The following is a 144179-nucleotide window of genomic DNA, read 5'->3' as shown; positions in this document are numbered from 1 at the left end:
CATTACCCCCAATATAATGTTAGCAATCATTGCACAAAGCAAGAAAAAGGACCAGCACTTCATAGAATCATAGAGTTGGAAGGGGCCACACAGGCCATCTAGTCCAACCCCCTGCTCAATGCAGGATCAGCCCTAAGCATCCTAAAGCATCCAAGAAAAGTGTGTATCTTCATTAAGGCCCAGTTCTTGCTGCACAGGGATGCTGTGCCAGTGTCCCAACTTTGTTCTGGAACAATTTCAATTCAGAATCTAGATTTGAGTCTTGCATTCTGTCCTTCTCTTTGGTCTCGTTATTAAAGGATTTACCAATTCCTCTCTTACATAATTTTCTCTATGCATTTTATTATGTATTTCACGTTGGCAGATATAGTTCAAATCCCATATTCTCTTACAATCTTCAGACTCTTTGGGAAGAGCAATCTTGAGATGTCCCTGTGTTATGGCAGTGCCAGTTGCTTTCAATAGTTACATAGAAGCAGGAGGGGGGAGGGGGAGAGGGGTTGGTGCTTCAACAATGTTGGTGTCTGCTGTCACAGTGGTGTCTGTGGTGATTCCATCACAGGCTTTTGCTCTAATGTTGTTGCAAGGTGAGGATGCCATAATATGGCAGGTAGGATCAATGGGAGCTATGGGTCAAGGAGGAAGAGCCAAGCACAGGGCAGAGAGAGGCAGCCCTCTCTTCTGCTGAACCCCTTAAAGAGACTAGCTCCCATCACAAGCCCTGGCCAAGTGTCAGTGGGGAGGAGGCATCACCTGTCAGCCCCACTGGCACCCCACAGTGGCGCTTTCTGCACAGAGCACACAGGGCACCAGAGGCAGATGAAAAACCCGTGACACTAAGAGCATTCCTGTGCCAACCCTCATGCTACCCCACTGGGGGCTCAACAGGAGGAGGAGTGGGGGTGCTGGGACCTCTGGAAAGACTTAGAGAGGTCCCACAGGAGCCTCTCAGTGAGCTCCTGTTCTTCACTGACATCCCTTGCAATGGCAAGAAGCCTGTTCAGGTGGCCAACAATTCATGTCATTGATGCTGCCAGGCCCTGTGTCCATTGCTTACTTCTGGGAATGGCTTCCTGCAATTTGCCATGGCTCTCTAGCCACTCCCACTCTATTGCTGCCCACATGGAGGAAAGGATGGGTGGGATGGCCTGTGCTGGAAGCAGGCCCCATGCCTGGGGACATGGCAAGAGGCCCAGGGCCCCATCCACCTCTGAGCCACCAGCAGTCAAGACACCTTGGCCAGGGGCATCTCCCCCATCTGTCCACCAGAACAGAGACACTGACATCAGAAGATATCAAATCCACCCTCTGCATCAGCTATTCCTAGGGTGCTGATACTGGAGATTCCAGGATGCCAAGCATCCACAGTACCATGGAGGCTGCCATTGCCTTGTACCTCCTCAGGTTGGTACATGACATCAGCAGCAAATATCAGGAAAAAGGCACCTGGGCACAGGGGGGAAGAACTGCAGTCAGTCCACGGGAACTCTTAAGCAGGTTCTGAGCCCTTGTACCCTGTCCCCCTCCAGAGCCAACTCACTTCCCTCACCTCCTGGGAGCCTGGCTGCCTTGATCCTGATTGTGTCTCAGCCCCAAGGGCATACTCAGTGGTGCTAAGTGCTCTGTCTGCTTGCTACCATGGACCAACATTGCCCATTCTATCCTATGTCCCACCCCTTGTTAGAATGATGCCATTACTATCCTATCATTTCTGATGTATTTATAGTTTACGAATTCATTTATTAAAATATTTCTGGATTGAATTTCCTCATATACGGAATTGTGTTCATACATATATTCTTATGCACAACATTCTTATCAGCAGCATAGTTCCCTGCAACCAATTCCATTATTCTTACAGCCAAAATCAGATATAGTCAGTCAAAAGTATTTGAGGATAATATGCTCTTTTGAATGTAGATATGGAAGATATTGTCCTCAGTCTACTCTAAATAATATTTGTCTTTAAATTACCAATATTTTTTGTACAACTTCCGATCTTTGCTGATATTGAAGTAGCATTAATCAAAGCATTAATAGAAAATACGTGCTTTCATGACTTTTACGTCAGGATCCTCTGAATATATTCATTTGGAAGTGAAATTATATGGACTTCAATTAAGTTTACTTAATAATAAATGAAATTAGCAAATGTACTTTCCTGTAAATAAGCATTGGATTGAGGGGGTATTAGAATGACATTTAAGAAATAAAAGCCGGTCATTTCTCCATTTTTGCCCATATTCCATCTTTTCTCACCTTGGGAAAAGCTGGGAGAAATGGACTAGCACCTGCATCAATGAATACAAGCACACCAGTGTTCTGATGTTGGTTTGGATCTCAACAGCATTTTCCTCCTTCACTTCTATATAAGGATCAAGAAATGATCCTGTTTTATATGGAAATTCCTCATAAGTGTTCTCTTTCAATGGGGGAACTCATCCAAATGTTAGGCCCCCACCACAACATAACATCTCCTCAACATAACATCTCCTCACTGGCTGAAAATGAGAAAAATAATCCCTATCTTCAAATGTTTTAGAAGTCAGAGTTGCATGAAGAATGCTTCCCTGGAGTGCAACCATAGGCAGCTAAATCAGCCATGAATTATATGGCAGCATTTTGGCACACGCAAGTTTCGAGAGAATACAAAGCCAATCTGTACACACACACACACACAACACAGACATCTATAAACAGATCATTATCTTACCCTTCCTCCAAGGATCTCAGGGCAGCGTTCATGGTTCTTCCTTTCTTCTTAAAACAACCCTGTAAAGTAGTTTGGTTAGATACAGTGACCCAGTAAACTTCATAGCAGTCTAGAAATTTGAACCCAGGCTTTCCCAGATCCTATTCTACCCCATGCTGGCATGAATTGGAAGAAAAGTAACTGTTTTAAGCAGACAGCACCTGCCTGCCCTCCTGGTTACACCCCATTTTTATATAACTCAAGTTGGGAGTTCTCAGCTCTTTTCCATCTATCTGTTTCAAATGAGTCATCTTGCTTTGCCTCTCTCATGCACGGACCCCTGTAGAGGATGGGCGCAAGATCCCATCCCTGCAGGTGAACGGCCCATTGGTGTGGTCTCCCATAGTCAGTAAGGTGTATTAACATTCTTTGTTAATTTCCTTAAATTCCTAAATAGTACAGACATAACTTTAGGCAAAACCATTGTAATAAGTTCAATCAAAATAATGTGACAGAAAACTGGGGCACTTAAAAAATTTTTTTCCCTGTTCTTGGCCTTATTGATATAAATAAGAAGAAACTCTTACATAAGGCAGCTCTTTGATAGACCTTTTCTGCTATGCAGGGCAGTGAAAGTATATCCTGATATAATTACATTCCCACCCTCCCCCAACTGTATCAAGCTGCATGATAATTATGCATGGGAGAGCATCTGGAAGCGTAAGGGAAGGTGGTGAAGAGCAGCAAGCATGAGAGGATTTCATTTATATGCAGGATGACAATATTGGTACTACAAGACGTATGGAGAATACATATCTTGGGCATGTTGAGACTTGTGGGACAGATGGCTGCAGAAAGCCGTTGTGAATGTAAGGAAGGATCCCAGAGTGCCCACTATGTATAGCTGAGACAGCACTTGGTGTGAATCTCCTCAGGAAATTCACAAATCATCTTTATCCTAAACACATAATTGAAAAGCAAAAGGGAAAGCTGCCTGATGGATGAATTAATGGAGAAGAAAAAAAATGTCCTTGTCCAACTCCTTTACTACCCGACTGCTTGCCAAGCCATAAGATACAGCTGCTGAAACAGGAGAAAAAAGCAGAGGGGCTTGACTATTTTTGAGGCTGGAATTCCATGAGCAGATCTCTAAATGTGTTACTTGGCTATGAAAATATTTGCCCCACAAATCTGGATCAGGGTTATAGTACTGGGAAGGTGGGGTTTAATTCTCCCATCCCGTGCTTTCTTTCAGTTCTAAGATGAGGTAGGCAAAAAAGATAGTTACCTGAATTGTCCCCATCCCCCCCCCCACCCCAGGACTTCAAGAAGAATTTCTGCTTGATAAAAGAATGAAGGAAAGAGCTGACTTCTCCTTCCCTAGAGCCATAACCTTAATCTCTACTGCCCACTTCCTTCAATTCCTTTTCAGTGTGAAATTATGTATCTGGAGTTCTAATGCTGGGATTCTAACATCACACTTACACTGATCCTTTATACTACCCCCCCTCCCTAAGATGTTGGCCAGGAATGGAGACTTGCTGATTGGACAGGGGATGTAAAAGTTTCTCTGTGTTAATCTGATACAGCCTGTGCTGCGGTATGACAGTAAGAGGCAGGGAGGTGATGTCCAGCATATTTTGATTTATGAAGGTCTGACAGCCTGGAAACTTTGAAGTCAGTTCACCTCTTATCAAAATAAATCAGGGATCCAGCGGCACTTTAACAGTTTTTATCCAGAGCACTGTTGTGAATAAATGCTCTGGAATGTTCCAGCAGCTTTATATTTGAATCAATCAGTCAGAGAGAATGCCCACCTTTTTAACCCTCCATGCCCAACAGAAGCATGCTGAGGGCAGTTTCTGTGGGAAAATGAAATCTTGTCAATGCTGAGCAGAGTTGAATGGAAACGGTGTTAACTTTAAGTGTATGTGCTCCTAGTCAAGGACTAATCAGGCAGACTATGCTGCAGACTCGGGTATGTTTGTATTTGTGTGTGTGTGGGAAGAACTGAAAATAAATGCCAGAAAGAGAGGAAAACATTTAGTTGTATGTCACCAGCACAGAGGAAGCAAAACTACAGACTAAAGGATGCCTGAGGCAGATGCCACACTTACCTTTACCCCCCATTCCTGGCAGGCACCATCTCTCTCTCTCTCTCTCTCTCTCTCTCTCTCTCTCTCTCTCTCTCTCTGGGTGTGTGTGTGTGTGTGTACAAGAGAGAGTCTAATAGAACCAGGTGAGGTGGGAGAAGACAGTGATGAGAATAAATCTAAGTTCCTTTGCCACCTTTATTTTTTTGTAAGCACTCATGACAGTGGGGGTGGGGCCTACTTTGGGGGTGGTTCACACCAAAAGTGCCACAACCCTGATCCAAATCTCTCCAACTCCCTTATGGAAAAAGATAGGTGACCTTTCATTCAATTGTAAAAGAAAGGTTGGGTTCCATTTCCCCCCTTAGAAACTGGAGATTGCAGGTAAAGGGAGCTACTCTGTCCTTCCATATCATATTCCACTCAGTCATATTCACAGCCTAGATGATGCCTCGTATAAAGGCTAAAAGGGGAAAAAATCTTTCAGCACAGGAGATGTCAAGGTTTCTGGGAGAGAAATCTGCTGAGACCCACTCTAGGGAAAACTTGTCTGTCCCTTTCTGAGGACGTGCCACTTGCTTGCTTACATCTAGGGCAGAGTCTGCACTTACTTTCTTTCTTCCATTGTCAATCCTGTTGAATTCAGATCACTTTGAACTCGATTCCTCCCCCCCCCATTGAAACAGGAAAGTCTTCTGCATGTGGTTAAGGTAGTTCAGAAGGTTGGGGGGAGCCAAGCCTCTTTCTTTTCTTGGAGGGGTGGGGGAGAGGATTGAAAAAGGAAGAGGAGGGAGGAAAAATTCCAGACCGACAGAAGTTGAGAGAAATTAGGGGCTTTTCCTTTAGGGCAAGCGTGTCAGATGACCAGGTGTAGCCTATCAGAGGTTCTCTACCATGGAGCTTTCACGGATATTGAGGATTAAAAGCAGTCTGAGATATCGCACAATCACTCCGGATCAATCCTTCTTGCTGCAGAAGGAAAATTTAAATCGCCCAAAATCCAAACGGAAATCGCATTCTGTGTAAAGGGCAGGGACTGGATCGATCTGGGGTTGAAATAAAAGCTCCGTGCAGTTTAGACCTAGGAAAGTGCTCGCTTCAGCCATCTTTAACCAGCCTCTCTGCTAGTTTCCTAGTATGAGAACTCTGAAGAGGATGAGCTAGAATAATGATATGATATCCTCTGGGAGGAAGAAAAGTTCTATTTTCTGCTTGGTAGCCATAGATCATTATGTCAATGATCCATGCATTGTTGTCTTCAGAAACAATGTGTTGCACATATGGTTTTTAGAATCTTTAACATCAAATTCCTGCTGTATGGTTACCAACATGTTGGGAAATTTCTAGCAATTTGGGGATGGTACCTGGGAAGAACAGGGTTACAATGCCATAGACCCAACCCTCCAAAGCAGGCAATTTTCCCACTGGAATCGCTCTCTGTAGTCTGAAGTTCGGTTGTAATTCTGGGAGGTCTCCAGGTTCCACCTGATGGTTGACAACCATATCCGGCAGGGCTTCTAAACATGGTGAAAACAACAGAAGAGTGGGTTACTGTGGTCCTCTGCTAAGGTGACCAGATTTTAACACTGGTAAAGCGGGACACCTTAATGACTGGGGAAGGCACTGGCAAACCACCCCGTATTGAGTCTGCCATGAAAACGCTAGAGGGCACTCCAAGGGTCAGACATGACTCGGTGCTTGCACAGGGGATATCTTTACCTTTACCTTTTAAAGCGGGACACCATTGACGGGGGGGGGGAGGGTTCTTGATTCAAAATTTGGTCTATATGGAGCAACAAAAAGTTTCATAGAATGCATAGAACACAAAAATAGCGTTGTAATGTATATATTTTTAATTTCAACATAAGTACAATTTGCCAGGTGCCCCCAGATGTCCCTCCAAAAGCAGGACAATCTGGTCACCTTATCCTAGGCCCTGGACTCAATAAGCCCCCTTCCAAATTCTGTAGATCAAGGTCACTTACATGGACCATTGCTAAATATTTGTGCTCATTTTGTATTTCATTTTGGTGGAAAATTTCTGAAATAGGTGGCAGGTGGCAGGTGGGAACTTGATCTGGTATTATTCATCAGCTGAATCTTGTACCCACAGGCTACGCAGAAAAGAGAATGCTTCCGTGGAATCCATCTGAAGTGGAATTTCTTCATGCCATTAAAGATTTATTGCCAGACCACTTGGCACTGTTAATCATTTTTGTGCTAGCTAACTGTTCACAAAGAAAGGCCAGAAAAGGCACCTTTTTCTACACAATGCTTTTCGCAAAAATGATTACAAATATAAAGACAAATAATGAACTGGCAACAAATTGCCAAATGCTCACAATATATCAGAACAAAAGAAAGACATTTGAGTTGAAAAGGGGCAGCATTAATACAATACCAAAGCCAAAGGTGAATAACAATTTGAAACATTAAAAACACAATACTTTGACTAGCAGTAACAGGAGTTGCAGATATTATTGAACAGGGAGATCTGTGGCTGCCGTGGGGGACACGGTTTGATGGCTTCAGATGGCTTTCTTTAACCCAAGTGGACAAATTGCTAGGGTCAGTGAGGACGACTACTTGCCCCTTAGATCCCTGCGCATCAAGGCTGCTGAAGGACGGCAATAGGCGAATAGGAGGCCCCCTGAGGGAGATTGTGAACCTCTCTCTTTTATCGGGAGAATTCCCTCAGGAGCTTAAGGCAGCTGTGGTTCATTATGCACGGCCGCCGAAACGGCGATTTCGGGTCACATGGAAAACGCGGAGGGGGAAGACGCGACGCATACCGGTTATGCACGGGGCGGGGCGCGATGGCGGCAAAACCCAGAGTAACCGATTATGCACGCGGCGATCCGGGCGCCGCTTCTGGTTGCACCCCGGTCACCCGGAAGCTGCGCTTTCTTCCGCGTTTCACTGACGTGGTTTTTTCGGTGGCATGCACCGAAGCTGCGGCCGGTTGCAGTCGCCTCCATGCGTTATCGGTGATTTTAGCCGCCGTCATTCCACCCCGAATGTGCGCTAAAACCCCCGTGCATAATGGGTCTTCCTGAAGAAACCATTGCTGGACTTGCGGGATCCTGCCAACTACAACCCAGTTTCACATCTTGCATTCCAGGACAAAGTGGTTAAGAGGGCCGCTGCATTTTTGGAAGAAACCTTGGCCCTAGACCCATACCAGTCTGGCTTCCATCCTGGCCATGGGGTGGAAACTGTGCTGGTCACTCTGATAGACAATCTTTGATGCCAGCTGGACTGGGGCAGATTGACCACACTCATTTTATTAGGTCTATTGGCTGCATTTGATGTGGTCGATCATGAGTTATTTGAATGCTGCCTCAGGGACACAGGGATTGGAGGAACAGCCTTGGAATGGCTGACCTCCTTTCTTATGAATGGGTCACAGAGAGTTCTGGTGGGGGAAGAACTATCAGACACCTTTGTACTTTCTTATGGGGCACCTTGTGGGCCACCTTGTAGCTACTAGTGCCCTACCTGTCCTCGGAACACTTGGCCACAGTGATCCATGCAAAGGTCACTTTCAGAGTAGACTTCTGTAACTCGCTCTACCTTTGTCCTGATTCCTCCAATAGGAGATGGCCTTCAACCAAGAATTCAATTCAGAGGTTCAGGGGGGGGGGACGATCTGCCTCCTGGCACAACCTTTGCACACCTGCTGGAGGGGGGGCTGTGGGAGGCCCAGAAATGGCCCCATGGCAGCCCTCTGAGACCCAGAGCAGCCAGGAAAAGCCTCTGAGCTGTGAATGTTTACTCATGCATAAGTCATGTAAAGTTTACAATTTGTAATCTGAGAAGGAAGGAGTGCTTTGAGGGTACCCACCACAGGCAATTGCAGCAGGGAAAGTAATGCTGCTGTGCCTTGGACTGGGAAGATGTAAACTTTCCCTTTCCATATGGATACCACCTTGGTCTTACTGCAATCTTTCCAAGACCATCAGAACAAAGCAAATTTGAGACCAATGGCAAGGAAGATGGGGAAACTGTAGAAGGGGCACAGAAGCTCTATGAGGCAATGGGGACATGTAGAGGGGGGAGACACTGTTTCCCAGTAGCACCTTCCTAGTAGAAGAGGAGTTGTTTTTTATATCCTACTTTTTACTGCCCAAAGGAGTCTTATAATGGCCTTCCCTTCCTATCTCCACAACACACGCCCTGTGAGGTAGGTGAGGCTGAGAGAGCTCTGAGAGAAAGTGCTCTGTGTGAACAGTTTGAAACAAGACTGTGACTAGCCCAAGGTCATCCAGCATGTGGAAGAGCAGGGAATTGAATTCAACTCACCACACTAGAAGCCACTGCTTATAACCGCTACACCAAGGTGTACAAATTGCCATTGCCTTAAAGAGATGTAGCTAGAGCACAGGCAGAAGAAGCTGTTGCAAGGGGATGGTGGAAGTCCTTTTTTTTTTTTTGCTTGTGCATTGTCATGGGATTTTTTTCCTTTCAATTTGGACCTTTTGGCAAATGGCTGCTCAGAGCAATCCAAGGATGGAGATACTCAGATATTTTCTACATGGAGAGATGATTGTGTGGTTAATAAAGTTTGCAATTTAAGAAAGGAGGAATGCTTTTGTCTTTTGCGTTCTCTTTCTCTCTCTCTGTTTGTGTGTGTATAGTGGGGAGTGCTGCACAGCCCCCTGTCCCTATCTCAAGCAACTCTTTCCTCCAGGGGAAACAAATTTTGCTATCAAATATTTTCATTGAATGAAGAAACTATGACAAATTTATGAATTATTGGATGTTTATTATTATTAGCAATTATTGCCATACAACATTTCTTTGTTTCCCACATGGAGCCTCCCTGTACCTCCATGGGATCCAAAGTCAGGGAGTTCCCCCTCCCAAGTAGCCTTTTACTCCACAGGGACTGGAAATGACCAATTTCAGTAAATCCCTGGGCCCCAACTGGAGATTGCCATCCTGCAACCTCTGTGGGGCACAGTGCCACAAAGTTCCCCTCCTCCCAAGCAAGCTTTTTCATCTCCAGGAGCCTGGGGTTACTTGTCATTGCAGAGTCCTTCCTCCAAAACAGCCATTTTCCTTTAAAGAGCTGATCTCTATAGTCTGCAGATGACCTCCAATTTCAGGAAATTTCCAGGCTGCACTTGGAGGCTGGTGACCCCTGGGTCAGGAATGGTCCTTGAGTTTTGGCAGTGAGGTCACAAGAGTACAGGGGTGGACAGGAGCTTTTGCCATGTAGCCAACCCCAAGAAGGTCACCATGCAGGTGTGCATCCTAGCGTTTGCTGGGTGCAATGGGCTTTGCCTCTAGTACATATATAAAACACAACACTGACACAATCCAACTCAAATGTAATCACAGGTAAATCAGGAAGTTGATCCTCCAAAGGTTGATTGGCAACTATCTTCTTTACTGAGTTTTCAGCATCCCTCAGAGTTGGCCTCCTTCTGACATCCACACTGTTGGGGCCAAAAAAGGCCCATGGTCTGGCCAAGTCTTTTGGGCATGCCCACTACCATATTTAATTTGGGGTTTATTAAGCCTGCCCTCTCTGTGGGACACCAGGTAAGAAAAACACTTCAATGGCAAAAATACTGATGAAGAAATTTCTGAGAGTACTGATTAAACAGAAACAAAAACACTGGTACCACGAGGGATCACATCTTCCTAAGACTTCCTAATCAATTATATTCTAGAAATACTGGAAATTTTGCCCTTTAGTCAGCAAATGACAAAGGCTGCATGTTATAGTTTTCATCTTACACAAGTCACAATCAATGTTCATCAAAGCATCTGGTTTAGAAAAAAGACATTAGTATTTTAGAAGACTTCAGTATCATTTCCCCTTATTATTTCCATTATTTATTATTTATTCAGCCTGTGACCAGCTGGGCACTTTACAAAAGGTAAAAGAGAAGACAAGCTTTATCTACTAAGCTTACAGGCAAAAGAACAAAGAACAAATGGATGGGGGAAAGGATGATTGTTCCTTGCTAGTTATCATGTTACTTTTATTTCCAAAAAGCAGCCATTGTCCGTAGTTTATAATTTTCAAATAGTTTTTGTTTAGGATATCAGAGACAGGAGAACCAACAGATGGACAACTTCTCCCATCTCCAGATCAAACTGAGAGCTCTTTTCCTCCCTGCTATCAATTATTAGTTGAGTAAGGTGTTACACTAAGGGAGCAATCTTAAGTAGGTCTCAGCAGAAGTAGTTCCATGCTACTGATTGGAACTTACTCCAAGACAAATGTTACTTGGATTGCAGCCTAAGAGTGTTGCATTGATTTCCTAGCTGTTAGATACAAAATCACACCTACGCTCCTTCTGTCTTTTTACCTGAGGGCCATTCAGACTGTACAACAGAGTTTTGGGCCTCTGGGCTTTGTATCCAGCCGTGGATAGATGGAGATTCCCAAGCAAGAATGCTTTTAAATAAAACAAAGCTTGATTGAAAACATTTATACATCCTTTTCAACGGACTTGACTTGATTGGGGGTGGGGGTGAGGGGGAGAACCCAGGCTGTTTGAGCTGGAGAGCTCCCATGATGATGGAAAGTAGAATTCTGCAGGATTGGATGTTCTTTGTCAGACTTGGGTGGTCATGCCTTTGTGCTCCTTTGTTTTTTCTTTGCTTCGTTTGCTGTTCACCCTTATTTCCCAAAATGTGGGTTGTGGCAGAACAGACCTGCTCCAGTCCGCAGGCCTTATTCGATCCTACCTACTCCAAGGTTTTTTTCTAACATTTAGAGAAGCTTCTCTCTCTCTCTGTTTCTGTGGTAACTCACTACCACTGGGAGGGTCAGGATTACCAGCTTCCCTTCCACACTCTGAGGCCTTGATTCTGTGTCTGTTGCTGCCCTGCACCTGTTTATAATGAGGACAGTTTACTGCTTTGTGGTCTTCTACATGCTTGTCACTCAGAAAAGCATCCATCTTGAAGCACCCTCATGGGTCGCTCTTGCCTCCTGTGAACAGTGATACTGTTTTGTTGTTGTTTGCTTAATTTACTGTAAATTAGCATTGAACTTCCAACTTCTGAACTTTTTGGGATATTAATTAATCAAACATGGGAAAGGGTGGTGGCAGGGAATGGGAACATTTGTTTTGCTTTGCAGCAGCAAAGGAAGTAGTTACGAAATGGTGAATAACAGAGGAATCCACAACAGTGAAAAGAAATGTGTAGCCATAAAAGGCAATAATATTTGTCCCACCCACCGAATAATATGATAATGAAGGTGTTTACACTGCAGATTTGGGCCCATCGTGGCAAAGGAATTAAAATGACAAAATAGAGTAAAAGAAGCTAAATCATCATTAGTTCCAACTGAAAGACCCATGAGGAATTAATCAGACTAGAAGGAAGTTCTCAGCAGTGACTAAGTGTGTCTGATAATTCTGGCTGATTATAGAATCCCACAACTTATTGCCCACCACTCCCAAACTGGCTCGTGGTGGGTTACAAATTGTCCGTATTAAAAGCCCCGTTAAAAACCTCATTAAAACAATTCCAGACATCCATCCATGTACAATAAACAGACTCCTGAAATCTTTTAAAAACCATGGCAGTCTGCAACCCACTAACCCCCGCTCCCCCCAGAAATCTAGTACAGGAGTGGGAGGAGGGAGTGTAGATAACATAGTGAATGCTTACACTTAACACTGGGGGGCCCATCAGATCTTTCTTGCCACACCGGCCTCAACCATAGACCTGGCAGAAGAGCTCCATTTTGTAGGCCCCACAGAATGTTGAATGCTTCTGTGGAATGACTAGCTCCCATCTGAGTATTGATCAGGCTGGTACCTGCTTAGCTTTGCAACTATGATGCTCAGAGATGGGCATGAACCAAGATAATACATTTCAGTTTGGTTTGTGGTTTGTGGCATGTCCAGTTCGCGAACCATGAACCCTCATGAATTTTTAGCTGCTAAACAAACTGATTCTGTTTGTGAGGTTTCTGATGTGGTAGAACTGCCCCTGGATGTGATAGAGACACCAACCACAAAGGAAACAGGAAGAATTAAAAGATTTTAGACTCAGAAAAGTATTTACTTTCAAAAGTCACATGATACAGACTTATACTACCTGCACTTTATTGAAGTATGCTATCTTAAAATAAAGTGATGCAACAGAAGGGTGGGAACAATGTTGGACACAGACTGGAAAAGCTGCAATTTCCATGTTTCCACATTGGCCAGATCTGATTCATACCTTGTTAGCTCCTGATTCATAAAATGAGAACCAGATTTCTGAGGATTTTCTTGTTGAGGGGCAACTGAGTGGGCAAATTGGGTCTGTGTTCAAAAAGGGGATTTCAATGCAGAAATGCATGAAAAATTCAACCCTGTACAAATGCAAATCCAAGCCAAAATCCTAGTGGAGAAACAGTCTCAGAGAGCTACTTTTGCTCACAATATGCAATTTTGCAGATGGAAGGTAGAAATTCAAGGACTACTCTGTTTTGTCATTCCAGATACCACATACTCTTTGCACAATGGGGAAGTTCTGCACTTTGCTATGTGGAGTGGTAAAATCCAATCCTTTATCTAAACCCACTGAAATAATGTCTTACTTAGTGTGATACTTGAAGACATCTATCAGAATACACAATTTTTAAAAAGAATTTTCATGAAAACAGGTCAGCCTTGTTAGATCAAGCACAGGATGAATCATGTGAACAGACCTATAGAAAAAGCAAAAAGCCAGTGTGGTATAGTGGTTAGAGAGTTGGACTAGAATTGGTAGTTGTGTTGCTGCCAACTTATGCTGACCCTGTAGGCTTTTCAAGGCAAGAGACTAACAGAGATGATTTGCCATTACTTTGCTCTGCATAGCAACCCTGGAATGCCTTGGTGGTCTCTCATCCTAGTACTAACCAACTGACCCTGCTTAGCTTCAGATATCTGATGAGCTCAGGACTGGGTTCAAATCCCAAATCAGCCATGAATCTCAGTAGATAATCATCAGCATGGGGGGCAGGTGGAAACTTAGGGTACTGAGCCAACTGAAAAGGGTGGGCTATAAAAATACAGTTATTATTATTGTTGTTGTTAAAACATATGTATAGACAAATATACTCTTTTTGTGATGGATACTGCCAAAATCTATTAATGACTATGGTGTGGACAAAGGAACAGAGAGGAATGCATAATTCTGAAGAAGGCAGCAGGTTTAGCTCCGAAGGAACTCTGCATTCTAAACTTCCTTATGCTAATGATCCACATAATTCAAGGTGTAGACAAGGTGAAAACAGTTAGAAGACTAAGGGATGACAAATGGGAGCAGATAATGTTGTTAAAACAAATGAGAGAGTATGTGAAGGAGGGCAATTTGTTGAGCTCAAAATAGCTTACAACAGTGCACTTGGTATGCTTTTTTCACAGGGTGAAGTGAACAATCAGGTAAGGTTAATGAGGGAATGTGAGACAAGATATTAAATGAGGACTGAGATTTATACGTGCCTTGAAAAACGAAAGCCTTTTTGGATTTCTGACAGGAAGAGCTCAGCTAGGGAGAAAGGAGATCTCTGGGGTTGTTCATCAGTGAATAGATGAGTTGTGTGGCACTCCTGAACAATCTTCTGTGCTCATTTGTGGAACTTGCAAGTAAGCAGAATTATTTAGAATAATAATTTGTTCTATGTTGAGCAGTGTCTTAGACAGCAATTTGACAAATGTGTTAACTTGGCATTAATTAACTACTTAATTTGATTCTTCACCAGGGCTGATTCTGCACCTACTTTGTTTTTTCCATTGTCAATTCTGCTGAATTGAGATCAATTTGAACCTGGGTCTTCCTCCTTCCTATCCCCCCCAAGTTGAAACAGAAAGTGTTCTGTACTTGATTGGGGAAGCTCAGAGCGGGGAAAGGAGAAAAGTGCAGCAGGAGGCTCTTTCTTTTCCTGAACGGGAAGAGCAGAGTGGATTGGAGAAAACAGCCTCACAGAGAATGAGGAGGGGGAAATAAATCCAAGAGGCAAATCTCTGCTGAGAGAAGTGTGAGCTTCTGGAGATTCCAAAATTAGAGCAAACTGAGAACTGGGAAGACTTTGAACTGATACCCTGGCCAATCAGGGAAAACTGCTTTGCTACGTTGCTGTTGCAGGCATGGGCAGGGAGTTAATCCGCAAAACATCTACACTTATACTGGGGGCTTTAAAAGCAGTTTATTCAATACAGTGATTTATATCCGCTCCTGGATATTGTGGGGGAAGGTATGGTCACCACGGATCAATCATTGATGTTGCAGAGGGAACATTTAAAGCACCCAAAATCAAAATGCAGAGATGAGGGGTTTATTCGGGCTGGGAGAGGATAAAAAGCAAAGTACAGACTCGACCCAGGTTTCAGTATTTAACATACTGATAAAAATACAAAAAAGGCTGATCCTGCATTGAGCAGGATGTTGGAGCAGATTGTCTGTTAGGCCCCTTCCAATATGATTCTATGATAATGGCCTCTTATTTGTCAGATGCCAATGTAGACTTGTTTTGTAGCCAGTCAAATGCCATACAAGCAGGGGATGAAAGTAACAGCTAGCCTTGTTGTCCAGTTTTCTGCACCTGAAAACAGGATGGCACTTATTTGTAATTGTTGTTCATTGATGTCTTTTGTACAGACACACATTGGGACTATGCTTGTGCAGGCTGACTGCAGAGAAATTTTACTAGCTTAAAAGCTCTAAAGAGGGATGTCCCACCTGGCAGGAACAGCACACACACTGGTTTTCCTGCCTGCTGTATCACATGTTCCGATGGCAGGACACCCCATTCCCTTAGTATCAACCAAGCTGCCATGATTCAAACTCTCACAAAACTGACACAGATAAATCCAGTTATCTAAGTCACCTTGGAGAGTACTTATGCATACAAGAGTGCAAAACAGGGTTGGAGGGAGGGAATGTGTACCTGCACAGAAGACATTGATGAACAACAGTTACAGGTAAGTGCAACCCCCGATTCATCTTCGGTCTTTCAGTGCAGTTCTACATTAGGACATTAGCAAATTGCATGCCTTAAGAGGTGGGACAAGTCTCTCTTTGGAGCAAAGACTGCAACATTGCTTTCCCAAACTCCACCTTCTTCCTGGAATGAAGGTCGAGAGTATTGTGTTTAATAAATGTATCATGTGCTACCCAGGTAGCTGCTCTGCAAATCTCCGTCAATATAACCTTCTAGTGGAATGCAGCAGATGCAGGGTGGAATGTGCCCTATTGTCAAAGGGACAAAGCTGTGCACAGTAAATACCTATTGTCTAAATTGTACAGACAGTCAGCCTTTCAGGTCCTGGCTATTTCCAGTTAGATTTTTAAATTTCTGTTCCATGTAGCATTTCTCTCCTCTTTCTTCTTTGTTCCACTATAACTATGCCTTTTAAAGATGGTGTGTAGAGTTAAAAATTTGGCTGCAGTTTGTGTCATAGGAATGAATTTTTGTAAGGTCTTGCCCATATTGCCCCATTTTCTTTACCTCAGCCCTTGTAGCCACCATAGCTATAGCCCTTGTAGCCACCATTTTCCCATACCAGAAGGGGATTATAAAAATGTGAATAACTAGATTGTTGTAACCTTTTAACACTACAACAATCTAGCAATTCTGTCTTTAAAAATGCTCTTGGGGGAGGTAGGGGTCTACAGGAGGCTAAGGCAAGGGAAACACATGGAAATATGTTGTGAGCCTGTTCTCATTGCTACCGTGAATATCTGTGAAAGCTGCACAGAGAATTTTCATGCTGAAGCAGCCATAGATAATGGCAAATTGTCTCTCTCTCAGTGCTGCTACATACTAGGCTTGTGCATCCGAACAGAAGTTAATGAATCTCCAAGCCAAACATTCTATTCTTTAAAACAGTTAGCATAACTCATCCAAACAGGAAAATTATCTACATCTGGAAATAGAGGGAAGATACAATAGTTAATCTTCAAAATTCTCTGGCACTGTTTCAGTTCCACAAGGGAAGGAGGCAGCTGGGGAGACTGACACAGCAGATATAAGGCAGAAGAGGAAGGAATGTGGCATGGCTGTCCTAAGAGCGGTGGCCTGTAATCTGGAGAGCCAGGATTGATTCCTCACTCTTCCACAAGCAGCTTGCTGGGTGACCCTGGACAGTCCTATAGAATCAGAGTCCAGTAGCATTTTTAAGACCAACAAAGATTTATTCAGGGCGTGAGCTTTCGAGTGCAAGCACTCTTCGTCAGAGAGATTGTCTGATGAAGAGTGCTTGCACTCAAAAGCTCACTCCCGGAATAAATCTTTGTTGGTCTTAAAGGTGCTACTGGACTCTTTCTATTGTGCTACTTCAGACCAACAGGGCTACTCATTTGAACTTGGACAGTCCTGTTAGAGCTGTTCTCATAGAGTTTTTTCAGCTTCACCTACCTCACAGGGGTGCTGTGGGGAGAGGAAGGGAAGGTGATTGAAAGCTGCTTTAGGACTCCTTCAGGTAATGAAAAGAGGGATATTAAAACATCTCCTTTTCCCGAGGGGGGGGGGCACAGCCTTCATTCCCACCTTAAGAGTTTCAGTCTTGTGGCCCATCTGAAAGAACCACTTTTGCACTGCAATCCAGTCTGAAAATCACTACTTTAAAGAAACCATGTCCAACCAGGAATATTTCAGCTATTCCTGCTGAGTAGAAGCATTATTATTATTTCCAAATAACCAGGTTAGATGACTAAAACATTTCAAAATGGCCATGCCAGGGAAAACTAATAGTCAGTCATGAGTGTTGTTGTTGTTATGTGCGAAGTCGTGTCCGACCCATCGTGACCCCATGGACAATGATCCTCCAGGCCTTCCTGTCCTCTACCATTCCCTGGAGTCCATTTAAGTTTGCACCTACTGCTTCAGTTACTCCATCCAGCCAGCTCATTCTCTGTCATCCCCTTCTTCTTTTGCCCTCAATCGCTCCCAGCATTAGGCTCTTCTCCAGAGAGTCCTTCCTTCTCATGAGGTGGCCAAAGTATTTGAGTTTCATCTTCAGGATCTCGCCTTCTAAGGAGCAGGCAGGGCTGATCTCTTCTAGGACTGACCGGTTTGTTCGCCTTGCAGTCCAAGGGACTCGCAAGAGTCTTCTCCAGCACCAGAGTTCAAAAGCCTCAATTCTTTGACGCTCGGCCTTCTTTATGGTCCAACTTTCGCAGCCATACATTGCAACTGGGAAGACCATAGCCTTGACTAAACGCACTTTTGTTGGCAGGGTGTCTCTGCTTTTTAGGATGCTGTCTAGATTTGCCATAGCTTTCCTCCCCAGGAGCAAGCGTCTTTTAATTTCTTTGCTGCAGTCCCCATCTGCAGTGATCTTGGAGCCCAGGAAAATAAAATCTGTCACTATCTCCATTTCTTCCCCATCTATTTGCCAGGAATTGAGAGAGCCGGCTGCCATGATCTTTGTTTTCTTGATGTTGAGTTTCAAGCCAACTTTTGCACTCTCCTCCTTCACCCGCATCAAGAGGCTCTTTAGTTCCTCTTCACTTTCTGCCATTAGAGTGGTATCATCTGCATATCTCCCTGCAATCTTGATCCCAATTTGTGACTCCTCTAATCCCGCATTTCTCATGATGTGCTCTGCATACAAGTTAAATAGGCAAGGCGACAGTATACAGCCTTGCCGAACTCCTTTCTCAATTTTGAACCAGTCGGTGATTCCATGTTCAGTTCTCACTGTTGCTTCTTGACCTGCATATAAATTTCTCAAGAGACAAATTAGATGCTCTGGTATTCCCATCTCTTTAAGAACTTGCCACAATTTGTTGTGCTCCACACAATCAAAGGCTTTAGCATAGTCAATGAAGCAGAAGTAGACGTTCTTCTGGTACTCCCTAGCTTTCTCCATGATCCAGCGTATGTTGGCAATCTGATCTCTAGTTCCTCTGCCTCTTCGAGATCCTGCCTGTACTTCTGGAAGTTCTCGGTCCACATATTGCTGGAGCCTAGCTTGTAGGATTTTGAGCATAACTTTGCTAGCATGAGAAATGAGTGCAATGGTGCGGTAGTTTGAACATTCTTTTCATTGCCCTTCTTTGGGATTGGAATGTAAACTGACCTTTTCCAATCCTGTGGCCATTGTTGAGTTTTCCAAATTTGCTGGCATATTGAGTGTAGCACTTTTACTGCATCGTCCTTTAAGATTTTGAATAGTTCAACTGGAATGCTGTCACCACCACTAGCTTTATTGTTGCTCAGACTTCCTAAGGCCCATTTGACTTCACATTCCAGGATGTCTGGCTCCAGGTCAGTAACTACCCCACTGTGGTCATCAGGGATGTTAAGCTCGCTCTTGTATAGTTGTTCTGTATAATTTTGCCACCTTTGTTTAATCTCTTCTGCTTCTGTGAGGTCCCTACCATTTTGGTCCCTTATCATACCCAATTTTGCATGAAACGTTCTCTTCATATCTCCAATTTTTTTGAAAAGATCTCTGGTCCTCCCCATTCTATTGTTTTCTTCTATTTGTTTGCACTGTTCATTTAAGAAGGCATTCTTATCTCTTCTAGCTTTTCTCTGGAATTCTGCATTCAATTGGGTGTATCTTTCTCTTTCTCCCTTGCCTTTCACTTCCCTTCTCTCCTTAGCTATTTGTAAAGCTTCCTCAGACAGCCATTTTGATTTCTTGCATTTCTTTTTCTTTGGGATGGTTTTAGTTGCTACTTCTTGTACAATGTTGCGAACCTCCGTCCATAGTTCTTCAGGCACTCTGTCTTTCAGATCTAATTCCTTAAATCTGTCACCTCTACTGTGTATTCGTTGGGGATATGATTTAGTTCATACCTGAGTGGTCTAGTGCTTTTCCCTACTTTCTTCAATTTAAGCCTAAATTTTGCAACAAGAAGCTCATGATCTGAACCACAATCAGCTCCTGGTCTTGTTTTTATTGACTGGATAGAACTTTTCCATCTTTGGCTGCAGAGCACATAGTCAATCTGATTTCTGTGTTGACCGTCTGGTGATGTCCATGTGTAGAGTCGTCTCTTGGGTTGTTGGAAAAGAGTGTTTGCTATGACCATTGTATTCTCTTGACAAAATTCTACCAGCCTGTGCCCTGCTTCATTTTGTACTCCAAGGCCAAAATTGCCTGTTATCCAGGTTATTTTTTGGCTTCCTACTTTAGCATTCCAATCCCCCATTATGATAAGCACATCATTTTTTGGTGTTGCTTCTAGAAGGTGTTGTAGGGCTTCATAGAGCTGATCAACTTCATCCTCTTTAGCAGCAGTGGTTGGGGCATAGACCTGGATCACTGTGATGTTGAATGGTTTGCCTTGGATCAGTCATGAGTAGATGAACATAATGGGACTTGAACACAAGGGTTTCCTCTCAGCTCACCAGGCTGAAAAGAACTTTAGTGACACAGAATAGAATAGCCATGGAGAGGGACAAGACACAAAGAAATAACACAATTATATGGCTTTATGTAGATTACATGTCATCTAACCCCTATGAATAGATATCATGTGTTGAGGCCCAGGTGCAAAAGTGTCTGAAAACAGCAAGACTGTTCAGCTTTAGAGAACTAAAGATTTAATTCAAAGACAGGTTGAGGGCCAAGAGATATTCATATGTATACATAATTTGTAAATACTGTTTGAAAATAAATTTTGTTCAGCTAAAAAATGGCAAGAATAGTTTTTATGTAGTTTAAGAAGATATCCAAGTGTAGATCTTTGTATGGTGTTTGAAGTTATTATTGGTCCGCCAAGAATGTGCACCCTTATCAAATGGGAAAATTAGCTTTTGTTAGATTATTTAAAAAACCTATAGATATGTGAAGCTGGATTGGAGCTTCTTAGAAGGGGCTTCTTGAGTCTGACTTGCTTATCTTTTTCTGGACTTCTGTAATTGCTCTTCTTTAATTATCTATAGTAATAGATGGTATAATATACTGTTGATTTATTCAGTGTTACAAATGAAAATAGTTATGGTATAAGAAAAGATAAAATGGAAGCAACATTTTAGAATACCTTGTGTACTACACCCCTAAGGAACCAGAGACATAGTTGAGGTGTACCTCTTGCCTGGAATGAAATGATCCATTACAGGAGAGCTAATTAGAAACCTCTATTGGAATCAAACTTGCCCAGTGTAATCCAGCTCATCAGGTTCTGGTAAATTATTTCTTTGACTCTTCTAGTCATTATAACACAGATCACTTCCCTCTGAGCTACAATGAGGGTAACCCGAGTAGAAGGTTCCTGGAAAGCCAATTAAGAGAAATTGAGATAATGCCCTTGTAAAGTACCTGAAATGTTTTGACTAGAAAACATATTTAAATTTATTTACAGATTTTCTTGTATGTATTCATGGCATTAGTTTTCTACATTGTTGTTATAAATTTATTAACTATTTTTTTGTACTTTTATTCTTCCTAAGAATTGAAGTCCCTAGATAAAGCCAAAGAGCGAAATGTGTTGGGATTTATATAAAAGACTATAGAAGAATGGAAATTTGAAGACTCTATAAAAGTCATTTTTGTACATTTGTCTTTGCCATATTGGTATTCCAGTGCCTCTGTACTTACCCTTTATCTGGTCCTTCACTGGGTCCTACCCCTCTGAGTCCTACCACCTGGGCATTTTTTAAGTTTAAAGAATTTGGTATTGCATTGGTACACAATAAAAATTAAAAAAGAACTAGGCCCATGTCACCCTAGAGCGTGGCCTGTACAGGAGCACAAATCTGGGGCAGATGAGGTATAATGGGCTAAAGGCTTGCCCACGTGGAAGTGGGAAGAGGCGGGGCAACCTACCTCGGCTCAAACACCAGCCCAGCGTGGAGCCTCCTATGTGGTAAAGGTCCTGCTTGCCATTGAGGGGTGGGGAAGGGAATGTGATTGCACGCCTCTTTGAGACCCCTTAAGGGAGAGAAACGTGGATTATAAAACTTACTCATATTTTAGGTGATTTTAATTTTTTTGTATAGCAACAACTAGTTGCTACAGAGTATTTGTTGTTTGTACAGTAGCTAATATGAGCTTAGGCTAGCAAGAAATGCTAAACATAACAAAAAGGGCTTCTTTAGTTATATTTCAAGCAAGAAAAGAATAGGGACACCACAGGACCACTGCAAGGACAAGAAAGTGAATCATAGAATCATAGAGTTGGAAGGGGCCATACAGGCCATCTAGTCCAACCCCCTGCTCAATGCAGGATCAGCCCTAAGCATCCTAAAGCAAAAGTAAAGTGAAATTATAACAGATGATGAAGAGAGGGCTGAACTGCTTAACTCCTATTTCTCATCGGTCTTCTCTTGTGAGGGAAATAGTGATCAATGTGGCAAAAATGTAACACAACATGGGGGACGGGAATGGTGGCCTAGGATCACTGTTGGAGCAGTACACAAACACCTAGTTTCTTTAAATGAAACAAAGTCTTCTGGGCCAGATGAACTGCATCCAAGGGTACTAAAATAACTTGCAGATGTCATCTCTGAACCTCTGTCCATTATTTTTGACACTTCTTTGAGAATAGGTGAGGTGCCAGATGATTGGAGGCAGGCAAATGTTATCTCCATCTTCAAGAAAGGGAAAAAGGAGGATCCGGGTAATTATCGACGCATCACTTGACATCTGTAGCTGGCAAAATTTTGAAACAAATAGTCAAACACTCCATCCTTGAGCAGCTGGAACTGAGAGCTGTGATTTCTAAGACTCCGCATGGGTTTCGCAAGAATAAGTCATGTCAGACCAACCTTATCTCTTTTTTCGAGAAAGTGACTACCTTGCTGGATCAGGAGAATACTGTGGACATAGTTTATCTGGATTTCAGTAAAGCTTTTGATAAGGCTCCACATGATATTCTTGTTCACAAGTTGGTAAAATACGATATGGATCCTAATTCTGTCAGGTGGATCAATAACTGGTTGACAAATCGTACCCAGAGGGTACTTGTTAATGGTTCAACATCTTCTTGGAAAAGAGTGACAAGTGGAGTACCCCAAGGATCTGTCCTGGGGCCTGTGTTGTTCAACATATTTATAAATTATTTGGATGAGGGATTAGAGGGGATACTTATTAAATCTGCAGATGATACTAAACTGGGAGGGGTAGCAAACACAACTGAAGACAGCAACAGAATACAGGATGATCTTGAAAGGCTCAAGAAGTGAGCTAAACTGAATAAAATAAGTTCAATAGGGACAAATGTAAAGTTCTGCATCTAGGTAGGAAAAACCAAATACACCAATATAAGACGGGGGAGACTTGTCTTGGCAGTAGCATGTGCGAAAAGGATCTAGGAGTCTTAATAGACCATACATTGAACATGAGTCAGCAATGTGACTCAGTGGCTAAAAAGGCAAATGGGATTTTGGGCTGTATCAAACGGAGTATCGTGTCCAGATCACGGGAGGTGATGGTGCCGCTTTACTCTGCTCTGGTTTGGCCTCACTTAGAGTACTGTGTTCAGTTTTGGGCACCCCAATTGAAGAGGGATGTTGACAAACTGGAACGTTTCCAGAGGAGAGCAACAAAGATGGTGAGGGGTTTGGAGACCAACAAGTATGAAGAAAGGTTGGGGGAGCTTGGTCTGTTTAGCCTAGAGAGGAGACGACTGAGAGGGGATCTGATTACCATCTTCAAGTATTTAAAAGGGTGCCATATGGAGGATGGAGCAGAATTGTTCTCTCTTGCCCCAGAGGGACAGACCAGAACAAATGGGATGAAATTAATTCAAAAGAAATTCCATCTAAACATCCAGAAGAAGTTCCTAACAGTTAGAGGGGTTTCTCAGTGGAACAGGCTTCCTCGGGAGATGCTGGGTTCTCCATCTTTGGAAATTTGTAAACAGAGGCTAGATAGCCATATGACAGAGAGGCTGATTCTGTGAATGCAAAGGGGTGGCAGGTTACAGTAGATGAGCGATTGGGATGTGAGTGTCCTGCATAGTGCAGGGGGTTGGACTAGATCAGTGGTCCCCAACCTTTCCGAGGCTGGGGACCGGCAGGGCATCGGGCTGCGCCCCCGCGGACCGCGCCCGTGCGGGCCACGCCCGCGGATCGGGCCGCGCCCGCGGGACGCACCCACGCCGCACCCGAGCCGCGCCCGCGAGCCGCGTCCGGGCCGCGCCCGCGGATCGGGCCGCGCCCGCGGATCGGGCCGAGCGGGCGTGGCCCGCACAGGCGCGGCCCGGCCCTGATTCCCTCTCCCCGCCTCCCGCAGTAAGAAGCTTCCCGGGCCGCAAGCTTGCGGCCCGGGAAGTTTTTTACTGCGGGGGCGGGGCGGGGAGAGGGAGCTGCGACCCGGTGCCATGGCCTTTGCGGCCCGGCACCGGGCCGCGGCCCGCAGGTTGGGGACCACTGGACTAGATGACCCATGAGGCCCCTTCCAACTCTATTATTCTATGATTCTATGATTTATCATCATGCAGGAATTACTGGAAGATAGAGGGCATGTAAGTGCATGTAACAGACTTTGCATTGGCCTGTGTTTAGGTTTTCAGAAGAGATCAGATTCTGAGGTCTGTCAACAGCACTTCAGACGAAGATAGAGTCACAGATGCATTGATGTAACACCAACTGGAACATCAAGTTTTCAGCCATACTCAATCAGTTGTGGCTTGAGAGGGAGCTCCTCCTGAATTCCCCAGGTGTCTTGTAACACAGGAGGGAATGCTCCACTCTCCTATTCTGGTTTGCAAATTTTTGTGATAGTTGTAGCAAACCTGTTGGGAAAGAGAAACTTACTGGCTTGTGTTTCAGAAGGTTTGAGGAATATAGAGGGAATAGTTGTTCATGGACAAGGGAAGAGAGGGACACTCAGAGTCAAGAAGACGACAGAAGTAGCAGGAGAGGAGTGGCAGTTCCACAAATCTATTACTTGGGGCCACTGCCTCACCTGACTTCTTTACAGAGCCATCTCTGAACTCAATTTCCTACACAATAAGAGAGTTTTTTTAAAAAAAATGAAGGTAAATGACTACTTCTTAATATAACTCATTGAAGCTTTATTCCAGTTGTTTGTTAATTTTAATACATGCATCACTGCCAGCAATTAGATAAACGTATTCTTCTTCAGTATATGGAACTGTGCCATTTACCACAGTTCCTGAGAAAAGCACTCTCAACTACAAGCATGATTCTGACCAAATGTCTCAGTCTATCATGTTCATTAATGGTAACCCAATCCTTGTCATAGTTCCAAAAAGTTCATATCAATAATGAAATTTGATCAAACAACTTTGCTTACTCAAATCTAGGAAGAAGGTTGGAGAAAATTATAAAAGCTGAATTTTGCTGGTTGTCATCAAGAGGACTAGCAGCTTTGAATAGGTATTATAACAGGTTAATGAAGTAGAAAGTGCTGATCTTTATTCAGTGTTCTCATTTCACTTAGTCAGTTTTTAGTAAAAGCAGCAAGACAAACTACCAATATGCCATGTAGTGGGGCATCTACAGTCATTCCTCAAAAAACATGATTTGGCCACAGTGATCCATGCTTTGATTATATCCAGGTTAGATTACTCTGTGTGGAGCTGCCTTTGAAAACAGTTCGGAAACTCTGAGTGGTCAAATATGCACAAAGTGCAGTTCACAACGCTGTCTTCCCTTTACAGCTGTACTTGAACTGTCTCCTCTCCTACTCCCCAGCCACCCAGTTAAGATCAGGCTCTCAAGCCCTGTCCATTGTGTCCCTGCCTTCAGAGCTGAGGTGGGTGTTGACAAGAGAATTTCCTGTGGTGAGTCCTTGCCTTGAAACCACCCCTCCCTTCTTGCAGCTTGCCTGGTGCCTACTTTACATTAAGAACCAAGCTAGTACACATCTTTTTACCCAGGATTTAAATTTAAAGTTCTATCTTACCGTTTTTAATTGTTTGCTTCTGTTTTATAGTTTTAATGATGCTTGTGCATCCAATGATTTTTTTAAAAAACACTGTGGCAAGCAGGATCCCAAATATATTTTAAAATGGCCATCTGCAGGCTCTGCTGGCACTATCATGTTTGGGGCAGTAGCTGTCAATACAGATACCATCATTAACAGCATATTCCAAGACTATCTGAATTTCAAATGGTTAGTAATTGGTCTGGATGTAACAGAGAGAGGATTATTGAGAGGTTGAAGATATTTAGAATTTAAGCTACCTTTTATCTTTTGTTGTGACAGGATATTAAGAGTCTAGATTTTTCATGGTGATGAGCACCCGCGATTTTACAGGAAAAAGATTATGTCAATATCTAGAAATGAAGTCACTTATAAACCAGTTGTTGGATTTAAATGAAGCAGTTACCTACTGCTGGCAATTGCTTCCTTTCCTACAAAAGAAAGGTGTTCTACTTCTATATGCCAGTTGGAAATTGGTGGGCAATTTATTGTCATTATAGTGAGTGTATCCCCCAAAGCACAATAGGAAGCAAGAAAATGGCAGGTGTTAATCTTCCTTTCTTTTCACTCTTGTGCTTTTATAAAGATTATATTTGCATCCCATGTATTTCAAACCACAGTAAAGGAGGGGAGCTGAACAAGGCCCAGCCTCAACCAACAAATTTTTCCAAACAGGGATTTTACAAAGTATTTGATGCCTTTTTTTGTTGTTGTTTGTTTCAAATACTGTTTTCAGTTAGCACTATTACAATTTATCAGGTTCAGGAAAATATTTCATTTTATTTCAACTGGAAGCCTGATTTCCTTGGCAGGCACTGGGAAATTTACACAACACTGGCAAGGGCAGGAAGAAAGAAAATTTCAGTGGGATTTGCCTTGCACATGTTTAGCAGTTAACAGTCATTGGCCCAAGTATTCCTGTTTAATTTGAATCGACTTTATACCACCTACTCCACTTACAGGATGCTTAGTACTAATAAATCTGTAGATATAACATGGTTTAAAAATGAAAGCTGAGTTTCAAAAAGCAGTTTTTCTGTGTGTATATTTTATATAAATACTATTTTGCATTACTGCTTACTGAAGTGAATGTAACGCTGTACAAAAACCTAGTCCTTTTTGGACACACAATCTGAAATTGCTCAGCACTTGTGATAAACAGTTTTTAATAGGGATGTACTGGCAATAATCCCAACACTTATTTGTGACTGTAAAGAAAGCATGGACTGACAGTTTGTACTGGAACAGTACTTACATTTAATTACAAGAGAAAAATTACATTTAAAAGCATTTTGTATGAAATAATTACCACCACCACCATGACTCTAAATATCCACATAACATCATCTGTAGCCCATCTATTTATCAGCATGTGCTACTTAGTACGTATGACCCAAACTAAAATGAGAAGTCAAGAAAACACCGAATAGAAGCCAGAAAAGATACAAAGTTGATGGAAAGTTGGGAAGTGCCATTCTTAAATGTAAGTACTATACCAAGTGCTTTGTTAGCTCCCGTTTTTAAGGTGATGTTGAAGCCCTTGATTTCTAACAGAGACCATTATGATCTATTCTATCCATTCAAGATTCAGGCATCGTGCTATAAAGGCAAACATGTCAGACACTTCATCTATTACTTTAGCAGTTGGCTTCCCAGCACCATGGCCAGCCTTGGTGTCAACATGAATTAGCAGAGGGTTGGTCTGTTTGGGGCTTTGGCCGGCAACGTGCTGCAGCGTAGCAATGAATTTCAAGGAATGAAGAGGCACCACACGGTCATCGTGATCGGCTGTGAGAAGTAATATGGCGGGATACTGGATTCCATCTCCTTCGGGTATTTTAATGTTATGAAGTGGAGAATACCTGAAAGAGGAACAGAAACAGGTATGACCTTTGAAAGAGGGACAGTACACCTGATGTGCTCTAGCCCTTTGGCAGAAGTACCTAGGCAAATAAATGTACAAATGAGAGTGACAGCAAGGAATTAACTGGGTAGCAGGAATTATTCAGATTTATGTGGTATCAAGAGAGAAAACACCTTAAAGGAATTTTCCAGCAAGTTCCAGCTAAATTCAGTGTTCTGATTCTTTGCAGGTGTTACCCCCCCCCCTTGCAGTTCCTCATCAAAGTCATTTACTCAGGCCTGTTAATTAGCTCACACATTTCAGCTGTGAATTTGGCATGGCGGAGGAACTCACTCTCCTCCTAGAATGTTCCATGGATACTGCCCAGTGACTAGTTGAGGAGGCTATGGTCAAGCATTATTCTCCAAGTATATTCTGTATTAGAGAGAAGAATCCTTACCTTTTTCTTCCCTACACCTTCTTGCTGCCAAGAAGGTATTCGTATGATGCTCTCAAACTCTGCTTTAAAAAACAACTATGCTGTGCTAGGACCAAAGTAAGTAAACCAGCTAGTAAGTTTGTTATTTTGTGCACTGACACAACCACTAAATTTTATGCTTTGTTTCCAATAGCTTTTCTTCAGTTTCTTCAATAAAACTTTCTTGTGCTTTATGTTGGACTAAGGGTAAAGCCCATTGTATCCAGGAATACAACAGGCGCTAGAGCCTGGGGGTGGGAAGTGGAAGGTGGGGACTCTCCCCTTTGAGAAGATGTATACTGTTTATGGTCCAAAGCCTATTACTTGGATCAGCTGCTCCAAAGCAGGATACCCCACGGGTGGAGCTGTAATTCTAAGGGATCCCCAGGTCCCACCTGGAGACTGGCATCCTCAGTTATAGTACCAGAGAGTTCATCCTTCAAAACACCCATTTTCTCTAGGGGAACTTATCGCTTTAGTCTGGAGCTGTAATTCTAAGGGGCACTCCTCTCTCCCTGGCGTTCCCTCCTCTGTGGTTTAGGCCAGGGCTGTCAGGCTTTTCTTGGCCTACAGGCATGCCTCAGAGTTGGTGTGGAGGCACATGCTGGCGGGTGGGAAGGACGACCTAGTGGCTGGTGTGCTTCAGGGTCCATAAGAGGGGAAGGCGGCAGTTGGGGTGGTGGTGGGGCAAACGCTCCCCCTCAGAGAAGGCACAGGCTGGCTTCCCTAAACTCTATAGGTAGGAGCTATTGCCCTCAGGAGGGTGAAGCTGAAGAGCCCCCATGCACCCCTAACAGCTCACTCACCTCAAGAAAGGTCTCTGAAGGGCCAGTAACTGTGAAGAAGCAGCAAAATTGTGGGAAGACAGTTAGGGGTGGGGAGTTCTAATCTGATTGGCAAACAGTGTGTGGATGGCCAGTGATGGACCTGATTGGCCTATAACCCTTAACACCAACTCCTCCCAGGACCCCTTCCCTTTTATTTACACGCTCATGGTTACAGATTTGTTACTAAGGAAATGACAGAGTTCTAACCCATGATGCATGGAGTATGAAGTTTTATCAACAGGTGATATAAAAGGGGTTGAGCATCTAATATGAGCTCTGGCTATATTGCATGTTTGGCCCTTGTGAGCAAGGACTACTGGAGCTACATACAATGGTGCACATAGATTCCCATAGCAGGTCATGATTTTTAAACATTGTGGTACACTTTTGCACTGACTGAGCATACAGTTTCAAACTGCAGTTCAGACATACTTACAACTTCTTAAAAAACACTGCACAGTCCAGCAACCTTATTAAAATTCAATGATTTTGCAGTTGCTTTCTAAAATGTGCTATAAACTGATAAATGTTTTCACATTCTGATAATCACTGTATTAATGTCCTTGGAGGACAGCATCTACTTCATAAAAACAAATCATGATGACTTTCAAAAATGCAATTTTTAAAAGTCATCTTCCCATATGTCCCTTGAGGGATGGAAGTGTTTGGATTGCAAGCCATTCTGTGCACAGGCTACTTCTGGATATAAATTCAACAAAACTGCAAAGATTTCTTATTTGGGGAAAATGCATATGTTCGCACTCATAATCTTTTGGAACACTTCATTAGTTTTTACAGTTAATGAAACATTATCCCCCCCCCCTCCGGAAAGTAGCGAAGTGGTACAAATCTCAGATTTATCAAGCTGATTATGCACAAGCCCCTTGAGATGCTTCTATCACAATCCCAAATACATGCCCCCTGAAGTAACTTTTATTGGTGAATGAAGTATGTCCTCAAAATAAATATACTTAGGACTTCTGCCTTGGGTGCAGGGCTGTGTATACGTAATTTATTGGACTCAACAGGCCATACCTAATGAGAATGGCCCCAAGATTTGTGGTGTCACTTTAAAACAAATCAGTGTTATAATCATTAACTGTTGGGGAATAAGACAGAAGAATAATTTCCATATGAAAAACATGATTTATGATTCAGGATTATTTAGCACTTAAGTGACAGCAAGGAAGAACTCTTTCTTACTTGTACAGCCACTCAAACTGTTCTTTGTAATCCGAGCAGCCGTAGTCTGTTGTCCAAGCATGGCCAATGGTGAATTTGTGGAACTTCAGCATGTCCATGACTCCTACTTGAGCAATAACACAGCCGAAGAGGTCCGGGCGTTGATTGGCACAAGCAGCTTGAGAAGATTTGGGATGAAAACAGACTGTCTTAGTATGAATAACATAGCTGTTTGTGCTACATGACAGACACGAGCAGCAATTTTTAAAGCAAGACTAGGCTTGTAACATTTGCAAAATTTTATATTGGCATAGGAATCTTGTTGTTTTTTACTTTTACTTACGCACCAAGCATGAAATTCCCTGAAAAATCAGGATGCAATGATACATGATCAATTGAGGAGTAAGCCAGCAACAACAAACCTGTGTGTGTCTTTTCTTTTTAAAGATACTTTTTCTTTCATCAAGATTGCAGGGGGTAAAGCAGCTATGGGGAGAGCATGGGCATGTAAGAGTTACATATTATATATATATTTAAAAATTTACTCTCCCTACGCACAAATAATCCACTTGTTTTTACAAACGGTCCTAACTATTTCATATCTAGTTGGATTCTTATTCTAGTGTTCCACTAACAACGCAGTCCTAAAAAAAGCTACAACCTAAATCCATTGAAGCAAATGTGTTATAATGGTGTAATTCTATTTAAGATTTCACTGTAAAACCTATTAATCTTAACTCCAGTTGGCAGTTCTTACAGGGTATCTTTCCCTACCTGAAAGTGGATTCCAGGCACTGATACTGGGACCTTCTGCAGGAGAATTGCAGCCTATCATTGAACTCTGGTACCTCCCTGATATGCTCAGCCAGAGCATAACTGTCAGTGTACACGAAAATATAATCCCAGAAGAATATTTGACATGCTTGCAATTAGGAAGAAAACCAAGCAGGATGAGCAGACGTTACTCTTTTATTTGTTTGGCATTTTGAGCTTTCCTTTAGGGATGCCATGAAGGAATCTTAGAATCATGGAGGGTACCCCTAAGGGTCATTTAGCCCAGCTCCCTGCAGAATGCAGGAAATTCACAACTACCTGCCCACCCACAGTGACCTAATTCCATGATCAGATCTCACAATCTGCCTAAATTCACAGAATCAACATTTCTGTCAGATGGCTATCTAGCTTCTGCTTAAAAACTTGCAAAGAAGGAGAACCTTCCCCCTCTCGAGGAAGCCTGTTCCAGTGAGGAACTGCTCTAACTGTTAGGAGCATCTTCCAGATGTTTAGCCAACAATTCTTTTGAATTAATTTCAGCCCACTGATTCAGGCCCAGCCCACTGGAGCAACAGGTAAGAAGGGCAAAGTTTCCAAATGTTGGTGGGGGAGAGAGGGTACTTTAAGGGCAAATATACACGAAGTATTTTGTATAGAATGGTGAGACCACTCTGAAGAAGTCACGGCTTACAATCCACTCTGGAAGTGCCTTTCACAGCAATCTGTTTAAAGTATCAAGCTGAAAACAAGGTGCTTCACAGTTTCAAGCAAAAGCCATCTTTGCTTGATGCTAACTGGCTGGTTTCCCTTGATGCCACCAAAAACTTCCCCAATTTCTGGACCAGTTTTATACTTTTAAAAGTGTATTTTATATATGAGATAACAAATTAACAGATAATGATTATGAATGAGAACCAAAATGGTTAGGGATAAAAGTAATTTTAGAAAAATATAAGTGGTTTATTACAGGAGCTCAAATGTTTAAAAACCATAAAAGAATGTCTCTTTGGCACACTTAAAACATCTAAGTGTGTACACCAATAATGCCAAATAATTTTTTTACCTTGGCCTAAAGCATTTCAATCAAATATCTCTTTATCATAGGCTGATGGTACAAATGCACACAGATACAATTAATAATTTTTTGCAATTTTCAGTAGGAGGGTGAAAAAAACGTATTTAGTCTGTTCGGGCCCTGCCAGGTGTTCCTAATAGCAAAGTGCTCAGCCAGCCAATATTTCTTGTTCCTCCCCTGGATAATGGAGAATCCTACTGTGTGCTTCTCTGAAGACAGGCCCAAAATGATTACAAAGCCAATTTTAAAAATCCGATAAACAGGCTCTGAGTCACAAGGGAAGAGGCAAGACTGATGACTGAGCCAATGTTCAACTTGTATGTAGGCATATCTGTTACTTCAATTGTGAAGCCAGGCTTATACTGCAGAGCTCTGTCATTTCTTACAATAGTTGTTCCATCCCACAGGAATTTCAGAACAATGGCAGTCTCACAATTAGTTCTCAGTATGTGCTCAGATCTTTGATATTTCATTTTCCTCCCCTATCTAAAACATTACCTGCTTCATCTACAAATGATTCCAAAAATCCACATTAAAAAAGGATAATATAAATCTTCCCTTTAATTTTGTTAGCTAAGACAAGCCATGACCCACAAACACGCTTTGCAGTTGTGTACTCTATTTGTCCTTTTTAATACTGCCAGTTTCCTCAGCAAACCCCAGGAATCTTTGGGGTCTGGAAACCACCCAGCCTCCAGGGAACAGCCTTGACTTCAGTGTTTTGTAGGAGAGTGTGAACCAGCTTGAGCCTAGTGTGGCAGGTCTGTAGGCTCCTTTTCCTGATGGACCAGTGCTGAGATTACTCCCACCAATGCAGACAAGAAGGTGCACAAACTGTAGAGCATGCTACATTTACAAGACCAAGATTCAGGCATCTGAGCTGGAGGAGGATTGCTTCAAGTGTTGGGCAGCCGTTTGTGAAATGGCTCCTTTTCCTGATGGACCAGTGCTGAGATTACTCCCACCAATGCAGACAAGAAGGTGCACAAACTGTAGAGCATGCTACATTTACAAGACCAAGATTCAGGCATCTGAGCTGGAGGAGGATTGCTTCAAGTGTTGGGCAGCCGTTTGTGAAACATACTATTAAGGGGTGGCTGAACTGTGGCTCTCCAGATATGCATGGACTACAGTTCCCACAAGCCCCTGCCAGCACATGCAGGGCAAGTGCTGGCAAGGGCTTGTGGGAATTGTAGTCCATGGACACCTGGAGAGCCACAGTTTGGCCACTTCTGAGCATAGGGGGCCAAACTGTGGCTTTCCAGATGTCTGTGGACTACAATTACCATGAGCCCCTGTCCACTGGTAATACTGGCAGGGGCTCAAGGAATTGTAGTCCACAGATATCTGGAGAGCCAGTTGGGTTACCCCTGTAGAGGATAAAGGGTGTGTGTTTTTTGCAAATGAATGAGTTTGCAAGTGCTGCTCAAAATTATTCAGTGTCACTTTCTAGTAATAAGACTGGAAAGAAACAGTATTGTGGATGAATGCCAACAGTTCTATTTTTTTCCCAGTGAGTATGATCTGAGACAGCTGAGAATGCTGACTACCCGAATAGATTTTAAAATCCACTTAGCTACTGGGAGGAGGGAGCAATTCCAGTGACTTCTTCAGAGAAAGTATATATATAACATTTAAAAAATAAAAGACCATTCTGTCTTCCAAAATGAAAAATTCTCTCATTTAACTCTAGGTATGTGTTTGGTAAGAAAAAAAAAATCACTGCAAGAACAATTCTGAATGGACTGGCAATTCTAAATATGCAATTTGAATAGAACAGGTCACCACACCTCATTAAACCACTGCACTTCCATTACATGATTTCGTGTAATGATTTGGCAGCAGTCGTCAGCTGGAGCATGCATAGATTTCAATGGATATATAAGCAGGATGTTCACGATGAGGGTTCAGAGTGCATTCACAAGACAGGATTAGCATCAATAGTGGTTACCTAGATGCCCCGATGAACAGACTTCTGCCTTCATGAATGGAACTCATCCATTCCCATCCATTACGTTCACCACTCCACATTTTGTTCCTGAGGGTCAGTAGGCCCTCCTTAACAGAATAGGGAACGGAGTGGAGATGGAAGAAGGGATGAGCAGAAATCCTGGACTTTAATCTTCTCCAAGAGAAGTGCTTTAGGTTTTTGGAAACAGATGGTAGGACACAGCTCATCGTTTTCAGACCTGAGACATGGAATCTGCTTACTCAGAAATTCATTTATGTATCTATCCAATTGCTAGGAGTGACAGAAAAGTAACTGGGATGACTGGGAAACTGGTTTCTTATTAATTTCCTCCTTTTGCTTATACCTCTTATTTCTCTCCAATGGGGACCCAAAGCATTTTACATCCTCCTCCTCTCCTTGTGTGAGGTAGGTTAGGTTGAAAGAGGATGACTGGCCCAAGGTCACCCAGCAAGCTCCCATGGCAGAGTGGGATCTGAACACAGTCTTCTAGATCCTATTCCAACCACTATAACCACACTGCACACGTGTGTACAAGTAACCAAATGTCTGCTTAACTACATTCCCATGCATAGAATACAAAGGATCTTATGTTTATCAAGCTGCAATTAGTGAAAAAATCATTAGTGAAAATTTTTCATTAGATGTAGACAATGTTTATCCTAAATGAATTAATTGAACATGGCTAGACGTCCACATTACAGAATTCCTTAGAGCCTGTTCTCACAATTCATTTTCATTTTTGAGCACACTTGACTTTCTCCGCAATGTCCTCATACAAGCAAACATCCAAGCGTCTAAGATCCAACCTTCCCCCCCAACTGCCACAACAACTGAAATTGTAGAAGTTTGTGTTTAATTTATTATTTTATTATAAAATCAGAGTCCAGTAGCACCTTTAAGACCAACAAAGATTTATTCAAGGTGTGAGTTTTCGAGTGCAAGCACTCTTCCTCAGACTAAGAACTCCCTACATCAGGGATCATCAACCCCCGGTCCACGGCCTGGTGCTGGGCCACAAAGGCCACGGTACCTGGTCGCCGGCAGCCGTGCCTGCCTCCCCTCGCCCACAGCGAGAAGGAAGGGAAGAGGCAGGCGCAGCCGCCGACATGGCGGCGACACAAACGCGCATGCGCTCAGTTGTCGTGTATGCGCGTTAGCGCACCTGGTGGCGAAAATGCACATGCGTGGCAACTGCGTGCATGTGTGTTAGCGCCACCTCATGGTGAAAACGCGCATGCACAGCAACTGTGTGTGCGCGTTTGCACAGCACCCGGGCCATCGGCTCTCCCCTCACCCTGGAGGCGGTCCCTGACCTGAGAAAGCTTGGGGACTGCTGCCCTACATGACAGTGGGACTGCAGGTAATCCACCTGGGTCAGGTTTAGCTCCATGAACTGGTGAGGCCGTGCTTTGGGCAGGGGGCAAAAAGCTGCTTCAGGGCAGAGGAGCCAGGCAGAGAGTTTAATTGGCTGCCAGGAATTGAGAGGGCCAGATGCCATGATCTTAGTTTTCTTGATATTGAGTTTCAAGCCAAGCTTTTGCACTCTCCTCCTTCACTCTCATCAAGAGGTAGTTCTAGCCTATTGGAAGAACAACGGATACCTCTGAGCAATAGTGATGTGCATGGTTCATAATGGTTGCTTAAATGGGCAACTGGTATTCTACAGACCTCAACAATGCTGGGGAAGAAGCTAATTACTTGATTCAGTCATGAATTAACCTATGAGCCTTGATTCATTTTTTATTAAATCTACTCAGTTTAGCCACAAAAACCAGGACCATGCAAAATGTTCTTACCCACTAGCAGGCCTCCATTTGAGCCTCCGTTAATGGTCAACTTCTTTGGAGAAGTATACCCTTGTTTGATAAGATATTCTGCTGCACACTGAAAGTCATCAAAGCCGTTTTGTTTGTTGGCTAGGATACCACCTACATGCAAACAAAATGATGAGTTAACCCATTGAGAAACACACATCCAGATACACGATATTGCTGATTCAAAGCATTTGTTCTTATGAGTGTATACATGAAAAAAGAATTGCTTGGGGCAAATCTTCAATTTCATTAGCATTTTAATAATTCAGGCTGCAGAGAAATACAAAAGACAATGGTGATCTCTTTCAAGAAAGAATTTGCATGATGGTTCTGCCAATAACTTAAATGCTTTCAGAAGCCTTGAATAATACATACTGGGGCTGAGAACTGAGAATAAAAAAGGTGATGTTATAATAACTGAGACATCTAAAAGCTGTACACTGCAAATTCAAGATAAAGTTGCCATGGATGTCTCCAACTCAGATTTTGCTTAATGGAACCTTTATGACATTATGTTCATTCATGGCATTTTAAGGTACAGAACTTCTTAAACCTGACATTGCCAAAAATTAATGAGAAGGTTAAAAAAAAAAAACCTTACCAACAATATGCATTTTTTTGGATTTGGCATTTCTAGTAGATCAACTCAGAGTCTACAGCTGAAGCCAACCAGACAAAAAGAAGAAGAAGAAGAAGAAGAAGAAGAGTTGGTTCTTATATGCCGCTTTTCCCTACCTGAAGGAGGCTCAAAGCGGCTTACAGTCGCCTTCCCATTCATCTCCCCACAACAGACACCCTGTGGGGTGGGTGAGGCTGAGAGAGCCCTGATATCACTGCTCGGTTTTATCAGTGCTGTGGCGAGCCCAAGGTCACCCAGCTGGTTGCATGTGGGGGAGCGCAGAATCGAACCTGGCATGCCAGATTAGAAGTCCGCACTCCTAACCACTACACCAAACTGGCTCTGACAGACAGACTGAAAACTGCTTATGAAGAACGTTAACAGCAGTCTAATGAATACATCCTTATTTTCCATTATGCTTTCAGAAGTTGTTTTAGAGAACTACACAGAAACATGAAAACGTGGGGGTGCATTTTTTGATCACTAGTACTCTCTCTCTGCACCATAAAGAGACCGATTATCATACCCAGGACTGCTCAGAAGCTATACCATAAGAGAAAGGAGTCTTCCCCCAACTTCCCTAATATACTCAGTCTATGATGCCCCTAAAGGTTCTGTTCTACTCCAAGGCACAGTTTTATTATTAATTTATGTTGACAGAGCTCTGTGACTTAATCCCTTGGCTCAAATTATGTCCTCACTAGTGGGAAACTGAAATTATGCAGACAGCTAAAATTGAAGACCAAGATCCTTACATCAGTTGGCTTTGGCTGTTCTTGCTTTGGGGGAGGGCTGTATATAGACAAAATCTGTTAAATATCATGCATAAAATCTAGGCTTTGATTAAACTCTGGATAGAATCATTTCTAGCACAAGCAGTTGCCACTAACATATGAATAAATCTCATTTACTATTGTATGTTTGATTATAATCCTGTGCCACACATAAAAGCAAACCACCAAACATTGATTGCTATGTTTTGCATTCATCAAAGCAAAGATAAGTATCAGCTTGTATAACATGTCTTGGTATTAGACTTACATGAATTACAGACACAGAAAGAAATAGTGTTTGGTAAAAAAATAATTCATAACAATTACTGCATTCTAAAAATATATTATTTCTTTATGTGTATCATGAATATAGGCATTCTGTAAATATTTGTACATGGAGCCATTAAATATTAGCCTTTAAGAATCTATTATTTTCCCTTGTAGATTTATAAAAACTGACTGAATTCAGAAGTTCTTTAAAGGCATCTCTTTTTTCATAGTAATGATGGTAACATTTCAGTTAACGATTATCCTTTCCATGAAAGCGAAACAATTCCAAGCCCTCTGAACCTCAGAAACAGATGTCTATGAAATTAACAGACAACAGACTTGGAAGTAGAACCAATGCACAGACTGGTACAGAAATTAATCCCGGAAATTGGGAAAAAGAAAACCCTTTCAAATCAAAGTAAATTTTATTAAAAACTCATTAAAGTGCTATAGTTAATTTCCATTAGTGAAGGGCACTGTCTTGAGAAATACTACTGTGCATATGCTCTCATGAGTGGTTTTTCTTTATAAAAATCATCAGATTCTCTTCTTTCATTTACTGGGAAACACTCCAGTGAAGCCTTGCTTCCCAAATGAAAATAATGATGCTGATAAAAATTATGAAAGAACTAGCAGTAAAGTCTGTTGTGTTATGTAATGCAACAGGCGCTAATTTGTGGTTTGGTGTGGGTTTAGTGCCTCACTTTGAAGCTGGCAACCCTAAGAGGAGGTCTCTCTGTGCACAGCAGTCTTGACCCTAGTCAGGTTTATGCACACCTAGGTAGTGTAGAATTCCAGAACATGAACCCTCACCAATCTGGTAACCTTACTTCGTCTCTGCAATGTTTTCTTTACCTGAAATAAGTCAGGGGGTGCTATGTGGCTGCTTAGGGGGCTGCAGAGGCATTACACACATTTGCGGCCCCACTTCCAAACCTCAAGGAATATCTCTAGATCAGGGACAGTCAACCTCCAGGTGGGGCCTGAAGATCTCCTGGAATTGCTGCTCATCTCCAGACTATAAAGATCAGCTCCCCAGGCAAAAATGGCTGCTTTGGGGGGGGGGGATTCTGTAGCATTGTATCCCACTGAGGTTTAGGGATGCCAGCCTCCAGGTGGGGTCTGAGAATCCCTTGGAAATACAGCTCATTTTTAGGCAGTTAGGCTGAAGGGAAAGCTCTCCCGAGTGTCCATCCAAGGCCAAGCGGCCAATGGGGAGCCATGCAAAGCGCGGCTCCCCATTGGCCGCTTGCCCCAGCCTCGCTTGCCCTGGCTGGGGAGTCACCAGACAGAAGACGCTGCCTGCCCAGTGAGTCCTCCAGCTGCCCTCCTCCCACTAGGGAGGCTTCTGCCGGGCCCGGCCGCTCCCTTGCTGCCGCGAAGGACCACCTGGGCCCGGCAGAAGCCTCGCCCTCCGTCCACTGCTGTTTTCCGGCTTCAGCCAGGCCCAGCCGCTCCTTCGCAACTGCGAAGGAGCACCTGGGCCCACTGCCGTTTCCAGGCTTCTGCTGGGCCCAGGTGCTTCCTCGCGGCCGCGAGGGTGCACCTGGCCCCGGAACAAGCCACCAACCTTCTTAGGCTTCTGCCGGGCCCCGGATTCTCCAGGGCCTGGCAGATGTCCACCCAACCCACCCCTTCACATATACCCCTCTCCCATCCCATTCTATCTACCTCCCTGCCTGCCTTCTTCCCTTCCTTCCTTCTTTCCTTCCTCCCTTTCTCCATCTCCTTCTTCTCTCTCTGTCTTTCCCTCTCACTTACTTCCTCTCTTAATTCCTTGATCCCTTCCTGTTCTTCTCCCTTCTATCCATCCCTGCAAAATCCTCTTCCCCTCCTTTCTCCCTCCCACTCCTCCTCCCCTCTTCTACCTTCCTTCGCGACATTCTTCCTCCCCACGCACTAGCGCCCGCTGTATTTCCCTTCACAGCGGGCTTTATTTCTAGTTACCTTATAAAAGTGGATCACCTCGTTTCCCCCAAAGTCTCACTGTCTACTTTCCTGTAAAGTTAAATCCACTTGAATTTCTGGGCTATTTATGCCTTAGATTTCATTGGACCTTCCTGGAAAATACTGATTTTTATTTACCAGGCCAAGCTTGAGAAAAGTCACTTCCTATGTCTGTCCAGTCATTTACAGTTTCAGGCTAGAATCAAAGAATAATAGAATTGGAAGAGACCTCCTGGGTCATCTAGTCCAACCGTCTGCACTACGCAGGACACTGACAACCCTATCGCTCATCCACTGTAACCTGCCTACTCCTTGAACCTTCACAGAATCAGCCTCTCTGCCAGATGCCTATCCAAGTTTAAAAATCTCCAAAGATGGAGAACCCACCACCTTCTGAGGAAGCCTGTTCCACTGAGAAACCACTCTAACTGTTGGGAACTTCTTCTGGATGTTTAGACGGAATTTCTTTTGCATTAATTTCATCCCATGGGTTTTGGTCCATCCCTCTGGGGCAAGAGAGAGCATCTCTGCTCCATCCTCTACATAGCAGCCTTTTAAATACTTGAAGATGTTATCAGATCCCCTCTCAGTTGTCTTCTCTCCAGGTTAAACAGATCAAGCTCCCTCTTCAACTGTTGTGCCCAAAACTGAACACAGTACTCCGAGGCCGAACCAGAGCAGAGTAAAGTGGTACCATCACCTCCTGTGATCTGGACACAACACTCCATTTGATACAGTCCAAAGTATTTTTTATTTAGATCCTCCTGCAGACTTGCAGGACCCATGCTGGTCTGTTTGTCTGTGCCCCCAAATACAAACAGTTATTGGTAAGGGCTGACCAAAGTCCATAGCACAAGCGGGATACACCTGCACCATTCCTCCCCAACCTCAGTCTACAAGCCTCTACCATTTTCTCTACTATCGCTGCTCATCTCTGGATTATAATGATCAGCTCTGCAGGCAAAAATGGTTACTTTGGAGGGTGGACTCTGAGGCACTGTACCATTGTAAGGCCCTTCTCCAAACTTCCATGAATATTTCCAGCCCAGGGTTATCCAACCTCCAGGTGGGGCCTGGAGAGCTCCTGGAATTACAGCTCATCTCCAGACTATAAACATCAGCTCCATAGGTAGAAATGGCTGCTTTGGAAGGTGGATAGGGTTGTTGTGCAGAATAAACATTGTAAGACCTCCCACGCAGCTTGTTGTGGAGATGAAACACTTCAGGCCTACTGCACAGGTTGTTGTGCAGATGAAACAGGAGGCAGATGAACCTCCACAACAGCATCTGGTTTAATTTGCACAACAACCTTGCATGGTAGGCCTCAAATGTTCAGAGAGTTGTGGAGAAGAGACGCATATGGCTTGACAGTATCTTCCCTCCAGCAATGAGGCCAGCCACACCAGCCGGTGTGAGAATGAGCTTTTCTGTGGCCCAGCGATAAGGCAGAAGGGGAAAGCTTTCCCCCCTCAAAAGGAACGCACATACATGCCCACGGACTCCCCTACATTGGCCTTGGAAACATGCCCCTCCCCCTCACTCAGGGGCTGTCAGAGGCTCCTTCACAGCAGGCCTGAAGGGAGGAGAGGGGTGTAGAATCCTGAGCAAGAGCAGCAATTGGTCATGCGGGAGGGGAGATTCCACCAATAGGAGTCTTCGGAACCTTCAGCATGTCAGAAGTATGAATCACTCTTGATGTATATAGATAACCTGGGCAATGAAACTAGAATAATGACAATTTTTTTCAGAAATGGTTCAAAATTGCTTTAGAAAGGATGCCATAGAGAGAAAGATAACTTTACTGTGTACACACACACAAAAACAAAATATAAGTATAAATGAAGGTCCAAACCACAATCTTGGAGCTACTGAGCATAGGTGGTTGCAGAAATGACAAGAAATCATTACCTTTGTGCCAAGTCTCTCCATATTCACCTCCTCCTCTGATATTAGCTACAGCTAGAATACCACCAAGGTGTCTTATGAAGATAAGTCTTGAAACACTGCAAACATAAAGACAATTGAAAGGTAAATATTTTCAGTTCCTACTATTCCCTGGTATATCTCTTAATACAAAAAATATAATGTGAAGCTTCTCCTGCTGTTCTAAAATTAGCAGCAAGCTTCAACGAGTGGACGCAGTGATGGCCATAAGCATAAATGTCTTTCATACAGATTCATGGAGGATAAGGTCCATAAATGGCTACTAGAATTGTTCACTCAAAGGAATCTCCATATTCAGAGGCAGCAAACCTATGAATACCAGATCCAGGAGACAACATCAGGGGAATGATTTCCCCTATGTCCTCTTTGTTGGCCTTCCAGGGCAACTCGCAGGCTGCTTTGTGAAACAGGTGGCTGGACTAGACATTCTTATGTTTCCTCCTGTCTTCTCCAGCAGTCACTCACTCACTAAGTAGAAATATTTGTTTAGTTATGTTGCCTGTATACTTGTATTAGTACTCTTTGTATCTTCCTTACCCCTCTATTAGCAAACAATTATTTTAAAGTATATTGACAGACACGGGGGGAAAGGGATTGTACTTTATTTATGTTTTAATTATTTATATTTGCCTGTTCACGATGTAGAATTATGTTTCCCCCCTTATGTTTACATTATTTATATGTGCTAGGCAGGTGGGGCTAAGAGAGCTCTGGCAGGACTGTTCTGTGAGAACAGAACTATCAAGACTGTAACCAAGGTCAGCCAGCTGGCTGCATGTGGAGGAGCAGGCAATCAAGCCCGGCTCACCGGATTAGAAACTGTAGTTAACTACGAAAACATGCTACAAGTATTAAGCATTTTTTACTTCTTATTTTTTTGGATCACATGCTGTCCACCTGAACAAAGATTGAGTCCAGTGGCACCTTTAAGACCAACACAATTTTATTCAGGGTATAAGCTTTCATGTGCAAGCACACTTCTTCAGATAGTGTCCACCTGTTATACACAGAAAACCTTAATTTCCACTACATCAGTGGTCCCCAACCTTTCTGAGGTTGGGGACCGGCAGGGCATTGGGGCGCGGCCCGTGGGCCACGCCCCCGCATCGGGCCGCGCCCCCGCATCGGGCCGCGCCCCCGCATCAGGCCGCGCCCCGCGAACCGCGCCCGCACATCGGGACGTGCCCGCACGGGCGCAGCCCGGCCCCGATTCCCTCTCCCCGCCCTCCCGCAGTAAGAAGCTTCCCGGGCCGCAAGCTTGCGGCCTGGGAAGTTTTTTACTGCGGGGGGGGGGAGAGGGAGCCGCGGCCCGGCGCCATGGCCCGCAGGTTGGGGACCACTGCACTACATAACCTTTTCTTTTTAATGCAGAGAAAAACAAGAACTCTGCAGCTCAATTTGAAGATGTCTGAATCATAAATCATTTTAAATATAGTTATTAACCAAGACATTTAGAATTAGTTATCAAAAAGGTGAAATTATAAGTGAAAGGTCTGCTTTCAAATAAGCCTGCAAATTAATGGATGCCCAGATAGTAGCAGTAATGCACAACAAGAACAGTACAGAAAACAGTTTCCTCTCAGTTTTATTTATTTGCTTTCTTAACAAGAGATCCACAGTCAAATCCCATTCAACCATGAAGCTTTCAGATTGACCTTGGGCCAATCATATGCTGTCAGCCTAAGCTACCTTTCAGGGCTGCCACAAGGATAAAAACAGAGGGAGAACCATGTATACTAACCTGAACTACCTGAAAAAGATGGCATACAAATAAGATAGACAGCATATGTGGATACTTATTCCAAATAACAATTTAATATATTTGATACTCTTTATCATTCCATCGGACTGTGGCTAAACATAGAGATGTTGTCTGATCCTACAGCTGAGGTCAATTATTAATCTGGAAAATATGAACCCAGAATACTATGCAATGGTTTTAAAACCCACTTTGCCATCTTCTGGAGCAGACATTTTGATTTTCCCTTCTGAGACATAAATTTGAGATTTTTTCTCACGTCAAATCTATATGAGTATGGTTGAGTGACTGACTGCTGGAGAAGACATATAAGAGAAAAAATGGAAACATTAACTAGGCAAAGGGAAATTCATTGGTCTGTGGATGGTACAAAATGTCTGGCTGTTCCCAGGATTTGGCAGTTTTTCATTCAAACTTTCTGCAATAGAAACAGAGTTCCACAACAGTACTGAGAACAAGCAGGCTACGTGCTTGGGGAACAGATTATGTCTAAATTTATTTATTGACTTCATTTCTATCCCACCATTCTCCCCCATGGGGACCCAATGCCCTCTCCTGTATTTTATCCTCATGACCTATGATGCAAATTAGGCTGAGTATGCATGAATTTAGGGATATTCTACTTACTAGACAGAACATTTTAATAAGGAAGAAAACATTTTTATTTTGCCAGTGGAAAAAATGAAGGGGCAAATGTCAAGGAGTATGGAAAAGACCAAAGCAAGACCATGGATAATATGGAGGTAGAACTTCTGCATGGACCTGAAAGTAGCTTTCAATTCAAATCAGCAGCAAGGAGGCCATCTGCTTTATCAATGGCTGACAAACTAAGTTGTTAGGCACTGGACAAGAGTGCATACATAAAATTTAATGTCATTCTCAAAAGGAGGAATACATTTTACAGCATCAGACCACTGATCATCTAACTTTCTAGAAACAAGTAGGACATCTGCTTTGTTACTTACTCAGTTTAAAATTTCTGCTTTGCTTTGTGGCTCAACAAAGCAATCAGGTCTTTATTCAATGTGTAGTCCAGAGATGGCACTCAGGCACAAAAAAAAAATTAAATTTCTCCCCATGTTTCTGACTATTCCTCATGATTTTTTTATTAGGAATGTAATATAGTCCCAGTCTTACAAACAAATTCTGATATTCTCAAACTTGTCTAGTTCTATTATAGAAGGAATCTATATACTATTTGACACTCATGGCCTCCATGTGCAGATAGCTAAATCTGCAGACTGGGGCCACAGGAAGGCTAAATAAATCCTTCAGCAAACTTGGGGCATTCCCCAGGTTTGCAAAAAGATCTGACTTAAGCCCAGTATGGTGAGTGGTTTAAAATCCCCCCCCCAATATAAAAAAAGGTTATCAGGAGCAGAAAATATACCTACCTCATGAGGGATAGCAAGATGGGACCCACTGTGAGCCCAATGTTGGCAGTGCAGCAGGGCAGGAGCCGTACTAGGCCCAGTGGCATAGCAGGCTGGGAGCTGTCCTGCAGCTCAGGAAGGGCATGCTGTGCCCAATGGTGTCAGTGCAGCAGCCAGGAGGCATGCCAGGCCTGGTGGTGGTGGTGTGATAACCCAGGAGTTGTGCTGACCAATGGAGGTGCAGGAGACTGGGAGCAGCACTGGCCCTGACCACAGCAATGCAGCAGTGTGAGAACTGTGCTGGGCCTTGTGGCATCATGCCACAACAGCCCAGTAGCCACAGCAGATGGCTCCTGTGACTTCTGCTGCCCGTCCAAGATGGCAGCCTACTGCCCACCTATGGGAAGGTAGGTGGGGAGAGCAACAAGTTGTGGGAAGGGGAATGGGAAGGATCTGGAGCTAGTGGGGTAGATATGTGTCTGAAAGAGTGTTACAATATGTCCCCCATATGTACTCCAAAGAGTGTTAAGATCAAGTAGCCAAAATATACTAAGGATCCCTGCACTCCCCAAAATAAAACTGGCCTCCACTAGGGTCCAGGCTTTTTTGCCTCAGTCTGGTGGGCTGTTCTTCCTGATGAGGTTAGGGCCCTCTAAGAAAGGGGGAAAAATAGGGAGTAGGTTAACAGAGAAGAGGAGGGGTAGACAGAAACAGGATGAGGGGGCAAACGAGCTTCAGGTAGTTAGATAAGTAGTCAGATAAGCGAGGGGGGGGAAGAGGGAAAGAAGCAAAGAGGGGGAAGGGATGTGTCCTCTCTGCAAGTTTCTTGTTGATTCTCACTTGTAGACCCTAACATCTCTGTTCTAAGAGAATTTGGTCTAGCTACCTAAACCTTCTGAAGAGTGAAGGATAATGCTAGTTAATTTGAATACCACAGCTTCAGTTTTAGGCAGCACTTTTGAAATAAACAAATATTCAGTGTTGTGAGGAACACCGTTTTCTTTTTGTTTATTATCAATTCCCTTCAATATTTGTTTGTCACTATTCTGGCTATAAAGTAAACAAAGATACGATTAAGATAATGTTAAACATGACAAAGGAAAAGGAATAATGAATAGAAAAATCAGTGGGATGAATAACAGTTAAAAATCCAATTAAATATTTGGGAGTGAATGTAACACACCAAAGTGATAAACTGTATAAAGAAACCTAGCAGAGGATTTGGACAAAAATAACTGAAGATATACAGAGATGGGAAAAAATAAAAATCTTTTGGCTAGGATGGATATCAATAGTTAAAACTACCTAAGATTAACTTTTTGTTTCACGTATTACCAATACATATTGAAGATATAATTATAAAATCTTGGCAAAGAGCAATAAATAAATGTATATGGAATTAGAAAGATTAAGGATAAGATTCAAGGTGCTGCAAGATGATAAAAAATGCAGAGGCCTTGCAGTTCCAAATCTTCAGTTATATAAACAGGCAGCAGCATTGGCATGGATAGCAGACTGGATTATTGACCTTCAAGGAAGGTAACTTTATATTAGAGACAACAGATACCAAAGAAGGAATCCATAATTATTTATGGGAAAAGAAATCATTGGGAATGATCCAGAAACAAGATGGCAAGCTCATTTTGATCTAAGTATGAGAAGGATAATAGACAATCTAACTTGTGAGAATATGGTGAAAGAACAAGGGAAAATAAAAGAATGGCAGACTGTTAAGAAAGAAGTAAATTTTGAAACTGAAAGAACAACTTAAGAAAGAGGTTAACAGTTTGTAGAAAAAATGGATTATGAAAAATTTGTAATGGGTGATATAAAACATTTGCTAGCCTAGAGGAACCATTGCATGGATGACTGTGGTTAGGTGTTCCAGGACCAAGTAGGGCACTAGTAGTTTGGTTTGGTGAAGGTGGAAAAACACCAGCCATGCTACTCTAGTGACCCAGACTTCCATAGGTAGGGAGGTGTTGAAGATCATGCCCAGTTGAGCTTGCAACTGAAAGTTGTACTCCATCCAGCCTGGGCAAGCACGCTTTCTTGCTTGGTCCTTTCCTACCCAGCTACAGAATCTCCATCTTTGAAGAGCTGAGTGTCAGGCAACTCTGCTTGAGCCACTATGTCACTGATTCCAACCATTTGGCAAAGTTGTCTTGGGTTGAGTCCAGGTGGCCATCCATCAAGAGGTAGAGCTGGGTGTCGTCCACATATTGGTGATACCCAAGCCCAAACCTCTGGACCAACTGTGCAAGAGGGTGCATAAAGATGTTAAACAAGATCAGGGAGAGAACCCTTTAAAATGAAAAAAACCCTGATAAATATTTGTTAGACACCAATTATTAAACCCATTTAATAAAATGTTCACCTTCATGTTTTAAAATTACTGGTGCATTTCATTACTAATATTTATAATACAATATCAAAATACGATCTCCAAATTTGCTTACCTGTAGCTTGGTGTGATAGATATGTTGAACCCACCATAGCCATAAAGGAACGCAGGCTGAGACCCATCTAATTTTATTCCTTTCTTGTGGATGATAAACATTGGGATCTTAGTACCATCTTTGCTGGCATAGAAAACCTAAAACAGAGGGTGGAGGGAATAAATCATCATTAAAATAGAGAGCCTGTTTTCAGGAATTCCAGCAGCAGGCATGCAAGCAAGTTGAGACTTTGATTGCTAGAAACCATCAGAATGGAAGAACTACCTTGCAAGCTCAGACCAGTCTGTTTAGTCCAGTATTCTGTCCGGTCAAAAGACAGAGAAGGTCTCTCTCCTTTATTGTATTTGCAATGTGTTTGATACTCAGAGGTCCACTTCCTACATGCTAATTGCACAGAAAGCAGGACATGCAGCCATACCTCTAGATTGCTAGGAAGGCTACTGCCTTTCCCCTATGGTTTTTATTAAGGTATTTAGAAGCATTTAAACAAACAAATTAATTTTAAAGAACTAAACAAAGTCAACTCAAATTCTATGCTATAGCGAGGCTTATTCTCCAGATATCAAAGCATTCTATAGCACAAGGCTAACTAAACGTCTAACAGCTAAAACAGTATATCTACAGAGATAGCTATATAGGAATGACAGCACTGTTATCTCATGATCATTTTCCCAACTGAGACCAGATCAAGTTTATTTCCTAAAGGAGAGCAGAGGTTTCTTTAATGAAAATGCTTTCATTTGTCCCTGGAAGGCAAACAAACAAACAAACAAACAAACAAAAAAGCAACAGAGAACTTCTCCAGAAAAGGAGATACATAAAACTTCAGCCATTACTGTAAAGACCCTGCCTTCTTGCTCACAAAGATGCTAATTTTACAGGGAAAGCTGGATTAGACTCTCCTGATGCCTTTGGTGAGTGGTAGAGTGGTGTCGACAGTGGCTTCTTTGTAAAACTGGCAGGACCTAGGCTATTTTGGGATTGAAAACTAACACCTTCAACTGCTAAGTAGACCTTCCCAATGGAGGAGAAACAGAAAGAGAAAGCAACATTATTTGTCTTTTTGATTTGTTGTCCAAGGAAGCATCAACCATTATTCTAGTAGGTTATGTAGAAAGCTGGGAAGAGTTATTTTTATACTCCATCAGCAATACGATCCTCTCTACCACATGATATTTAATATCATCATGCACACTGCTGGTAAAATTAAACAGCAAATACCACTATGGCATCTCAAATTAGTTGGTCCATCGCAGCTGCACAAGCATAAAATATTTCAGAAGAAAGGGGGAGCAAAAGATACATCTTTAAAGATGTGGTGTATACATTCCAGAGGTTCTTCTTTTAAATCACCATGTTGCATGCCTGGGAAAGATTTTTACAAGTTTTTCACCGTAAGAAACATTTTCATAAAGAATGTGAAGAATGACATATACCCTGCAAAATGATAGAAACTAAAGCACTGCATTGAAGAGGGAGGGTAGAAGGAGCACCAGCCATGCAGCTGTCTTTAGAGCTCCCCATAAAAACATTGTCTTTTACATGGGCAATAATCAACCTGTCAACTTCAACTAACTTCACCAGCCCTTTGGTGGGGGACAAGAGATCCCCTGGCATTCAGCTGGTGTTTCCCATCGCAGGTGTAAATGGTAGCAGGGGGAAAACCACACACACATTTTAAAAATTGCTGCAAGCTTCTTGGAAAACCTGGAAGTGACACTGCACCTCTCTTGGAATTGTTTGAAATTTTGCCTATTCCTAAAGAGACACATTACAGCCATCCTCTATGTCCCTCCACTTCCCTCTCCCCACACTGCAGTGGTAGTTAATGCATGTTAGGTAGCCAAGCTATTGAAGAACAGAAAGTTTTCTATGTACAATTAAGGTTGTCAGATGCACCCAGACTTTCCACAAGTGACAGAAAATAGCAATTATAAAATAGACAAGGAGGCCTTCAGGAGAGCACATTTCACCAATCACCCAGGGGGACTTGAAGCAGTATCATGCTGGCAGAGGCTACGTGTCAAAAGTCAAATCATTTAGAAAAATCCCTTAGTCAGCCTAACAGCCCAGCAGCAAATGGTTGCTGGGATGAAACTCAGTAGGTAGCAAGGGGAGAAAGGAAGCAAATTCATTAGGGTTTTAAAAGAAGGTTCACAGAAACCCTGCAGTGAAAGCAAAGCATTCAATGCTTAACCAAGATTTTTAAAATAGATTTATTTTACACAAATATCAAATGTCAAAAGGTTTGACACAAAGTGGACTAATCAGGTTTAAAAAAAAAACACCTTATTGCTTTTTTACTCAACAAGAACTTTACAATAAAAACATCTATTGTATGAATGCCTGACCAGAGAAAAATATAGGCAAAGTCCTTTCATTAAGGTAGTGTTTAAGACCAGAAAACTTTACCGTAGCAGGCAATTATTGAACCACACCCCCACAGCCAGGGGATATGCAGTAAAAGGAAAGTATGAAACCAACACAGATGTATTTGCAGGATAAATATGGCAGACATGAATTCAACTTAACTGTCTCCTCTTATCTCCTGTCTCTCAGTAGGGAGGTACTATGATGACCAGAACAATGAATGGAGTAACACCTTCTGCCATTGGATACCAACAGACTAGGGACTGAGATCCAGCCCAGATCAGTACTGCCAGTCCTGACTGGGGGTGACTCTCCTAGGCCCAAGGCAGGAATGCTTCTGTCTGCTACCCAGAATATTAACATCAAAAATTGTGCAATTTGCTTATGTTGGTTTAGAAAGGACTTCATATTTTACTACATGTATTTCATATTGTTAGGCAATATTAATAATCACAATAACATTTTACTTTTAACCCACCCTTGCCTGAAGGCTCAGGGTGCATTACAACATATATAAAAACAGTAAAATAACAATAAATGATATAGCATAACATTCTACAGTTAAATTAGTACAAAACCACCTCTAATTTTCCAGCAGGGATGGTATAGATGTCAACGGTGAAAACTTGGCAGATATTTTCGACAGGGAAGCTAGAATTTCAGTGTTATTTTGTTTACACCTCATCATTTTCTTCCCATAAAATTAATTATCTATTAATTATCTATCTATTTTTATAACTACTTTGAATAATGATTTGTTGTGATGCACTAGTTTTTATAGTACCTACTGCCTGGAAGCACATCAGTCTATGACAATAGAGGCCATCTCTGGATTTTCCTGGACCTCTCAGTACCATTTGATACCATCCATCATGGTATCCTTCTGAAATGGCAGGAACTGTTCTGTGGTGGTTCTGGTCCCTCTTGGAAGGTAGGTTTCAGAAGATGGTGTTGGGACTGCTGTTAGCTCTTTGGCCTATGGTGCCCCATAAGGTTCCATCTTGTTGCCTATGCTTTTTAAAATCTGAAATGAGCTGGCACTCATATGAGGATGACTCTTAGTTCTATCTTGCACTTCCAGTTGATCCCAGGGAGACTATCAAAAACCCTGAAACAATGCCTAGATGATGTTTTGGAATGGATAAAGGCTAATAAATTGGAGCTTAATCTTGACAAGACAGAAGTGCTAATGGCACTAGTACAATGGGGCATGTCCTTTGGGTAGGTCAAGGTCTGATCTGGGATTTAGTGGTGCCTATTCTGTATGAGACTGTACTTCCCTTGAAGAAACAGGTCTGTGGTCTGGGAGATCTTGGACTCAGGCTTACTGCTGGAGAATTGTGTTTTCAGCACAATTCAAAGTGTTGGTCTTGATCTTGAACCATACATAGTTCGGAACTAGGTGTGCATTCAGCTTATCCGAGCTGAAAAATACCTGAAAAGTACTTTTTTAAAGGTATTAATTAAACTGGATTTATTTTTGCTATTTTTCAGCTATCTGTAATGGCTGAGCCCAAAAATACTGAAAATATTTGAGATTTTCAGGACTGTTAGATAGCTGCAGTTCAAGTAAATTTAAAAGGCTCTAAGTCCCTTTAAATGCATTCAAAGTGTGCCACCACTGTAGACTGAAAAGGGTATTTAAATTTTTAAAGGAACCACTTTCCCCGTAAAGTTTGAATGCCTCCCCCCCCCCATTGGAAACAATGGAGGACAGGAACAGCTTCTTTGGAGACCCATAGAATTGGTCCAATTCTTTTTCAAACATTGGAGAGGGGGTTGATGAGTGGCACAGGCAGCTTTGCTACAAATGTTGTCCCTCTACCTCAAAAACAGCCTTCCCCAGTGAACCAGATACCCTGGATCAATTCTCCATTAATCTCATCCACCTTCTGAGATTAGACAGGTGGCAATGTGGGAAAGGGCTTTCTCAGTCATGGCACAAAAGCTCTGAAACTCTTCCTCTAGGAAGACTCATCTGTTCCCTTCGGTTTCGGTCTTCTGCCAGCATGTAAATACTTTTTTTTGCTTGGCATTCACCTCAATGATCCCTCCTTTCTAACTAATGTTTCCCTCAATGATCCCTCGTTCCTAACCAATGTTTTATATTTTGCATGTATTTTAACTGTTTTAATTTTGTTTTTTAAACTCTTTAAAAAGTTGTTTTAATCATGTATGTTTGGGAGAAGGGTTTACAGCAATGATTTCATAAATATCATGTATGCTTTAAATTCTTAGCTGTTTTGGCAGTCCTTGGAAGGGCAGAAAGGCAATATAAATTTTGCAAATAAATAAATTTCTAGCTTGTGATCATTCATTTTAGCACATAGGAAATACCACGATGAGAGTATTAGTGACTTAATATTTCTGCAGGGTTGCCTTACTTTGCAAGATTTCTCAAGAATAGAACAGAAATGATTAGCTTGAAGAAAAACTACTGATGAAGCAGAATGAATAAATGCCTAAGTAGAAAGCCACGCGCCCCAATTCATTACTACTTAAGACTACCTTCCAACACTATGCTACATTGTAGGACTGTAAGCATGTTCATATGTGACTTCACCTGATGAAGAAGAGTTGTGAGAATTAATCAACCTCATTCAACAGTCACTGGAATCAAAGGCCCTCTTAGGCACTTCCATGCAATTTCACAGCAACTCAGGAATAACATATTTCAGTAGAGACATTTTACGCTTCAACTGAGTCATCAGCCAAGACACACACCTATGTAAATCAGCATACAGAGAACTGAATTGGGAATGGAAACTTCAAGCTGTTTCTCTTATTCCAGCTACTTAAGTCTATGCTGAAAAGTGTGAACTCACCACAGGTTGATCATGGGCTACTGCATTTTAATGATTGTTTTGCTAGGGAAGAAATTACCAATCTCATGTGACAGGACCAACACTTCCGAGCAATGTACAGAAGACTGAGTTTGTATGAAGCACCCCATGCCATCACCAGCAACTGTACATAAAGCATGGCACTTGCAGTTTCTTCTCCCATTATCAGACTCAAGCTCATGCTTTGAATTCCACATCAGAGAACTGCCACCTGGAAATCAATTTTGCCTGGTAATGGTTACAAGCAAGTTGCAATGTTTTAACTGGCTTTGGAGAGATGGAGAACAGCCACTTCTCCCATTCTCTTATTTATTTTACTTTACAAGACCCACTTCCCTTTTTTCTGTCCTTACTAAAACTAGAAAATTAAAAAATAAAACCCCATTTTAAAATCATTAAACCCAACTAAAATAACACTCAGTAAAACAAAAATTAGAATACATACCAATCTATAAAACAAGCATTTAAACACAGAGCAGGAAGGAGAGAATCACTGAAGGAAAAGTGAGTGAAACAAGAATGTCTTTGCTGGCTGACGATAAATGGCAGCAGAAGGGGACAAATTCATCTTCCTACGGAGAGAATGGCAAAATGTTGGTACCACAACCAAGAAGGCCATTCTAAGGTTGCCTCCCACCTAATCTCAGAAAACAGGGGCACCTGAAGCAGGGCTTCATAGTAGTCAGGTAGGTTCTCAAGGGAGTACGTGGCCCTTCAGGTACATTGGTCTCCAACCCTACAGGGATTTAAAGTTCAACACCAGAACCTTGAATTGTGCCTGGAAACAGACTGGTAGCCAGTGCAGGTGGTATAAAACAGGAATGGTATGGTCCCTACAGCCCACTTAGCATCATTCTACACCAACTGAAGTCTCCAAACACTTTTAAAGGGCAATCCTATATACAGTGCATTTCAGTAATCTAATCGAGATGTAACTTAATCTATATTAGTAATCTAATCCAATTGACACCTAGTCATGCTTCTAATGGTAATGGCCAGGGACCCATGAACACATGAAACTGCCTTAAAGTGAATCAGACCCTGGGTTCACCAAAGTCAGTATTGTCTACTCAGACTGGCAGTGGTTCTCCAGGATCTCAGGTTGAGGTCTTTCACATCACCTCCTACCTGATCCTTTTAAGACGCCCGGGACTGAACCTGGGATCTTCTGCATGCCAAGCATGCCATTGAACCATAGCCCATCCCTTACGAATCTCATCTGCTTTGCCTGTTATTGTGACAAACCTCCCCTGGGTCTGTGCACTTTCATATTCATATGGCATGTTTCTCTTCATGCCACCACCCCATGTTATATAAACCAGCCCCTCAGGGAATGCAGTACGGCTTCCTCTAAGCAAAAATAAAAGGTAGCGCTTTCTATTACTTTAGCCTTCTGTGCATGAATGTTCTTAGCTTGTATGAGTAGTGTAGATGCGTGAGCTTTGAATCACAGTCTGTTTTAATAAACAGGAAAGAAACTTTATTACTAAAAGTTAAACTCGGCACATATATAGAAAACAGCTGTCATAGGTACATTATCAGTACAAGAAAGTTATTTTAGGTGGAGCAAACACATCCTCACAGTCACTACTGCCCCTCTTGCGAAGAAGTTTGAGTCCCAACAGGAGTCAAGGCATCTGGGCAAAATATTTAAACAAAGAACAAAGGAAGCGTCCACACATTTCTGCCTGCTTTGATAGAACCCCCTCCCCCCCAGAGTTAGGAAATTTGTCTCTCATGGGGAATGACCCATACTTTTCCAGTCACGTTAACATGGCACATAGCCCACATCTCTATATCCCCATCAAGTTTTTATGACCAACATCCATCTTCTTCCTTTGGCGTGTAAGCCAAATGGGCTATCTCAGGGCAGAAATCCAATCTCTGTTTCTCCTGACTCTCCCTGGTGCATTTTATTGTACTCCTCTTCTGGAAATAAACAGCTGTCATGGTTTCAGGGATTTCTCGGTAGCTCTATGGCATCCTTACACAAGGTATAACCTTGATAATATAGATAAGTGAAAGAAACAGTTGAAACAGGAGTGACAGTAGAGATCAAATGAATTGGCAACTCAAAGCACATTGAGGTTTTGAACAACCAGTTGTTTTAGGAACCTTTGGGAGAGGTCAATAACAGATGCAATCCCATTAGCAGCCATAATGCAGACACTGTTTTGAAAGGAGCTTTCTTTTCTGCAGGAGTCCCCACAATTGTGTGCCAGACCCTATAATTTGGGCCACTACAACAGTAAAGTAACTTTAAAGCTAAATCCAAAGAAGTGCCTGCGGCCACACAATAAATCAATTTTTTTGGTTGCAGGTAACACTCTTTTGGATAATTACTATTAACTGTGTAGATGGCTGATATATTCACACACTGCCGTGAGCTGTGGCAAGTGGTACAAACTTGAGATCTCTCTGAAAAACTAAGACAGATGCTTCACTATTATGATCCAATTTCAAAGCTAAAAGCCTTTTTTACATTAGTGCAGTATGCACAAACAACCCCTCGGTGAATATTACGGTGTTCTTGATTAAGAGAGTTTTAGGGCATTTCTGTGCATGCAAAATGTAGCTGGGCAACCTCGAATACTGGTGGCATATTCAGACCCCTTCACATGACGTTGCCAACTTCCCGGGGTTGTCCAGTAGGTGACTCACGATTTCACCATTTTTAAATTGTTGTTAGGTGCGAAGTCATGTCCGACCCATCGCGACCCCATGGACAATGATCCTCCAGGCCTTCCTGTCCTCTACCATTCCCCGGAGTCCATTTAAGTTTGCACCTACTGCTTCAGTGACTCCATCCAGCCACCTCATTCTCTGTCGTCCCCTTCTTCTTTTGCCCTCAATCGGTCCCACCATTAGGCTCATCTCCAGGGAGTCCTTCCTTCTCATGAGGTGGTCAAAGTCTTTAAGTTTCATCTTCAGGATCTGGCCTTCTAAGGATCAGTCAGGGCTTATTTTTAAATTACGATGCGGTAAATCCAGGAAAGTGGATTTACCACGCTAAAACACTTTGTCCTGCTCTCGCTCCTGCCTTCCCCTCTCCATTTCCTGCTTTGAGTAATTTTTTTTAATGGCACTGTCTGTGTTGCAACGAGACTGCAAACCTACATTTTCCAAGGTGAAATCAAATCTTCTTTAAAGTATTCATGGTCTTATTGGGATCAGCCAGGCAAAATACAGCCTTGTTTTTGTTTTCTGGAGGTGGGAAATGTGCTGGAAAGGGGGAGATGGGGATGGGTGATCTGGTTACCTTCTCCTCATCATTCAGCCATGTGTGTGCCTTGTTTTTAATCTACTATTAGCTTAAAATGTCTTTTTGAGCTTCGGTTAGTTTGTCCAGCCTTCTCACAACTTGGGCAGGCAAAAACAGTCCCTTTTGCGTCTTCTGGAGGTGGGAAATGAGCCAGAAAGGGGGGGACGGGGACGGGTGATCAGGTTGCCTTCTTTCAATAATTCAGTCAGGTGCGCGCTTTGTTCTTAAGCCTACAATTAGCACAAAATGTCTTTTTGGGCTCCAGGGACAATGTGCAATGTCTCAGAAATCCACCCAGACAGAAATAAAGTGCAAAAAAAAATACAAATCCCCCAAAGGGGGGGGGATGCCTTATTATTCTGGCATTTCTCCATAGCAATGAGGCATCTGTCTTATGGCATTACTGCATAGCAACGTGGAAGTGCCTTTAAAAAAAATATTTTGGGGCTGGGGGGAAGAAAGTTTCAGTCCTTGGGAGAACTACTGTGTTGTGATTGGTGGCTTGCCATGATTGACAAGCCAAGGAGTGGGAGGGAGAAGTTTGGCTTGTTTTACCTTGCAGCCTCCTGAGGAGGCAAAAAAGCCTAGACAGGTCTGAAAGAAAACATGGGAGGAGTGAGGAGAGCTGCAAACGTGAGATTTACTATCCCACATTTGCCAGCAGAAAGCCACTTGCATATTTTCTCACCATACGGAAATGTGCTTATAATTGTTAGGATCTTTTACTGTTTAATATTATTTGTCAGACAGGTAAAGCACTACTGGCTACAGTTCAAATAAAATAACCTGCAATATATTTATTTTTTAAGTTTTGTTGTAGAATACATTTTTCCAACAGGTTCAGAGATGAAGATATATTAAGCTGGACCAAAAGGAATCAACAGGAAGGGAGAGAGAGGAGAAGCATTTACAATCTGCATCATCTTGCTGAAGATTTTTACCCTTCCTATAAGAATATTTAGAAGGTTTGGGAATAAGCTAGAGGGCAAGAGCTAAAGAGCTCTCGGTTCTTTGGCTCCTAGCCCATGAATCATTGACCGGGTCTTTGGAGAAGGTAGCATATAAATCCAGAACTGCCTTTCTCAACTTTTTTCCTGTTTAGAAATCCCTGAATCATTCTTCAAGCTTTGAAAACCCCTGTAAGTAGTGCAATCGTGCAGAATAAGGCTGGGAAGCATAGCTGTGTACATGCTCACCCAGGGTCGCTCCCCTTCCAGGCCTATCATTGGCCATTTTGGGAGGGGACAGGTTGACATGATCATGTATGGTCAATATCACCTAATAAGTGTTTAACAAATTAAATATATAAAACATTAGCTAATTCCCATTCATTCAGGAAACCCTTCCAGGGCCATCAAGAAACCCCAGGGTTTTATGAAGCACTCCAAGATGCAGTCTGTGTGCTGCTGGTTTGTGTATTGGTTTGTGCATACAGTCTCTTTTTCGGTTGTAAACTGCTCTGGGTCTCTTTGGAAAGAAAATCAGAGGCACACCAAAAGATTTCTTTGCAGACTAGGTCACGGAGCTGCCCAGATGTGGCTATACCAACAGGCACACTAACTCTGCCACATCAAGATCTGGAGAGAACTCTTAAACCACTTTCATGAGGGCAAACCAATTGTCATAATTGGTTAAGACTCAGAAGTAGTTACCCTATACAGACTACTTCAAACCACTCTCCCTACATACTCCAACGAATTTTATAGTTCTAACTCCACCCTGCCAGTATATATTCTAGCTGATAAAAGCTGGTAAGTCTTTTGCCACTGATTTCAAAGCCAGTAGAAGTCCTACACACATTGTAAGAAAATAAACTCTTTATTTCAGTGCACCACAGTAGAAGTAGAAGGGCTTTCATTCCATACCTAGAACAAGAATGGTATGCGAATGTGGCTGAAGGGATGGAGTTGGGGGAAGGTTGTGTTTTTATATTTTGCATTTTTCTGCCATCTTGTTTTTATCTGTGTTTTGGGGTCCATACTAGCTGTATTTTAATGGGTTGATTACTGTGTAACCTTTGATATGCTTACTGTTTTATGGTTTTATTGTGAGCCGCCTCGAGCTGGTACCTCTGGGAGAGGCGGGGTATAAATATCAGAATAAATAAATAAAATCCAACACTCCAGATTATCCAACACTCATTCTGTGTCCCATGACACAATTACAAATCATCCAGGGGCATATGTAGTTCTATAAACAAGTGTTAAAAAAGTTCTACCACTCATGAAATATTTTAAAACCTCAGATTCCCCCTCTCCCCCCCAAACCCAGAAAAGCATGAATATAAATTGGGATCCAGTTCTCACTGAGATAAGATGACAATTTTTTTATCTGTCTTGGGAATATTGGTGTTATATGAAATTGGAAAGTGTTAATTGTTAATCTGCAGAGGCGAGATCGATCTGTGAGCGAGGAACTTGTGAACTAGAAAACTATACAAGAAAGGAGAAGTCTTCATTTCTTATACACAGTTTCAGATGTAATACTGGAAAGAAAAAAAGGAATAAATGAACTTTATATTTCCTTGAGTTAAGATATTACAGACAGTAAACCAACCAACCCCCCCAGATATCTGCAGTCTTTTAAAGATTAGAAAACCTGTCCTTTAATTCGCCATTAAACATTCTGAGGAGCTAGTATGTGTTAGAAACACTAAGCATTTTGTCAGTGGCTATGGATTTCAGCAGATCTACCTCCATTTGCCACTCCCTTTTATTCTGATTAAGAATCAAGCCTCAAACCTCAAATTCTTACCCATCAAGTAACCTTGCCATTAGACTTTGACAATGGTGAGTTAATTCTTGCTTAATCAAAATCTTGGCAGGCAAGCTGTTAGTGTATATTTAGCATAGAGACACCCCCTTTCATCTTCTTCAAGAGATAATCAGATAAAGGAGGACAGGGTTCCTGTACTTTCAATAGCAGAAAATGAAGGCTACTAACTGCAAATTGTCACACATGCCTGAAAATGGCACCTAAGGAAGTTATGTCTTCCTTTCAGGTCAGGAGAGCTTTCAAAAAAGAAGTGTCCCGTAGTTTACTAAAACTGCTCCCCCAACAAATTATATTTTATTTTCATTGCTTTAAACTGCTTCAGAAGTCAATTTTCTGTTGAAAAGCAATCTAAAATGCAACACAAAGTAAGCTGAATAAGGGGGCAATAGTAAAGAGTTTCTTTATAGAAATTGCTGGTTTCTACCTGAAGACTGCACTTGGAGATTTTTGTCACATTTCCACCTGAGATCTCTAAGCTGTTACATGGGAGCTAGTATCACAGAGTTGGCATTATTATTATTAGATGCTTTTATGCATACAAAGTTATAACAAACTCTGCAGGAGACCAGATTAAAAGGGAAAAAAACTTGTTCAGGAGTTTGTATGGATGGAGAATAAGCATCAAGAAGAAGAAGAAGAAGAGTTGGTTCTTATATGCTGCTTTTCCCTACCCGAAGGAGTCTCAAAGTGGTTTACAGTCACCTTTCCCTTTCCTCTCCCCACAGTAGACACCCTATGGAGTAGGCGAGGCTGAGAGAGCCCTGATATCACTTCTCAGTCAGAACAGCTTTATCAGCACCATGGTGAGCCCAAGGTCACCCAGCTGGCTGCTTGTGGGGGATTGCAGAATTGAATTCAGGTTGCCAGATTAGAAGTTCGCACTCCTAACCACTAAACTACAGTTATTCTATGCAGGAAAAAAGTTGAAGGCAGTGTCAGGCCAGATGGCTGAGAACAATTTATTTTCCTAACCAGAGCAAGAGAGTGTTAAACTATGCACCTGAAGATGAAAAAGGCTAACAGAGCCGCTGAATACCAGATGTCCATTTTCCCATGCCTAGGAAGATACTGGGGATGTTGGGAGGAACCCTCAAATAAATCTGAAGACCTTATTTGGTTCTGCAAAACTTGTCATGGACTTTACCAGCACTTTTTTTTGTGAAGGTTTTTCATTTTTTAAAATTGGTACATTTAATAATCACAAAATGACACAACAGTAATCATAGCGTGGGAAGAAAGTGAACGAATTTCTCCTAGAACCCTGCCAATTAAATTCAGTTCTGATTCATCCTTAACCTTGTCAAGATTTTCAAGTTGAACTTACTGGATGATATAAGGAATTCTGAGGAGGACTCAAAGGCTATATGATCTAGACTGTTTAGAACAAAGGTTTCTATCAAAGATGTAACAGAATTGGTTGTTGTGGTGGGTTTTCCAGGCTGACTGGCTATGGTCTGGTAGTTTTAATCACTGAGTTTCAACAGTACCATCTTTAGACCTAGGACATGGCAAGATGGGAATCTCTCCACGGCAAAGTCCTACCTCTGAAGATGCTAGCCACAGTTTGTGGCAAAATGTCAGGGACTAAAACTACAAAGCAAGGGGCACACACACCTCAGTAAACCCACAACAACCGGTTGACTCCGGCTGGGAAAGCCTTCAACAATATAGAACAAATCTTATCGCTGAAAAAGATCTAACTTTTCTTCCATCAGATCCAGCTGCAAGCAAAATCAGAACACACAGTGAGAAAATCAGAGGTACTTCAAGTGTTGAGGTCAGGTTGTTCACAAGTGCAAATCTGAGATATCCCTGGCTATCAGAGGCACCTGAGAGGTACATTAACACAGCAAAGCAATTCCCATACTTCTATTATTTACTGAATGTGGTAAACAATAATATACAAGATGGCACTGTTTAAAAAGAGAACAGACATGTATTGGAATAGAATAGTCAGGAGGGCACTTAAAACATAATAGGATTATAGTTCACTCCAATGACTGTAGATATCAGCTGCGTTTACTGTATTGTCTAATACTCTGTAATTCACTTTCTCTATTGTTTATCTACAGCTTTATTGTTTGTATTATTCACTATTTCTCATGATTTTACATGCCACAGGTCCCCATGGATCTCTTCCCTGTCAGTTTAGCAGAATCTGAAGAAGAAAATATAGTTCATAGCAACTAAGGAAAAATGTATTAGGTTGCAGGATTCACAGTGCATTGTTTAGTTGTACTGTAAGCTCTCAAATATCAGTGTAGTGGTTCAGAGGGGTGGCCTTCAGTCTAGAGTCACAGTTCCTCTCAGAACTCTCTCAGCTTCACCTACCTCACAAGGTGTCTATTGTGGGGAGAGAAAAGGTAGGTGATTGTAAGCCCTTTGAGACTCCTTTGGGGTCCAAAAGCCAGCTGTTGTCTCTTCTCTTCTCATGTAAGTGAAACCAACTGTTTCAAGTTCTCTTGTTTTCCATTTCCTTGCTCCAGTTGGAGGAGGACACAGAGCTAGCAAGTGAGAGGAGAAGGGCAAGATGAATAGCTTGAATCTATAAACATACTGAAATCAGCATAAGGAAGAACAGTCTACACCCACATCAATCTGGCCACTAGTGAAGGTCAACTCACTTCTTTTGGCTTACGCTATATGCTCTCTCTGTCTGGGTTTCTTCCATGATCGAATAACACTATGAGGTGTAAATACAAAGCAGGACAGAAGAGCCACACTGAGAAGCAGAACAGAAGAGCCACACAAAGATAAAGAGATATAGCCTGGACATTCATAAAGGGTTGTCTGAATGAGTCACATCATAAAACAACAAAAACTCTATTAAGGACAAGAGGGAAAATCACTCTCTCTCTTTCTCTCTCTCTCAATTGTCTTTGAACTTTCGGGAAGGGAAAAATTTACGATTATTTAGAGTCCAAAAATGCTTTCACACCGCAAAAAACGAACAGTCAAATAAAAAACAAATTTGTAGGAGTTTATTTAAAATGTAGTATTGAACAGGAAGAGATGTTGAATTTTTTTGCATTGATATTTTAAAATTTCATGACATTACTAAGCACTACTTTCTGTCTTGTTTGCCCTATTTAAGGCGGAAAGGCAAAATGGAAAAGTTTTAACAAATAAACATTAATTGAAGTATCCCAACACTAGAAACTGACACATGGGGGATTTTCTATAAGTCAGCATGATGTCTCACAGTCTGGCTGTGCTCCCAAGCAGACTGGATTCAAAATACAGCTACCATTTAAGGGAATGATTGTACAATGGCAAAAACCTTTGCCTGGAATATACTCAGGATGGGAGTTTAAGGACGTCACCCTAATCTTTCTCAACTTTTGGATATTTACCTCGAGCTATTTTGGAATAACAATGAGATATTGGGAACATGCTTAGGATGTATTGGCTCAACAGGAACATTTCTCCCAGGAGTGCAGCCCACTTGGGTGTGAAACTTCAAGAGGAACATAAGCAGAAGTTTGGAGGCCACATACTAATTCTGAGAAACATCAACTACTGTCCTTCTGTCTTTTATTTGGGGACAGCCGTCTAATGGAGTTAGAGGCCGGGATGGCCTCCATTCACAGTGCATGCCGGTCAGCTGCTGGCCTGCAACACAGCAGGGACCAGTGTGCATTTATGTTGCTCTGTCCTGGGGTGAGCCTGGCTCCTGCCCAATTGCAAGGCAGAACAGCCAGGTGTTTGAACAGCACAGCTCTCTCATGCTTCTCACTACCCGAAGGAGTCCCAAAGCGGCTTACAAACACCTTTTCCTTCCTTGCCCCACCACAGACACCCTGTGGTGTAAGTGGGGCTGAGAGTGCTCTGCAAGAACTGCTCTGCAAGGACAACTGTGTGAGAATTGTGACTAGTCCAAGGTCACCCAGCTGGCTGCATGTGGAGAAGTGGGGAATCAAACCCGCTTCTCCATATTAGAGTCTGCTGCTTTTTAACCGCTACACCATATTAGAGACAACTTTACCATTGATCCCATGGTCAGCCCGTGCAGCTTGCAAAGGCATAGGAAGCTTTTTGGGACAAAAGTTGGCAATGCCATTCATCTGACTTGTTTTCAGAATGTTATGTCTGATGCTGTTTAATTAATATATGCATTTTTCAGAGCTACATCTCTTATTGGTGGTTCCCACACCCTGCTCAAGGGAGTGGCAGGTTACAGTGGATGAGCGATAGGGTTGTGAGTGTCCTGCACAGTGCAGGAGGTTGGACTAGATCAGAGGTCCTCAACGTTTTTATGGTTGAGAACCACCTCCGGGGTTGGGGAACAGCTGGTGGCCCGGGCGCCGTGCATTTGCGTTTTCGCCACCAGGGACGCTAACGCGCATGCGCGGCAGCTCCATGCATGCGCGTTTGTGTCCGCAGGCGGCCGCACCTACCTCTTCCCCCCCCTTGCAGCAAGAAGTTAGCACCTACCTCTTCCCCCCCCTTGCAGCAAGAAGTCAGCTGGGCTGCGAGCGAAGCCTGGTGAGCTTCTCGCTGCGGGGGGGGGGAGGGGGTAGAGGCAGGCATGGTCGGTGGCGGCCCATTAACGAGGCCTTCATGGCCCGATACCAGGCCGCAGACCGGGGGTTGATGACCCCCCGGACTAGATGACCCAGGAGGTCCTACCAACTCTGTTATTCTATGATTCTATGACTCACACTGGAAAGGAATTGAGGGTGTTGCCCACTGTTTCCACTAGGAAGGGAGAGAGGAAGGCATTGTGGTCACAGTTCCTTCCCTGTGACACCACCTGGAAAAAGGAATTACAGTATAAGAAGAGAATTTTAGCTGATTTTTATAAGCAGTCTGCACAATTCAATTGCCCCCCCCCCCAATTTCTCCCCCAGAACTTTTGTGCAAGACAAAGAACTCAAATGGGTTACAACCTTATCAGAACAATTTTTGGGGGAAAATACTGCCACTGACTTCACATCTACTCTCCATGCCTAAGACATATTTCCTTTGAACCCAGAAAACATATTATCCTTAAAACTTTCAGCAAAATAAGTCGTTTTTATCAGTGATGAACTCAGCTGCACTTCTCAACAGCATAATGCCACAATACATTTATGTTATCTTGATAAAATGATCCCTGTAGTGTTAATTACATGCTGGCTACCTTCTGCAGTACAGTGAAAAAGATTCCTGAATTTATGAATTTTAATGTCTACTGTACTGCCTTGCACAAAAATTTCCTTACAGTAGAATTTACTTACTTCATCCCACTTTTGTCCAGGATGGGGACACAATGCACCTTACACCATTCTCTTTTCCTCCAACTTATAATCACAACAACCCTGGGAGGTCAGTTAGGCTAAGTACATGTGACTGGCTTCAGATCACCCTGCAAACGTCAATGGCAGAATACTTACACACTGCTGGCTCTTTTGCAGGATGAAACCTGCAACTTCACTGAACAACTGAACAGGGTGCTGGCAGATAAAAAAAAAGTGGAGATGCTTCTCAAAATGCCAGAGCGATCTTAGCATTGCACCAAATGATAAAAAGCCTAGCCTTTTCCCCGTTTATCAGTTCATTCCCAAGCAGAGTTGATAAAGTGTAAGCAGTATCAAAAGCATGGGAAGGTGAACTGGACTCAGATGTCATGTCTCCTGAGAACGGGCTTTGAGATTATGTCAGTTAAGCAATTCTTCCTTGGTGGAACCTGCTCCTTTCATCATGTTCCCAATAAAACATCTGGGGCATGTGCAAAAACTCCTCAGGAAACATGTTGCTCTATTTTAGCAGCAGACTCTCCAAAGTTTGCTGACATCTTTGAGTGCAACAAAAGGTATCACATCATAAGGGTGGCTTTTCTTTTTCTTCTGCTCAGAATTGAGTTTACATAGCTCAATAATGGTGTTCAAAGGAGTACTCAGTTTCTTCTGGCATTGGGATGTTATCACAATTTCCCCCCTTCCAGGCATTTTCTTTGCCTATATATCAACATAATTAGAAAACCCCCTTCATTTTCTCAGGATTTTGCTGTTTTCATTTCCTGATATGACATTCTACTGTGCTCTATACAATGAAGAAGAGAGAGGCAAACACATGAAAGCAAAAAGAATGTTCCAAAGAATAAAAAATTGGCAGATCCTTCTTAAACACAAATGTAGGAAGCTGCATTTCAAAGAGTTTTCTACATTGTCTTGGAATTGATTTAAGTGTAGAATCTACTGCAAATTCCATAAACATTTTCATCCAATACACCAATTAGGCTTCTTTTCTCACCGAAACAGTTTAATTGTATGGATATTTGAATTCAATTATTATCAGTTCATGGAAATACCATACTAATTAAAACTACAGAATCACCTCTTAATAATACAGAACTCCCTTATTCCTGAAGGAAACAGATTTTCCTTATGCATGTACAGCAATAATGCAATATTGTTTAGGATTGCTCCTTTGACAACCTATGTCATCTATCAAAGATAGGAAAAGGCTATTAACAAGCAGAACTGATCTTCAGTACATCAGATCGCAAGAATTTAATCTACCATGCTGAAGTACAGGAATGGTCAACTATATACTGAACAACCTTGATACAATGATCCCCAAAAGTACACATACAATTGGAAATTTTTTCTCCTGCAGCAGAAGCTATAACCAAATCTTTAGCTAAGTAACAAAACAATTACTTAAACTGAAACTATAACATCGGTGTTGATTTGATGCCTGTCAACCATCCAGGAAACTTAGAAAGTAAATTCTTAAGATTTCAAAGCAAGACTAATAGGAAAGTACCAATTCTTCTATAAAATAAAAACCATGACACTTCTTTGGGAGAGGGGGGACAATAATGTTTTATGAGGTAATTGCCATTAAATGTGAAATGTTTTATGTATTAATGATCTCAAAAATTGTAGTTGTAGAAATACAAAATCAGCTGACATAATAAGTCAAATGTTTTTAGAACCAGAAAAAAAGATTTTTTTTCTTTACTTACCTGCTCTGTTTGATAAGCTGAAGGATCAAATCCTTTTACTGTGATCTCTCTGAAAACTTTTGGCTCCAGTTCTTCTTTGGTGAGATCGCAATGATAAATAATACCTGAAAAAGAGTTCATATTTGTCAGTTTATTATGCATTCCCTCAATTGGAAGTTATGAATTCCTGATGATGTACCAATAGCAATAGAAGGAGGAGGAGGAATTGGTTCTTATATGCTTTTCTCTACCTGAAGAAGTCTCAAAGCGGCTTACATTCACCTTTCCTTTCCTCTCTCCACAACAGACACCCTGTGAGGTAGGTGAGGCTGAGAGAGCGCTGATATCACTGCTCAGTCAGAACAGCTTTATAAGTGCCATGGTGAGCCCAAGGTCACCCAGCTGGCTGCATGTGGGGGGAGTGCAGAATTGAATCCGGCTCGCCAGATTAGAAGTTGGCACTCCTAACCACTATGCCAAGTTGGCTCTCAATGGCCAGAAACAAGGACACATCAGCAACAATAGACCTTTGGCCCACTTCAGTTCTTTGGAGCACCATAAAATACAACAAAATTGAACATTTTTTTTTAAGTAAATGTTTTATTTTTTTTATTTTATTTATCTGTTTTGAGATTTATATCCTGCTACTGCCAGATGGCTTACAGTGGATCACAACATAATGAAATCCCCAATAAAACCCATCATTAAAACCCAACATAGTTCAATAATAACCCAATAGCGGCAATAAAAACCTCTTCCTTTGCCTTTCACCCAGCTCCAAGATATTAAAGCCTCAGGGATATATGGGTGGACCAGATGTTAAAGGTCAGCCTCGGGGAGGAGGGGCCCTGAGATCTTCCTGGCCTCATCCTCAACTGAAGACATGGCGGAAGAGCTCCGTTTTACAGGCCCAGAGGAACTGCGAAAGATCTGTCAGGACTTGCAGCTTTCCTGGGAGCCCATTCCACCAGGTTGGGGCCAGGACTGAAAAGCCCCTAGCCCTGGTTGAGGCCAGGTGCACTTCTCTTGGGCTGGGGACTTCCAGCAAATTCATAGCAACAGAGCACAATGCCTGTGGGGGGGCGGGGATAAGGAGGCAAGTGATCTCTCAGGTATGTGGGACCCAACTGGTAGTCAGTGCAGCTGTTGGAGCATGGGCCGGATGTGGGCCTCCAAGGCGTTTCTGTAAGAACCCTGGCTGCTGCGTTCTGTACCAATTGTAGCTTATGGATCAGGTATAAGGGCAGGCTTGTGTACAGCGAGTTGCAAAAATCCAGCCTAGAGGTGACCATCACTTGTATCACTGTGGCAAGGAATTCTGGGGCCAGGTTGGGGACTAGTAGCTTAGCTTGGTGCAGGTGGAAGAACACTAGCCGTGCTACTCTTGTAATCTGTTCCTCCATAGTGAGGGCAGTGTCAAAGATCATGCCTAGGTTCCTGCCTGAGTGTGCTACTAGTAGTTGTACCCCATCTAGGTAGGGCAGTCATGCTTCCTTGCCAGGTCCCTTCCTAATGAACCACAGGACACCCATCTTTGAAGGACTGCATTTTAGATGGCTGTGCTTGAGCCAACCCGTCATTGCTTCCAGAGATCTTGCTAATGAGTCTGGGGGTGAAGCAGGATGAAGAGCTGGGAGTCATTGGCATATTGATGACATCTCAGTTCAAACTTCTGTACCAGCTGGCCATGAGGGCACAAAGAGACACTGAATAGGATTGGGGAGAGAACCACTCCTTGTGGCATTCCACATGGGAGCTGAAAATGATGTGAGTGGTTCTCGTCAATTGCTACCTTTACTCCGCAACCCCAGAGAAAGGAGATCAGCCACTGAAGGGCTGTCCCTTGTATCCTGGTGCTGGCAAAGTGGTGAGCTAGTAGCTTGTGGTTGACTGTCAAATGCTACTGAGAAATCAAGAAATATTAACAGCGATGACTTGCCTCAGTCCAACTAGCAATGGGGGTCACCCATCAGGGAAACTAGTGCTGTTTCAAACACTGGGCTGGGTCTAGGACTGAAGCTACATCCAAGGAGAGGTTGATTATTTCCTGGAGCCCCCCCCTCCCACCTCCGTATCCTCCTATCCTTCCTTTTGATTAGCCATGAAAGGCAGGGGTTTAGGGGCATGTGGTTAGCCTTGTCCAAGTCCACTTCAGTTAGTGAGAGTTGTTGGAAAACATTTAGCATTCCCTTCAAAGATGGCCAGGGGGCCTCTAGTTCATTTTCCGTGTCTAATTTTCTGTGTTTAGTTAAGAAACATTGCTAGTGGTTCTGTTTAACTAATTCAGATCTCTTGATCTAGTTACTGAATTTTTAGGCTTGCAACAATTTACACCATTTAAGAATTCTGTTTCTTTTTTCCCCTTTAAATTAAACAGCAGCTGAAATCTTTGCTCCTACTAGAAAGGCAAAGTGACCTCAAACATGGCAATGTTGTATTTTGTTTAAAAAGAAACAATACAAAAGGCTGCCTTTAATTAATAACTCCTGCAGACTTTGTGGCCTTCCCTGAACCCAGGACTTTGAAATAAGGTAAGAGCTTTTATTATATTTGTTTTATTATATGCCAAACAGTTAACACCTTCCCAATGATTTAATATACCATGAAATGCACACCTGTTCCACTGAGTGGCAATTCTGGCTCCAAACTGTAGCAAAAACTGATAAACCAATCTAGACATCTTAAATACTTTCTGCTTCCATTAGCTGTGTTTCACTTCCAAACAAAAGCAACACAAACCCGGCTGCCCTCCTGTCTACTGACTATAAAGCTTTCTTGCACTCACTCCTAAGACTATGCAGTTTCTACTTTCAACTTATCCTTCCCTTAAACTAGACTCCCCCACCTCCATCCTCTAAGTCACCCTTTTCATCCTCAGTAGGCCTCAATCACAATTTTCTACCGTGAACTTCGATAGATTCTCTTGCTTCTGTGACCCAGGCTACATCTTTGTTGTGCAAAGAACACTTGTGGCAGAGACTTGGATATCTGTGCATGAACAAAGGCTGGGCGCTTGTCTGAGAACCCAGGCCTGCTAGTTGGGAAAGCATTCCTTAATGAAATAAAGGACAGTCAAAGCAGTATTGGCATGTTTTTGGAAGTGGTTTCCTTTTGCTACAAGATGGGAAAACACAGGTCCATTCCGCACGCCTTTAATGTAGAAGGCTTGCAAATTGTAAACGCTACTAATTTGCAGTTTCGCAAGACGTCGCACACAATCTGCAACACTCCTGAAACAGTCCCGCGAAAAGCGATTCATTGTAGCGCCTCAAGGGAAATCGGGAAAAGTGGATTCACCCTCCGAAAAGGGCTACATTCTTGCGAACAATCTGCAACACTAGCGAAAAAGACCTGTGCGTTCCCATTGATGTGGTTCCAACAAAGTCCCTCCCCCTGGCTCTCTCCTCCGAACTTCCGGCGAAACGATCGCCATTTTTTTTCTCGGAGCGAGCGGAAACAGCGAACCAGCGAGGCTTCATTCACCCAGGAAGGCTTCTCTGGTAAAAGGCCCTCCACAGAAGTGCTTAAAAGCTCTCCTAAGTCCCCAAGCACAACACAGCCCTGTTTGCAAGTTCCCTTTATTTTTGGCCGAAAATCGCGCCCGTGCGGGGGGGGGGGTTCGCTCGGGGGATCGTGGTAATGATGACTCGCCAGCTCACACGCCAGCTTGATGGGTCTCTCCATTAGGAAGAATCAAGGCCTATTTTTTGCAACGTGTGTTTTTCTTTTTAAAAAAACCCTGTGCTTAAAGGAAAAGGGGCTTTTCGGGAACATGATAACAACCGCCCATTGGCTGTTTCGTTTGATTGATGGCCAGGGACGGGACAAAGCACAGAAAAAATCGCTTCCTTTCTAGCGATTTTTGCGAGACCGGAAACCTGTGGGAAACGACTGAAACGCTACTGGATTCCACTACAAAGGCAGGTATGCGTAACGCCGAGATGGCACTTTTAAAAATAGTGTTTCCACTTTGTGGAACCAATTGGCAACATTGGTCCTTGTGCGGAAACACCCACAGATTGTGAATGAACTTGAACTTACTTGCTGTCTGCAATCATGCTTATCGCCTATTTTTACTGCTGTATTCCAATATAAAATTAGAAAGAACTTAATTATTTCTGTCCAGGAACATGTTCATGATGAACATATTTCCTTTGGGTCAATGAAAACTTTCCAGCCAGTTCAGGTAACTGGCCAGAGGTTTCACCAAGGTGTCTTTAGTCTTAACTATTGATCCTCTCCAAAAAGGACAAGTCTGTTATCTCCAGCCTATTGTGCAGCAGAACATCTTTGCAGAGTACAAGAGTTACTCAGTTTTGTCCATTGTAAGTCCACCCTCACATGGCATTATTTCAGCTAAGAACCACTAGAGAGCCACCCTGATCCAAGTATCTTGGATACGAGCCATAAGGGAGTGGTGGGCAATAAATCGAAAGATAATAATAATAATAATAATAATAATAATAATAATAATAATAATAATAATAATAATAATAATAATAATAATAATAATAATAATAATAATATCTTCAGTGCCTCTTCTCCCCTTTAATGCCCTACTAAAATATTCTGTACAGTTTCTGGTCAAGGCTTTCCCTCCATTGCTGAAGACAAAAACTTTGCCTCCAGACCAAAACAAAACCAACCACAAGTAATCATCCTGACCTCTAGCTCCACTACACAATTTCCCACTTCTAGGTCTCTTTTGGTTATTAGCCCCCCTTCTAGCGTCGTTTGTGTTTTTAAATTGAATTATACGTTTTTAACTGTTTAAGTGTTTTTATGCTCACCATCTTGTGGGCCCAGATTAGAAAGGTAGCATAAAAATGTCTAAATAAACAAACACATAGATAAATCACACACAGGCCAAGGGAGTCTAGCTAACTTTTCTCTATTCCCTGTCTATGCAGAACATTTTCTTCCTGTGTCATCTGAAAAGGGTTGCCAGGAAAGCAGGGATATGTATTTATGGAGAAGCACTACTCCCCCCCCCCTTTTTTTTTTACAATGCTATTTGTTTAATTGCTTACAGTAAACATAACAGAAACATATGATTTGACCAGAAGTAGAATACTTTTTAGCCCATCTGATTATGATGCAGTAAATGTGTCGTTCATCAAAATCAATGTAGCCTAAAAGTGTTCCCTTTTATCTGTTTTATACTCATAATTCATTTGGATTGGCAGGCTTGTTAATTGTATATAATTGGCTCTGGGTTTTTTTGGGAGAAAACAACTGTCACCATTTTCCAGAAATGAGAACAAAACATACTCCCCTCTTCCCTAACTACAGTGTCAGCTTCTGCATAAGCGTTTCAGTCATTATGAGGACAAAGATGTGGCCAATGCAATTGTTGAATTCCCCTCCACTTCAAGTTTGGCACACTCCAGAAATCATGAAGAAAAAACAAAACTAGTTACCGTAAGGGAACCACAGGGCCGTAATTAAGGCTTTCAACTAGAATCTTTTTCTGAATATTCCCATCACAGTTCCTTTTCCACATTGGTTATTCTCACCCGCAGAGCAATTTGTGTTTGCCTTTTACACAGAACTTTAATACAATCAGCTTTTATTTTGAAGATATTTCTCACGTGGTCATTGATTTCTTGTTGTGGAGTATGGGAGAGGTCAGATGTGATTTCCTATTGCCTGCCTCCACATTGTGACCCTGGTGTTCACTGGAGGTCTCCCATCTAAATACTACACAGGGCCAACCCTGCTTAACTTCCAAGATCCACCTAGCCTGGGCTATCCAAGTCAGGGCCACCTAGGTTCTACAACACCTCAAAGCACTAGCCAGAAAATACACTGGCTGACTGCTGACTTCCAACAGAACTCGACTCTGAATGGTTGAGTAGAACCAAGAAGGCCCGGTAATCACTGTTATTTCGAGTACAAAACTGTTTTCCATTCTACTTTCTAATGCAAAGGATTTCACTATGTATATGGGGAAGAGAACGTGAGAGACTGATCACTCTGTGTCCATAACCAACAACAACCAAGAGAGGTTCTCTATTGAATACTTGAAGTTCAGGCTTTATATGATGCCAGTCTTTTTTAGGGTTCTGATGAAAACTTCAGAAAGGTTTCCTAGGCTTTTTCCCAAGCCTATTTATAGCAAGCCTCTGGTTAGAAATTATTCAGAAGTTTCTGATGCCAAGCTTGCCACCTGTTTAGGTAGGACCTGGAGATCTCCTAGAATGACAACTGATCTGCCCTCTTGAAGAAAATGGCTGCTTTGTAATTTGGACTCTAAGGCATTATATCTGTTTGAGGCCCCTCCCCCCAGAATCCCCCTCGGTATCTCCAAGGGATTTCCCAACCTGGAGCTGCTGATCCTAATCAAGGTCCTTCAACCAAGGGGTGAGAATTATTAGAAGTTAGCTTCTTAATGGCAGAGGGAAGATTACTTGAGGTTTTATTTTGGATGTTTTAAAGTGTAATTTGTAAGCCATGAAAAAAGGCAAGATATTTTGAACTTTAAAAACTAACAAAACTTGGGATTAGGGCTTTTTATGTTGGCTCTATACCATTAGCTATACCCTGTGGGACCTGAGTTGGAAGGCCATATATGAATCATGCAAATATTTTACTTAATACTTGCCTTTGAAGTGCAACTGATTTTTTTCTCTACACTGTTTTGAGGATACAAGTGGATGGGGGCTTCCAAGTAACATCCAAAGTTTGTAGAGTACTTTGAAAAAAAGAAAAGGATACCTGAAATGTGGTGCCAACAAAGTAAAGAAAAAGAGACTAGAACAAATTGTGCCCATTGGGGGGCGGATTTTTTTTTTACTTGAAGAGCGTGTAAATGATTAAGCGCCAGCTCCTACGCCAGCAAAAAAAGGTATTTCTGAGACAATGAATGAACAAATATTTGTTGCAACTGGTCTTTGTGGATTTTTTAAAAAAACAGATTTTAAAGGGAAAGGGGCTTTTCGGGAGCACAAACACAACAGTTCATTGGCTATTCTGTTGGACTGACTGCCAGGGGCGGGAAGAAGTGTGGAAAAATATCGCTTCTTCTGTTGCAATTCTAGCGAGATCGGAAACATGAGGGGAATGAATACAATGCTACTGGGACTTCAATGTTCCACTAGAATTAAAGGTATGAGGAATGACGACATTTCACTATTAAATATAGCGTTTCTGCATACTGCAAACATTCAGCAAAATTGGTCCTTGTGCGGAATAGCCCCAGGTGTTTATGGATTATCCCTACAGTGATCATAAGCTGCAACTCCCATCTCTTATCATGTGATATGGTTTTGTCATGTTGAGCACAATTTCCTCTCAACTTTGCAAGTCCTTCGTAAGTTTAATGTAGTTCCATTTAATGCAGTTCAACGTGGCGCTTTCCACGATTTCGGTTTCATTGTCTGAAGAAATGTGCATGAAAGCTTACTCCTTGAATAAAAATTTGCTAGTCTTAAAGGTGTCACTGGAAACTTTGTTCTGCTACCTCAGACCAAAACCTGAATTCATTTATATTATATTTGTCATTTATTTGTATTCATTGTTTTTAAACCTGAGCCAACCAAGGAAGGGAGGAATACAGAAATAAAATAACAATTATTATAGAAAATGGGGAAAAGACTAGTTTAATCTTTAAGCTCGTTTACTCTTTGAATTAAATTTCATACCTGCTATTTCTATTGTAAGGTTGCTATATGCCTGCTGGGAATGGAAGGTCTCCTGTCTTGCCTGCCCACATTCCATCAATTAGTAGAAGAAAGAAAAAAAATTGTTATTATTGATGGCATGACATCACTTTTGGGGAAACTCGGAAGGGACCTCATCTCTAGAGCGTTCAGGACTGACACCACTTCCAGGTTTCTCATGAAAGTTACATTACACTGTCACTGACACCCCTCCTTTCCATGTCTCCCCATCACAATCTGCCACTGGTTGCTATGCCTGGTTGCCAATCCTATTCTACTGGCATAATAACTGATGTGTAAATTATAATGTAAAGGGACAAAGGAAACCTATAACTCTTGCCGAAGTAGTAGTCATCACTGCTGATGACTGGGTATTGAGCACAGATTCTTTGAATCATTAAAAGCAAAAGTCAAGCTCTTTTACTGATTCTGTTCATAAGAGTAGACCTTCCCGGTTATTAAAGAGCTTATTAACTGCACCGCCGTATTCCATTATAACCACCACCACCCTAATCCCAAATTAATGTCTACAAAGAGACCCATGGAAAAGGCTCTTTTATTGATTTATATTGCACTTTCTGTGCAGAAAGGATAATTATTGTTAAAACCCATTGATTTTCAGAATACTGTAAGATACCTTAATGCCCCCATTTCACAGGTAAGGAAGACCCTTAATTGTGCCTAATGGTAGTGTTTCTCAATGACCAGAATATAATGTGTATATTCTATAGAATAAGGTACAAGGCTGTACTACTTTTAAACTGCAAGTGTATATTTACCCATGTCAATCTTTCCACTACACAAAAAAGGATCTGCACAGAAAAATATATCTAGTATGTTTTACTACCTTTCCTCCAAAGAGCTTAAACTAGTATACATACTTCTCCGTTTAGTCTCACAACCACCCTATGAAGAAGGTTAGCAGAAAGACAGTGTGTTTTGGCCATAGCCCCCAAGCAAGGTTCATAGACAAGTGGAGACTGGAACTGGAGTTTCCAAGATCTTAGTCCAGTACCCAAATCTCGACACCAGACTGTACCTCAGCAGGCCACAGAAAAGGTTAGCAAAGCTCTTCTCCCTGAAAGGTAAGGTTTATGTACCCAAGGAATTGTTTTAATAAGGGAACATATAAAAGTAATACTGAAACCTGCAATAGAAAAGTCTAAGAAAAGTGTTATTGTTGGATTCTGTTACTGGTCTTAACACGATATCTGTTAAAGTGTGTTCTCTCTCTGTGATAAACATCTTCATTAAGTCAAAATAGCTTCTTTCTCACAAAGCAAATCAGAACAGGTTGGGCACTTGGTGTCCATTTCGCTATCCTTTTGTTCATCTAGTGTTGCAAACCAATTACAGATTCATTTAATAGAATTTTTATATTTCTTCAGGCTTTAAAGGAAACTATTAAAATAAACGTTGCAATTTCTATACAGGTCACAGTTGATGGAATATATAAGGGACAGTCACTCTCTGAAAGACCATATAAAGGGCATCACTGAGGTCTGCTTCACAAATTGTAAATGTAATCCTGTAAACGTTAAGCAATGATCCCACAATGACTGGCTTAAATATGCTCAAAAAGTCCCATTTTAATCTATGTTTAATGCATACATCAGTGAAGGCTGTCAGTGACTGCATTCAATCATAATGATAAACTATGGCACATTCCTTATGAAGTCTTCTGGGGCAAACAACCCCACTCTAGCTCCTGCCCTCAGATATTAAAGGCTTCATGGCTCCCAAAAAGCGACCTTTGTTGTAGCATCTGCATTAAATAAACCAACAGTGGCTCAGATCAGGTATCATGTGATAGCACGGCCTATTTTAATAATGGCTGTTTTTGTGAAATGAGGATTCAAGCTCTCAAGCAGTTTCTCACATCCTGGCTTCCTTCAACAAATCCTACATTATTTTCCTCCTTTCTGTAGCGTGGCAAAGTTGTCACTGAAGAATGTCAGGATTAAGCCATACATCATGCCAAACTACACAATAAAAGAACTTCAGAAATGGAGAGAGACTAAATAACTACTCTTAGTGAAATGGCCTGCGTTCAATAGTTAAAACCATAGTTTTCTATAATGTCTGAACTGAATTTGTGGATTTGTTGCCTACCAACCAGGATTCCGTGCCACAGTTTAATTTGGTGTAGTGGTTAGGAGTGCGGACTTCTAATCTGGCGAGCCGGGTTCAATGCTGCACTTCCTCACATACAGCCAGCTGGGTGACCTTGGGCTCACCATGGCACTGATAAAGCTGTTCTAACCGAGCAGTGATATCAGGGCTTTCTTAGCCTCAACTATCTCACAGGGTGTTTGTTGTGGGCTGCTGTTAAGCCGCTTTGAGCCTCCTTCGGGTAGAGAAAAGTGGCATATAAGAACCAACTCCTCCTCCTCCTCCTCTTTCATTCTTCCCCACAAGTAAGTGAGGAAATTCTCCAATACATCAATATGCGTAAGGACCACATATGGGGTTTTGTTTTACTATGTATATACATATTGGAATCTGTAGCTATTTGTTGCTTCCAGACATGTGACTAGACTATAAAATGTCTATGCTCAATTAATACACAATATGGTCTGTCTTTCTTAAATCTGTGTACATGTGTGTAGAAGGAAGACACTATGAAAGATAAAACCAGCCCTCTTACCTGGTGATAAGAAAGATGTAAACTGATAAAATATTTCACTGTCTTTCTTTTGGCCACTGTACCCCACAATGCTGCCTACGTCCAACGGAAGTGTCTTGAGATGGGCACCAGTTGCTAGGTCATGAAGTTGCAGGACGTTCTTCACATCATGGAGATAACACAAGACAAGGAAGTTGGATCTAACACAAGCTACCCACTCTGTCAACAGAAAAAGAGAGAGCATGGTTTTATTTTTAAAAATAAACAGAAAAAATCTGCTTTAAATTAATTTTTTTTAATTGCATGAATTCAAAGAATGCTAGAACAACCTTTGAGTCCAGTGGCACCTTGGCACCTTTAAGACCAACAAAATTTAATTTGGAGTATAAGCTTCTGTGAAGAAGTGTGCATGATCACAAACGCTTAGAATTAAATTTTGTTGATCTTCAAGGTGCCACTGGACTCAAACCTTATTCCATTGCTTCAGATGAACACAGCTACCCACCTGACTATCTGGAATGAATACTATAACTGTCAACTCCCTAGATCCAAGTGAAAACACATGCTTTGCTGTATTTATCAGCTGCTCCATAAATATTATTATAGCCACATTCTAGTGTACATTTCTGTTTGGTGTAAATCTAAACAATACATGGAAGCATGAAACAGAAAACTGTACACTGTCTTTTAAACCCAGACAAAGACAGATGTTTCATTTGTCATCCTCATGGTTAATAAACCTTTAGATGGCCATCTGGTTCTAGCAAAGACAGCAACTTGAGGGAATATTTATAAATATAAATAGAAGAAACTGCAGAAAATAAAAGCCAAAGCATGTTTTCACAAAATATAAATTGACAAGTAAACAGTCCTCATATTTCTGTTAGTTTGGAAACATCATTCTATAACCAGCTGATACTGAAATCTTCTCCCTGGGAATATATTGCAAAACTTGAGAACGATGTGAGCTAAAAAAGGTAATGGGAAATCATCAGAGAATTGTTAGAGTGCATTCATGATGTTGCAAGGGACCAAATGCACCAAATGCACTGGGTATGTCTTATTAACATCTTGCTTGCAGATAAAGATAATTCTGTCTCTTAATGGTGGCAAAGTTTGCTACACTGCCAGCAGAGTGCGGAAATCTTTGGTTACTGTTGATGCTAAGTGACCTGACTGTCAAAATGCTGTATTAACGTTTTGTGCCTTTGTTAACTCCCTGATGCCGAGTGTCCTGTTAAAACGCTGTAATAATGTATGTGGTCTGTAGATACTTTGATGCTGGTCAATGACCGTAATAAATAATAATCATCATCATCACTGGGTATGTCTTATGAACAATATGCCATGCCAAAACAGAAATGTTCCTGTGATATTTGTATTGTACAGACTTCCATATGATCACTATTAATCTCAGTACTTAAATATTGCCACACCATTCGGTTCTTGATCCTTTCCAGTCTGGCTTTTGACCTGGCCATGGGGTGCAGATGGTGCTGGTTGCCTGGCCCTTGCCTGCTGGAATAAGCTCCCAGAAAAGCTGAGGGCCCTGCAGGGACTTCTTCTGCAGGGCCTGCAAGACAGACTCCTTCTACCAGGCATTTGGTTGAGGCCAGGCCAGGAACATCTACTCCCCCGCCCCGGCGTCTTTGAAGAAGGATGAAGAGTCCTGGAGTTCCTGCCCTATATAGTTTCCTTTCAAAATCATCGCCTTTAGGTCTTTTTCTCTTCAATTCACATAATACACTTCTAAATTTATCTCAACTCTGTGTGAAGCCTTTCCTCATAATCAACTCTTTTTGGCACTTTGGAAGGGGAAAATAATGATTCATTAATAAATAATGGCAGAAAACTGATTCCCCTTTCAGTTGCTACAATGTCAGACTACTACTGCTTTCAATAAGAGCAATTACTACTGGAATATATGTTAAAAAGCTGTGCTGAACTATGGCATTCAGCAGCATGCAGCTACTGAAAAAAGGATGGCTATTACTATTAGTAAGGCCAAATGAAAGGCAATTTTTCTTTCTCATTACTGAAGACTGATCCTGTGGATGCTTGCAGACCTGCTGCCTCTGGAATAAGAGATGATACACAACTAAATATATCAATGGATGTCAAGAAGTTAAAGTAATCCTTTACAAAAGTGAGATGACACTTGCCTTCTTGAAATACAACAACTTGAGAAGAAGACAGGAATATTTAACAGAAGACAGTCACCAAAGGCCAATTCAACAAAAAAGTCCTCTCTACATTCAAGCACTTAACCAAGCCACCAATGTCTCTTGTAACTCATGCAATTGCTGCCTGGGCAATTCCTGTGACAAAAAGGACTGGATGTTGTTGATGTATCTGTCATTGGTGTTGTGCAAAATATGCTTGTGTGTTGTGCCAAATAATGAGCCTCTTGTGGCGCAGAGTGGTAAGGCAGCGATATGCTGTCTGAAGCTGTCTGCCCATGAGGTTGGGAGTTCGATCCCAGCAGCTGGCTCAAGGTTGACTCAGCCTTCCATCCTTCCGAGGTAGGTAAAATGAGTACCCAGCTTGCTTGGGGGGTAAACGGTAATGACTGGGGAAGGCACTGGCAAACCACCCCGTATTGAGTCTGCCAAGAAAACGCTAGAGGGTGTCACCCCAAGGGTCAGACATGACTCGGTGCTTGCACAGGGGATACCTTTACCTTTTAGTGCCAAATACGTCAACAAGTGTTAAACTCCATTGAAAGAAGCTAGTTGTGACTAACTTCAGTTTCATTGCTCATGTTACTTGGGACTTGGCATATGTCTATAAGCACCAATGCCAGGGACCAAGTTCCATAGAACTTTGCGTGGTCTTTGCTTCTAAATAAACATGTTTAAGGCTGTGCTGTGCATAGGTCTATGAAAGTGGGTGGACTGTCACAAATGCTGTAATAATTCACTGAGATTTTACCTTAATGACTTAAAGGTCACACACAAAGATTTCCAAGATGGTTAAACCTAACCTTGAAACCACAGTTAATTCATCTAATCTGCATAAACTGAATACTGTAAACACAACTTTGAAAAAGTTTCAGTGGCTTCTATGTCATAAGAGAAACAAAAAAGGATACATTAGAAGGTTTACAAATGTATTTAAAATGTATACCGAATGCTATCCAACAGTGAAATGCATCTTATTTATACTTGGACAACGAATCAGTCTATGTTAAGTAGCCACTTAACCTTCAGATTCTCCCACATCTAGCTTTTGCAGAAGGCATTTTATTAACATGTCACCAAATCAGGTAAAGTCAGATTCACTTGACTGCAGAGCTATCAGAGCAATAAATTATTAACTGCCTTCTGCTATAATTATGTCTTTCTGAACCAAATCTTGGAAAATGACTAAAGCAATATGACACACTGGCAGGTTGGCCTTTTAGCACTGCTATGAGTTGCTCTATATGAAAGAGGTGTTTTTGTTGAATTTGTGACTGGCTGAAAAGTCTATGGCTCTTCTGCTTCGCAAGAAAGCAAACACCGAGGGATATATTCATTTTTAATACTGCTTGAAATACATATTTCATCCTGATAAGAACATTATATATCTGCAATAAAATGACAGAAGAAACTCTAAAATGCAACAGGAATATTCTTAGAACTAGCATCCTACCCACATTCCTCAGAAAGTGATCCTTAAAGATAAGTCGCCCTTTAAAAAAAACCTCTATTAGTGTGCACTGGGGTTGAGGTTTCTTAAAAAAGCAGTCATGTCTGCATAAAAAGAGTGAAACTGCAGTTAAATCAACAGCTTTACAAAACTTTTCTCTGACACATGCATTGTGGTTGCAGGTAATTTCTGGAAGTGCTTGTGTTTTAAGATCACCATATCCCTCGCCACCCCTTAACATAGCTTACCACTTTTAAAATATTCTTACCCAGAACATCCCTGCCATGCTCAGGAACCAGCACTTTCCATTTGCATTCTTCAGGATCACTAAAGTCAATGTTAATTAATCGGTAATTTGGAGCATGATGGTTCGTTTTGAAGGTAAACACAGTCCCCTCATTGGTGACATAATCATATTCTGCATCAAAGTTGTCTATCAGTTTCACCCACTGAAGAATACCTATTAAGACAAAAATAAATTATTTTATACTCCTGAAAAAAAAACTCCTGTATGATTAAAGAGTTCCAATGGAAAAGTTCTTTTGTGTTTCAAATCTGCAGTGGTCAGGATTGACAAAGTGCCCACAGCAGTCTCCCTTGGATTCTATGGCACCTCACATTACACACCAGAACCACCAACCTACAGATGTGAAGAAGCAGCGCCCCCTTTGCAGGCTGCCTGGTTGGCTAAGGGATACGCACACACAACGCTCACACTGACAACATTCACCGGCAACAAGAGCAGCGTTCATACCCCCAGTGTTCTTTGTGGACTTTTGTGTTCTTCCGTACAAAAGTGATGTTTTTTTCTCCACAAAGAAAATTAGCAAATCATGGTGGAGACTTAGCTAAAACCATCCCCTTGTTACTTCTGTGCCCCTATCTGCAATTCCAAACCAATGTCAAAACAAACAACAAATCCTTACTACATGTTCATAACACACACACACACACACACAGTGAAGTTTATTTGCCAAAGAGAGGTTTACTTTTAGCAGTGTATGCTTTTTCTCTTTAGTTTGCCAAGAGAAGCTTCAAAGCTAATCCTGTAATCCTGAGAAATTCGCTGCCTGCCTCTCAAAGCCTCTGGCACGGAGAAGGAATGATTGACAATTTTTTAAATGGGAGAAAAACAGGTATGTGATACATATCTATCAAAGAGGGCACTTGGTTTGAACAAATTTTTAAAAGCTTTGTGACTGATGGAATGATTCTGTTAATTACTTTGTTAAAACTTAATGTCTTTATTGTAAGGAGTGACTCAATCCCATAATCACTGCTTTATAAAGCAATCACTGAGAAGAGATGAATGAGTGAATTGATACAGCCTTGATAAATTCATAAATAATTAAACATATTTGTAGGCGCCAAGTACTGACTAATGGCATTGTTTAGTGAATTAAGTATCCAGTGCTCTATCATGTGCTTTATGATCCTACAGTGTGGAGGCAGGTACGACCTGAAGTTCAATGGGTCCTAACAGCCAGGAAAGGGAAAGAAGACGCAGGGGACACAGTACTGAAAACAAACAACAAACACTCATGATTCACAGAAAATGAGAATTAGTATTCACTTATGAGATTTATGAAAAACCCAAAACTGCTAGACAGGATGCAGTCGAGCACACTGCAGGAATACATGTAAAAATGGACATGACAGACAGGATGTACTGTTCAGAAAACAACAATTTATATATAAACTTCCTTTGACATCTTGGTCATTGAGACACATGAGTAGCAAGGAGCTTGTGTGGCTGAGGACTGCATCGTTGGTCCATTACTAGTCCAGAACTGTGTACTCCTAGAGGCAGTAGCTCTGAGGATCTCAGACAGAGAAATGTGTTTCCCCACATCTGCTACCACAAACCCTTTCCCTGGACAGGCCACAGATTTAACTCAGGGGACTTTTGCACATAGCACTGAACCATGCTCCTTCTTATTAAGGCCCATGCATGGTCATAATTTATTCAGCCAGAGTTTACTGAAAAACAAAATCTAAGGTCACATTTTGGTATCATAGGAACTCCTTGGAACCCCTTAGAGCAGGGGTAGTCAACCTGTGGTCCTCCAGATGTCCATGGACTACAATTTACATTTGCAGGCAGGGGCTCATGGGAATTGTAGTCCATGGACATCTGGAGGACCACAGGTTGACTACCCCTGCCTTAATTATATTTTAAAATACTTTCATTAAGAAAGAAAAATTGTGTTTATATTCAGAGCAGGCCTCTGATATTTTAATTGGTGTGCTTAATACAAAAATGCTGCTCAGTCCCATCTCCACCTTCCATTGCAGCTTAATAAATATGGAACGTGATAATTAGCACTGACACTTGCAAATATCCGAAAGTAATAATTAACCTTAAACTATCAATCAGAACTTGAAATTTCAGTGTGTTATGCATGACAGCAAATAGTTTAATTGCCTGGACCTGGGAAAGATGGAAATGGGAATTCCATGTTGCTATTCCCCCCACTCACCCCCTTAAAGACAGACAGTCATTTGAAATTCAGGCCTAAATTTTCCCATCACTATATGGAAGTGTATGGAATAAAGAAATATCACTACTATTTGACATCAAATTGCTAATTAAATAGATGTCCTATAAGGCAAAATAGACCTCTTAGGGCCTCCTTTTATAAAGAAAGCAAGTGGGAAAGAAGAATGGAATGTTTTGCTGATGTACACAGAAAAGGCCACATTCTCAGGGCTAGAGGAAGTGGGAAGCTGGAAAGGTCACCTGCCATCAAAATCAAGTTGAAACAAAAAGAATTACAAAAGAAGCAAACTACAAGCCACAGCAACATGAAAAACGCAGGTTATCAAATAAATTAACTAATACGGTGATCCCAGATTATTATCTGGAAAAACTGCTTTTTGCAATTTTTAATCATGCTTGTAACATGGTAGGTGACAAGGTTATAATGGCACAACCAAATCTGAGTCCAACAGCACCTTTAAGACCAACAAAGATTTATTCAAGGTGTGAACTTTCAAGTGCATGCCCCCCCCCCCCTCAGACATACATGTGCTCGAAAATACATGCTTTCAAAAAGTCTGTGTTGGCTAACAGTACAGTCCTTTTTGTTAAATGGGCATGCAATATCTAGACTATTGTTTGGAGTTTGGAAGGATAAATCTGATGTAGGAGAATTTAGAAGCATGTGCCTCAGCATGCCACTAGATCATCCCACCTTGCAATGTTACACAGTGGGGACCCCCCCACAGAGCATCAAAAACTGTTCTACAAATGATGATGCAGAGATTCCTCACTATCAGTCATGTGCATACAGCTCCCTGCAGTGTTCTGGACTGGTGGATTAGAACAGTAATCCCATACTAGAATTATTGGAGGAATGGGGCAAGATCTCTCTGACCTTCTCTTCTCCTCAAATCACACTTAGACAATGGAAAAATATAATGTGGCTCAACATGTGTCCCCTGATGGAGGATATCTCATCTACTCTTACCTTGGGAAGGGAAGTCCTTCCAACTACATAAACACATCTCCTCCCCCCCCCTAGAAATCTGCACCCCTTCCATGTGTCTCAGCCCCATGGTGGTGCTGGGTTCCCACAGTCTGGGAACCAATTTGCTAGTCAGACTGAAAACAAAATTCCCTTTCCACAAGAATAGCAGGTAGCAGACTCCCTAATTTACCCCCTCCTTGTGCTTGAAGAGAAGCTTTAACCCCTTCTTTGATAGCACTGTTGTCACTGTGCCAATGATAAACAAGTGGAATAAAAGGAAAGCCTTGGGATAGAGCTTCTCAGAACATGAAGCTGTTCTGTTTATTAGGAGAAATTATTCCCCAGGTATCTTAGGCAGCTGCTAAATATTCACCCTCAACCTACTAAAGATTGCTGTGCAGAAGAGCCCCCACAGCTGTATTGATCCTGCAGGGGAGGAAAAGAAAATCAAAGGGCAAGTCACACAAGAGAAGTCGGGAGAGCTGGGGGAAGCTGCAGGGGCTCTGTGCTCCCTCAGCAAAGGGAGATAACTGGCAGGCACTGAATAAAGACTCGGAATGCAGATGCATAAACAGATCCCAAATGTGTCTGAAGAGCATACTGTAAAGTGAAAAGGATTCATGCTCCCTTCAGGATCGGTAAGGGGAGAGGCTCACAAAAGGCTCGTGTAGCGACTATGTGGCAAAACCAATTTCAGGATCTCCTAATGCTCTCTTCTACCAAGTACTGTTGATAGGTATCAACTCTCCAAAGTTTCAGGCAAACATCTTCCTCAGCCTTGCTGCCTGAGAACTATTGATTGTGCCAGAGACCAAACCCAGAACCTTAAGCATGCAAAGGATTGTAGAACAGATAGGTTGGCAGCAACCCCTACAAACAAAACACAGTATAAATTTTCTTTGGTTTCAATCCTGATATGTGTCAGAAATAAACCAATGTAGTGCAGTGGCTACATTGTCAGATCAGGAGTTGTAAGACCCAGGCTCAAAACGCCCCCTCTGACAGAGAAGCTTGTGGAGTGACCGCGGGCCAAGCTCTCTACCAGCCTAGCCCATCACATAGGGTTGCTTGCTGTGAGGAGGGTAAAAAAGAACAATATAAACTGCTTTGGGTCCCCATTGTTGAAAAAGGCAGGGTATTAATGGAGCAAATGGATATAAATGAAAAAAGTTTAATGGACACAGATCAATATCAGATTTAATTGCCTTGTACTATTTCTTGGGACAGACTTTTGCAAACAAATTTTCAACAGAGTTAAAAAAAAATCCAAAATGTACCACATTGGTAGGGACAGCAAATGGATAAGACGAAGTCTAACCTCAGGAGCCAACCCCCTTCTCTTCCAGAGACAGAGTGAGTTAACTTCAAACTGATCCACAGGCAACAAGCATGTCAAAAAGCAGTGAATGGACAAGACACAGCTGCCTCTTCTCTACAGCAGAACTAATAACATGTCACACTTGCCTACATACTTTAATGACAGCAGCGCTTGCCCCTTAACTTGCAATTGAAAAGGCAAATAAAATAAAATAAAATAAAATGGAGAGTATTACATGGCACACAAAGCATGGAAGACAAAGACAGCAATAATGACAACAAGAGTAAGTAACAACTGAAATGCAGAGTGTGTAAGAGAAAATGAAAATCTGAAGGGCATCCAAATGGAGGCAATGGAGAGCAACTTTAGGACTTCAAAGCAGCTAAACAGTCTATTTGCTATGTGCATGGAAGTAATTTAAATTCTTATAAGAACCCAAGAAACGTCAGGCTATCCACAATTTTTTGACTTCACCATTCAAGACCTGACCTCCATCTGTTCACTTGTAAACGTTAGGTGAATATGTCTGTGATTTCCCATATCATGTTTGATATTTTATGTATTCTACTAGTGGCAGAGAAAAAAATGTCTGAGGGGCTGTCATAGGCAGAGATACTATTTTGGCATTTTGTATTCTCTCTCATATATCATGAGAGAGAGCATCACATAATCTAAGCAACATCTACTGAACCGCCCTTCCTTGAACCCATGTGACAGATATGACCAACCATGGGCTTGTTATATTGTTTGCTATATTAAAATGTTATTTCTCTGTTTATTGTTGTTATTATTGTTATCTCTTATTTGCTATAATAACTGAATTTGATGCATTGTTCTGTTTAGTTCTATGTGAACCGCCCTGAGCCTTAGGGGAGAGCGGTATACAAATGCAAACTTTAGACCGATTCTGCACAAGGAATCTGCCCCTGGAGCACAGGTGAACATTCTGCTCAGGGGCTCCCTCCCTCCCAGGCGACAGGCGGGAATGGAACAGAGACAGAGATTGGGTTGCGGGGGTGGGGGTGGGGAGGAGGTCGGAATCGAGAGACTGAAGCCAAACTAAGGAGTGCATCAAGGTGCATCACGGTGCCATGCCAGATAGGGCCAGCAAGCTGCTGACCCTTTGAGCGGAGTCCCTTGAGAGAAAGGAGATCTGCAGAAGAAACCACTAACTGTTACCGGCTCCACCAGCCTCCCAATCCACTCTCTGTCCGGGTCTTTGCAAACAGGCCCAAATCTGCTCCCCACTGCTCCACCCCGAGAGTACAGCCCCCGCATCTGCTCAGCCCTACCACGCCTTGTGACATGCCAGTTCCACTCCGGAGGCTGTAGACACCAGCTGTGCTTTGCATGGGACCTTGCTTGCAGTAGCGGGACCCACCGGGCTGACCTCAGTCACAGCGCCTCTCTCTCACGGGGCATTTCAGGAGTGTGTCAGTCGGTGGCGACTCAAGCCCCACTTGCCTTTCTCTTCCCTGTCCATATTCCTTGCCAAGTGCTTCCCCACCTCAAAAGGAAAAGGTTCCTTCCTCCGTCACTTTTCCCACAGCTTCAGAACTGCACTGGAAAAGAAGCAGCCAGACGTATGCCCGGAACACTTTCCGTTCCCTGGTGTGTCACTGGGACGACCTCAATCACAATCTTTCAAACCTACCACCATCTTCTCTTGGGGCTGTGCTGTGATTGATGGCTTGCTGCAATTGACAAGCTGAGGAGTATAGGGAAAATGGAGAAGGGGTCTCCTCCCACGTGGAGAGCTGCAAACGCAAGGTTTACAATCCCACATTTGCAAGCAGGAGGCTGCTTGCTTTTTATGTCTCCATGCTGAAATGGTCCCAGTGTGTCTCTTCATTGTAAAATGTAAATAAGTCTTACAGCTATGAAAAAGGAGGATTACCATTCTAAAGGATCGAGCCTCATGTGTGCATACAGGTACCTTACTTCGAATGAATGTCAGGTAGGAAGTAACTTCTATTTTCTTTCATTATCTCCAAACAAGTTGTAAGAAAAGTGTCAGAGTCATATCTACACTATCTGCCATGTTTCTTTGTATTGTTGTGACTTTCCTTTTGCTCTAGCCATCTTTCTGTGCCTCTAGTTCTATGCTGTTATTGCACAGGCAATACGTGGTGTGCCTGATACACACAACATGCCAAGCCCGTCTACTATCCTGGCGACACCGCCTGCAGTGTCCTTCTCTGACATCCATGTCACTTTTCCATATGAAGGAATAACGATGGTTCAAAGTGACATTTCATGTGATACTGTCAACACATCACACACATACCACTGTGAAAAGTGGCAGAGCATGGTATATACGTACATGCTGAGAGCATGTAGAATTTTAAAAATATTACTGCAATTGCACTTAGAACATTTCCAGTAACTGAAAGACAACAAACCAAGCCAATCATCTGAATGGAAAACAAACAAAAAATGTGGCTCACATTAGTTCCTTAACACCGAACATAAATTACGTCTGTTCCAGTGATAGATCCTCCCCCACCTTGAAAAGAAGAGGACATATACCTACACAGTTAAGATTGTAGCTGCTACAATTCACAAACACTTTCTCCAAACAGGTATTCAGTGAAGAGAGAGCTGCAAAAAGATTAATTTACACTGCAACAAAAGGCAAAATAAAACTCATAAGAAATTTAAAACATCTTAATAAGGCAAATGAGCTGCAAAGGGGAGAATACATTTTGAAATAAATGGAGGGGGAAAGGGTTCTCCCACAAACAATGTTGTTAAGCCAAGGGTCTTTAGATAAATTGATAGCAGCCATTTGATGACATATTTGCATATTCAAATAGCTAAATATGCAAAAAAAATACCTAAATATACAGTATGTTTACTTTGGATACTTCTTAATTCAATTCAGAAATGTCCAAACATGTGAATAATTGGTTTGTGTTCTTTAAAGATCAGTGTACGTTTCAAGGTTCACTATGAAAAAGTCTTTATAGCCAAGGCATTATACTGATTAAATTTCCTTTTTCTTTGTGATCTGCTTCTAACATCTGCTTGCTTTTCTAAAATGTGAATTTAATTATAAACTATGACAAAGTCTCATCAGTAATTAGAAAATCCTTAATGCAGGTTAAATAGAAGAAAAATTCATGCCATTCTAGTCCTTTGTGGGAACAGAAAATAATTACTGGCTTTTGATGGTTTCAAATCATCAGTATGCAAAAGAGATCTCCCCATGACAGTGAAAAGATTTGAACTGCAAGAGTCAGTGAGATGTAATAACTAAAGTTTTGGACCAGGGATTGTAAGATCTGGGTTCAAATCCACACCATGTCTACTGGGTGACCTTTGACTAGTCACTCTCTTAACTTATCTTTGAGGATGGTTATAAAGGTAAAATAGAGGGGAGGAAAGCTACCCTATGCTCCTTGGACAAAGGAGGAGATGGAGAATGTATCAAACAGAAAGACTACATTGTGCTGGTTTTCCCATAAATGTGAAGATACTAACAGCCCCAAACAATAAACATTCATTTCGGAGGTGAAAAATCCATCAGATCTTCCCCTTGATGGATGGCCACCCTGATTCACCCCCAGACTCATTAGCCAGATGCCTGGAAGCAGAGATGGTTTGGTTCAAGCGTCTGAAATTAAATCCTTCAATAACGGAGGTCCTACGATTCAGTAGGAATGATCCAGATAAGGAAGCACAACTGCCCAACCTGGATGGGGTGCAACTATTAGCAGCACACTCAGCCAAGAATCTAGGAGCCAGTTTGGTGTAGTGGTTAGGAGTGCGGACTTCTAATCTGGCATGCCAGGTTCGATTCTGCACTCCCCCACATGCAACCAATCTGGGTGACCTAGAGCTTGCCACGGCACTGATAAAGTTGTTCTGACCGAGCAGTCATATCAGGGCTCTCTCATCCTCACCCACCCCACAGGGTGTCTGTTGTGGGGAGAGGAAAGGGAAGGCGACTGTAAGCCGCTTTGAGCCTCCTTCAGGTAGGGAAAAGTGGCATATAAGAGCCAACTCTTCTTCCTCTTCTTCTAGGAGTGGTCTTTAATATCTCCCTCTCAATGGAGGAACTGTTCACCAGAGTAGCACAACTGGTGTTCTTCCACCTATACCAAACCAAGGTACTTGTTCCCTACCTGTCCCCAGAACACCTAACTGCAGTGATCCAGACAACAGTCACCTCTAGACTGGATTTCTGCAACTCCCTATACATAGGCCTACCCTTATCCCCTTATCCCAGCAGGGCCTGCTGACGAGGGCCTCCCAGCCTGCTGACTACCTGCTAAGGAGCTCTGTCCTGGCCCTGCTAACGAGCTGCCCAGCCCCCGCCCGCCCCACTTGATCTGGCTGTGAGCTGCCGCCCAAAGTCACCTTAAGCTGTCTGGCCAAGGGCCAGGGGAAGGGACCCTTTCAAGGCTCATTCTTAGGAATGGGCTTTGAAGCTAGTTAGAAATGTTATACATTCGCAATTATGATGGTTTTCTTTTATATCATATCACAAACTTCATTGTAAACCACCCTGCGCTGAAATGTAAACAAACCAACCAACAAATGTTCTCCTTTATTTCCTCTTGAATCTGAAACCTGGTAAGTATCAAGAAAGAGAACAATCAATTTCCTTTTAAAATACATAAGTGATTTGACCAAATACTTAATTGACTGAATATTTATGGAACCTTTTATATGGCTTGGTATGATGTCAGATTTAACAAGCTATATTTTCTTTGGCCAGCACTCATAGTTTTACATGAGTTGCAGTGAGGTTATTGTGATTCTGAACTGGTAAACTGAAAAGTAGAACCACTGGTCCATCTGCAGAGGCCAATATACCTAGAGAGCAGAGATCTTAGCAAATTGAAAGCAACAAGATGCTCTAAAATCATGACCCTCATGCACATTTGGAAGCTCTAATTCTGGTTGCACTAAGCATATGTTCATGACAGATGGCCATAAAACAGAAAGGTTAGATACTGTACAGAATGTCAGATCATTGCTCCATCCTCACTGCCTACTTCTATCTTCAAGTTTTCAGGCTTTATTGTGGGTCCACGTAATAATTCAATTACAAAGTTAACAAACAGTCTGATGTAATTTTACTAACCACATTTACAGCTGAAGTCTAAATCACACAGATAACATTCCCTCATGTGTTTTGTTTTCATGTATCTTTATGTATTTTTAATCTTGTTTTAATGGATTTTATTGTTTTTCACCTTGGGGATTCTGAATTGAGTGGAAATACAGCTGTAAGATTTTTTCAATAAACAAAACAAATAGAAAATACATTTATTGCATCATCCAAGGTAGGATTCTAGATCTCATCTGTGGCTCAGATGCTGGGGGGGGGGGGAAGGAAATTTCATGGATCTCATTTTGAGAAGTCTAGAGTAGAAAGGTAAACTTCAGCAACACTACTTGTACAAGCTGACAATCAGGTTTATAAATTGTGGCTATAAAGAGAAGCAATGAAACCTATAATTAGGAGGTACAGATTTCTTATCGAGTTGCTCATGTGCATGCAAGATAAAAATTAATCTTATTTTAGTACTGAGTTTAAATGCCACATTACAGTAAGGGACAGATTGTGGGAGTGATTTGGATGACATTCTACATCCTACTCCCACATGTTTTCTTTTATGCAGTTCCATCCAGGATGAAATCAAATTCAGGCATGAAGGAACAGAAAATATGCAAGTATGCAAGTATGCATCAGAGGCTCAAAAGATACTAAATAATTTTCAGCTATTTTTCAGCAATCGTAACAAATAGTTAACTGATCTAAGGCTTCATTCTGCTTTTTCTTGCTATTGATTAGCCCCCATAAGCATGCTTGAGAGGTGGCCTGGTTAAAATGGTCTGCCCACAGGGGCTCAGGAATTCTATTGGATTCCATAATGCCTGGGGGAGTTTCAGAGTTCCAATCACACATTCTGTTGAGGCCACACTGGGAACAAGGTTGCCCCTTGTCAACCATTTCTGCCTGTGGGACAAGACTGAGCTCCATGCTTTACCACAAAGCTGGGTGATCAGAAAATATTTGGGAGATGTTGCTAACAGATAACTCATACTGGATCTGACAGATGTACTACAGAGGTCATTATACGATCTATGAAATGGCAGTGACAGTGATAAAGAAATGTCATTTCTCAACTATTATAGCATCAGCTAGTTCATTTTCATCCCAGTTGTTCAAGGTAGATCAGCATTTGCTGCTGCCTAAATCTGAGCCCCAAATATATTAGCTGTGATATAGTTCCCAAGTTCTTACAGATAAAATATTGAGAATACATTCTGGATACCAGTTATAACATATGTACTCCAGAAGGAAGGCTAAATACGCCACCTGGGTTAAACAAGATCTTACGGAAAATCCTATTTTGTTGATTGTTGTGACTCACTATGTGTCCCTTTGAGTCCATGTGAGAAATAAATAATTAAAAGAAAACCGTTGTTGAATATAAGTGTAGCAATCCATCTCAGATGATAATGCCCTCTTTTTCAATTAAAACAACTTCTGATTGGGGGAAGAGGATAGCCAAGAGTATAATTATGAAAATGGGACAAAAGAAAAAGCCAGAAAAGCCTGTTCAAAATGGGGAATAAAAGGTGTACATGTTAGGAAGAAATCACTGTCTGAAATACCTTAACAGTCAGAACTATGTGCTTTTTATCATGGATAGACTCATTACTGCAGATTAAAGAACTTATTTGTGCTTCAGAGTTTTACTTCACTAAACATATATTCCTCCTTGAAATAGAGATGGTATTTGTTTTGGGGGCATCGTTCAGAGTACCTGATGTTTCCATTCTTTCATGAAAATAAGAAAGCCACAAATGCATGGGAATTTTCCAAAAATAATATGGAGTAATATAAATTCAAATATCCAAGCCGTACATAATGGTCTAATATTAGCAACTAGATTTTGTGTGAAACATAACTGAACTAAAATATCTCCTCTGTTTCCAAAAGGACAATTGATGCAGGCAAAAGAAAGAAGAAGAAAAATGTCAGGGAGGACATTCAGACTTCCTTTGGTTTTCAAAATCTTTATCACTGATTTGGCTATTAGTGCATACTGTGCCCAAAATTGAACGAGATGGTGCAGGTCAAGATTAGGCCAGAAGTCTCTCTCCCATGTCTAAACTGCTGCCCAAATCAACTTGACATGCATTACAGCCAAAAGAAGAGAAACTCACTCAGCTGTTTACACTTCATTATGTATACTGAAAGCGCCTTCATCTATGTGGAAGAAGCTAACATGGATTTCTGCCACATGTGCTGGACTGAAAGTTTTAGGTATGAACCTGGCACACCAAAAATAATGGGGATTTTATTTCTAAATTTAATGAGAGGTCAACTGTATTTCAAAAAAGTATTCTTAGATGAACTGAATGCTTAGCACTTCTGTAATGCTTTCAAATGTTCAAAGGACTTCATGCACATTATCTTGTTGAAATCCTTAATCCTGTAAAATAAACTAAAAGAAAATAACTTGCCTAAGGCTAAGGAGTAATTTCCATGACAGTGGTGAGATCACTACAAGTGGTTTAATCACTGGCAGGGCAATCCTAAACACAACTGCACCCGTCTAAAGTTCACTGACTTTGATGGATTTAGAACGGCACAATGGCATTTAGGATTATTATTAGTGACTAGGGCCTAGGCCAGCCTTTTTCTGTGTGTGTGTGTACAGGGATACATAGTAAGATTACTACCTGAAGGAGTCCCAAAGCGACTTAACCTTTCCTCTCCCCGTAACAGATATCCCTTGAGGTAGGTGAGGCTGAAAGAGTTCTGAGAAAACTGTGATTAGCCCAAAGTCAGCTGGCTGCATATGGAAGAGTGTGGAATCAAACCCAGTTCTCCAGGTTAGAGACTGCTGCTCTTAACCACTACAACCAAGCTGGCTTGAATAAACAAGCTTCAAACACTAAATATTTGAATAATGGTCTATCACACCAAGTACAGCTGCCTATAGTTATCTTCCCTCAAGCTCTATCTTACCCGCCACAACCCAGCTCTCCAGTGATTTACTCCTTAAGACTGGCTAAGGTCCTTCAGGGCCCCCATAACGATGCCATACATGATATGCCTGAAGTTGTGGCCTCAGCACAAACAATTCTCCTGGCCACATCCTGCTTCCTGTCTGCTGCTGCTGGAATCAGAAATTTCCAGCCATGCCCACTGACCAGCAAGTGATCAGGCTGGGAGGTGGGTAAAGGTTCCCCTGACCCAAGTTAAGGCAAGCACACAGGTATATGTGAACCATCATCTCTCTCTTTCTCTCACATACACATATACATACATAACATAAATAAATATATGTTTGCTTCAGTGCCGTAAGTGCTCTCCACCAGGTAGAAAGTAGAAGTTTTGTACACAACCATATGCACCGCTTGAATCCTAGTAAAGCCTGAAAATTTTAAAAATCCAGTATGGAAAATAATCAAGTTCTCCCCCTATTCTCATAAACAAGCCTCAAATCAAGGAAACAGGAATATACACATGACATCAGGGACACATACATGTTTTGACAAGACATGCATGTAACAAAATGCCCTTCATGCACTATTACCATTGGATAAGAATGTAGAATGTTTCTAATGGCAGCCAGGAGTAAAAGACTATGTTTCCAGAAAATAATTCTTGTTTAGATAAATATAACTTTGAACTCTCTTAAAAATGAAGCAACAACAAAAAAGCATAAACTTACCACTAATACCACTTTTTTCCTTCTGTAGATCACAGTACCACAGTCTATTCACTGGATCACATCCTTGTCGTATGGACAGCAAAACATACTGCCCATCATCTGATACCTAAAATGTATCAACACAAATGAGTTACTAATGTAGCATATGTTTTCCTGCATTCTCTTTTGACAAAGCAAAGTCTGAGTCTAGCAGCACCTTTAAGACCAACCAAGTTTTATATTGGGTATAAACTTTTACGTGAATGCATACTTCTTAAGGTACATTGAAAGAGAAGTCATCAACCACTACATATCGTGAATGAGGAGGGTGTTATCAGAAAGGGCCAATTTGTTTGACAAACAAAATGGCAGAACAAATGACTTTAGATCTTGAATCATATTCTTTCCTCAAGTGCGCAGAAATATACACAGTTGTGTATTCTGACAGGGATACTTTTCTGAAATTCAAAGCAGGATTAAAAGCCTGCTTTAATTCCTTTTATCACTGAAGCCAATATTTTATAGACAGTCACTCTTATCTGAATTTTTTTCACTAAATACAAAGCGGTAGCAGACAGGGTTAAAAATTATGCTGACAGATCTTTATTGAACATAACCATTCTACACAAAGTGTTACAAATTCATTATCTCACATGACCGCTTGGTGCCATTCTGAAAGACTAGCAAAGTGCAATTTTTAAAATGGTATCTGAACTCTCTTTTTGCTTTTTCATGCCTGTCTGTATGTGAATTAGGGTATGATTGCTTATTATATGTATTTTCATACCATTTTTTGTATTAGGCTTTTTATCTGCCGTAGATTATAATTTAATATCTCAAAATCCACCATCACTTTAACTTGAAAGAATAATGTTTTGAAAAGTCTTATTCTGAACGATAATGGCTTGTTCCATACTGTCATAGGTGTGTGGGTGTGTGTGATAACAGAGGCATACAATGGTAGTTTGTACAATACGAAAAGAGACAAGTTTCATCTGCACTAGTCTTGGATTTGATTCGAGCCTGACTGCAACTGGGAAAGGAAAACATGGCTGCAGCTAAGTTTTCAACAGGCATGCAGTTTTAATGGCGCCTGAGTGGTCAACCCTAGTAATGCTACTCTGAATTCCATCAGGGTTTGAATGGCAATAGTCTCTATTTGGCCTTTGGGAGATCTCAAGATGTAATGGCTTCCTGAACAATGTACTCCAAAAACTGCTTGGGGCAAACTCCCACTTAAAGTAGGGCTTGCAATCTGGCATCTTGAAATAAGAGAAAAACAAAAATTATAAACCCATGGCTCAAGTCATCAGCACATCTTGCTGATCAGATCAGGGAACCAGTATACATGGTTGGTGCCTGCCCCAAGCAGAAAACCATTTCCATTCTGTCATGGAAGAAAATGATCCTTAGCATTTCAGTGGTAAAGGTGCCAGCATTCACTTTTATGACTTCATGCTGACAACTAATTCCCCTTCAGCTTATCAAAGTGAAAAATACATCTACAACTTTCTGCCTTTCTGAAATGATTACCAGGTGTCCATGGCAGCAGCAATTTTCACCTTATCTAATGATCTTTTCTTTCAGCATTCCCTGTTGGACTAGTGAATAGTTGATCATAGTTTACTTAATGTGATTCCAGAGCACATTTTACATTTAATTCCCAAACACACATTGCTGGTGGGGTTCCAATTACATCTGGTTTCATCACTGCAGCTGACGTTACATCAGTGAATTAGGAAACTCAAAGGAATTGGGGAGTATGAAGACTAAGAATACTGCTAGCAACTAAGTTCAAAAATTACATCTTTCAGGTATATCTTGGCAACAAACAGCAAAGGATGTATTAGAACAGTGGTTCTCAACCTTGGGGTTGGGACCACTTTGGGGGTCGAAGACCCTTTCACAGGGGTCATGGCACGGCAAGTACCTTGGCCGGGGGGGGGCGCCATTCACACAACAGCCTTGCAGGGTAGATTGAGACAGAGCGTTCATCTCTCTGGAGCAGCAGAAAAGAGCAAGATCGGCATGGTGGGACAAGAGGCAGAAGCCCCAGAAAAAAACAAAAAATTCATATACAATCATGAACAATGGATCATCATGCCATTGGTCAGGTTCGGTTTAATTTCTGTGACAGAACACTTGCATAATTTTATGGTTGGGGGGTCACCCCAACATGAGGAACTGTGTTGAAGGGTCACATCATTAAGAAGGTTGAGAACCACTGTATTAGAACCAGTCTAGCCAAATCTTACACCTGCTGCATGCTAGCTGCCATGTGGGTTGGCAAATACGCCCTCTGTACATCCAGAAAACAAAACTGGGGTTCACTCTAGCTAGTTTCATTCTAGCAGAACCATCATTGTCTTCCACTCCAGGAGGTCAAGGCTGTGCCATAAGGGTGAGGACATCAGCATCACTGGTGGGCAGTTGTCAAATACACCAGGAAGAACCACTGTTGACCTATGAACAAGTATGGGACAGCAGCTGCTGTCACAGTCTGCTTTGTTCCTCTGGATGACAATAAGAATAGAGGATTCCCTTCAAGCCCATCATATTCATGAAGCTTTGCTGGGGGAGGGGAGAGCCCAATAGTAGCAAATTGTAAAACAGCACTATAAAACACCTACTGATGCCGATTATGAATTAGTACCTACAAGAAATGTGCAAGCAGGTGCTTCCCTCTCCCTCCTTCCCTAAGAATCTTCCCTCTCTTTTCACTCCCTCCCCCTCTGTTAATCTTCCCACCTCTATTTCTTCCCGTCCTCCTCTATCAGTCTTCCACCTCTCTATTTCTCCCACCTCCCTTTTCTGTCAACCTACCCCCTGTCTCTATTCCCCCTCCAATTTTCCTGGCAATACTCCCCCCTATCTTCTCAATTCCCCCTTCTTTTTAATATCCCCTATATGTTTCTCCTCCCTTCTTATGTTACCTGCTGTGGCAGCTGCATTGTCTGGAAGCTGCTCTGGGCCTACAACTCCCCTCTGAAGAAAAAGGTAAGCGCTCTGTTTGTGTATGCACAGAAAATGCTTGGGGGAAATTTACCCCCTCAAGTATTTTTTTAGGTGCCAGATTTTTCTGCAAACCTGGGGGTACTTCAAGTTTGCAGAAAATCTGTTTAATATTGTTTGGCCCTGATCCACAGAGTTAGATATCTGCAGAGGGGTGCCACATGAGAATGAGATATATTGACATGTTAAGAAGGAATGATAGGCAAATCATGAGTATGTCTTTTCTAAATTCAACATATTTATAATTCTCAGTTTTTGAATTTGCACTGACATTTAATATATTTTTGAATTACTTTGTGGAGTATTAATTGTATCTGACTAGAAGAATTTATACAATAGTAATGTATTATGTTTGTGACAATATATAAAATACTGTTTTGGTTATTTTATGCTATACATTTTGGCATATATTTGTACATTGTATAGGTGTTGCATTCATATATATGATATATTGTATCAGGTCTTTGCAGTATTTTGGTATTTGACAACTAGGGCACATATCAAACTTCATGGATGTAGGGGATTTTATGATTTATTGAAATAGATCAGCCTACTTTTATATTGATAGGCTGTTTTCCCCCTTCTTCTCAAGCTTCTGGTTACATAATCAATCTGTATTTTGTGTCCCCTCCCCCATATTGGTGGGGGTATAACATGGAGGCACAAACAGCAACAGTGGCAATACTTCCTCATTCACCATGAGGAAGAAAGGGCCCATTATCCTTTTAGGCAAGTCTACTGAAGCAGAAAATAGGACACAAGAGATAGCATTTTATATAAATATCTCTGTGTCATCATCAGAATCTATAAATGCAAACGTACACTGCCCTGGAACAATCTATACTCCATTAGAAGTACAAAATCATGGCTACCAATGCCTCTGTTTCAGAATCAATTAGGGCTCAAATCAAAATGTAATTTGATTGAGCTGAAGAATAATTATCCAGGATATTTAATTTAATGGAAGAACTGCTTTCTCTCATGCTCTTTTAAAGCTTACAGTGATTCAGTAAACTTTGCCCCTTACAATAAAATACTTTCTCCCCAATCCATATTTTTGTAAAGAAAAAAATGTTGAACCAGAGTGGCTGTTGATACACTGATCTAATTACATCTAACTCGTCTACATATACTTTTAACCTCTGTGCTTTATTGACAAAGTGATCCTACTAGTTATACACTTGCACTCAATGCACCTCAAAGCCCTGCCTTGGTAACCTTCTTTGGTTAATGTACCAGAATGATTAATGCCTACCCAATCTACTGTTTTTATAAAACACTAGTTCCTACTCAAACACAACTCAGCCTTTTAGCAGGAAAAATAGCTATTAGCTTATAAATAACTCCTAATGAAACTGAACAAACACATTAAAAGCACTCAAGTGAAACAAGAGTATCAATATGAGAATTAGACTGCAATCCTATTAAAATACTGGGAATTCAAACTTCCTTTCATTCCCTCCTAAAGAGCTGTCCAGGACACGCAGTAATGGGTTTAAACTTCAAGTACAACGATATAGGCTAGATATCAGGAAAAATGTTTTCATAGTCAGAGTAGTTCAGCAGTGGAATAGGCTGCCTAAGGAGGCGGTGAACTCCTCCTCATTGGCAGTCTTCAAGCAAAGGTTGGATACACACTTTTCTTGGATGCTTTAGGATGCTTAGGGCTGATCCTGCGTTGAGCAGGGGGTTGGACTAGATAGCCTGTATGGCCCCTTCCAACTCTATGATTCTATGATTGTAAACTAGCAAGAAAGCCCATTGCAACCAGGAATGCAATGGGCGCTAGGACCCAGGGGACACCAGGAGGTGCAGATCTCTCTCTGGTGCCTCACGGCAGGAGGCATAGCAGGTAATTAGGGCTGGTTTGTAGGAGGGAAGCTGGGCTGGTGTGTTTGGGGCAGCTCTCTCTGTGTCTCTCTCTGCCTCCCTCGCAGCAGGAGCGATAGGACGGAATGAGGGCTTGTGTTCAGTCTGGCAGGGCTCTGTGTGTCTCTGTCTCTGGCATGTCTGAGAGGAACGTGACTAGCCTCCACGAAGGGAGGGCGGGAACTGTAGGGGCAGGGCCAATCAGGGTGCAGCCAGCATTGCTGGCTGCACCCTGATTGGCCCCATTCCAACTCAGACAGCCGGACACGTTCCACCCACCAGGCTGTTTCACACATATATAGAGGAACCATGGATAAGGATTATGTTATAATTTCTCACCATTAAGAAAAGCTTCACTAATTTAGACTCCTCTTTATGGTGCAGAAAAAGCAACAGTAAAGATAACCCATAAAGGCAGTTGGATGAGCAGTAATGTACCAGGAGTACATTAGCAAAGATACAGAAAAATATACTTGCTATGTATCTTACCCATTGTTTTTAAGACACAAGATCCCTGCTGGAAACAATATCCTTTCTTTAGCCCTTCCCCCCATAAATTATGGGTCTTTATTTAGGGCTCCAAGCACTTTATCCAAATTGGGAATCCCTAGGAGGTCCTCAACTTGACAGCAAGTTCTTTATCGTCACCAATATATAATTATCATAATGTCCAGATCCAAAGACTGGCACCATGAACAGACAAGATGTACCTGAAAGGTGTGCTAAAAACTCTGAAATGTAATCAATAAAATACATTGGCCCCCGCCCCCAAATAACAGATGAAGCTCTTTTCAGCAACTTTTGTGGGGGTTGCTATGCAGGCACAACAGTTATTGCAGCCTTCAAGCTTCATTTTCTAGCATTTAAAGGAAGGTGGAGGAACTAGCCTCCTTTCCACAGTTATTTTGGCCCTTGGAGAATTTGTCAGGACCAGACCATGGAGCCATCATCAAGCAACTTGATACCATACAACTTCCAGGACTAGCTGCTTGCTACTGTTCAATAGCAGCCACCTCACAAAAGCCAGTCAGAAATAGCAGTTTAACTTGTATAGACTACTAGCATCTAGGAGACCTAGATTAAAACCCCTGCTCTACTGTAGAACCAACTGTCCCTATGGTACCTCTGGCCAGTAATTCATTTTCAGCCTGACTTACCTCACAGAGATGTTGCGAGAATAAAGTAGAAGAAAGGAGAATGATGTGAACCGATTTGGGACCTGACTGTAGAGAAAGATGGGGCATAAATGAAGTGAATAATATAGCTTAAGAAGTTTCCAGGTGAAGTAAAATAGGAAAGCATTGAAAGGGGATACAGGGGGGAAATGAAGCAGCCCCTGCAAGTCCTTGCAAGTTTCCTAGTTATAATAATCTAATTTTCAGTATGACCTCATCTGCAAACACTTACGTTCATAGAACAGGACTCTCAAGACACAAAGAGAAGATGGTTCTACAAATGCCTGACATGTACCACCACTACTAAGCAGACAACCAAAGGAAGGTGGGGGGGGGCTGAGGAGTGGGAACCACTACTGCCCTGTGAGCTTCACAGGCAGCATTAAAGCAGGCAAGCAGACAGACAGGAGCAGTCAATGCTACCCATCCCATTTTCATGTCTAATTGTGGAGGGGTGGCGAGGCAGATGGCCAAGGAAGGAGCTGTAATGTGAGCTACAGAAAGGCAGCAAAGGAATTAGTGCTACTGCACTATGGACCACATAGGTGGCAGTGGTGGAAGTAGTCAAGTGGGAAGCCTGGTGAGCTGGGGAGGATAGGATCTCTTCCCCCTCCCTGCCCTGCAAGTCTTTAGCCGCAGCTGTAGATTCTTTAGACCTGGAAGATCTTTCTGGGTTGTAGAAAATGGGAAAGTGAATCAGAAGGAATATGTAAATCATCCAAACAGAGGATTTGTTTGGTGAAGGGGTGGCATTATGTTACGTGTAAGGGGAAGGACCAAGTTACAAGTTCAGATCCAGCCAAAAGAAATTAGTCAATCAATTCCTTCAGTTACACCAACTGCCAGCCATAACTCTTCAGTAAGTAGCACTACACTTTCTTATGATCCATCCATGTTAAGAACATAGAAAATAATAAGAGTTCAGTGGCACTTTAAAGATTAACAGAATTTATGGTATGAGCTTTCATGAGTCACTGTTCACTTCTTCAGGTATCTGCCCATTTTGATCTTTCAAGAATATGGCTTTCAAAGACCTATACGAAGAAAGAAGACAGGGAAACCAATCTTCCCTGCCCATTTGCTTTCTTAATATTTTTGGCTTTTCTACCTGCCTTTTCCTCAGATCTGTTTTCCAAAGTTTCTTCATTCCGTATATTAGGATTGCTCTTTTTCCAACAAAATGTTCATCTAACAATTCAGTTTTCACAATAAAATCTTCTTAAGTACAGCAAAATTGTTACTTTGTACTATTTAATGGGAAGAAATAGTCATATCCTATTTATATGTCAGATACAATGAAACAGTATTAAATCATTTCATGTAACTTCACACATTACTCTAACAATGCAAACCTGCAAACTGAATGAAACAGTGTTCAAATTCACTGAAAATCAACCAAGGCCTTTTGCTCCCTTAAGTTGTGCACTTAACACTGAAATCATCATTCTACAGTGCCCTCTTCTGGGAACTTCTACAAGTTCATTCCTTCGTCACATCCTAAATTTTGCACAAACTGGCTAAACTATGCTTGCGGGGGGGGGGGAGGAAGGGGGGATAATCAGTGCCATGATCTTTATGCCATTTAACAACTGCTCTTGCAAAGCTGTGTAGCAAAAAGTGGCACTGCAAGAACACAAATAACATAATATTCTGAACACAACAAGACAGCTAGTAAACACCTTTAATTAACAGATGTCCTAGGTATAGGCAGCCTTCTGAAAATATATGTAATCTAAAGCTATGAATCTCTTTACACAAGCATGGGTCCCAAATTGCTTACAAGAGTGTCAGGTAGATTTAATAAACAAACAGTATTCAGTAAAGATTAGAAATATCTCCTCAAGCTTTATAGCCCCAAATGCTTTCATGAAGACACAAGCCTTGACACACCAAAGCTGTAACTAACACACTCCTACCCAGCAATGTGTGATCCCTATGGGAAATGTTTCTTGCCCAAATCTAGCACTTTCATGCACAGGAGGTTGCTGTGGGATGAGGAAAGAGGGAAATGATTCCTGCATACAAGATCCTAGACTGCATACACAGTTCTGGTCTTGATCCACTTCAGGACTCTTGTTGTAGGACTTTCTCATAATCAAACTACCACTCCAAAAGGATTTCTGGATCATGGCAGAACTGGATGCACAGGATCAACTACTGGCTGAGGCTTCTGTTTTCTCCTGTGAGTCTTGCACCTTTAGCATTCACACCTTCCAGTCAAAAGGGAAAACTATGATCTATTCAATATTTTCTAGTAGCTTAATGTTAAGCACCATCAAGTCACTTCTGACGACCCTATGAATTAATGACCTCCAAAGCATCCTATCATTAACAGTCTTGCTCAGATATTGCAATCTTCATTAAATCAATCCATCTCATGCTGAGGCTTCCTCTTTTCCTACTGCCATCAACTTTTCCTAGAATTATTGTCTTTTTCAGTGACTCCCATCTTCTCATAATGTGGCCAAAGTACAATACTCATTCTGGATTCTTGGGAGAGTTCAAGCTTGATTTGACCTAGAATCCTTTTTTTTCCTCCTTCTTTTTTTTTGCTATCCCATGCTATCTGTAAAACTTTCCTCCAATACCATGGTTCAAATTAATCACTTTTTCCCCATCAGCTTTTTTTCATTGTTCATAGTCATACATAATAGTGGGGCATACCATAATTTGAATTATCTGTATCACCAGTGACCCATGCTTACACTCCAGAATATTTTCTAGCTCCTTCATGACTGTCCTTCCCAGTCTTAATTGCTTTAACGGACTTTGGTTATTCCAAACCTAAACTGGAAACTAAGCAAAGGAATTTGGAACATCAACCTTCAACACCATTTATGTTCTGCTGCAAACTAGCATCATTTCAGGAACAAGAGATTGGTGCTGTCAAACTATTTAGCTAATTGATTGATTCTTGAACAGAGTATAGCTTTCACTCTGGCTTATCTCAATGTTTTTCCATCCACTTTGTTAGAAGGCAGATACCATGCTGTATCACTTCAGGAATATTTATGACCTTGTACTACTGGGGAAATTAAAACAGTTGGACATGCGCTACTGCACTGCCCCTTAAATAATAGCCTTACATACATATTTAGTACACTCATACTACAAAATAAAAATTCCAGAAATAACAGAGGGATAGTATGCCTCCTTTCTTCTTGCAGACCTTGGATAGAGTTGCCAGTTTTTGTGCAGCTTCCAGAGTCTGACATATAGTGCAGATTCAGTGACAAATATGTTGATTTTTATATACATTTTATGGGAAGACTGTAAAAATGTTCTTTTAACCACTCTCTTCATGCATGCTGGTCTATAAGTGATTGATTTATTATGGAAAAAGTGTCTAAGTTCTAGTCCAAGCAGAATTATGGACTATCAGCCAATATATGGACTGCTTGAGAATATTTTAAAGATGCATTTTCTTTCCACCTTCTGTTTAGCGTATCATGTTGACACTCAAAAACACTGTCTTATACAGTTTGAAATGTCATGCTCATTTCAAACTTCAGTTCCTTGCTGTCACACTTTCCTTCAAATTTCCCCCCAAATTGTAATTTGTTACATCCATTCCTTTAACAGGTTTCAGGGAATGATCAAAAGTTTCTGGACTCAAATCTCTTTAGAAACTTGGGAAGGGATATGGAATAAGATACCAAAGCTAACTAGGAGTCAGGCTGCTAGGGAGAATTGGTATAAAATGTTTTATCATTGGTACCTAACACCAAAAGCTTTAGTAAGGATGTCCAATAGTGGTAATAATAAATGTTGGAAGTGTCAGGAGAAGGTGGGACTTTTTTTTCACATGTGGTGGAGGTATCATAGGGTGTATAAGTGTTGGTCCAAGGTTCACTTGGAGCTAGAAAAGATGCTAAAATTAAGTTTGTAATGAAACCTGAGTATTGGTTACCAAGTTTTTTTCCGGACAGTACAGGCACAAATATTATTTCTTTATGCTACAACGGCGGCCAGAATACTGCTGGCTAAAAACTGGAAAGTGAAGACGCTACCCATGACAGAACTTTGGCTAGAAAAGCTATCTGACTTTGCTAAATTGGCGAGACTGACAGTATTAGTCAATAGCTGACCGGAAAATGAATTCCAGAAGCAATGGAAGCTCTTCGTGGACTATCAAACTAACCAATGACGGAATGGAGGCGAGGGAGGGGGGATGAATCTCTCAAGAGAATCAATTAATTAATGACAATCTTGTGTGTGTGTGTGTATATAATCAATAAATATTAACTAATTTAAAAAAAGTTTCTGGATATAGCAACTTTGCTGAAGCTATATGGACCTTTATTCAGAATGGAATGCCTCTGGGGAACCTTATTTATATCAACTTGAACTCCAGGATGGAAGAAAGAATATAAATGTAATAATAAATTTAAGTAAATGTCATCATAGACCCCATTTTCCATGTTTTTCCTCCAGGGAAAGAGAAGAGAATAAAACAAGGAAAAGTGTAGCACATGGATCCCAAGTAAGGCAGTATGAAATAGCAGACTCCAACATCTGTATTTCTCATATAATACTGTAAGATGACCACATTAACTTATAGTTTTTGTTTTGGGGGAATGTGAATGAACTGGAAAATGCCAAAGCTGAAGGGTTTTTAAAATATAGAACTGCTTAAAAAAATTATATGAATTATTTAATTATATCAATTATATGAATCTTCTATGTTGGGTGATGTGGGTAAAAAATTGGGTTTACTGCTTTTCCACAGCAGTCAAACAGCATAAGAATATTTCTTTACAAAACTACTTTTCCAGCTACCCACTTCTCTTCACACCCCCAGATAATCTCAAGCTAATTCTTCAGTAAAGGTAAAGGTAAAGGTATCCCCTGTGCAAGCACCGAGTCATGTCTGACCCTTGGGGTGACGCCCTCTAGCATTTTCATGGCAGACTCAATACGGGGTGGTTTGCCAATGCCTTCCCCAGTCATGACCGTTTACCCCCCAGCAAGCTGGGTACTCATTTTACCGACCTCGGAAGGATGGAAGGCTGAGTCAACCTTGAGCCGGCTGCTGGGATTGAACTCCCAGCCTTATGGGCAAAGCTTTCAGACGGCTGCCTTACCACTCTGCGCCACAAGAGGCTCAATTCTTCAGTACATTACTCGGAAAACATAGAAAACTCTTTTATTTTAAATTCCAGACTTGTTTTCTCAAGAGTACATATAAACTTAATTAGCCCATACTTCAATTAATAATGTAAATTTGGACTTTAAACCCCAGAATTTTATGAATACATAACAGACTGATAGTAAAAGTACCGAGGTTGGAATATTTATGAACTTTTTAGTAGAGTCTAAGCCCACAAAAACCGGAGATGGAAGGCAGATTTAGGTGCACGAATATGGGATGCACACTTCTATTGTTTTCAAGGTGAAGACATTTAAAATATATATATATCCTAGAATCATAGAGCTGGAAGGGACCACCAGGGTCATCTAGTTCAAACTCACAACTACCTGCCCACCCACTCACAATCTAAATTAATAAAATCAGCATTTCCTACTGAGCAGCCTCTTGAGCATCGCCAAGTCCTGACTTGGGGAGAGGCATCTCAGAGGATGGTGCTGGAAGATTCCTGGTCTACCCTGTTGATTTGCAGAGATCATTGACAATCTTACATTCATGCTATTTAATATTTATTTATTTAATTTATTAATTATTTTATTTGTATCCTGCCACTCCTATAACATGGCTGATGGCAGGTTACAATCATAAATATACATTAAAATCTCACTAAAACAATAAAATCCCTATATAAATCCCCCCCAAGCAGCAAAAGATCCAGCCCCCTGACATAACAGACTGCATGATGGCACAGTGCCTTGGGGGCAATTCCAGGGGTGCCTGATGATCTGACTAGCCAGTAACTAGCCAGATCTAACTTGCCCTGGCCTTAACCAAAGACCTGCCCTGGCCTTAACCAAAGACCTGGCAGGAGAGCTCTGACTTGCAGGCCCTGCACTAAAATGCAGATGATACTCAGCAATAATATTCTTTCCAACCTAATTTCAAGAATGTTTTGATGTTCTGAACTGGTGGAGTCAGTAAAGGGCTGAAATTTAATCCAGATAAGACAGAGGCTCTCTAGGTTAGCAGAAAGGCAAACATGAGACTAAAAATTTCTCCTGTATAGTATGGGGTTATGCTCCCCCTGAAAAGCCAGGTTTGCAACTTGGGAGTGCTACTCAACAGAACAGTCACCTTAAAACATCAGGTGGCTGTGTGAAGTTTTGGCTGGCGCATCCCCTGGTTCTGGGTCAGTTAAATCTAGCCACATTGTTCCATGCCTTGGTTACATCCAGAGAGGATTACTGCAATGTGCTCTGAGGCTATCCTTGAAGAGTGTTCAGAGGCTGCAACTGGTACAGAATGCCACAGATAGACAGCTGGTCAGAACCAGCTGTCAAGAGCATGATACCAGATATCTCTTTGAAGGGAGAAATGGATACAAATCAATTAGATAAAGCAAGGCAATTACTTGGTTATAGCTCAACAGCATCTTTTACTTCACAAGAAAAGGTCCAATAAATATTACTTTATTATCTCTTGAACATGCAGTAAAACATGTGTGAAGCTATGGGTTTAAACAAGATGGGATTAATCATACCTCAGCTCCACCCATCCATTTAGGCTCATGAGGAAATTCAGCACATAAAACATCTTTTGATTGGTCAGTTCCCAGGACATGATAGTACAACTTCTGATGCAGGTTTGTTGATGTCTCAGTTCCTGGGGCAAGCAACATATTTAATTACATATATGTAAACTATGCCTCATAGATTGCATAGCTCAGAAGCTACTGATTTGATTAGGTAACAAAGACCCATTAATGGAAAGAAGCATAAATTTTGTAACACTCATATGTTTACTGGAAATGTGAAGAAACTATGTAAAATTTATTTGCCTTTTAAGCATGATTTTTCTTTGATATTTAAGTCTAACACAGTTACATTTTAAGAATTCTGCTGTATGTTAAGCTATATAAATATCATAAATAAAAAGAATATAGATTGACAACAAAGAATATTCAGAGATATTCTCCTCTCAGAAAAGTTTCAATGGAAAATTCAAGTGACTTCCAAGGTGATCCTATGCAGGCATACATCATTCTAAGTCAATATTTAAAAAATTAACTCTGTTTAGGATTGCAGCATCAAGGGACAGAAGACTGTGGCTGGGCAAGAAGACAAAACAAGAAGCAGTCACAGGAGGCAGAGAAATTAAGGGATGGGGAGCAGAGAGAGAGAGAAGTCAAAGGAAAGGGCACAGCACTCAGAACAGAAAGTAGGTGAAGGAGAGAGGACAGAGACATTCTTCCTCTTCAACCATTTCTGTATGCTACTCACCATCACTTTTCCCATCTTGGTTTGGGTAGCAGTTGTAGAACATGCCTTTACCATCATGGGTCCAAGACATACAACTGAATTTTACCATTTCTAGTACATCTGGAAGTTCTTCAGTACCATCCACCTTCATAAATTTAATTGTTACCCAGTCCGACCCACTAGAACTCAAGCCATATGCAAAATATTCACCATCTTCACTGAATGAATAACCTGCACATCAAAAACATACCGTGCAATGATCATCACATAACTTCACTGTATTTTACATTATACTGAATGGCTTTCTAACATTTGTTCCCAAGACATGGACAACAATTAAACACTTGACAATTACAGAACTTCCTGAACTTCCATAAACAAAAACATGTAGTTTTCAGCTGTTCCTGTTTAAGACAACGTGATTAAAGAATTCTAAATACTATACTTTTAATAAAATCCATGACACTGACCTCGCAAAGCCACAGTGCCATCCTCTGAAAGCTTATTTGGGTCTAGAAATACTTTGGCATCTGCATCCAAGGCATCTTGCACATATAACACACGTTGGTTCTGAAGTCCAGTATTATAAAAGTGAAAATACCTAGAACATACATGTTCATAGATAAAAGAGTAACTTGTAATTTTCTGATCAGCAATAACAATCTACAACAGAATAGCGGATTTTGAGTGTAAACACCCGCCCCCTCGATCAGATGGTACAGGCTACTTGTTCCAAGAAACTGGCATAAATCCAGTCGGGCAGAATATAGCACATCATAACAGTTAGGCATGGCTTGTCATTTCTTGAGCAAGTGTAGAAAGTGCATTGGGCTCCTATTGTCCCACCATTATTTTTCCACTACATGAACAAGCCATGATTTCACCATAAGAATGAACTATGTGCTACTATTTCCCATGCCTTAAGAGGGCAAGAAGGAAAGGGAGCAGAAGTAGAGAAGGCCAAGGAAAAAAACTAATGACTTAACAAATGCCACATACCAACAGCTAGCAGGTGTGACAGACTACACTTTTAAAAAGAAGTGCTGTACAAACAGCTAAAGGACAGTGAAAGGTTAATACTTCACAGAAACAGAGAACCTTAAGTGACAGGCTGCTTCAAGTAATCTGATTGATCAACATCAGCTGAGCAGTGAAAGACTGGAGAGCTACATGCTGAAAAGAGAGTCAGAGTTCTGCCTTGACTGAGTTGAGTACTGAGAGTCTGATTTCAACCTTAGATGAAAGCAGTTTGACACAGACAGGAGAACTGAGGGAAAGCTAGCAAGGGAAATTTGGGAAACAGGCAAGAATTCTGGCCAAAGAAAAGGGGTTGATCTTGTAGTGAGAAGATTTCCCTACCCAGTCAAACAGGGAGTTATCTTTGAAGAGTGCAGAGATCACTGGTTTGGTTTGGTTAGAAAATGCTTTTAGAGACTTAAGAGTCAGTTAAAAATTTTAAATGAGTACTGGTGTTTCAAGAGAAGGTATTTGGGTACTGGAAAGAGTGCACCAGCCTTCTGGAAACCAAAAGAATCAGAGAATACTCAGAGAAACTGTACTGGAGTGTTTGGGAAAACACTAGAATAAAAACCTCTCAAAATAAAGATGCAAGTAACTCTCATTACACTGAAACTTAAGCAAATATATCTTAACTGATTTACCTCAGAAATGTTACCCATTTCACCTGATATTTTCCCTCTATGTTAAATAAAATGTTCTGTTATTTTTGAATTTTAAAATTCCACAAATGTGGAATATTGTACTATGACAGGGTGGGACAGCCAGAATTATTCAGCAAAGAAGAAAATACATTAGGGCTGCTCAGTCGGTAAAGCTGAAGGGAGAGGAAATCTTGCCTCTGAGGGAAATGAATGGGGGCTATTATCAGGTTTTTATACAGCAGCTCCAAATGGGGGGAGTTTTGCTGGCCACCCTTTTAGACTGCAGGCAAGCAACGCAATCATACCAACAGTATGAGGAAAGTGAACCTACAAGTTCGATTGTCAGATCTTCATTTCCCATATATCAGTGGAGCTCAAACTAGCCCCTTTAACCAAGTATTTAATAAAATTCAGCTTCATTAATAGTTTTTGTATTTTTCTTCCTTGTTATTTGGTTGTACCAGGCCATGGTTTTTTGTTCTGTGGTGGACCAAGTGGACATTGTTTTACTTCAGGTGGACCATTAATTTTTTAGCAATCCCTTACGTACCTTTTTCCTTTCTTGAAATGACAGCTATACTTGGGGTAGTCATATAGTTCAGTCATCCGCTCTTTAAACAGTCCTCGGACAGTGCATTGTTCAAGAAAAGGCACAGTGATCTTATTTTGTGCCTCCACAAAAGCCTAGGGGTTGAAAAACAATTATTAAAAACTGAATTAGAACATATTTTATAAGCAAGAGCACTTATTATGCTAGGGGAGAAAATGTTACAATACTTGGGTGCCACCTCATAATTAAGGTTCCGGAAACACCTGAATGTAGCCCTACATGCTTTTCCAGGAACACTAGCACAATTACAGGGCTACCCACATTAAGCAATGAAGTTCTGCCAAGCAACCTACACAATAATACCTTAGCTAAACAGGTTATCTAACTTTGGGGACAGGATCTGTCTGGTTCTCCAATTACCATCCTTTCATTTCCATAGCTCTGGTGAAATGTGTTTTTGCATACAAGTTTTCAGGCAGATTGCTGCAGAGAGATTAGGAATTAAGCATTCATTTCATCTTTATCTAGCAACTATACAGGTTGTCAATCTAGTTTCTGAACGCAAGATAGATCAAGGTGAATAGCCGTCATAGTCTGTCGGTAGCAGTAGAAAAGAGCAAGAGTACAGTAACTAACACGATTTGTGGCAAGGTCTGAGCTTTCATGAGTCACTGTTCACTTCTGCAGGCTAAAGGGACTCTTGCAACCTGCTTTGGGGTATAACCACTCTGTATAGGAATATACACAGTTCTGCGTAACAACCTAAATAAACAAAAAGGTCTTTAAAGAGATTTAAGGGGCAACAACTACTACCTTAATGGAACTCTTCATCTACATTCAATTGTGCCTTGCCAAGTTCACCCTATTCGGGAAAAGCCTGATCAATTTATCTCAAGTGAAAGTAATAACAAGTACATTGGATTGCCGCCTCAGAATTACATCTGAGATGGTTTACAAGCAGATCCTGAGATGCTGCAAATTCAATAAAAGGGAAGAGAAGAACAGAATAAAGAGTTAAATCAAGAGTTCAAGAGGGAGCATAATATATTAGTTCCTATAAAATAACCCAGCGGTTTTTACAACGTAGTTCATAGCACTAAAAAAGAAATCAATTTCTTTTTAAGAGGCCACTAGAGAGCACAAAGATATTACGTTCCAGTTCAAGGCCCCAAAGAAAGTGATACGGAAAAGTTAATTTCAGACTTTTTGTACTACAACCAGAGTTACAATATTAAGTTTTCCATGTCGGGCAATGGCAACAAAATGAGGAATGCCTGGTACTTTTAGAGAGGACAGTTAACTGTGGCCATTTCCATTTTCAGGTCATCCTACAACTGACTTTGTAGCAGAATCTTGGCCTGAACAGTTACTATTCCAAAATATTGGTTGATAGGACCATTCTAAAAGGAAATCCACATGTGCTGTTTTTCAAACTAGATCCAGCACACTTTAGCTTGGATATATTAATTACAATCTCCTTGGACAGAAGAATTTCCAAAGTAGTGCTTTTGCAACTATTTGGCACAATTTGGTGGTACTCTTCAAGTATGGTTTTAAATTCCGGTTTGCATGGCTATTATTTCGTTTACACTGCCAGGCACCTTGAATTCTGTAAGGTAGAAAGGTATACGCTCTAAATGATATCTAAAAAGGAGCTCTTGGGGGAACTCCAAGAGTAATTTGGGGATTCAAATTGGAGGTCTGCAAAAGGGAGAATCAGCCAAATTGTGCTCCTTTCTGAGCGCAGTACTTTAAAGCAAGATGAGACCCAGTCTGTGATTTTCCTTTCCAACTATACAGTGGCCCCTTTCACAGGGCCATTTTAAAATGGCTGTTATTCATTGTAGGCCTAACTCCAAGTAAAGTGGCACTGGGATGAAGGTTTCTTATAGCATAGTTAAATTTATCAATGAGCAATGCCCGAAGCACTCTAGCGATTTCAAGCCATGACATCATTTTCCTGTCTTTTTCACAGCGCATTAATTTCCATATTTTTTCACTGTTCTAGTTTTTGTGCTGTAGCACTAGACCATGGGTAGCCAAACTGTGGCTCTCTAGATGTCCATGCCAGCAAGGGCTCATGGGAATTGTAGTCCATGAACAGCTGGATAGCCACAGTTTGGCCACCCCTGCACTAGACCAATATTTTAGTGTTATAATGCCAGCATTCAGTAAGTAACCATATGCTGGCAATATAGCACTGAATTGCAATATTGCCCTAACACTAAAGCACAAAAGCTAAGCATCTCTGAGATCCAACTGCACACATCACATGCACATAGCTCATCTTTGAAGAAAAACTGCACACATCACTGGAATATCCATGCATGAGTCTTTTAAAAAGAATAATAGCAGCTCAAAACTCCAAACTGGCCATTTTAGGAAAGCTGGAGGGCAACTGGCAGATAAGAGACACGATCACAGTAGATAAACTATTCCTGACTCTTTCTATGCACTGAAAAACTGTCAGGAAGAGCCTGACCTTTCCCCAGAAAGTATTTATATGAGCCTGGAGACCCACCTATTTTAAAGTGAAATGTCCATTATCAGTAGCCACACCTTCTTCTCTAGAACTTTCAAAATATATAAGAAGCCTGTACTGGATATGGCAAATACAGCTAGATGACACAACAGGCCATTTTAAGACTTTGTTACTCAAACACTGTATAATCCAACCTTTTTCAACCTTTTGACCATGGAGGAGCCCCTGAAAAAAATCCAGGCTTTGGGGAGCCCCGAAGTGATGGCAGCTGGCCATGCCTCCCTGTCATGCCCCCAGACGTGATGTCACTACCCATGTTAAGGGGCAGGCTTAAGGAAGACTAAGAGGGGGAGAGACAGGAGGTAGTTTAAGCTTGGAGAAGGTGTGCAGGATTTGCCCCCCCCCTGGAGTGGAAACCACTAGAGAACTCACTGATGCTCGGGGGGAGGGGAGGGAGCAATGGAAGCAACCAGTTCCCTAGTTTATTTATTTATTACTTGAATTTATATATATCCCCTCGACCAGCCAGGCCACAGTCTTGCTATCCTACTGATGAGAGTGGGAACAGATGGACACAATGGGAGATCCCAGAATGAATGGCAGGAACCCGCCCTGGCCTCAACCATATGCCTGGCAGAAGAGCTCCATCTTACAAGCCCTGCGGAAAGTTGACAACTCCAGCAGGGCCTTAAGCTCTTCTGGGAGCTCATTTCACCAGGTTGGGGCCAGGACTGAAAAGGCCCTGGCTTAGGTCGAGGCCAGGCGAGCTTCCTGAGGGCACGGGACTACCAGTAAGCTCATACCCACAGAGCGAAGAGCCCTGCGGGGGGCATAAGTGGTCCTGCAGGTAAGCAGGACCCAGACCCTGTATAGCCTTAAAGGTCAAAAACAAAACCTTGAACTTGATCTGGAAACAGACTTTGTAACCAGTTGGAAATCCCTGGTCTAAAGCAACTTCTCTAGTCCCATTTTTCTTACAGCAGAGGTTTTTTTTTAAGGAAAAAAGGCTTGTGTATATTTTCTAGAACCAATAACATATGACATCTGAATGTAGTCTAGGAAAAAATATTATAGAAACCTAACTGTGGACTGTTACTTTGATCTACAAAGTCTTCTTTAATGGCCTGTGATACATAATGAAGTAGTAGGCGAACCAGTGAAACATAAGGTCAAGATGTCAGAATGATTACTGAGATATTGCAAATGCGATCTGTTAAGGTTTGCCAACTCTAGTCTTCTCTGAAAGTTCTAGTCCAAGGAATTCCTGTTGGTTGATCAGAGGGAATCGCCATCTTCTTTCCCAAAAACACTTAGATAATAAGACACAAGATTCCTTTAAAGTGAGTTTGTTAAACATCTGGTGCTGCAGTGCTCTTCAGCTGAGTCATCCACTCTGTGAGTAACTGATGTGGCCTCTAGTTTTTGTATGGATAGTATCTGTAGTAGATCAAGTGGCAGAGAAACTTTCTAATACGGTAAAAGAAGCGGGGAAGGAGTTGCCTTAATGCTATCAGGAAACCGCTGTAGAAGTATCAAATTTCTGTTTTCATAGAAAGAAGCTTCAGGTTTCAAAAGGTTTCAGCCCAAACTAGCGGTCATAGTATCCCTCCCTGCTCCTCATGGGAATGATAGTAGAAAGCAAAGGTGACAGCAGCATCCCAAGAAGTCTTCAGAACAGCATCCTGCAGCCCATGTTTTTCAGAAAAATGGTTGCACTGGGAGAGATCAGAAGTCCAATCCGACCCCTCTGGAGGTAGCCTGACCTGATGGCCATTCACACAGTGACGACACTTGATCTTGTCAGGGGTATCACTTTGAGTGGTCTCATTGAGAATGAAAAGCTCCTTCAGCTCTCCTAGCAAGAAATGCCTTTCCACATCTTGCTCCTCATCTACTACATAGCTGCTGAGTGTCTTCTTGTGGGTTTGTCACTGGAAGACCTTTTCTTCAAATGTTCCTGTAGAAAGTAACCGGTAGATATAGCAAGTCTTCTGACCATCCCTCCACATGTGGGCCATGGCTTGTTTATCATTGGCTGGATTCCAGTCAGGGTCAAGCATCACAAGTCTGCTTACTCCTATCGGGTTTAAGCCACAGCCACCAGCTTTGCTACTTAGCATGAAAATGAATTCAAGGCTAGAGACAGCATTGAAACATTCAACTATCTTGGCTCTCTTTTGAATGGACATGGTGCCATCCAGTCGAGCATACAGGTACCTTCAAGTTCTGCAGAGTTTCTCAGAGGTCCAGTGTCTGTGTGTAATTAGACACAGGGACTACCATATCATGGCTGGTACTCCTGGTAATGGCCAAGATATAGTCCAAAGCCAGCATCTTTTCTGACAGCTGCAGTTCTCGGGATTTAATGTTACAGCCAGGAGGGAACAACTCCAAAGAACCCACAAAGCTTTCCTCCTCCACACATTTCTCATAGATCAAAGCAGGGTGATTGCTGAGCTTCTTCAAAGATGTGATTGAAGAGAAAGACGAAACACTGATCTTCCCATCTTTCAGATCTTCAGCTGGTTTTATTTATTTATTTACATAGAACTAAACAGAACAATTCATCAAACTTAGTGATTATAATGAATGAAAGGTAACATTAATAACAACAGAGAAATAACAATCTAACATAGTGAACAATCTAACAGGTCCATGGTTGGTGATATTTGTCACATGGGTTCAAGGGAGGGAGGTTTGGGGGCCCAGTAGATGCTGTTTAGTTTTGGTTGACCTCAACCAAATACCTGGTGGAGAAGCTCCCTTTTGGAGGCCCCATGGAACTGTTTTAGTTCCCTCAGGATCCTGATCTCTAGGAGCTCATTCCACTACGTGGGGGCCAGGCAGAGAAGGCTCTGGCCATGGTTGAGGTCAAGTGAATTTCCTTGGGGCCAGAGATCACTAGCCAGTTGGAGGTGGTAGAGTGCAGAGCTCTTTGAGGGGCATAGGCAGAGAGACAGTCCTTCATGTTCACTGGGCCCAGACCACATATGGCCTTGAAGGTCATTACCAAGACCTTGAGTCTGATCCGGAATTTTACTGGCAGCCAATGCACTTGTTGGAGGATGGGTCAAATGTGGAACCTCCATGGTGTTGCTGAGAGGATCATCGCCGCCACATTCTGGACCAGTTGCAGTTTCCAAATCAAAGTTAAGAGTAGGCCAGCAAAAAGAGAGTTGCAGAAGTCTAGCCTAGAGGTGACCGTCATGTGGATCACTGTGGCTAAGTTCTGGGGCCAAGCAGGGCACTAACAGTTTGACTTGGCAAAGGTGGTAAGCCAGCTGTGCTACTCTTCTGACCTGGGCCTCCATGGAAAAGGAAGGATCCAGGATCATGCCTAGGTTCTTGGCAGAGTGAGCTACTGATAGCTGCATACCCTCCAGGTTGGACAGACACACTTCTTCACTTGGACCCTTTCTGCCCAGCCACAGGACCTCCGTCTTTGAAGGACTGAGCTGAATAGGAGTTCCTGAGATGAGCACCTGCTGTGGTGTGTTCAAGTTGTTGATGCCTGATGTTTGGCTGTCTGAGTTCTTCAGCCTGTGGCCCTCATCACATATAACCAGCCCAACAGGCCTTTCTGTAGAACTTCAGCATGAAGGCGAAAAGTCTCATATGAAATTATCAAGATAGGAGAAGGAAAGAGTTCCTTCTTACTCTGGTTCATAAAGCTAATTATCTTCTTGTTTATCTCTTCCTTGGAGCCTCCAACAATAGCCAGCAGCTCAATTCTTCCTGAGCGCCACATGCCTACTTCATTGTACCAGTTTTTCACCAGGCTGGAGGGGAGATCATGATCACTTTATCAATTTCAGGCTTGTAATCCAGACTCTGGCGCAAGGGCATTCACATCGGAGTGATACACTGCAAGGTCTTACCCAGACCCATCTCATTTGCCATGATGCAGCCATGACCTCCAGGAATCTGACAGCTTGTAACACAATCCCATAGGAACTTCACCCCCTCTCTCTGATGTCGTAAAATATGACTAAGAACAGGATGCACCACATGAACAGGCACTATTTCCTTGTCCATTTTCAATTGGTCCTGAGCACTCAAAGATGGAGGTTTATACAGCACCTTCTTCAAAAGGATCATGGAGAGTATGCTTTACTCCTGCATGTTTTATACCCAATGCCTGAAAGCCCAAGGAGCCTGTATAATTTGGAATGGGCACTTTGCAAGGTTTTGACAAAATGCTGTGGATAAAGGCTTCATGTTTGCTACCATCTAGGATGTGAGGTCTATTGGTTAACTGAGTCAAGGGCTTCCAGAAAGGTGACATAACACTCTGTTCGCACTTTTGATGCCATGTTTCTTCCTCTTGGAAGTTTCTTCTGGATGCCAGTCTTCATCATACATAGAGCCATCATCTCTCGGCTTCCTCTTTGCCAGCTGGGAGCCAGGCTTCTCCTCCTAGAAAGACTAAAAGGCTGGCTGGGACTTATTGAAGCAGGAGAAACTGCAGGAAGCCCAGGGGCCAGCAACTATTTCAGCGAGGAGAAAGGGCGGGCAAGGCGGGCAAGGCAAGGGTGGGCTGTTCAGGTCACCAGAAGAAACACCGGGGAGCGGTTAGCTGACTGGCCACATACCAGGGCCCCCAGCAATGCACAAGGTGCTGCAGAAGGTGGTGACGTGGGGACAGCAGAGCTTTTTTCTTTGCTGTAGCTCTTCCATTTCCACCACACTTATCTACTTATACAGAAGTCATAGATCTACTTTTCCAGTGTCCATCACTTTCCCCGATCTACAGAATTTTTCTGTCTCTAGTTCTAAAATGTCCCTGCCTCTAATGATGTTAGTGGGGAGCCTTCCAGCATCAACAGTCAGCTGTACATTCCTTGTATGATGTGTGTTAAAAATGGGAAATTTCTAAATAACCCTCCTCATGTAATTCAGTGGGAATAATTATATTATTACTTTTATGAAACCAGTTTTTGAAATGGAAACTGTTAGGACCACATTACTGTATCTGCTTCAGTAAGCCTCACGACTTTCCTATGGCAACTTAGACCATCTGGTTCAGCTTTGTTGGCTCAGTTTTGGCTAAGTCACTGGATCTTCTAAGATGAAGCCTCACCTGCATATCCTGAAAGCAATAATCTCTAGTTCTATTCATAATCTCATAATATGTGCAATTGGAGAGGGAAGGGAAAGGAAGATCATATTTGAAAGCTTTAAGAGGTTTTAAATCAGGACCAGCACTGTCTAATCTGATGAACAGCCTCCCTCCAAGGCATCAGTCTCTCTCACCATGAGTACCCAAGATACTTTAAAAGGGAATTGTGAACAGAGCTATAACTTCTCTCCTGCACCAGCTGCAACCCAACATATCCCTTCTTCCATAAGCATTTTACCAGGAAGTTAATTCATTCAATGATTTGTATCTCATTTCACTACACAGCATATACCAAATTGGTTATTTTATTGATTGATCTGATTTGTTGATTTCTCAGAGCACTCCCCTTGTCCCGGCTGTCTCAGGGCAGTATATAAACTTTATTAAAACATAAAAAACATAATCAGTTAAACTAAAACAGCAATTAATGTCCTTGCTCCCAGGTCTTGTCACAATACTCGTCATGATTTCTTCCACATTCCTCGCTACATCTTCATCACATATGAGGGAGAGTGTTTTGGAGGGTGGGGGGGGTCTTAGATGTTACTGGTAGCCTGACCTCAACTTAATGCCTGGTGGGAGAGCTCCATTTTGCAGATCCTGTGAAACTCCATGAGCTTTGACAGGGCCTGCGTCTCCTCTGGGAGATCATTCCACTAAGTGGGAGCCAGGACCAAAAAGGCCCTGGCCTTCATCAAAGCCAGGTGAACCTCTCTTGGGCCAGGGATCACCAACTTGTTGGAACCAACAGAACGTAGCGCTCTTGGGGGACATACTCGAAGAGTCTCTCAGGTACACTGGGTTCAGACCACGACAGCCTTAATAGTCAAAAACAGCACCCTGAACTTAATCTGGTATTCCACTGGAAGACAATGCAGCTGCCTGAACACATGTTGTATGTGTGCCCGCCATGAAGTTCTTGTGAAGACCCTGGCAGCTGCATTTTGAACCAGCTGTAGTTTCAGGAGTAGGGACAAGGGAAGACACCTGTAGAATGAGTTCAGAAGACTAATCTGGAGGTGATCATTGTGGATAACTATGGCTAAGTGATCTGGGGTCAGGTATGGCACTAGTGGCTTAGTGTGTTGAAGATGGAAAAACACCTGCTGAGTTACTCTGGTGACTTAAACCTCCATGGAGAGGGAGGCATCAAGTATTACTCCGAGATTCCTGGCTGTTTGTGCAGCATCCAGGCAGGGTAAGTGGGCTTCTTCCACTACCTTTCTGCCCGCCATAGGACCTTTGTCTTTGAAGGGTTCAGCTTCAGGTGACTCTACTTTAACCAGTCAGCCACAGCTTCCAGATACTTGGCAAGTTGTTCGGTGTGTGTGTGGAGTCTGGCCAGCCACTAATTAGGAGATAGAGCTGGTGTCATTTGCATACTGATAACATCCAAGTCCAAATCTCTGGTCCAGCTGGGCAAGAGGGTACATAAAGATATTAAATAGTGTTGGGGAAAGGTCCATCCCCTGCCGAACTCCACATCTGCACCCTCTGTTTTTAGCCCTGGAAAAATGTGACTAGCCACTATAGTGCTGTCTCTCATATTCGAACCTCAGTGAAGCAGCAAGCTAGAAGCTCATGGTCTACACCAGGCTTTCTCAACCAGGGCTTTGTGAAACCCTGAGGTTGCTTGACAGCCTTGGAAGGGTTTCCTGAATGACTGGAAGTAAATTAATTTGTCATGCCTTTTTAAAATGTGTTAAACATTTATCAGGTGATATGATCATAAACAGTCACATTGACCTGCCCCCCCCCCAATGGCCAATAATTTGCCTGGGGTGGAGAGGGGCCCCAGGTGAGCATGTACACAGCTATGCTTCCCAACCATATTCTACTTCTGGGGTTTCTTGAACCTAAAGAATGTTTCATGGGTTTCTCAACAGTAAGAAAGTTGATAAAGGCTGGTCTATAAAATCAAATGCTGCCATGAGATCTAACATCAGAAGCAGTGCAAATTTGCCTCGGTCTAGCTGCTTCTGAAGGCCCTCCATCAGAGCGATCATAGCTGTTTCTATCCCCTGGTCAGGCTGGAAGCTGGACTGAAAAGGGCTCAGGATCAAAGCTTCTTCTAGGTATACTAGGAGTTGGTCCGTGGCAGCCCTTTCCCAAGAATGCTAAATGCAAGATGGGACAGTAGTTAGCAGGGTCCCTTGGTTCCAATGCTTTCTTTAGGAGAGGCTGAACCACAGCCCCTTTCAACCCCTCTGGGAATTGTCCTAAAGAGAGAGAAAGATGGATGATCTTTTGAAAAGGACCTCCTATTTGCTCATTGAATGTTTTTAGAAGCCATGAGGGGCAGGGATCCAGTGAGCATGTGATCGTCCTAACCATGACTAGCAACCTATTCACTTTGTCCTGGAACAAGCACTTGAAGCTATAAAAAGTCACCTCCAAAGGCGATCAAAGGGCCTTTGGTCCCTTTGTTCACTTTCTGTATTAACCATTGGGGGTTAAGGTAGCAGCAGAGTGACAAAATTTCATCTGCAAAGTGGCTTGCAAAGGCCTCATGGCTGATATCCAGTTCCCTAAACTTTGAATGCCCTTCTTTGAGGGTGGTGAGTGATCAAATTATTCTAAACCACTGTGCCATGTGCAAGCTTGGAGACATGATGGAGGTGGCAAAGAACTCTCTTTACTGACTTCAATGCCATCTCTTAGGCTCTCATAAGCATCCTGTGAGATGTTTTCATACCTCACTATGAGTCAACTCACTCTAGTAATCTATTCTTCTGCTTTTTCTTGTGCAGCTCCCCAGTGCACTAGGAGGCTGGCTTGAGGCGAGAGAGAAGAGGACATCAGGGAGCAATTTCATTGATGGCAGCTGACTCCCGGTTATTCCAGTCACCAACTGGATCATCCAATGAGTTGCTAGGAGGTTCTGGCTCTTGCAGAGCATTCAAGAATCCATCCAGATCCATAAGTCGCCATTAGTGGCCATAAATGAGCACCTCCCCTACCTATACAGGGGGGAAGTGGGACCCTGAGTTGGGTCTTCAGGGCATAGTGGTCTACATGGCACAGCATTAATTGCTACCAGATCCACCCCCAGCCCTGCAGCAAAGATCTGATCCAGCGTGTGGCCTGCTTGGTGGGTGGAGCCAGTAACAACATGCGACAGCCCCAGTGTCACTATGGCTAGAGCCAAACTGTTCCCTAATTGAACACTGCAGTTATAAGCAAACTTACACTGACATCAGTGAGGGGTTAGAAGGATGTAACTCTGCTTTGAATTGCAATGAGAGAGGCCTACACATTTCCTATGCACAATGACAAGGTTCCAGGACTGGGAATCACATTTGAACAATACTCTGCACCTCAAGCTTGCAAAGGTATCTACGGCAAGAAAACTAATATTATAAATAGAGTGTTACCTTTGTTTGTTCACTATCAGGATCTTCAAGCCAGCTGTATGGATCACATACTTTACTGCCATGATAATCTTGAACCTGAATTTAAAAGAACAGACTTTTTAAAAAATCAGCCCTTAAATACATCATGATCAATACAAAATGTTGTTCCTGGGGTCTAATATAGCATGTTAGTATCGAGAGTTAGTGTAGCCAGGCAATCCAAGGATGTCTGACAGCAAGGCAAGGGACACTGGTGGGTGGCTTCACCATTTCCTAGCTCTGTATCATGGCCCCGAGTGTTCTTTGGAGAAACTACCACCCAAATCCTTGGAGGTGTCCCATACAAATATTAGCCAGGGTCGGCCCAGCTTAAGTTCTGAGATCTGACAGGATATGCCTGCCTGGGCTATCCAGGTCAGGCTGAGATGGACAACTAATTTTAGACAGCCACCTGACAGCATAGCAGTGACCTATTCTAAAACATTGAGCCAGCATGTAGCAAGAGTGTTAAAAGAACAGTACATGAGACAGACTGCATGCCAGTCACGATAATTCTGATGCCAAAAAGCCACTGGGGATGAAGTGAAGCAAACTTTTAGCAGTGAAGTAAGATGCAAGAGGAATGAAGTGCTTGGTCTCAACTCAGGATATCCCTTCCTGTCTTCCACAACAGAACAGCACTGTGAACATAGCATCAGGTTCATATAAAACAATGAAATGTTTCTGAAATTGCTATTGTAAAGGCACAGGCATGTTTCTAGTTACTGGTGAATTTCCCTCCATTCTAGCTGTTTTTTTGTGTTCACCACAGGCTGGTAGTTTATACAAAAGATTTCAACAAGCAACAAGAAAACACACTTCACTTCAACTGCTCCTGCACGATTTGGGATGTTTATCAAGAAGCTATTCATTATTTGGCTCATAAGTAAATAAAATTCTGGCTAGGTAGCCTTGCATAGACTTACTCCTGAGATCACAGAGATTGATGGACTAGACTGGAGAAGCACAATAAAATCAGAGTCCAATAGCACCTTTAAGACCACCTTTAAGACCTTTAAGATTTATTCAAGGCGTGAGCTTTCGAGTGCAAGCACTCTTCGTCTTGCACTCGAAAGCTGACGCCTTGAATAAATCGTTGTTGGTCTTAAAGGTGCTACTGGACTCTGATTTTATTGTGCTACTTCAGACCAACACTTTTGAATCTAGACTGGAGAAGCTCCACATCAGATTGCACTTCCTCACAAGCAGCAAGTTTAATTTAAGAATTTCAGTATTGTGGCTTTAGGATATTGAAAACATAGCATTAAATGAAAAGATCAAACTGTGATGCAAAACATGTAATTATTCAGATCATAAGATTCCAAAAACACAGCTGTAGATCCAAGCTGCTAATTCAGTCTGGTCTTCTTGCTGAACAGGTAGCTAGAAACACAGCACAATATTTGGATAGATGTCATTCCTGAAGGAAAATATTGCCTTGCTTAGTTTGCAAGTCACTTAGCAAGCCCCAAGCAAAGCTCAGTTCCCTCAGGACTTTTACCTGCTGACTTCCTAGGGCAACACAAAAGGCAAAAATTGGGGGTATGGATAAACAGCATTTGTGTCAAGACCATGACACCATGTCTTTATTAGGAGGAGGAGAATGGAGAAACTTGCTAGTCCATTACATTCATAGAATCATAGAATCATAGAGTTGGAAGGGGCCATACAGGCCATCTAGTCCAACCCCCTGCTCAACGCAGGATTAGCCCTAAGCATCCTAAAGCATCCAAGAAAAGTGTGTATCCAACCTTTGCTTGAAGACTTCCAGTGAGGGGGAGCTCACCACCTCCTTAGGCAGCCTATTCCACTGCTGAACTACTCTGACTGTGAAAAACTTTTTCCTGATATCTAGCCTATATCGTTGTACTTGAAGTTTAAACCCATTACTGCGTGTCCTCTCCTCTGCAGCCAGCAGAAACAGCATCCTGCCCTCCTCCAAGTGACAACCTTTCAAATACTTAAAGAGGGCTATCATGTCCCCTCTCAACCTCCTTTTCTCCAGGCTGAACATTCCCAAGTCCCTCAACCTATCTTCATAGGGCTTGGTCCCTTGGCCCCAGATCATCTTCGTCGCTCTCCTCTGTACCCTTTCAATTTTATCGACGTCCTTCTTGAAGTGAGGCCTCCAGAACTGCACACAATACTCCAAGTGTGGTCTGACCAGTGCCGTATAAAATGGGACTATGACATCTTGTGATTTTGATGTGATGCCCCTGTTGATACAGCCCAAAATGGCATTTGCCTTTTTTTACCGCTGCATCACACTGCCTGCTCATGTTTAGTTTACAATCCACAAGTACCCCAAGGTCTCGTTCACACACAGTGTTACCTAGAAGCGTATCCCCCATCCAGTAGGCATGCTTTTCATTTTTCTGACCCAGATGCAGAACTTTACACTTATATCTTTATTAAATTGCATCTTGTTCTCGTTGAACTCTGTCTCTATCTTCCGGAGTATTTGCCAGCCCTCCCAATTTGGTGTCATCTGCAAACTTGATGAGTAGTCCCTCTACCCCCTCATCTAGATCATTAATCAATATGTTAAAAAGTACCGGGCCAAGCACCGAGCCCTGAGGTACCCCGCTACTCACCTCTCTCCAGTCTGATGAAACACCATTGACAACAACTCTTTGAGTGCGGTTCTCTAACCAATTCCCTATCCACCTGACTATCTGAAAATCCAGATTGCAGTCCTTCAGTTTATCCATCAGAACATCATGGGGAATCTTGTCAAAAGCTTTACTAAAATCCAAGTAAATGACATCAACCGAATTTCCCCGATCCAGCAAACCTGTTACTTGGTCAAAAAAGGAAACCAGGTTGGTCTGGCAGGACCTGTTGGAGACAAATCCATGCTGACTTCCTTGGATCACCAAATTGTCCTCCAGATGTTTGCAGATCGCTCCCTTTAATATCTGCTCCATTATCTTCCCCACAACAGAGGTCAGACTCACTGGTCTGTAGTTTCCCGGGTCATCCTTCCTCCCTTTCCAGAAGGGTTCTGCAACAATATTAACTCCTCAGCAAGTACAAGTCCTACACTTATACAAACTTGGATGCAAGTTCCAGGCCAAATAAGTTCCAAATAACTGTGGGGTTCTCAGAGATTTCTCTTTTAAGATGGAACAAAGAAAAATCTTCTTCCCCCTCCCAACACACCTTTAAAGGGGTAACAGCATAATGGCTGAAGGAAAAGCATTCCAAAGAAAAATATCAAATTAAGTTTTGCAATTCAATATTTAATGTTTTTTAGACTCCTATATGAGAGAAGCCTATTGGATCTTTGCAGGATTCTGTGATTGTGAAATTTAAAAAATGGTGGCATCAGCAACTGTGATGATCAGCTTAGACCTTAAAAGGGTTTTATACATCACTAGAGGTAAAACCAAGGGAAACAATGGGCACTAGGATGCACACCCCCACTGTGGCCTTTCTGGGGGCAAAAGCTCCTGCCCACCCTGGACTCTTGAGGTCCCACCTCCAAACCTCGAGGAACATTCCTGACCCAGGTGCAACCTGGAAATCTCCTGGAACTGGAGGTCATTTGCAGACTATAGAGATCAGCTCCCCAGGGGAAAATGGTTGTTTTTGAAGAGGGACTCTACAGTGACAACTTGCTTGGGAGGGGTGGGGAAGAGAAGAGCTTTCTTGGGAGGGGGGAACTCCGTGGCACTGTTCTCAAGAGAAGTTGCACGATGCCAATCTCCAGTTGAGACCTGGGGATTTACTGGAATTGCTGGTTATTTCCAGGCACCAAATATCAGCCCCCCTGGAGAAAAGGGTTATTTGAGAGGGAGGACTCACTGGCTTTAGAGGTGCAGAGATGCCAAGCTCCAGGTGGGAAACAAAGAGAAATGCTGTGTGGCCGTAACTACTAATAACAATAAACATCCAATAATTCATAAACTTGTCATAGTTTCCTCCTTCAATTAAAATATTTGATAGCAAAATTTACTTGAAGAACTGGACATTCAGTCTGGACATTCTTCAGTTCAGCTCAATAATAAAATTAATCAAAAAAAGTTGTATGTTACAATCGAACATGAAAACATTGGTTGGCAAAGAACGTACAGAGGGTTTCTCAATATTGCCTCTGTCAGCTTTTCTCGACTTTTTTAACATTGAGAAACCCCAGAAACATTATTCAGGCTTCAAGAAACCCCAGAAGTGGAATCTCCTGTTCCCATCTGGAGGCTACCATCTCTGCCACTGTTAAGGGATGCCAAGGTTCCAGGTGGAACCTGGAGAATGCTCAGAATGAAAGCTGCTCTCCAGACTGCAGAGATCAGTTCCCTTGGAGGAAAGGGCTGATTTGGAAGGATGTGTGTCTATGTGTCTCCGTGGTACTGGGACAGTGCCAGTGTTCATGGCTGCCAGCCTCCAGGTGGGACTTAGGGATCCCCTGGGATGACAGCTCTTCCCAGACTGCAAAGATCACTTCCCCTGAAGGAAAGAGCTGCTTGGGACGGGTTCAGAGAGCTGTGTAGAACTACCCTCTATGCACATGCAGGTGCGCAGAGAGAGAGAGAGAGAGAGAGAGAGAGAGAGAGAGAGAGAGAGAGAATGAATGAATGAATGAATGAATGAACACAGAAGACAAAAGCATTTCTCCCTTCTCAAACTGCCAACCTTATTAACCACATAATCATCTCTCCATGTAGGAAATACCTGTGTGTTTCCCTCCCTGGATTGCTCTGTGAAGCCATTAGTCTGAAGGCCAAATTTAAAGGAAAAGAATCCCATAACAGTCAATGAGCAAGTAAAAAGGCACCATCCTCCTGCAACAGTTTCTTCTGCCTGTTTTCTAGCTACATCTCTTTAATGCAATGGCAATTTGTATAGCTTTGTAAAGTGGTTAAGAGCTGCGGCTTCTAATGTAGCAAGCTGGATTTGATTCCCTGCTCCTCAACATGCTGGGTGACCTTGTCCTAGTCACAGTCCTGTTAGATGCTGTTCTCACAGAGCAGTTTCTCTCAGAGATCTCTCAGCCTCACCTACCTCACAGGGTGTCCGTTGTGGGGAGAGGAAGGGAAGGCTATTCTAAGGCAGGGGAAGTCAACCTGTGGTCCTCCAAATGTCTATGGACTACAAATCCCATGAGCCCCTGCCAGCAAACGCTGGCAGGGGCTCATGGGATTTGTAGTCCATGGACATTTGGAGGACCACAGGTTGACTACCCCTGTTCTAAGGCACTCTGGGCAGTGAAAAGCAGAGTATAAAAAACAACTCTTCTACTGGGAAGGTGCTACTGGGAAAGTGTCTCCACCCTCCACATGTCCCCATGGTTTCTTTGCCCCATCTGTAGTTTTCCCCATCTTCCATGCCAGTGGTCTCAAATTTGCTTTGTTGTGATGGTCTTGGAAAGACTGTAGCAAGACCAATGTGGCATGCATATGGAAAACGAAAGTCTATATCTTCCCAGTCCCATCCACCTCAGCATTATTTTCCCTGCTGGAATTGCCTATGATGGTTACCCCCAAAGCATTCCTCCTTTCGCAGCTGGCAAATTGCAAACCTCACATGAGTTATTCATGAATAAACATTCCCAGGGAAGAGGCTTTTCCTAGCTGCCTTGGTTCCCAGAGAGCTGGCAGAGGGTTGTTTCTGGACCTCCCACAGCCCCCCCCCAGAAGGCAAGAAGAGGCTGCACCAGGAAATGGCTTGCTTCCCCCACCCCATGTCCTCCTGAGACCTGGAAACTAGGACAACTTACTGGCAGCAGGACATGCTCTGAGGCCAGTTCCTCTTTCACCCAGTAAAATTCTGAAACTGGCAGGAAGTTGGGAGTGAAGAGCTTATTAGCATTTCCTGGCCAAGAGCTCCCTCCTTTTTGGGGCTAAACTACCAGGATGCGCCATTCCTGGCTGAGGGCCATGACTTACTCATGAGTAAACATTCCCAGGGTAGACTTTTCCTGGTTGTCTGCACACAATTTGATCTGATTGGCTCACATGGGCAGAATGCAGTTTGAACTGATTGATCCTGATTGGCAGAGTGCTCTCTCTCTCTATTAGCAGCACACCCCCAGGGAGGGCCAATCAGTTAGGGAGTGAGTTGTCCATTTGAGCTTTATTATGTTTAGTGATTGTTAGTGATAGCTACTTGATTTGTTCATATCAGTATTCATGCAGCATACTTTTTTCTGGCCATAAGTTCTTATGTGTGGTAAAACTTGGGGACTGAACCAAGTTACAAGGCTTGCCTGCATTTTCCACATGGTTGCCATGGTTGATGGATTGTGATACTGAGCTGTACAGTTTCATGGTTAGATGTAAGGAATGGGTTGAATTTCCTAAAATTTCTCCAGTGGTTCTAGATTTCAGAACCTGAAGTACAGTTCCTTTATATTTTTAATCATAAAAACTGAAAGTATTTAATATTTTTATTTTTAATGAGCAAGTGTTTTTCTATTGGAGAAGCTATATCTCTGATATTGATCTTAGTTTCAGTGTAAATTGACAGTTTTTAAAGTCACATCAAAATCTCAATATATGCACTACCTAATTGTATTTAAGAGGGCCAATGATTTAAGACAAAAATCTACTTTCCTATTTGCAAAGAAAGCATTTATGTATGGTTCATAAGTTCAATGTAAACCACCCTGAACCTCTGGGGAGGGCGGTATATAAATAAATATAAATAAATAAATAAATAAATAAATAAATTTTAATTCTGCACAAGGCTTTCAAAGCTTCTAATACCTCTTTCACAAGCATAGTATAAATACAATTGGAAACAAAGGCCAACAACACCCTAGTCCAGGGGTCCCCAACCTTTTGGCACATGGGGCCACATAAGCGTGCCCAGTGACTAAAGAGGGCCACATTTTAAACCAGGATGCCGCGAGGGAGTGCCTGGGCCCGGCAGAAGCCTCCGCCGCCCGCCCCCGTCCTTCTCCGGCTTCTGCCGGGCCCAGGCGCTCCCTCGACGTGTCCTGGATGCCATTAGGGAGCACCTGGGCCCGGCAGAAGCCTCTGCCGCCCGCTGCCGTCATTCTTAGGCTTCTGCCAGGCCCCGGATGCCCCTGGGCCCGGCAGAAGCCCACACCCCCCCCTGCTGTTCCCCCTGCCCACCCCCTCCCCACGCACTAGCACCCACTGTATTTCCCTTCACAACGGGCTTAATTTCTAGTATTGCCAATATTTGTATGCAGCACCTTGGAACATGTTTAAGAAACAAACTCCCAGCATGTTGGGGAAAAGGTTGTTTCTAAACATGAAATTATTGTAGTCTTCAAGGTACTCATTTGGTGCATTTCTTTTGGCCATATGTTAAATGCCAGGCATCTCCCTCTGCATGTAAAAGAAACAAGGTTACAAACAAGTATTTACAAGTAATGTGTAAGTACAAGCTACTTCCTGCAAACACACCCCAATCACTCCTGGGGAAATACTGTTCCTCGACTCAAAACTAAGGTGACCAGATTTTAACATTGATAAAGTGGGACACCATTGACCCGGGGGGTTCTTGATTAAAAATGTGGTCTATATGGAGCAACAAAAAGTTTCATAGAATGCAAATATATATATATTATTGCAATACATATTTTTTAATTTCAACAAAAGTACAATTTGCCAGGTACCCCCAGATGTCCCTCCAAAAGTGGGACAATCTGGTTTATACAAAACTTTTAAAGAAAATACCAGTAGGCACCGGCTTCCAAGGGAGCGTCTCACCATATACTTACCCCTTCCAGCAAGTGCCAACCTGAGGTACCACTGCATGCAGCTCATACAAACTGAAAATCGTGACGGCCAGCTCTTAGGCACCTATGTACCTGTGTGTATGTGAGTCCCAAGCACCGCTAGAAACCCTGTACTTGAGGGGTGAAGTGACACCTATTCCAACCCACTAACCTGAAAGGGACAGAATGCAAGGGTTTTGATACTTCTCTGGACTTTGGAAACAGACAGGTCAATGCGAAAACCAGCCCTCTTCTCTGCACCCTGCCGATTCCCGATCCACTGTCCGCAGGATGTAGATCTGAGAACGGGCTTGCCACTTGGGCGGCGGCGGCGGGCGGCGTGGGGGATGCTAGGAGCAGCAAAGCAGCCAGCACAAGGCAGCAGGGCGTCTCCAGCGGCGGGAGAGCGGCCCCCCGAGACGGTACTCACGGATGCGTCGTCGCGAAACACCGCCGGGTACTGGAAGACCTGCATGCTGGCGGGATCCCGGGAGCGGCGGAGACCTCGGCGGGGCGGAAGGCAAAGGGGCGGGATGCAGGAACAGGAAGGACTGGGCGACGCCGGGCTCCGGCTTCCCTTCAGCCGGCGAGAGGCGTGGAGAAGCGGAGCCGCGCCAAGGCCCTCCCCGTGCCCAACGAGGAGCTGCCACCTCCGGCAAGAGAGGCGGCTGAGGAAGCGGCACGGCTCCCCCTGCAGTAAGCCGGCGACGCGGCTGCCGATCGCGCCCCTCGCCGCAGCCAGGCCGGCGGCCGCGCCGGGGCGGCCCCTTAAGAAGGAGCGCATGGGCGGGCCGCTGGCCGGAGCCCTGGAGCCTTGGGGGCGGGAGGCACACGCGCAGGAGACCGGGGCTCCAGCCACGCCCGAGAGGGACTTTGCGCCGTCCAGAACGGGCGGAAGTCATTAACTGTCATTAAATCGCGCGGAAATCGGGACTGTTTTCGAAACAGAAACCTGCCGGGGTCCACGTTTGCCCGCGTCAAACTGCGTTTTCTTGGCAGCGCTCCTGTGTCTTTAAGAGATAAACCCTCTGATTTTTATTTTAATTGGCCCTTAGTGACGGAAGAGTTGTGGATTGGTTGCGTGCGGCTTGTTTTAGGCGAGGGTATCCTCTGCCTTGGAGAGCAGGGTCGCAGTCGGAGACTAGTGCTCCTGTTCTTTATACTCCGATTTCGAACCAGGCTGCGGCAGTGGCTAGAAGTGGCTCGGGTAAGGTCTGCGTTGGACTGCAATGCCTTCTGTGTGGGTCTGCCTTTGAAAGGGGTCTGGAAATTTCGGCCGCGATTGCCTGGAGGTACTAAAATGAATGACAAGAATGCCCATTGGGAACAATGGGAGCTGCCGGAAGGCCCTTTGGATATAGTGGGGAACAGGAACTCCCGTCAACTTCCGCGGGTTCCATTGAAATACATTGAAAGTGCCAACAAGTTGCAGATGGTTTATGGCAATGCCATAGAGTTTTCAAGGCATGAGATGTTCAGAGGAGGTTTGTTATTGCCTGCCTCTGCTTACCAACCACGGGTTTCCTTGGTGGCTTTGCATTTGAGTACTGAGCCTCTTGTGGCGCAGAGTGGTAAGGCAGCAGAAATGTTGTCTGGAAGCTCTGCCCATGAGGCTGGGAGTTCAATCCCAGCAGCCGGCTCAAGGTCGACTCAGCCTTCCATCCTTCCGAGGTCGGTAAAATGAGTACCCAGCTTGCTGGGGGGTAAACGGTAATGACTGGGGAAGGGAATGGCAAACCACCCTGTATTGAGTCTGCCATGAAAACGCTAGAGGGCGTCACCCCAAGGGTCAGATATGACCCGGTGCTTGCACAGGGGATACCTTTACCTTTTTACTAACCCAGGCTGACCCTGTTTAGCTGTTGAGATCAAAGGAGATTGGCCTAGCCTGAGCCATTAGCCTTTGAAATACATTGCTACATATACAAATTGCATTGGAAATGGAAAGAATTTAGAGAAACCTGCCCTGGGTGTGGAATGACAGTCCCTGTGAGTAGTGTAAGTGATGTGTGACTGCAATGACAATCCTGACAGTGAAAATCATGCTCTGGGACTGAAATGAAATCTACTAGAGTGAAATTACAGCCCCCTGGGTACATAAGAACATAGGAAGAACCCTGCTGGATGAAAAGCAAGAATCCAGCTAGGCCAGCTTCCTTTCTCACACAGTAGCCAACCTGTCCCTCCAGAGGGGCAACAACAGGGCCTTCCCCTGATGTTGCTTCCTGGATCTGGAATTCAGATATTCAATGCCTCTAAATGTGGAGGCTCTCCTCAGTCACCAGGCTAGTAACCACTGATGGACTTATTTTCAATGAATCTATCTGATCCCCGTTTAAAGCTGTTTATTCCTGTGGCCATCACTACATCTTTTGGCAGTGAATTCAAATATGTATGTGTTACAAAGATACAACTGATTTATGGTGCCCCCTGCAAGTGAGGCAAGTGAGAAGCAGAGGTGGTTTGCCATTGCCTTCCTCTGCAGGGTCTTCCCTGGTGGTCTCCTATCCAAGTTCTGACTCTGCTTTGCTCCCACGTTCTGATGAGGCTGGGCTACACCAGGCCCCTCCCATAAAAGGTGCGCTGATAAAAGCACATGTGGAGCTGAAACTTACGTAACAGGTGTCTGTTGTCCTTACAGGAGTATCACTGAGTATTTGTTAAAGGGGCTCGTGCGGTGGTGATGTCCCTCAGCAAAAGACTACCCCCCCCCCCGGGCCTCAGTAAAATTGTCAAGCGTTGACCGGTCCCCGGTGATAAAAAGGTTGGGGATCACTGGTGTAGAGCACAACAAATTGTGGCAAGTTCTTAAAGAGATGGGAATACCAGAGCATCTTATCTGTCTCTTGAGATACCTATATGCAGGTCATGAAGCAACAGTGAGAACCGGGCATAGAATTACTGATTGGTTCAAAATTGAGAAAGGAGTTCGGCAAGGCTGTATACTGTCGCCTTGCCTATTCAACTTGTATGCAGAGCACATCATGAGAAAGGCAGGGTTAGATAAGTCACAAATTGGGATCAAGATTGCAGGGAGAAATATCAACAACCTCAGATATGCAGATGATACCACTCTAATGGCAGAAAGCAAAGAGGAACTAAAGAGCCACTTGATTCAGATGAAGGAGGAGAGTGCAAATGTTGGCTTGAAACTCAACATCAAGAAAACGAAGATCATGGCATCTGGCCCTCTCAATTCCTGGCAAATAGATGGGGAAGAAATGGAGGTAGTGAAAGATTTTATTTTCCTGGGCTCCAAGATCACTGCAGATGGGGACTGCAGCAAAGAAATTAAAAGACGCTTGCTCCCGGGGAGGAAAGCTATGGCAAATCTAGACAACATCCTAAAAAGCAGAGACATCACCCTGCCAACAAAAGTGCATCTAGTGAAGGCTATGGTCTTCCCATTTGCAATGTATGGCTGTGAAAGTTGGACCATAAGGAAGGCCGAGTGTCAAAGAATTGAGGTTTTTGAACTCTGGTGTTGGAGAAGACTCTTGCAAGTCCCTTGGACTGCAAGGTGAACAAACCGGTCAGTCCTAGAGGAGATCAGCCCTGACTGCTCTTTAGAAGGTCAGATCCTGAACATGAAACTCAGGGTGTTTCCGCACAAGGTCCAATGTTGCCAATTGGTTCCACAAAGCGGAAATGCTATTTTAAATAGTGGAATCTTGGTGTTACGCAGACTTGCATTTGTAGTGGAATCTAGTAGCATTTCATTTGTTCCCCACAGGTTTCCGGTCTCGCAGGAATCGCTAGAAAGGAAGCAATTTTTTCTGTGCTTGGTCCCGCCCCTGGCCGTCAATTAAATGAACAGCCAATGGGCGGTTGTTATCATGCTCCGGAAACGTCCCTTTCCCTTTAAGCACTGTGTCCGGGCAGGACAGAGATAGGCAAAAGAGAGGCGGACTTACCAACAGGAGCTGAGTCCGCGGAGCCACGGCTCGGTGCGTCGGAGATAAACGCCGGCGACAGCAACGATGGGACCCAGAATGACGGAGCGAAGATGCCCAGACCTGAAAAGGAGAAAACAGAGCATGAGAACAGAATCAAACCTGAAGAGTTGAGTGACAAGAAAATCGGCACCGGCAAACAGGACCCGCCCGGACTATTAGGAAAGAACGTGGCTGGGACTCTAAAAAGGGGGAAAACTTACCTGGAGGCTCGGGGCTGTGTAGGGAGCAATGGGGGTTCTCGGGGAGACGGGTTTGCAGGAGGAGAGTGCAGGGAAACAATTAAGTGCCCCTGTTAACATAAACAGCAACATTTGTTCATTTGAACATAGCTGTGTACATGCCTACCTGGGGCTTCTCCCCTTCCCATCCTCTCCAGGCCCATCATTGGCCATTTTGTGTGTGTGTGTGTGGGGGGGGAGGTCAACATGACCATATATGGTCAAATCACCCAATATAAGTTTAACAAATAAAAAACGATTAAAGAATTAATTAACTTCTGCCCATTCAGGAAACCCTTCAAGGACCATCAAGAAACCCTGCTCTAACCACGACGTAATAATGTGAATTTACAAAAAAGCAATCTTATCTCCTGCTAGCATTTGATCATTATGTCTGTTATCACTAGAAACATTTTTAACACTCTTTTCTCCTATTTCAGCAATTTAAGCTATTCAACTTCTGAAATTATTGTACTTCTGAAATGTATCAAGAGGTGGCAGCAAAGTCATAGGATTTCTGTGGCTCAGAGCTGCTAGTCAAAACTTTTAATTGTGTTTAGCTTTCCTGTGATTCAAGATAACATGGTATAGAGAAAGTGTGTTTCTGAAGGTACCTGATACATTTCAATATTTTATTGTTGTTTGGACTCTTAAAAAAATAAACTCAATATGTGTGTACATGCATAGATTCTCCATAATTAACATCTTGTTAAAGTGGTTTCTGTTTAATTGATTTTAATAGGCTTGCCTTTGTTCTTGTTTGATGTTTACTTGTGTAGGCGTATCTTTTGCCAATAATTAGCTCTTTCTAGAATATTTCCTCTTCCTGCCCAAATCCGGTGAACATAATAAAGTAAGTACAGTCTGATGAAGATAATAGGGTATGAAAAGTTTGGGACCACCATCAACTGCACCCACAGAAGAAGAATTGAACTACAGAGAAGTAAAATATTCCATTGTTGAAGGTTAAATTGTTCCATTGTTGAAGGTTAAATTGTATTTTAATATGTTTCCTATTTTTAAAAATGTTCTATATTCAAATCAAGTTGCTATTATATTGTTATGTATTATGAAAGTTTCAATGTAAGCTACCCTGAGCCACAAGGAGAGCATTATATAATTTAAATATGATAAAATACATAAATAAAAATAAATTGTCAGAAAACCATCCTAACCCAACAGGGGAGACAAAGAAAGGATTAGTTTGTGGAGAAACAGTGGTTGGTAATTACTTTTCTAGAAGGGAAGCTACTAAAGTGACTGAACTGTGTTTCGATACCTGTCAACGGAAACAAGTATTGTTGCGGGAGGGAAGGTAACGTATTTTTGATTTCATTGTATTTGTGCTGGAAGTGAAAAGTTTGATGAAATCTGAATACAGAGAAAATTCAGTGGAAAGAGAGGTAATAAAAGAATTCAAAGTACAGGGAAGGCAGGGGTAAGGCAGTGGAGTTTCACCGTGGGGTGTAATTGCTGCATACCTCATGTGAGCCCTGAGTCAACGCTTTGGGTGGTGTTCAGAAGGTTCAGGGACCTTCCCTTTCAATTTGCTTTTGGACCACTTCCAAATCTGAGGCCTAGTGTACAGATGCAGGAGACTGAGCTGGCTGAGCCATGAGGAGTTAGAATGGATTATACTACCTCGGACTCTTCATGGAAGGTTGTGGACAATTGGGAATGGTCCAGATGTTACAAACTCCCTGCAATTGTAAAACAAGCGCAGGAAGCTGAGCAAGAAATATTGCAACTGTTATCCACTGCCTGCAATCTGAAGGGGGGGGGGCAGTCCATTCTAGGATGTCAGCTCTCAGCCACCTGATTCCTCTTCACATTTGCCTTGTGTGCAGCCATTTGGAACCCCACAACAGTAATAGCTGCTTGGGGAGAAGATGGTTGTGAGTGAAGAACAACAAATGGGAAAAGGATTAAGTACCCTTTCTATTACTATTGTCAGACATGCACAAACATTGCAGCCTTCCATGCTTGCTTTTCTTCACACACACACACACATACACACACACACACACACACACACACGAGTAAACATCTATCTTGCCCTTTATTCTGGCTCCTGTCACCCACATTGCAGAGAGAATATAGTTTCATCCACCCACATAAAAACTATAATCCTAAACAGCTTTCACTGAAATAAACGGTGCTTAAATTTGTGTTGTAGCTGTAAGCAGGACTGCAATTTTGTGTGCTCAGGATCTCTTAATGATCATGCCTCTCCTTACCTAATGTATGCCTTTATTGTTGTGAATTGTACAATAATTGCTAAAGTAGTTACCAAATGCAGGGATCTTGCAGAATAACCTAGTTAATTTAAGGAGAACATTCTGTGTCCTGTAAAAAAGAAACTAATTTGGTAAAGAAATGGACCTCTATTTTGTGATAGACCGAATATAAAAGACCATACAAATACACAGTTGTTGGGTGACCTTTCAGTAGCCCTTAGCACAATAAACATCTCCTAAATTAAAATGAAGGATATGGATAATAGGAGGGCCAGCTATTAAAAATGCTAACAGCTACACGGAGAACTTAGTACATTGCATGCCAAGCCAATTTAAACTGTTAACGCCTTAAGAGGTCTGGGGACACATTACCTGAATGAAGGCCTCTTCTCAAATGTTAAAGATTATTATCACACAGTCTACTCTGTGTGCCTTCATTGCATGAAGTGAAATGAGTAGCTAGAAGAACAGGGCCTTCTTAGTAATGATGACTTCCCTGTTTGTTTGTTTATTGTTCTATTAGACAATTTATGATTAATAACATTTCTACCATGAGGTTTGCACTGAGTAAAGTGATTTGTTACACTCTGAATTCTTGAGGTGTTTACAGGGATGGCGACTGCCTGCAGTTCTTTGACAGGCACTTCCAGCTGTTCAAACTTTGCTAGCTTTTTCACCTCCATAGAATCATAGAGTTGGAAGGGGCCATACAGGCCATCTAGTCCAACCCCCTGCTCAACGCAGGATCAGCCCAAAGCATCTTAAAGCATCCAAGAAAAGTGTGTATCCAACCTTTGCTTGAAGACTGCCAGTGAGGGGGAGTTCACCACCTCCTTAGGCAACCTATTCCACTGCTGAACTACTCTGACTGTGAACATTTTTTTCCTGATATCTAGCCTATATCGTTGTACTTGTAGTTTAAACCCATTAGTGCGTGTCCTTTCCTCTGCGGCCAATGGAAACAGCATCCTGCCCTCCTCCAAGTGACAACCTTTCAAATACTTAAAGAGGGCTATCATGTCCCCTCTCAGCCTCCTTTTCTCCAGACTGAAAATTCCCAAGTCCCTCAACCTATCTTCATAGGGCTTGGTCCCTTGGCCCCAGATCATCCTCATCGCTCTCCTCTGTACCCTTTCAATTTCATCTACGTCCTTGAAGTGAGGCCACCAGAACTGCACACAGTACTCCAAGTGTGGTCTGACCAGTGCCGTATACAATGGGACTATGACATCTTGTGATTTTGATGTGATGCCCCTGTTGATACAGCCCAAAATGGCATTTGCCTTTTTTGCCGCTGCATCACACTGTCTGCTCATGTTTAGTTTACAATCCACAAGTACCCCAAGGTCTCGTTCACACACAGTGTTACCTAGAAGCGTATCCCCCATTCAGTAGGCATGCTTTTCATTTTTCTGACCCAGATGCAGAACTTTACATTTATCTTTATTAAATTGCATCTTGTTCTGATTTGCCCATTTTTCCATTGTGTTCAGATCTCGTTGAACTCTGTCACTATCTTCTGGAGTATTTGCCAGTCCTCCCAATTTGGTGCCATCTGCCAACTTGATGAGTAGTCCCTCCACCCCCTCATCTAGATCATTAATAAATATGTTTAAAAAGTACTGGACTGAGCATCGAGCCCTGAGGTACCCCGCTACTCACCTCCCTCCAGTCTGATGAAACACCATTGACAACAAATATTGTTGTTATCTCAATATTGACATCTCAATATTGATTTGGGCCTTGACCCCACAGTAGGGTTACGAGTGTCCAGGTGGGGCCTGGAGTTTCCTCAGAATTACAATTTATCCAGACTATGGAGCTCCCTTTCTCTGGAAACTTTAAGGTAGACTCTGTGGCCTCCCTGTCTTGTTGGGTTTCCTGTCCTTCCCAAATACAACCTCCAACTCACCGGACATTTCCCAAGTTGGAGCTGGTAACCATGCTTCTCTACCTTCTGGAATACCTCACCTATTCAACACCGGGAAGGAAGGACAAGGAACTATTGGCTTTAGGAATGCCAACTCAGTAGTCTCAAAAAGGGAATACCAAATATAATATTAATGTATGGCCATATGTAATCTGTATGTTGAAATCCCATTTAATCCAGGCAGCATGTAGATTTTTGCAAAACAACTTCTACTATTGTGTTTACATTGCACTTGCAATTCCCAGAAGAGTGACCTGCCTGCATGCTTCACAATTATCTCAGTCTTGCTAAAGTTAGTTATGATTAAGTCCCATTGGAATGACTGGAACAAGTTTCTGGGACCTAACCCTTGCAGTGATCTATTAACTAAATGTGTGGACAAAATCATTTATAGTCCAACTTGAAAACCATGTTGGGCACAGTACAACTGCCACGTTGTGCCCTTCATGGCCCCTTCTTGCAGCCATTGACAGAATATGTTCTAGTTCTTACAGCCTGGGGATGTTGATGGGTTGCTTGGTAAGGTGTGGCCAACCATATGTCTGCTCCACCCTTCCTTTTCTTTGCTAATAACATCCTGTTGAAGGGGAGTGGCTGGCTGGTTAAAGGGCATTGCAAGCACCTCATTAAGAGGGGATAGTCCTGCCTGCTTTTATTTATTTATTTAATGCTCATTTTATCATGCTGTTCCTCCAGCAGTGGCACACGCTGTTCCTCCTCCTTCACTTTGTAGGAGGCAGAAAACACTTGAAGAAACACTCTGTGGATTCAGAGAAGAAGTCTAACTTCTAACTACCATCTTCTTGCAAATATTCCATTTCCCCACACTGCAATTTTTATTCTCATATTTATAATGCAATAACAGAAAAACACACATTCAGATGATCTAAATTATTTAAGATTTTAATAAGTTTCTCAGTTTATTCATAAAGATACTGAATAGTAAATGCCATATTATCTTAGTAATATCACCTTGATATTCAGTCTTTGACAGACAGCTAATGCAAATAAATTAAACAATAAAGGAGAAATAGGGCACCGCTACCTTACTCCATGTCTTAATAGAAAATAGGATAAATACCATTCAGTAGTATTCAGTAATGTTTGCCCACGGTGGCTGAGATATCCTCAAAGTTAAAGGATCTGAATACCTCTCTTCTCTAATCCAATCTATTAGATCAAATGCTCTTTCACCATCAGTAAAGTCTAATAGTGTTCCTATGTGTACCCTCTGGACCAAACAGATTAAATTAATCAAACACCAAGTATCCTAAGTCATCTTCATTTTGTAAATCTTATTTGATCAATACCAATATTTGCCAAGATTTTATTTAATCTCATGGCCAAAACAGCTGTAAAATTCTTATAATTTGAATTTAACAAAGGTAAAGGACAATAAGATTTTGTTGTGAATCATTCCCTTCCCTTTGTAGCAGTGTGATATTGGCTTTTGTTTAGGTTGATCTAAAGATTCTGGATCTTATATGGAAAGTTCAGGTGGTTTTTTTTATAGTTCTTCACAATCTTTTACTGCATTTCTGTCAGCACTCTCCAAAATGTATAACTTTTCATTAAAACTCGGAATACCTCCCATGTTTGTACATCTGTTTAATTACTGTTCCATGTTCTATTTTTAATGTTTATACATCCAGCTGAGTTATTCCATGTCCTGTTTTTAGCATCATCACTATAATTCCTATTTTTTTCTGCAAGAAGTCTAGATAAAACTTTACCGTGCTTACTTCTATAATCAAACATAGTTTGTTTAGCTTTTAATGATGAATTAGCTACATTGAAGATGTCACACTGTTTCATCCTATCCTTACCTGTCTTACATTATCTGTCCTCTTTTACTCTAGTTATCTGGTGCTTTCTTACTTTCTGTGCAATATACTCTTTTAATTCTTGCCTTAATTGTTCTTTTTTATTTTTTATAAAAACAAGCTTGAAAGGCGAATGGAGCAATCCCAACTGGAGGGCTAAAAGCACTCAGGGAGCTAACTACCTTTGTGTCAACATCTGTCCAACATACACCAGTGTAAGGGCCAGTTACAATGGCACAGGCACTGCTTCCTTATTCTTGGGCACTGGCAGAGGCCCACAGCAGCTGCCTGTTGGCACAGTCAGGGAGTATGCCTCTGTACCAGCATAGTTGTGGGTGGTTTTCAGGGTGAAGTCAGTTAGTTGACTCTCTGAGCCCTTTCAACCCGTGAATACCCCCTGCCAGAGTTGGAAAGCTGTGTCTGCAAAAAACATGATGTGGCCCATAGGCGCCAATTGAATTGAAAAATCAAGTTGTAAACTTTTAGCCTAAACAATCTCACAGGGATGTTGTGAGCATAAAATGGAGAAGCTACTTGGGGTCCCCATGGGGGAGTAAGGTGGCAAATGACTGTATGTCATTTAGGAGGGCAGCGGCTTATGTCACGCAGGATGAAGACACCCGTGAAGGTATCACTGAAGAGGTCAGGGATCATGGGGGTCCCAAGAGTCAGTGGCTGTGGGGGAAACCAGTGCAACAGGCAGACACAGGGCAATCAGTGCCCAGAGACTCTTTTGAAATCCATTCAGCATTCATCATTCCTTAGATGTGTGGTAACGTATTGCAATGAAACCCATGCAAGTTATTTGGCATTCCTGGTCAGAAGGTAAGAGAGGATGGGGAAGACATTAAGAAAAGTGGAGGGAGAGATGAGGCATCTTAAAGTGGAGAAATTAAATAGCCACTCCCACAAGTTTCTTACAGGTCCCCACATGTAAATATAAAACAAATATAAATATAGAATAAATAAGTAAAATTACATAGTATATCCATGAAAGCCTCCTTAGGCTGCCCACTTCTGCCAGCTTTGCCAGCAACTGGTTCTGCCAGTTGCTTTCTTGGCCTTCCTGCTGCGGTGGTAGCCTTTCACTTGTCCCATGATGGCAGTTTGGTTGGGCTTCCTGGCAGCTTTGCAGTCTGGACAGCAGCAGTCCCTTGCATTCTGCACCCAATCTCTTTGCTCCCTTGGCTGTTCATCTGTCTACTCACCCTCTTCTCTGCCGCAGTGGCAACTCTCCCTCACCAGCCTGCAGGTTTGCCACCTCAGCAGCATATCTGGTGTAGAAGTGTACAGGAGCTGACAATGCTGGGTTTTTTTGGAGGGGGGGGGCATCAGGTTTTCAGAAAAATTCCTCTCATTCTAGGCTTGATCTGCAGATTTAGATATCCTCTGGTTTGCCATATGTGGCCTGGGCCCACTGTACCTGTGGGACCGCCTCTCTGTCTACACCCCTCAAAGAGCTCTGTTCCATAACCTCCAACTAGCTGGTGATCCCTTGCCCCAAAGAAGTCCACTTGACCTTAACCAGGGCCAGAGCCTTCACTGTCTTGGCCCCCATCTGGTGGAAAGAGCTCCCAGGGGAGACCAGGGCCCTGCCAGAGCTTGATCAATTCTGCAAGGTCTGCAAAAGGGAGCTCTTCTGCCAGGCATTTTTGGTTGAGGTTGACCAAAACTAACAACATCTACTGGGCCCCCTGAGCCCATCCCCATGAAGCAAAACACCCTGAACTGTCTAACCATAAGGTAAAGGTAAAGGTATCCCCTGTGCAAGCACCGAGTCATGTCTGACTCTTGGGGTGACGCCCTCTAGCGTTTTCATGGCAGACTCAATACGGGGTGGTTTGCCAGTGCCTTCCCCAGTCATTACCGTTTACCCCCCAGCAAGCTGGGTACTCATTTCACCGACCTCGGAAGGATGGAAGGCTGAGTCAACCTTGAGCCGACTGCTGGGATTGAACTCCCAGCCTCATGGGCAAAGCTGTCAGACGGCTGCCTTACCACTCTGCGCCACAAGAGGCTCTCTTGTCTAACCATAGGGCTGTTAAAATGTTGAGGATGTTTAAATGTTATAATTTTGACATTGTTAAACACTGTTCTCTGTTATCACTGTTACTACTGTTACTCATTTGACATGGGTACTGAGTTATACTGTATTGTTCCTTGTTCTTTACATCCCATGTAAACTGCCCTGAGCCACAGGGGGTGGTGGTGGTGGTATATAAATAAATAAATATAGACTGTCTATAGGCCTTCTTTCTGCTTTCAAATTGCTTTCTTTTCTGCTTTGGTCACACTATAAATGTGAGCCAGGATAACCAATTGGCAGCAAGGATGGATATGCTGACATACTTGGATCAGAGCCAGAACATGACAGAGCAGACGGTAGCCCAGTGACTGGAAGCCGGTGGGGGTGGAGCAGGATCAGCTTCCTTTTTTCTGCTCCACCTTGGAGTCCCTAAGATGGCACTCCCAGAGCTTATGAGATCCCCATTCCTTGCTAGACCTGCCCAGGCATTTCCCCAGCAGCCCAGAGCATCGGTGTAGGAAACACGTGAGGTTGCTTCCCAGTTGTATGCTGCTTCAGGTTTTTTGGAGGGGGGAACATGGTGTGATCCTGTCTGGTAGGTCCCCTGGTCTAGAAAAGAAGCTGTCACTTGCTCAGCCCCATCTTTCTAAACAGCAACACCTTCTTCTAGCCTTCATTCAGATTTGCAGAGGTCTTTATCTCAAAAACCAGCAGGCAGTGAATGTCACAACTGCTTCTTGTTTCCATTTGCATGCATGCTTTGCCCGGTGCGGTTTAGGGAGGAGCCATATGGTGGTCATGCACTCAGGGGAGAGTGCCGGAGGAACCAGTCTCACCAGTGTTGCTGTTGCTGCCTGGACAAAAACAAAACAAAAATGCAGCAATGCCTGCTGCTAAACTCGAGCAATGTGTGAGGCAGTGAGCTTGCTGAGTTCTGGTGGCTGCCCAGTAACGCCACCTCCCTGGCAGGCCCCAGGGCCTCATATGACCATACTCCATCATGAGGTACAGAGATGCCAGAAAAAGGCAACCCGCCCTGATTTCCTGTAAATTTGGCTCCGGCTCGGATCTGTAGAAATGAGCAAGGAAAGTGTTCATTTGCATGATGGTAGTATGATTTGTGCTGATCAAGATGGTGCTAAGTGCCAGAATCAGGGGCGATTTCAAAAAAGAAAGAATAACTGCTAACACAAATTGAGTCACAATTCAATATCAGCCTCATTCCAAATTACCATTCGTTCTGTAACTGAGGGAGGATGAGCTAGTTAACCATTTTTGCCCTGGAGGTGGTGCTGTTATCAGTGACACATCCATACTAGTGAAGGCCAGGAGCAAGGACGGTGGTAAAAAGTGCAATAGACCTTCTTCGGCATCTTGTTCTGCTCTCTCCGTCCTTGAACACTCTACCCAGCCCGTTTTATATATCCCTTGTATGCCTTGAAAACATATTCCTAGGGGAAAATGTGACTTTTCCCTATCTTTTTATCATGAGTTCACAACCATTTAGTATTATGCAAGTCCAAATATGTTGAAACCAAAGGTATTTGACCCTGACCTCAGACTTCTGATCCTTCCTCAAACAACAGAAACATTCCAGTTGACACTAAATGCTCTACTGAATCTAACATGAAACCTGAAAAACTTATGACTAGACGATAGATGTGCAAATGCATCATTGCAGGCCACTTCCCAATTTTTCTGAAGCTTGTTTAATATTAAGTCATTGCTCTGTTTTTGAAAAAAGGCATTGTCGAGTACACGAAGTCCATGAGACCAAAGAAGTAACCAGTAATAGAGAACAAACAATTGACCTATTTACTGCAAACATATACATAGCACCGCTCCTGTGGACAGTTTGCTTGTTTGTCTGCAATTATCTTTTTTGTTATAATAAAACTATAAGGAAGATTCCTGTTTTACAGATTAAAGTATGAGGATGAGGGGCAGTGAGTTGTCCAAAGCCAACAGGCTGCATCCAAAACCTTCACTGTCAGAGTGAGATTCCTATTCAAGACTGGAATTGATGGGCCAGGTATAAGAGGCTTCTTTTGTGTGAGCTTGTTTTGTAGAGGATTCTATCGAGTGTGGTCATATGCCAGTCAACATGTGTCCAGCAGCAACAGAAAGAGGAGCCCAGAGCTGCTTGGTTTGGTGTAAAGGGCATCAATGATATGAGCTGCTGCAGAATTGTCAGAAAGTGATACAAAGGGAGAAACAAGATAACAATGATAAAGATCTGAGGGGGAAGTGGGTGCTGAGCTTGTCACCCAAAGAGTGTGATCAGTGTGATCAAGCATATGCCAGGGTAATTAAAACCCAAAATGGATTGGTGCATTTTAATACATAGGACCAAATATGTTACTATTGTTACTAAGCTGTTATGGGTGTAGAAAGTAATTTTAGACTGTGGGAATGGTAGTTGATTCAAAGTCCATCTGAAAGTAATTTTACTTCCGATGTATACATTTAGAAAGAAGGAAATGACAGTATGATCAGATGTCAAAATATTACGCACTTGCTTCTCAAAAAGCAGGAAACAGGCATGAAGGAATGAGAAAGAATTTTATTATAGAAAATAGATAGGGGGTTGTAGCTGGTTGCACTGGTTATCCATCTGGTTTTGGACACAATTCAAATTTCTGGTTCTTACCTTTAAGTCCTGAAATAGCTTGGGGCTTGGGTACCTGAAAGATGGTCTCCTCCCATACTATCTAACCTGCCAGTTAAGATCTGCTTCTCAAATACTGCTTTCTGTGCCCCAGGCTTCAGAAGTAAAATAGATAGCAACTAGAAACAGGGCATTTTTGGTGGTGGCACCTTGGCTTTGGAAAGCTTTACCCTTAAAGGCTCATCTGGCACTTTATTTACTTTTAGGTACCAAGCTAACACACTTTACCTAGGCTTTCACTTAGGGGGTTATCTTATCAGCTTATTAATGGTCTGATTCTATTTTTATGTTTTTGTGTTTAGTATGTTCAATGAGTTGTTTTTAATTAATTTATTTTTAATACAGTGCTTTTTAATTGTAGCCTCCTCAAGCAATATTCTGAAGAGGCAGCCTAGAAATATTCTAAATATAAATAAAAACAATGTATGGTCATACTTCCCTAGAATACTTCCGTCTTCAGGTATATTTCAGAATTACTGCAAGCAGCAATGTTGGTTTCAGCATGAGAGTTAGACTGTGAGCCACTTATCCTGAAAAACTAGTTCTGTGTTTCATTCTCCTAAAATGACAAGCACAACATTGCAAAATGTGAACCAGGACTGTAAGCACTGCCCAGAATATTCCTATTGGAGTTGAAAGTACTTTCCAGCAGTATATACTACCTACATAAGGCCTGTTCACAGGTTGCAGAAAAACACGTCTGCAGTCACAAGATAAAGTGAATGCATGTAAACTCTCATGCTGTACAGATGACCGATCAGCATGTGATCATGCAGGGAGGGAAAGCAGGCATGAGTGTGCTCCCCCCCCTTGTGATCACTGAGCTATCTGCAGAAAGTGAACATTCACATGTTCACTCCTTGGCTTGTCAATCACAGCAAACCACCAATCACAGCACAGCTGGTGATGGAGCTGGCCTGGGATTGTATATTCCTGGGAGAGCCCCAACCGATCTTCTTCCAGCACTGGCCTCATTTGTAGACCTAGTGGAAGAGTTCCATTTTGCAGGCCCTGCAGAAAGCCAAAAGCTCTCCCAGGGCCCACAGCTCTTTTGGGAGCCCATTCCACCAGGTAGAGGCCAGGACCAAAAGTCCCTGGCCCTCTAGTACTGGGAATGACCAGCAAGTTGCAGAGCATTCAGGAATCCTTCGGATTCCATAAGTCTCCGTGGGTGGACTAAAATGCGTCCGTCACCCAAACAGGGGAGGGGTGGCATCCATAGGCGAGCCTTCAGGGTATGGTGTAGTGATTAAGAGTGGCAGCTTCTAATCTGGCAAGATGTATGCTGCCAGGTGGGTGACCTTGGGCTAGTGACTGCTCTGTTAGTGCTGTTCTCATAGAACAGTCCTGTCAGAGCTCTCTCAGCCACACCTATCCCACAAGGTGTTTGTTGTGGAGAGAGGAAGGGAAGGCAATTGTAAGTTGCTTTGAGACTCCTTTGGGTAGAGAAAAGCAGGATCTAAACAAAGTCTTTTTCTAGTGGTCTCTAGCACTTTCACAGAATTATAGTTCCTAGGAAGAAAAGGAAGGAGATTAAACCAAAATTAGACCATTATACTCCATTTTAAACTATTTGTGACATCTTATTTTTCATTAAAAAATATAATCTGACATGTTCTTGTCATTTCTACTTGGCATTCCTTGACTGAAGGCCTGGGGGGGGGGCAGGGGGCCAGAGGAAAGAAACATTAGAGTTTGGCCCAAGAGAAACAACAATAAATCTGTAAACTGAATTTGTTTAAGATTTTCTCTCAGATTAGAATTTCATTTATCACACTGCTGAATCTTCCACAGCATCAGTGGAACAGTTTAATCCTATTGTAAAGCAACAAGCCAATCTCTAGTCTGGTCCACATGATCAGTTATAGCAGCAGGAAGTTGTCTTTTCATTTCTTATGGGCCATTGTAGAGCTGCTCTGTCTCTCATCTGCGGATGGTTTCCCCTTTGTGTCCTTTGTTGAGTACCTTTGGAAACACTTAAAACAAACAAACTCCTTTCTCTTCCTATAGACAGTACACGGAATATTAATGGTTGTACGCCTGTGATAAGCTCTGCAGTCTCATTTTACATGACTTGAAAGGGTCATCTGTATCGTCAAGCCCAATTAACCTGTCTTACTCTGACAAAACAGAGAGCTACTAAGGGGCTATACCTCATCACGTAGCTCAGGAATGAGTTCCGGCATAACAGAGTGATCAAAGGGGATTCTGAATCACTGAAGCCCCCATACAATAAACAGAATGCACACTTGTATTTAGCACAGTGGTGTCTGTTGGCAGCCTTTCTTTCCTTCTTAGCAGATTTTCAACAGGTAAGCCGTTTACTGGAAACAATCCATTGCATTACAAAATGGTGAATAATATCCCAGCAGAATGTTTTCACTGTTCTCTTTCATACTTCTGACAATTAAAATCCTAACATAGGCAGAGATTTGTAGCCCTGCCCTGTGAATGGGTTATTTCAACAGAGCAAAGCATTACTTATTTATAAAATGAACATTTGTAGCTGCCTTATATTGAGCCAGACTGTTGGTCAGTATTGTCTACTGGCAGCACCTCTCTAGGGTCTTAGGTAGAGGTCTTTCATATCACCTACTGCCTGTTCCTTTTAACTGGAAATGCCAGGGATCGAACCTGGAACTTTCTGCATGCAGAGACAATGCTACCCCATCACACTAGAATTATCATTATTATTCATCAAGTCACAGCTGACTTATAGCGACATTAGGGTTTTCAAGGCAAGAGACATTTAGAGGTTGTTTACTGTG

At 42.3% G+C, this 144179-nt stretch overlaps 1 protein-coding gene, 1 long non-coding RNA gene and 1 pseudogene across 2 annotated transcripts; 1 reads left to right on the top strand and 2 right to left on the bottom strand.

Moving 5' to 3' along the window:
- Positions 1 to 26729: 26729 nt before the first annotated feature.
- On the bottom strand, positions 26730 to 127337 carry PREP (prolyl endopeptidase). Its single transcript, XM_077303066.1, has 15 exons — positions 126984 to 127337; positions 118849 to 118923; positions 107874 to 108007; positions 106133 to 106263; positions 105684 to 105893; positions 104945 to 105066; positions 92281 to 92386; positions 79056 to 79247; positions 75179 to 75376; positions 64892 to 64995; positions 46690 to 46826; positions 41063 to 41157; positions 35528 to 35659; positions 29932 to 30088; positions 26730 to 27442 (listed from the first exon to the last, which is right to left on the bottom strand). Exons 1-15 carry the CDS (start codon positions 127335 to 127337, stop codon positions 27148 to 27150), a joined length of 2442 nt encoding a protein of 813 aa, XP_077159181.1. The 3' UTR covers positions 26730 to 27147.
- LOC143837134 (DNA repair and recombination protein RAD54-like) lies at positions 111119 to 118395 on the bottom strand (annotated as a pseudogene).
- A 66-nt stretch (positions 127338 to 127403) lies between the features above and the next one.
- On the top strand, positions 127404 to 136485 carry LOC143820375 (uncharacterized). Its single transcript, XR_013225325.1, has 2 exons — positions 127404 to 127760; positions 130287 to 136485. It is a non-coding gene; the product is annotated as an uncharacterized LOC143820375 (long non-coding RNA).
- The last annotated feature ends 7694 nt before the right edge of the window (positions 136486 to 144179 follow it).

The sequence above is a fragment of the Paroedura picta genome, chromosome 1, assembly GCF_049243985.1.
Source record: "Paroedura picta isolate Pp20150507F chromosome 1, Ppicta_v3.0, whole genome shotgun sequence".
Lineage (NCBI taxonomy): Eukaryota > Metazoa > Chordata > Lepidosauria > Squamata > Gekkonidae > Paroedura > Paroedura picta.
Note: the sequence above shows the minus strand (reverse complement) of the source record. Positions and strands in the feature narration are given on the sequence as shown.

What these genes read in the sequence shown, in the direction of transcription:
- PREP (XM_077303066.1), bottom strand. Translation starts at nt 127,337, where the DNA reads ATGCGCTCCTTCTTAAGGGGCCGCCCCGGCGCGGCCGCCGGCCTGGCT. An exon ending in CTGATAGTGAACAAACAAAG is followed by an intron (nt 108,008 to 118,848) that starts GTAACACTCTAT and finishes TTCAACCCCTAG; the next exon opens with GCTTTTGTGGAGGCACAAAA. An exon ending in CAGTTTGAGTGGCTGTACAA is followed by an intron (nt 27,443 to 29,931) that starts GTAAGAAAGAGT and finishes TTCCTCTTTCAG; the next exon opens with GTATTCTCCACTTCATAACA.